Consider the following 144,179-nt stretch of genomic DNA (forward strand, 5'->3'; position numbering starts at 1 on the left):
ATTTGTTTATCTTAAACGAATGTCCACTATACTATTCATTTGACCAAACAAATTGTACTTTCAACACATTTGCCCATCCCTAAATACCAGCTACTGCTGAGCATGTGCAAGAGTTCACGTATACTCTGAGTCTGATTGGCTATCACATGATACAGGGGGCTGGCAAATTTGTCAGAAAAAAAATCTACTGCTCATTTAAAATTCAGACTAAGTGTTATTGTGTTATTCACTTGATTATGCAAGGAACTGTATTTAATGGTCCTTTAAGTTTTAAGAGCACTTCTCTTAGTTCCAAAATGTGAAGCACAATTTTGGAGTATATCTTTTTTCTATAAGCCACTAACTTTAAGACAGCCTCAGTGTATAAAGCAGACAGATTTCTGAAATTGCTGATCCGTCTGGCTAAGAAACACATTTGCATAAAGTAAAGTCTTGTAATAGGAATTGTCTCCATGGTAGCAACCACGAAACTAAAAGCCATCATGCAGTCAGTCCACTGCATGTGGGTACACACATGGTTTTGAGTTGCTTTACAGTTTTAAGAATTTCAAGCAATAATGGTCCTTTAGCATTATTAATTAGGTGTCATTTCTTGTAGATACACACCTGAAATTGATATGTCGCTTAAGTTGGAGGCTTGGAGCTGATGTTGAAAAAAATAACCCTCAACTTCCTCCTATGTCCCTGTGGATTTAGATCCATTTATGGTCTTGTTCCCCTTGGTAGACCACATGATCTGCACTTGGTCTTCATGTGCCTTACCCTCTGTATTCCCCATTGCTATTCTATTCTACTAATGTTCAAAGCATCATCACAATATAAATATGCTTTAAAAGTACCCACATCACAATCAAAATTGCAGGTGAAATGTTCTTAAGGGGTCAAATAATTGTTTGAAGGTTGTCATGCAAAGAGGCATTTTAGTACACTAAACTGTGTGATGCAAGGGTTCTCTGCCAGTGGCAGAATGTTCAAAGCAGCATCGTCATGTGCGGAGTGGGTTTAATGCAATGGTTTTCAAAGACTTAGGCAGTGGACCTCCCCTCTGACAGAATTTACAAGGCAACACCTCCCCCCTAATAGATGTTACTTTATTTTTCATTTTTAAAGAAAATTGTAGTATTTATTTTAATGTTTTAATTTTGGGAATTTACATCTGATCCAGGGTTCATGCACAGCTCTGGTGACCTTATTCTGATCAACCAAAAGGGTGCTTGACTCCTTTTTCAATTTGCACTTTGTTTCTCCTGTGTTAAACGCAAGTTACTGATCAAGACAAGAAACGTGATGCAGTCTCTAAGCGATTTCATCCTTCCGCACTTTGCTTTATTCCACCATGAAATGGCAAGTGTCATTGTCACCTCTTAAAAAACATTCTATATTAAACCTACCTGAGGTATTGTGTGTTATAGTTCAAATCTACCGTAACGAATTATGAAGAAGGGCCACAATTATTCTTTTGAAAATGCAACATACTAAGATATGTGCAAATCCAGATCTCAGTATGTTGCACTTTCACAAGAATAATTGTGGTTCGAAAAGAGTTAAATGTGGTTTGTGGCTGCCTTCTTCCTGATTTGTTAGAGAACGATTTGCTTGAATGCAGATATATATTATATTTATATTTATTATGCTGGGCTAGATTATTAGTGGATTGGTAATTTGCACTCCCGCTTGCACGTAAACTTCACTAGACGAAGGCTAGGTGGGTCTTGCGCGAATTACAAGTTGAAAGTAAAAAGTTTTCGCACAAGCACTAACCCAAAGTGCCAAAAAAGAGCACGAAAAGTGGAAAATACCCTACTCACGCACAAACCCGATCGTGTTTAACCAAAATGTGCTTAGCCAACATGAAGTATGAATATTTCACAGTCCAATTTTCTTCACATAGCAGAATATGTTCTATAAATTCTTAAATACATATTTCTCTATACAGTATATCTGATGTTTTTTGGTAAAATATACATACACACACACATATAGATATATATACAGGTAGCCTTCAGTTTACGCTGGGGTTAGGTTCCAGAAGGAATGGTTGTAAATCGAAACCGTTGTAAATTGAAACCCACTTTATAATGTAAGTCAATGGGAAGTGAGGGAGATAGGTTCCAGGCCCCTCTTAAAATTGTCATAAGTAACACCTAATACATTATTTTAAAAGCTTTGAAATGAAGACTTTAAATGTTGGACAGCATTATAAACCGAATAAAATAATCACACAACACAGAATATATAATTAAAAACTAAGTTAAATGAACAAAAACATTTGCTAAACAGCATTATAAACCTAATAAAATAATAACACAACACAGACATCACTTGCATTTTTCTGCAAACAGTTCTTTCTATGCATTCCAATCTGGACTGAGTTATAGACAGGAAGATCTTGTTCCTTTGAAATCTGCTTGATAGCGCAGGTCTGGTTAAACTGATTAATTTCAGCTTGCTTGGCTTTGCTGCAACACAAGCAGACAGCTCCACCTTCTTGCTATTTTAATAAATGCACTGCTTCTCAATGCTTTTCAATAGCAGTCACATGACTGGAAAAAAAGGTTGTTATTCTGAAACGGTGTAAATTGAACCATTGTAAAACGAGGGCCACCTGTATATGTATAGATATATATACAGATATATAAAGGAATATCTATTTATACTTAAAACATATGTCCCTATGTGAAGAACATTGGAAAGTGAAATACTTACAGTAAATACAATGAATATTGCATAAATATGATATTAAATGTTTTCAGCTACTTGAATGCAAAGGTCTCCAATGCAGTTATATATATTTCTTTATATGTATACATATGTTTTTATGTGTTTATATGTGTATATAAGTCTGTAAATACATATATACACATATAAATACATATGTACATACATATAAATATATATATATATATATATATATATATATACATATATATATTTAGACATCTGAGACCTCATATCTTTGAGACCTTTTTTGATGTGTTTTGTCGTAACACTTGCGCTACTTCCGACGCACAAAGAGCCGCAGTAATGTTGTTATTTAAATAGGCATTTTTGCTTTGTTTTTTTCTTTTTTAGAAACAAGATTTCATGTAGAGGATATTAATATCCCGTAAAACACGGTGGCCACAATTTTTTCAGTTTACAATAGTGCTTTATAAAAAAAATAAAAAATATATAAATTGTATTTTAAAAATATGACATTTTAACATTGCATTTATTTTTAGTGCTACAATAGCACAACTTTAAAGTTCTTACTTCTTATATCGTGGTTGCACTTTACCAAATGTGTAAAAACATTTAGTACAGTGGGACTACAATATTAGAAGTAAATCCATTCAGTACAATGAGAACGTCTGCCCCAAGGAACAGGGCAACCCTAAGTGAATTACAGTACTGTAATCAGAAAGATAATACTTTTTGTTTTTTAAAATATAGACTATTTGCATTTTCGAACAAAAATGCAAGATTTCAAATTTGTACCTGTAGAACTAAATTGAAAAGTTGTCATCATATGCTCTATCTGAATCATGAAAGAAAATAATCTGGATTTCATGTTCCTTTAAGAAATACAGGCTTTTCTAATTTAGAAATTATGATTTTTTTATTATCTACTTCAAATTTAAGGCAATTAAAACATGAGACAAAATACAGTAGTTAAAAAAAACTCCATAATGAGACAAATGTATTTATTGTCTACGTTATTTTAAGAATATAACAAGATTTGCCTCTTCTTTTTCAAATAATTCACTAAAAGTTGAAGAGCACCGTCAGTTCAGTAACATGAGAATTGGGGAGACATCAATAATCTATAGAGAGTAGAGTTTCAATAGAATAAGAACTTATTCAGTGTTTTGCCTACTAGTGAACCTGTATAACTTAGACGCTTCTGGTAAATATATCAGCACATCAATAATTCTAATATGTCTCAGTTTGTGTTTGGATTTCAGATAAAGGTGAATAAGATTTCTATCTGTCCTCCACAAAATAACTGGAAGTCCTGTAGACCTATGAACTATGGCTGAGCATGAGTATTAGGTGGGGTCACATGATGTCTCCTCAACAAAGCTCTACCTTATCCTTGACCATTACTCAGCTGTGATTTTATTCCCTTGGCTGCCAGTACCACACAAATAAATTAAATTACTTCTTCAGTTACCAGTAAAACACATATCACTGTTTTGACCCCTCCTTTACCTACATATTTGTAATTTATATTGGGATAGGACACCTATAAAATTCAGCTGCAACTTAGGGGACTTTAAAAACTGGACATTAAAGTGTTCAGTATTTTTGTATAGATTTTACTGGACAGACTATTGAAATACTAAAAACTCCAGTTAAATACTGGACACCTGGCAAGCCTGTATGTACAAGTTTTGAAGGTATTTGTGTGTTCATAAGCTGTGTGTTTATATATAGCTTTTTATATATTTACTATATATCAGTGTGTGTATAGCTCTGCAAGAGTTTGTATGGATTATATATGTTTATAAGTCTATGAGTGATATACAAAAGCTCTCCGCACAGGCATCTCGTCAGCATGGAGAGGTCCCTAAAAAATGTTAGAAACACAAATTGTAATTTGAAAGATATTTATCTCATTATACAGCGTTCTTGGTGTGAATGAGAGACACCTACATTACAATATAAGGTCTAAAAAAATCCCAAAGATTTTGCTTGATTTCTCTCCATGCTGGTGAGCTTTGGAATATCAGGCCCTATGTGTGATTAGATTGTGTTTGGATTCTGTAAGTGTCCCAGTGTGTTCGGCTGCAGCATATTTGTTTCTATGGATTTTGCATGTGCATTCATTTGTAAGTGATTTCACAAATTCTAAAAAAAAAGATTGTGTTTCTGTTATATGTATAAAGCTATAAAATGTGTTGTTTCCATAGTGCTTACATGTGTGCTAGTTTGTATGTTTCTGCGACCACTTAGGTGTGTATATGACTGTGACATGTGCCTTAGTATGTGTAGCTACATGTTTGTCTGCATGTGATGTGTACATTGCTATGTGTATAGCTCTATCATGTTTGCTTATATGGAATTAAACTGTGTCTCACTGGGTATGAGTCTACATTTGCATCAATATGATATATGCATTTGTATAATTATAGCTTTAGAATATATGCTTTGTGGAGTTTAACTGTGTGCTATTGTACATTTTCCTTTTTACTGAACGTATATGGATTTTTAGGTGTGTTAATGTATGTTACGATTTGTGTTTTTTTATGGATCTTCGGATATATGTGAGGGTGTGTGTAATGTGTGTCAGTGTGCCAATATATAAATTAATTAAATGTGTGTTCTGCGTGCTTACATGGGTATCTGCTTATATAGATCTAACATGCATGCTCAGATCTGTAATGTTTGTCTGTATATGCATCACTGTGTGTATGTGGACATGCACACTATATGCTAGTGCTTGGAAATCACATATCACTATTACAACCACGGAATACATTTCATTCACTATAAATAAGGCTGAGCAAATAAACAATGCATATTATGAACAAAGGTTATTGTGAATGTCTTTATTGCTTTGGGGAGGAATTAATTTCATTTTGTGGGAAGTACTGCAATCAGCTTGAAGATAAAATTCTAGTAAGATTGTGGACATATCTGCATAGCAAAGCAGTTAAGGGGTTAACATGCTGAATGTGGCCAGGAATGAGCATAAGAAATAATAGTTGCAGAAGGGTTGGAGGAGAGAGAGCCCTGGACTGTGTATATTGGTGCAGCGTTATAAGACAGTGTATTTTAATGGAATATCTACTTCAGCTCTATGGGAAAAGAGCTAAAAATAGCATAGTGGGTCTCACAGGGCTGTTCATTCTCTGACAGTGACTTGCAGGCACCAGATCATATGCAGGGCTTCAACAGGGGGGAAATATAGAACATATCCTGATTGATAGATTATATATTATTATTATTTTCTGATGGTTTATTTTTGTAAGAATTACATTTTTTGTACTAAAAAAAAATCTTTTCAATTACTTAAAATCAGAGGACGCATATATTTTTTTTTGGGTTTGTTTTCTATAGAAGGATAAATATTTCCCAGACATGAATTTACTGTTGGAATTCTCAGGGATCTCTGGAAGAAAAGGAGGTTGTATAAAAGAGCAGGCGTTCCAGGCAAGCTTTCTTCAGGAGGGGAAAAAGGAACACAAGGTGAGCCAGCCAGCTCCTAACCCTATACAATATATACATCTATATAGTGTGTGCATAGCATCTTATATGCAGATGTAGCAACAGGGTTTGAGAATCATCTGCTGTTTGTACACATTGTTTAAATTTTAAAGAATGGAAGAAATTGTAAAGATAATCTGAATACCTATGATATCTAGTTTCATTTTATTTCCGATTACTAAAACCAGCGGCATTCATCAATCTCTCAGCATGGTATAACCAAACTATTTTTCCATTTTTAGATTTATTTCTTTTTATCCATCATTTCTTTCCCTACACAATTCCATCCGCTAAAAAAATAGATATTTCTATTATCTGTGCATCAGAACATTACCTGTACACTACAGCTATGATTTTGTTTGTATATTATTTACTGGAAATGTGTAATTACGTGATCCCAGTATGGGTTCATTGTAGCAAAGGAAAAGGTGCTTAAATTGCTGTAATACATTCTGGAGAGACCTGAAAGGATGGGTGAGACACAAATATGGAATCATGCAAGGGGGGAGACCATGGGAACTAGCGCCACCCCCTTTTATTTTTAGAATCAAAAAAGGGCGTTTCATAATTTTCACAGAAATGGGATAAGATGTGTGGTCATATTAAACAGATTCCCACTATGAAAATGCATTTTAAGCCATTTATACAGAACTTATTTATGGTGACCCAACTCATGTTGTGCAGTTTTTGTTTTGTTTTTTTTTGTTATAATAATACATTCAATTTCATTTTTCCCCCATAGCATTTTGCCATGTATGTATGAATGTATTTGTAGAGCAGATACACATACAAATGTATAATGGTCATATAGGACTCTGCATATGTATAGATGGTATAGATACATATAACAGAGGTTATATTTAAACATATAGTAACGCTCTCCGAATTATTGATCTCAATATTTTAATGATGAGGTATAAATGAGCCACAAGGGAGACAGTCAGGGTTCGCCTGGATGCATAATTACACACCTACATTAATTAAAATTTGCCAGCCCACCTTTTATTTTTACTTCGTTGGTAATAAAAAAAAGAAGAAGGCGCCCTTACAGAAAGCATTGACTTTCCAGTATTAAATAGGTTAATTCCCAAGCCCAGAAAGGATGAAACTCAAGGGAGCTAAAGCACAGATGGCAAAATTTTCAATTACTACTAGGTAGAGAATAAAATATGTAATAATTGATTCAGTATCTCATTAGCTGCATTCTGTCCTTGCCTTGTGTGGTTCTTTCGCTTGCGATTTGTGAATATGAAAAAAAAAAATAGCATTTGCATTACACAGCGGCATAAAGAATAATTTGAATTGGTAATAAGAGTGAATCTGAGTGGTAATACTCAATGTTCTTTGTAAGCGATAGCAATATCAAAACACCCCCTTGCACAGCAAGAGTACCTTTGTGTAGCAAGCTCGTTTAATCTGGGAAATACATGTAGTGAAATATTAAAAGGTACCAGAATATTGCCAGGGATGGTAAAAATGACAAAATAGCCTTATTTTTCCTACTGATATTATGATTTGTATTAAATTGCCATATAACGCCTTTCCTTGCTTTGATCTCATTTGATAAATGCTACAAATGCTAAAATATTAAAGGAACATAAAAAAATGAACTATTTTTTAAGCACAATTTTACATCTTAGTATGACGTATTGTGTTACATGTATGTGTGCGTGGATTTCAGATTAAAAAGCTAATAATGTTGCATCATTCTAGGATTAATCATATTTGCATATTCATTCAAGATATGTGGTAATGATGCTCATTAAAAAACAAATCAGATGATTTTCAGCATAGATACATATACACTGCTGCTGTTCTCTTCAGTATTTAACACTATAACTACTAAAATTATAAAAGTGAATTAAATGCATCTAAAAAATATTTTTAATATGAATGATCCTTGCCTCTGTATTAAGACTCCAGTTACTGCAGAATACTTACTAAAGGACCTTCTCCATATGTATTATTAAAAAAAAAAGTAGAAAAAAAACACAAAACAAAAAATATTCTTTCTCTATATACCTCAATAGCAGTTTTCCGTTCTATAAAAAAAAATATTCAATTATATTTTAGATGCTTGATATGGCTACAACAGCAATTTAGTTTGATAATAAAATGTTATAAAATCATTGCAGATAGCTACCCAAACTGACCATTTAGAGACTGGTTTAATTAAATCCTTGTACCAAAACAGACTTATTCTCATATTCAAAGTTACCTAATGCACACATCACTGATATTTTAATTTTTATGTAACCTTTGCTGAATCTCTTGCCCCATAAGCTACATCTGTATAGTAGAATTTGGTTTCAAATTCCTTTTTTCTCATACGCCAGCGTTTTTTTAGCTTTTGCAACAGTGAATTATAGAAACAGATAGGTGACCCAGTCTTCAGGTAAAAGCAATTATGCCAAACACCTTCATCAGACCATTTCCATTCCAGGGAGGGTTTATTTTAATTTTATCCTGGCCTATACACCAATAAAGTTGCATTTCTTTAAACTGAACCTATGTGGTTGTATTTTTACGGGCAGCCTCTTGACTTCTAAATAATTTTGTTCCCGTTGCTATATTCTGTGACCTACTAAAGATAATTTGATGACTTAGTTTTGGGTTCTTCCTTAAATCTGAATCTTTCCAATGTGCATTCATCATACTTCTCTAAAGTTGTTAGGCAGGCTTTATTATTTCCTGGCCATACAGGCAAAATAAGGGGCTATAGAAGTCTTTGAAAATTGTACCAAGATGTGGCTGGTTTCCAGGTATTTTTAAAGGGTCAATGTACTTAAAAAAAAAAAAAAATATCTTAATGTGTTTTCAATTACTTGTTATACCAGCTGCAGATTATAAAATGTAGATGAGTTTGCTTATTTATATTTATTAATGTATATTAAATAGCTGGGGTTGTTCTTTGACACCACAGCCCATTAACATTGGTTGAGCTTGCAGGGTAATCAGATCTCCGTATATTAGCACTTTCTGTAAACACACATGCTTCTTTATATTATCTCTATCTCTATAGCAAAGCCCAATATATAGGCCCCAAGTTATCAAGGTCTGGCGGACCTGATCCGACACTGCGGATCAGGTCCGCCAGACCTGGCTGAATACGGCGAGCAATACGCTCGCCGTATTCAGCATTGTTCACAAGAGCTGCTGGTGCAACGCCGCCCCCTGCAGACTCGAGGCCAATCAGCCGCCAGCAGGGAGGTGTCAATCAACCCGATCGTACTCGATCGGGTTGATTTCCGGCGATGTGTGTCCGCCTGCTCAGAGCAGGCGGACAGGTTATGGAGCAGCGGTCTTTGTGACCGCTGCTTCATAACTTCTGCAGGCTCGCCAGAAACACGGGGCATCAAGCTCCAATTGGAGCTTGATAAATATGCCCCACAGAGATAACATTTAAAATTAATTTGTATTACTTAGCTCTCCTAACCCCCACGTTAAGTGTCATTTCTATAGCCAATACTTAGGTATAGAAACTTTCAATATAGGTAGGCATACCGCAGACAAAATCAGCTATATCAAATGCAGAAATAAAGGTAAATTAGCTATTTGTGAAAAATTAAATTTACTGCAGTAAAATGGATCATTGGGAACAAATTAAAGGGGAGAAAAAATAGGGGTCACTGTCCCTTGAATGAGGTAGTTAATCATTGTATTTCTTAAATTTATTTGTATTTATTGAAAATATTCAAGGCTAAAAAAAAATAAGTAAATAAGCTAACGAAAAAAGGTAATGTGTTTAATAAATGACATATAACCTTCTAAGAAAAGTATATTTATGCATTGGCTGTCCAAGCTAAGGCCTAGGGGAGCAACATGTGTATAGGTCAAAAGACAATCACCTAGACTTGAATATTGCATTAAGCACCCCTGCTGACTCTGGTTCTATGCCATGTGGGTGCAAAGTAATTGGAAAGGAAGAATAAAAGCATTGTTAGGGGATGTAAATTAAATAAGTGGGAGGGGCAATGTGTAGCTTAGGCCTGGTGCAGTATAAAATGTAACCACGCCCTGACCTCTATAAATTGTTTGTCACTAATTTGACATTTATATGATACTTATGACCCGTTTTTGGAGAGTTGCAGCTATTTTTTTTTATCAAAATACTGCATTAAAGTATAAATAACCGTTTCAATTATTCTTATACACTCCAAGATTTTTAGATACAGTTGGTGCCCACCTGTCAAGTAGTAAGATGGTTACTATGGAAATAACTAGAGTTGTGTGACTAAGCAGTAACTCATACATTGCCACTAAGTCCTTCCTTGCCTAACATACATTTATTAAAGCAGTTCATAGTAAAAAGTAGAAAAAATTGGGGTTTTCCACTATCATAAAGAAATGATATGTAGCAGAGAAACATTGTCAAATTTTCGAGATATATATTAATAGCATCTGGCATGCGTAAAAGAAAAAGGAACTGCCGTACATAAGGCATTAATATTACCTGCAATAGTTACGCCTGGTTCTTATGGCAGTGCCACTGGCTACTTTTTTACCCTTGTTTTCCCCAGTTACCAATTGTGAAAAGTCATTACAAAGTGTGAAAACTATTTGCCCATCATGGCCTTGCTATCAATTATAGAAATGCCCTTTTTTGGAATATAATCATATAAATAAAAAAATAAATAAAAAATATTCATATAAAAAAAGCAGTAATTAAAAATCTCAAAATATATTTTATGAAAACAGATAACGCTCATTTAACTGATATTGAAACTAGAAGGAATTGTAAGTTTGTGTATAACTGATTTTTGAATATCATATGTACAATGGTTGATAAGGACAACTATTACGTGACAAATTTGTGTACAGCAAGACACTTCCACAAGCATGAAAAGACAAGTTGTTTTGGCAAGTGCAGGAACAAACAAAAAGTTGATATATTGGCCTCTAGTTATCAACGTGTCTACTTACCTGCCTTCGCCGGCCCCAATACGCCCGCCTAAGCTCGCCTCACATCGCCACCGCGGACCTGAATACGTTCGCCAAAGTTATCAAAAAAGCTGTCAAAGAGCCGCACACCAAGTACGGGGCGATGAGCAGCGGACTGTGATAGTTATCACTCATCCGATCTCGCTGCTCTTTGGCTTTTTCCCAGCTTTATTGATAAGCTGTCACTAAGCACCCACACTAAACTACACTGTTCTACCCCCTATACCGGCACCCCGGAGCCCCCCGCAACTAAATAAAGTTATTAACCCCTAAACCGCTGCTCCTAGACCCAGTAAACCGCCGCTCCCAGACCCCGCCGCCACCTACATAATACCTATTAACCCCTATCCTGCCCCCCCTATACCACCGCCGCCACCTATAATAAATTTATTGACCCCTATCCTGCGGATCCCGGACCCCGCCACAACTAAATAAATTGTTTAACCCCTAAACCGCCGCTCCCGGACCCCGCCGCCACCTATATTAAACTTATTAACCTCTAATCTGCCCCCCCCCTACACTGCCGCAACCTATAATAAATGTATCAACCCCTATCCTGCCCCCCCTACACCGCTGCAACCTATAATAAACCTAAGTCTAACACTAACCCTAACATCCCCCTATTTTTAATATTAATTAAATAAATCTAAATAAATATAACTCTTATTAAATTAATTATTCCTGTTTAAAACTAAATACTTACCTATAAAATAAACCCTAATATAGCTACAATATTACTAATAATTATATTGTAGCTATTTTAGGATTTATTTTTATTTTACAGGCAAATTTAAATTTATTTGAACTAGGTACAATAGCTATTAAATAGTTATTAACTATTTAATAGCTACCTAGATAAAATAAAGTAAAATTTACCTCTAAAATAAAAACTAACCTAAGTTTCAATTACACCTAACACTACACTATCATTAAATAAATTATTCCTATTTAAAACTAAATACTTACCTGTAAAATAAACCCTAAGATAGCTACAATGTAATTAATAATTACATTGTAGCTATTTTAGGATTTATATTTATTTTACAGGTAACTTTGTATTTATTTTAACTAGGTACAATAGCTATTAAATAGTTATTAACTATATAATAATTACCTAGCTAAAATAAATACAAAATTACCTGTAAAATAAATCCTAACCTAAGTTACAATTAAACCTAACACTACACTATCATTAAATAAATTAAATTAATTAACTACAAGTAGCTACAATTAAATACAATTAAATAAACTAACTAAAGTACAAAAAATAAAAAAAAACTAAGTTACAAAAAATAAAAAAATATTACAACATTTTAAAGCTAATTACACCTAATCTAAGCCCCCTAATAAAATAACAAAGCCCCCCAAAATAAAAAAATGCCCTACCCTATTCTAAATTACAAAAGTTAACAGCTCTATTACCAGCCCTTAAAAGGGCCTTTTGCGGGGCATGCCCCAAAGTAATCAGCTCTTTTGCATGTAAAAATAAAATACAACCCCCCAACATTAAAACCCACCACCCACATACCCCTACTCTAACCCACCCAAACCCCCCTTAAAAAAACCTAACACTAACCCCCTGGAGATCTCCCTACCTTGAGTCGTCTTCAGCCAGCCGACCACCAATGGAACAGAAGAGGACATCCGCAGCGGCTGACGTCATCATCCAAGGGGTGCTGAAGAGGTCTTCCATCCGATAGAAGTCTTCATCCATGCGGCGTCTTCAATCTTCATCCATCCGGAGCGGAGCCTTCTTCAAACGAGCCGACGCAAAGCCATCCTCTTCCAACGACGCCTACCCTACGAATGGATATTCCTTTAAGTGACGTCATCCAAGATGGCATCCCTCGAATTCCGATTGGCTGATAGGATTCTATCAGCCAATCGGAATTAAGGTAGGAAAAATCTGATTGGCTGATGCAATCAGCCAATCAGATTGAGCTCGCATTCTATTGGCTGATCAGAACAGCCAATAGAATGCGAGCTCAATCTGATTGGCTGATTGGATCAGCCAATCGGATTGAACTTGAATCTGATTGGCTGATTGCATCAGCCAATCAGATTTTTCCTACCTTAATTCCGATTGGCTGATAGAATCCTTGGATGATGTCACTTAAAGGAATATCCATTCGTCGGGTAGGCGTCGTTGGAAGAGGATGGGATATCGGGCAGCAGCGAACATGAACTTTCGCTATGGTCAGACTCCCATTGATTCCTATGGGATCCGCCACCTCCAGGGCGGCGGATTGAAAACCAGGTACGCTGGGCCGGAAAAGTGCCGAGCGTACCTGCTAGTTGTAGTCAGATTGTGCCGAACTTGCATTCGGAACATCTGGAGTGATGTAAGAATCGATCTGTGTAGGACTGAGTCCGGCGGATCGAAGCTTACGCCACTATATTCTACTTTTGCCGGTGTGTAAGGCTTGATAACTTAGGCGAATCAGCCTCGCCACAAATACGCTGCGGAATTCCAGCGTATTTGAGGTTGACGGCTTGATAACTAGAGGCCATTGACTTAATATCCCTTTAATGATATAATCAAAACAATTCACTAATTTATTCATATCAGGTGATAAAAGTGATTTTTTTTTACCGAAGGGAAAAGGCTTCATTTTCTACATTCAGAAAATGATGAAACTTCTGTTCAAAATTCACTAGGTGGTCTCTTCAGCCTCTCCAGCTTTACTGGTCTGACCAGCCCCTCCATTATTACCAGTTATTGCATGCAGGTGATTTAGTAAAGTAAGCAAATCAGCTGTATGGAATAACATGGCAACCAGTGAAACTGTGTTATTATTTTAATTTATCTGTGACGTACCTTCCACTGGTGTTTGGTGGGAGGAGCTGTAATAGGAGGGGTGGGGCTACTGGCATCCCAAGACAAACAGGATTACTTTAGAGACCATCCTGGGGTCATTTGAAACTATCATCAGAAGTGATTTGCACATCATCAGGCATGTAAAGTCATCAGTTAAGGTAAAACATTCTGGGTGATGACTTCAGGATAAGCAGACTTTACTGATTACTTCACAAGCATGAACAGCCAGTGAATGATATTTGGGCCTGTGGGCATGCTTCAGGATGGCTTCTGATGACTAGTCTGGAGTCATCGATTACTTCAGAATGAGTCCAGGAAGACAGTGGCATAACGTGGGGGGGGGGGGCCACAGGGGCAGTTGCCCCGGGCGCATAATTCTTAGGGGCGCAAATCTGTGGGGGAATCTGTGCAGGCTGAGGCTAGCTGCTAGTAAGCTGAAAGAGCCATCTCCTTATCACTGTCTCACATGCAGCGCCGGCGATCAGCATCAGCTCATTGCTTCTAGCAAGCATTGACATCCAATTGCCGACTGGAAACCTCCACTCTGCGATGATTGATGGCTATTAACACTGCATGTAAGATGTTTCCATGCAGCGTTAAGCCAAATTGGAAACGCCCCCCTTTCCATGCACCCAATCAGCTGCTAGTTGCTGCCAGCCAATGGCTGTGCTGTACAGTTTAGCTTGCAACCAATGGCCCAGTTTAGCTGCAGCCAATGGTTGTAGCCTGACTGTAGTTTTGTGCGGTTGAAACTCAGGTAGTGAGGCGACAAGGTGTGCTGGCTGCCTTGCTTGAGAAGATTAGTGCTACTGCTGCCTGTAATAAAAAATATATGTGTTTGGTAAGTGACAGTCTAAATTTTACTTAAATTTTACTTTGTACCTTGACTTTGAAATTGTACTGCAGTAAAGTTGTTCAAAATACACAGCAAACAACTTAATGAATCAACTTCATGCTCATGACGTTTGGTTCTAGTCTTCTTTTTTTGTAACTTTATGATCTGTTATTTTTGTCATAAAAAATAAAGCTTTGTTTGTTTAAAAAAAAAACAACTGTCTCCTAAGTTGTTAAGCTGGCTCCTAGATTCAAAGCAAATTTGCCAATCCCTACTGTACTGGTGAAAGAGACTCAGTCAGTTCTAATGGGTTAGGGGGCGCAATACTTGCCTTGCCCTTGGCGCTGAAAACCCACGCTATGCCACTGCAGGAAGATCATCCTTTTTGACTAGGGATACCATGGGTAATGTTTGGTGGAGCTGGGGTGAGCGATGGGACCTCCCAACCAGTGACAATAGCTAAGATTTGTGGTCTTTTGCTGTGTGTTTTCCAATCTATCAGAACAGCTTGGCAAAGCACTTTGCATTGGTTTCTATTATTTTTCTAAATTTAAAGACATGTAAAGGGACAGTCTAGTCCAAAATAAACTTTCATGATTTAGATAGAGAATGTAATTTTAAACAATTTTCCAATTTACTTTTATCACCAATTTTGCTTTGTTCTCTTGGTATTCTTAGTTGAAAGCTAAACCTAGGAGGTTCATATACTAATTTCTAAGCCCTTGAAGGCCACCTCTTCTCTCAGGGCATTTTGACAGTTTTTCACCACTAGAGCATGTTAGTTCATGTGTGTCATATAGATAACACTGTGCTTACGCACGTGGAGTTCTGGTGAGCCAGCTCTGATTGGCTAAAATGGATGTCTGTCAAAAGAACTGAAATAAGGGGGCAGTTTGCAGAGGCTTAGATACAAGGTAATCACAGAGGTAAAAAGTATATTTATATAACTGTGTTGGTTATGCAAAACTAGGGAATGGGTAACAAAGGGATTATCTTTTAAACATTAACAATTCTGGTGTAGACTGTCCCTTTAAATGCATTTAAAAACCTTTGAAATAAATAACTATCAAGTGGTTTTTACAAACTATCGCACCACAAACTTCTTTGACTTGAAAAACTAGTGATATTCTTATGCATCAAAATAGACATTCTGTTTCAATAGATTTTTACCAACTGACAATTCATTTTGTCTCATTTAAAATTGCAAAACAATGTTTTAATGTGTCAGTGTTTGAGCATTCTTAGTTCACATATTGATGAATAATCGACATGGTTAAAAAAAAGTTAAATCTGTTGCTCAACCTATTTTTAAACTTGTACAGAACTGTCATAAAACTCTCTAAAAAACTTGTACATGCCATGAATTTATATTAAGGACATGAACGTGCAAAAAGTACACTGTTGCTCTTGAGCCTACATAGCTATCTTTTTCAACAAAGGATAGCAAAAGAGACAAAGAAAATGTACTAGTAGAAATAAACTAAAACATCTTTTGGCTTTCATGTGCTTTTAAATTAAAACAAAACTAACAAAGTAGCCAGTCATCATTAATACTAAATCAATTAGCTGCAGTGTTTTCTTTTCATGTTGAATACATATATTGTACAATTTGTTTTCATTTACGTGTAAAGTCTGTTTCTTAAACATTTTGCCTAGCCTAAGTGAATATTCTGCTTAACAAATGTATATTGCCCCATTTCTAATAGATAGGAATGGCATAGAAAATCAAAGGAACAACTAAATACAGTAGAACTACATAATAAACAAGTGCACAATAAAAAGACAACGCAATAACACTCTGAATTTCACAAAACAGTAGATTTTTTTCTTCCATTTGCAAGCCCCCTGTGTCATGTGATAAACATCAGCCAATCACATACAAGTATACGTATACCCTGTGAGTTTGTGCACATGCTCAGCAGGGGCTACTGCCTCAATAAGTTTCCATATAAAAAGATTGTGCAAAATTTGATAATGGAAGTAAATTGGAAAGATTCTTACATTTCTTTGCTCTTTCTGAATCATGAAAGTTTAATTTTGACTTGAGTGTCCCTTTAAGTAAAAAAATAAAATAGCCAAGTTGAAGGCAAAGCTTTTGCACAGCAAACTCTAATGGATTGGAATATACCCCAATATTAATTATTTAAGTAAGAGGATTTGGGATAGGATTTCTGAATGGAAGCAGATGAGGACTTGAATGTAGAGAGATAGATGAGAAGTTTAAAGGTGACAAATCACTAAAGTAGAAGTAATAAAAGGTGTGTTTGTTAAGTGTTCAAAATGAAAAAGGCAAACATGAGATAAAGGGGAATGTAAAAGAGAAAAATAAAAAATAGAAGAGAATTTAAGGAAATGTTGAAAGAAATGTTAGGGACAGAGAGGAAGAATGAATAGTGAATGTGGTAGCGTGGTATAGTTACAGCAGAGAATGGGCAAAGGAATGAAAGATATTGTATAATTTTGCCAGATTTATTACCTGTCACACATATAGCTGATTTTTGTCATTTTTAGAAACTTCAGTCAAGTAGAATAGCTTTTATGTGTAGCTGCAACCCTCCCGTAATGGTTTATCATACTACAATATATGTGAAATTGACAGTAAAGTCAAAATTAAACTGCCATCATTCAGATAGAACACGTCATTATCTAATTTGCTTTGTTATCTTTGTTGAAAAGCATATGAAGGGAAGCTCGGGAGCAGCAGTGCACTACTGGGAGCTAGCTGCTGATTGGTGGCTGCACATATGTGCCTCTTATCATTGGCTTATACGGATGTGTTAGACTAGCTCCCAGTAGTGCATTGCTGCTCCAAGGATACCAAAAGAACAAAGCAAATCTGATCAAAAAAGTAAAGTTGTTCTATCTAAATCATGTAAAAAGAATTCAAGATTTCATGGCCCTTTAAATATAACATATAAATCCTAATTTATACCTCCCAATCGCCCACCTCCTGCAAGATTGCCATGAATTGGTCTGGCCAACCTCTCTCCCACAGGCTTTGTGTATATCGATTTAAGGGACTGCATTAGCCACGCGCATGGCCTGTCCAGACATGCCCACAATCCCACCATCTTCATACAGCCCCTTCTACTTTATTCCGTGACCCAGCTTCTGCCAGCATATCACACCCACAAAATATATGTGGGTCACTGCTCATAAGCAACTTCACCCCTGCATTGCAGAAAGCCTCCAAAATGTTGGGAGGTATATTATTCCTAAATTTTGTAATGTATATCACAAATTAATGACTGCAATGCAAAAGATCTGCATACAAAATATTTTAAAAGCATTTAAAAATTGTTATTTTGTTTTGTTGCCTCTTCAGTGTTGTTAATATTATATCCTTTATTGTAGCCAGTTAGAGACAGACATAAGTTAGCTCACTGGGCAGCGATTCACCCAGGAGCTCCCGGTCTGGCCGCTCCAGTCTCGGCAAATGACTAGCTGCTTCCATCTTAGTGTCCCACGAGACTCTAGTCCTCCTTCTCCTGCCTGCAGCTACCCTAGGTGCGTGCGCCTGCACACTGCCGGAATTTAAAGAGGCCATGTCCTAATTACCAGAACTCCCACCTGGAGGACTCAGGTGTGGGAGTTCCTATAAAAGCTCATTGTCTTACCTACCTTGCTTCTGATTCCTGCTACCTGTGTCTGCTCACCTTGTTCCAGAGACTCATGCATACTTACCTTGTACATGTGTATGCTCACCTTGTTCCAGAGACTCACACATACTTACCTTGTACTTCTGTATGCTCACCTTGTTCCAGAGACCAAGCATACTTACCTGATAACTGTATGCTCACCTTGTTCCAGAGACCACGCATACTTTCCTGATACTTGTGTATGCTCACCTTTTTCCAGAGACCAAGCATACTTACTTGCACCTGCATATGCTCTCCTGGTTCCTGAAAGGCGAGCAGACTTGCCTGATACCTGTGTATGCTCAGCTTGTTCCTGAAGCTGTACCTATCTGGTATCCCATGACAGTCTCATCAACAATACCCTCTGGGTATTCTGTGCCTGCTGAGAAACCAGTGTCTACTTACCAGCCTTTCTCAAACAAGCTGTGCCTGCTTTACCTATCTGGTATTCTGTGACAGTCTCACCAACAGTACCTGCTGGGTAGCCTGTGCCTACTGAAAAACCTGTGTTTACCATACCAGTGACAGCCTTCCTCAAACTAGCTGTGCCTGCCGTACCTATCTGGTATCGCATGACATTCTCAATAATAGTACCTGCTGAGAATCCTGTGTCTGCTTTCCTCTCACTAGCTGTACCTACCAGGTATTCTGTGTTAACCTCACCCTTAACTGTTCTATTCACGCACCAGTGCCCAATGGACTTTGTAAACTACTTAAGAATTCTAAACTTTGTATTGGACTTTAGTGTTTTGAGTTGGGCCTTTGTTCAAACTTACTGTTTCTATGATCTTCAATTTAAACTACCAACTGTTCTTTTGCTTATCTATCAGTAAAGCTTTTAAAAAGACTTTCATTGTTCTGTGTATCTGTTCCTGCATTCTGAGTGTTACACACCCTAACCTCCTCACAAGGAGGGTTATGAATTACACACAATGTACTCCAGCATTTCTAGGGGTAGTGGAAAAACTACAATTATCAATTTAAAATTATAGGACAAAAAGGCAAAATAAATCATCAAAATGCATTGCAACATTTATTTTCCAACTTTGTATTATTAATCACTTTATGTGGAATTAAAGAGACGTAGAGGAAAATGATTTATGATTTATTTTTTACTTTACTCACTATGGAACTCTATGTGGTCAATCACTATCAGCCATTTCCTTCTGGAGTGGCATTTTGCTTTCTTGTCGAAATTGTCAACATGTTTTTGCAATATAAAATGTATGGGCGCATTAAATGCCTGCAGCCTAGAACGTGTTTTCACTAGAAATGTTCCTGAATCCATCCTCCTGTTCACGAAGACACAATCCTGTTTATAAATCCAATAATGTAGGAGCAAACATTGTAAAATGCACTGTTGTGAATATGTTTGAACTTTCTGTGCATGGTGGTGCAAACACGTTTGAACATCAATATTGCAGTGAATTCATATTTTACAGTTTTAGTACTGTGTGACCTAGAAACAAAAATTAATAGAAAGAGATTGCTTGACATCTTTTCTAACTGTTGGGGTCCTGATCTCACTTTTTCTTCTGATTCCCTTTGCTGTACAGGATAATATGTATGAATGTGTGTCTTGGCCACTGCAGATCAACTATACAATACTGATGAATAGAGATTTAATGAATCAATATCATGTATGCAAAATACACTTCTAAAATACCTCCTGTGGACATATCAGAGTGGTTTGCACATGAGCAATTTAATAGAATGATTCTAAGTAGTCTTGGAATACTTGAAAAGAAGTCCAAAAGGCCATTTGAAAAGGCAAAACTGGTCTTGAAAAGATCTTGAAAATGAATTAAGATCACCAATAACGTCTTGGCTCCATGTTCAAAATAAGTCTTTTGCCTGTGAGCCAAAAACACAATCGCGAAAATAGCTGGAAACGAGTTATTGTGATTGTGGCCTTTTCTGACACGCCAATAGATTTTTGTCAACCCCAATGTGTTTAACCCCCACAAAAGTCCTGATGCTAGTCTTGAGCAGCAAACAGCCAGTGAGCCGATGAAAAGGGGCAGTCTCATGACTCAGTCACCTGCTGTGTTCAGCACAAGACCTTGCTGTGATGCTTGTATATACTGAGTGGGACTTTACCTATGTGGTAAAGACACTGAGGCCCACTATCAGTAGTAGAAATGTCTCCTCTACAGTGTTCCTTTAAATTCTGAGTTTAATGGGGGGGGTCCACCCCTGCCACACCTTGTAAACACAATAAGTTATAATGAGCATGGTACAATAAGTAAAAAAAAAACATATAACTTTTATTACTATTTTTGTTGTGCACAATGAGAGTGATAATCAAATCGGGAAGCTTTAATTATGACCCCTGACTGAGAAAGGCCCTTTTAGTATTTTTGGTAATTTAATGTTTTACCAAACTTATTTTTCTTGTTCAAATATTTTAGTGTTTAAAACATAATCTTACAATGCAACATACAAAGTGCAAAACTTCAGTTGTTGAGATTCTCTCTCATCCTCTTTATGCCATATTTCCCCCTTTCTCTCTTTAACAGTAGTAGAGACTAACTGCAATTGAAAACTACAAAGACAAATACATTCAGATTGTACAGATTAATAAATAATGCATATTGCTCTAATTTGATGTGGCTAAAACTTTGTAATTGACTTAGGCTGAACATATATTGATCTCTCAAGTCAAATATAAATTGTAAAATTTCCCATGTTAGATTTGCCTCTGTCGTAGACATTTGAGAAATACATAATATGCTTTCTGAATCTCACCAATCAATTACAGCGATTATATTAAATTACAGTGCTTAGCCTTTCTCATACTCTGGAGAATATAAACCACACGCAGATCTCAGTCTGGGCAAAATCATTGTGTCACTTACATTTTTCCTGTTGTCAGTTTATAGCCTCTCATAACTCTGATTTGTAAATAAGCGAGTAAATAAAGTTTTTTTTACTTTAAAAAGACATTTACTGACCTTTTTTCTCACATTCCTCTGCTTATTGTTGACACACATAAATCAGTAGTTATTCTGGGGTACTTTTGCACTCCTTAGATTTAATGTAACGGGAGAATGTTTTTTTTTAGTTCAGATTCTATGTTCTGTGTAATGTTGTTGTTATGAGCCAAAGCTTTTTTACGGGGGGCTGAGAATGAGTTCACAACAATTGAGCGAATATATAATGCAAAGAGAGATAGTAATTGAGCATTACTAGACATAGTAAAGGAGGCATTTATGATCCGATCACAGGTTGCAATGACACTGTTGCTATGCCACATAATTTGTTTGACGACTGCTATTGATTTGGTGTTACATCATTTTTTACTCTTATAATCCGATTGTGGGTTGCTATGACTCCACATTAAAACAAATGCAGTAGTCAAAAAATGACACGGCATAGCAACAGCGTTAGAGAAAACCACGATCGGATCATAACAGACAAGGATAGACAGAAATTTAAGCCGATCACAATCAGTCATTATCAATTATTTCTCCACATCAAAAACTAATTATCGGCTTGTCAAATAAAGGCCCTAAACATATCATAGGAGTATTGTTCAAGGTGATCATAATCCAATTTATTAATGTTTTTTCACACTTTTTCGACACTATTTTTCAATTATCAAATTCAACTAAACAGACTTGCTAAAATGTCTAATCGGTCTTTTTGGTCTTTTAGCGAGCATCCCAAAACTTTTTTTTTTTAGTTTCTGTTAGCGGGAGTTACTGTAGTTTACATATTTAATTGTATTACCGTGTGATTTCACACAAGAAATGAGAACCACTAAAAGCAAAAGAAAATGTAAATCACGACAACAACATAATTCTTAAAATGTTAAAGGGACACTGAACTCAATTTTTTTCTTTTGTGATTTTAAGCAACGTTCTAATTTACTCATATTAGCAAATGTTCTTGATTCTCTTGGTATCTTTATTTGAAAAGCAAGAATGTAAGTTTAGATGCCGGCCTATTTTTGGTGAACAACCTGGGTTGTTTTTGCTGATTGGTGGATAAATTTATCTGCCAATAAGCAAGTGCTGTCCAGGGTACTGGACTTTCTTTTTCAAATAAAGATAGCAAGAGAACGAAGAAAAATTGATAATAGGAGTAAATTAGAAAGTTGCTTAAAATTGCATGCTCTATCTGAATCACAAAAGAAAAAAATTGGGTTTAGTATCCCTTTAAGCTACTTTTGCGATTTGTCTTGAGAATCATGTCAAAGCCAACAAGATCTTACTTTTTTGGCATTCCATGTTATTTGTTGTAATTCTAAATCCATGCTATGAGCTTTCTAAAAAAAACAAGACCAAAAATGTGTGGTTTTAAATGACGCTAGATTTTTTCTGAAATAACTCATGTTGTTATCTGCTGTCACTAATAAAAATATTTTAGTTGAAATAATTTTTATTGAGGGATCACAACAAAAAAATGCAATACATTCACAATATGTATCATTACAATAGGGTGTGATATTAATCATTTGAGTACAATGATACAATTTGTCTCTGCAGAATATACTGTTTCCCAATTGTGTTAAGAATAACAACCCTTGGGTTGTCTTTTAAGCCCACTAATAAATGAAGAACTATCCCTCCCACCCACCCACCCCCAACTCCCCTCCCTTAAGACCCTTCAACTTGGCCTAACTTCTAACTGAAAACTTTTTTCCGTCATGCAGATTCGTCTTTTTGGTAGCTGTTAGAGTATGTTTCTCTTAGTATAGAAAAAGAAAAAAAAATTTCTGTAAAAATAGTTCAGACATTCCCCTCTATGAATGTTTTTTCATTATCCAGTGTATCCAGATATTTTGAAAGCTTGCAGAGGTACCCTGTAACCAAGCTGCTGATTCAGAGATAGTGTATATATTCTCTATTTTGTCAAGTATTTCACTCCATTCCAAAGCACCTTCTCTCCACCTTCTAGCTATGCATAATCTAGTGGCTGTGCATACTATATTAATCCATCTGTTAGTGGCCGAGTTAAATGAATCTATTGGAATGTGAAGCAAGGCCTTGGCGGCTGAGAGTGTGAATGTGTCATCTAGTGTATTCTTGATCAGCTGTTCTAGTTTATCCCATATAGGTCTAATCTTCGGGCATTCCCACCACATATGCAAGTAAGTGCCTAACCCTAAACAACCTCGATAACACATTCTATTATTCTGTGGGGTGTAATGTGAAGTTTTTAATGGTGTGAGGTACCATCTGTAAGCCGTTTTTATTGCGTTTTCAACTAGGTCAGCTCCTAATAGGCTTTTGCCCAATGAAAAGAATATTTGTTCCCATTCCTCTTCGTTATATGTTATATCTAGATCCTGTTCCCAGGTAATGTGTAGTTTTTGTTTTTTAAGGTTTTTCGCTTTTTGGATAGCTAGGTATAAGTTTGAGATCATTTTTTTGTTTCTGCCTGGCGATAGTATGATTTGCTCTAGGATGGTGTATGGGATATGGGGAGAATTTTGCCTATATTTATGTATCGAGTGTGATATTTGGTGGTACAAGAACCATTGCAGTATATTGGGGTTAATTTTGTCTCTTAATTGTAGGTAGGTTAGTATTTTCCCCTTGTCTAAGAAGTCCGCCACCCTATATAGACCTTTGTTTTCCCATTTTGACAGCTGTTTTCGAAATTCTAGCGGTAGCAACAGACCCAGTGGTATTACGGTTGAATGTGGTGGAATTAATCTCAGTGATTTAGTCAGTGTTCTCCAAATAGTTTTAGTGTATTCTGTTGTTTTAAGTTTGGATAGAGGTTGAAGTTTGGCATTTGAGGGGGTCCAAAGGATGTCTCCTGGGTTACTATATCCTCCTATTTCTGCTTCAATATTTGGCCATGTTAAGTTGCGACAGTCTTTCCCTAGTAGTGTATTTTGCGCTAATCTAGCGGCCTGGTAATAGTCACGTAGGTTGGGAACCCCTATTCCCCCTAGTTGCCAAATTTAATATGTTAGCAGGTATTCTAGTTGTTTTGTGGCCTCGGATAAATCTGAGGAACTCAGACTGTAGGTCTTCTAAGTCTTTTAGTGGTATTTTGATAGGAAGGGCCCTAAATAGGTACAATAGTCGGGGTAGAACATTCATTTTTATTGCTACTTGTCTTCCCACCCACGAGAAACATCCTTTTTTCCATTTGTTCAGGTCAGATCTTATATTTTTGATGATCGGTGAGTAGTTAGCTTTATATAATGCGTCTAGGGTGTCGGTGATATATATTCCCAAATATTTAATAGAGTGCTTGGCCCATTTAAAATCAAAATTAGTTTCTATTAGTTTCCGAGTTTGAGCTGGTAAAAAAAGGGGGAGAGCCTCACACTTATCAGAATTTATTTTGAAGCCAGAAATCCGAGAGAAATCGTCTAATATCTTATAGAGATTGGGTAGAGAAAGCATGGGTTTGGAAAGTGTTAGCAGGATGTCATCCGCAAATAGTGATAATTTAAATTCCCCTATGTTCAGTTTAACACCATGGATATATTGTGAATTTCGGATGCATGCTGCCAGTGGTTCCACGCATAGCGCAAATAAAAGTGGTGAAAGGGGGCATCCCTGGCGCGTACCATTTAGAATTTGTATCGGCCTAGATTGGTATCCCGCCGCTCTGATTGTGGCTCTTGGGTTAGAGTATATATTTTTAACCGCCCCGATAAATTTATCCCCAAATCCAAACTGTTCTAAGATCTCTATCATATATATCCAATCCACCCTGTCAAACGCCTTCTCCGCGTCCAAGGAAAGGAGCAGAGAAGGCGTTTTTGTTTCTTTCAGATATTCAACCAGGGCCACTGTGCGACGGACATTATCCGGTGCTTCGCGATCTTTAATGAAGCCCACCTGATCAGGGTGGATTAATGAGGGCAAAAGGTGTTTAAGTCTGTTTGCCAAGATTTTGGTGAAAATCTTTACGTCTTGATTGATCAATGAGATTGGTCTGTAATTTGAGGCTATCTTGGGGTTTTTTCCTGGCTTTGGGATCACTATAATTTTCGCCTGAAGGAGTTCTGAGGGGATTGGAGTACCGTTTAGCGCATCATTACAAAATTTGTGAAGGTGGGCATACAGATCTGTTTTAAACAATTTGAAGTAATCTCCAGAAAACCCATCCGGGCCCGCCGCTTTACCTATCTTGAGCTCTTTGATTGCGGAAGCTATTTCTGCCAATGTGATGTCTGCATCTAGGGTTTTTGCATCTTGTTCGCCTAAACTTGGGAGTTTTGCTAGTTCAAGAAGGTTTTGACTCAATTGTGTTATCTGTGGTGTATGTAAAACTTTCTTTCCATCATAAAGGGCCTCATAGTATTGGGCAAAACATTCTACAATCTCTCGTGGGTGGGATGTCAAGGCTCCGTCTGATTTTTGTAATTGTGTGATTGTGAAGGATTTAGTTTTCTCTCTCAATTTATTAGCTAAAAATCTATCTGGTTTGTTTGCGTGTAGGAAATAGTATGATTTCAGTTTGCTAATAGCTCTCATAGAGTTGTCGGTTAATATTTTATTGAGTTCTTTTCTTTTATTGGTCAGTGTGGTTAAGGTCTGGTCGGACATTGTAGATCTGTGACTCTTTTCTAATTCTTCTATTTCCTTCTGAAGCGTTATTGTTACCATTCTGGTCTTTTTTAGGAAAATGTTTTTCTCTTTAATTAGTAGACCTCTAATGTAAGGTTTGTGAGCGGCCCAAGTTATGACTGGTTTAATTGACGGAGTAACGTTAAGACTCCAATATTCTTTAAGACTCTTAAGGATTCTATTGAAAATGTCTGGTTGTTTCAAAAGTGTAGGGTCATATGTCCATGATTTCTGTCTGTTTGTGTCAGTAAGGCTTTTCAATTGTGTTTGAATGATTGAGTGGTCTGACCAAACTGATGCGTGGATAGATGAGGAAACCAGGTTGGGTAACATTATTTGACTAATGAATATGTAATCGAGTTTAGTGTAAGTTTTATGGGCAGGTGAATAATACGTATGGTCAGATGTCTGACCGTATAAGGAAGTCCAAGAGTCGATCACGTTATGTGACTCTAGTGTGTCTCTAATGGTCTTAGTAATAGAATTTAATCTACATTGTTTGTTTGTTAGCTTGGTGGAATTGGTCTCTTTTAATATCTTAAGATTTATATTGAAGTCTCCCGCCACAATCATCAAAGTTTGAGACCACTGTGTTAATAAGTGTGATAGTTTAGTGAAAAAGGTGTGTTGTTGCTCGTTGGGCGCATAAATATTGCAAAGTGTAATCGGAGTGTCTTGAATGGAACCTCTCACAATAAGGTATCTACCCTCTTTGTCTTTTATCACCTCTTCTTTCGTGAACGGGAGGGAATTGTGCAAAAGGATTGTTACCCCCCTTTTTTTTGAGTCGGTTGTGGAGTGAAAATGTTGAGTGTACTGCCTATTCCAGTGTTTAGGGATTTGGCTATGTGTAAAATGAGTTTCTTGCAGAAAAATAATTTTAGCCTTCATATTACTATATTGGGTGAGTGCAATTTTCCTCTTAACATTGGTATTTAGTCCCCTGACGTTGTGTGAAATTATCTGTATCTTAGGATCCATTTATCACTCACCACCACCCCGTCCCCTCGTACCTGGATATTACACCTGTCGTTACTTTGTATGTTGTCTGATCTTGTCTTCTTACCTCTTGAAGCATGGAGAAACTTTCTAGACTCTTGCCTGACGGAATTTGAGAAGAAGAGAAAAAACAAAAACAAAAAAAACCATACATTAAAAAAACTCAAATTAACAAACAATAAATAACATAATACAACAAATGTGAGTATTACTAAATTTGCAATTTCCTAACTATCTGCAAATCCTAGCACTGAATAGAGTTATAAATAAATTGAAGCAATCCTGACGTGTATAACTTTAACTTTAGAATGACCCAACTAAAGATGTTTGTATAATCTATCTATTGGGCCGGACTAGAAGAAGGTACAGGGGATGTGTAATTTAACCTAAACTAAATACATATTGCTTTATCCCCCAGTCTCTTCTTGGTAGGTTATCTAAGTTGATATCTGAGTATTACTAGAAAAGTCTCAAGTCCCACAAATATTATTGTCACTGAGGAACAGGCAAAGACATAGTTACCACACCAAGGTATTTAACAACTTTCAGAGTCTCTAGAGTCTCTCAGCTCCTCTGCTTTCTTTTGGAGACCTTAGTCCATCGGTTCGGCTGATTTGCTCCGCCTGGGATCTGTGAGCGGTTTTTGATATTGTCTTGAGGAGAGTCTGGGATTTCTGGGCAGTCCAATTTTAAACGTTGACAAATCTCTGGAATGTCCTGTTTCTCTCTTATGGATAAGGTGCTGCCTTCATGATGTATGAATAGGGCGAAGGGGAATCCCCATCTGTACAAAATCTGATTTTTCCTCAGTAGTTGAGTCAGTGGGCGAAGTGTATATCTCTTCTGTAGGGTCTTAATACATAGGTCTTGGAAGAATTGAATGATTGTTCCTTGATATTTGAATGTTGGATTCTTTCTAGACGCCGCCATGACCTCTTCTTTTTCTTGAAAACGGAGGAATTTAACTATCACATCTCTGGGGGGTTCAGAATCTTTGGGTTTAGCTCTGAGGGCTCTATGAGCTCGTTCCAACTGAAATTTCCCTTCTTCTGATGAGCCTGTAATATTCTGAAATAGGTGAATCAGATAAGTACGAAGATCTGATGAATTGATTGTTTCTGGGATTCCCTTCATGCGAATGTTGCACCTCCGACTCCTATTCTCCAAGTCCTCAAGTTTATCATTAATATCTGACAGTTCTTTTTGGTGATCAGCTAGATGTTGGTTGATAGACGAGATGTCTTCTTCCATTGCCTCTTCTTTTTCTTCAAGGGTTTCCAGTCTAGAACCCAATTCTGTAATGTCATGTTTGATTTCAGTGAGGCTGTTTGTGACAGTGTTTTGGAGTGCATCCATCTTAGCCCACATCTTGTCAAATATGTTAGTGATATCTTGTTTGCTGACCAGATTTTTGATGTCTTTTAAAGTTACAGGTGTGTCCACAGTTTCCATGGAAGTAGCTTCATTGTCTTCCTCCAACTCATCCTCAGTGGCATTTCCATTTTTCTCTGGAGGCTTTTCTCCTCTTTGGCTTTTGAGAAAGATGTCAGCTACTGCTGGTTTGTTTAACGTTCCTGCTTTATTTTGTCTTCTAACTGACATTTTGTAGTTTGCTGCCTGGGAACAAAAAAAAAAGATTGTATAGCCCCTGACAAGGGGTGCAGATTGTGACTGGGTGAGTGAGGTTTTTTTTTTAAAGTTCTCTCTGAAATTCCTTAGCTTGTGTGGAAGGTTTCTTAACAATTTACTGGCTTAGACATAATAAGTTTTATTTCTCTTTTATCATGCTTTTACTTTCTAGCTCACCAGAAAACAATAGAGAATATAAATCGTCTCTTTTATTGATGCATTGCTCTTACTGTGTAGTTAGATCTTTTCAGTGAAGTGAGGCATTTGAAGTAGCTTATTATTTCCTCTAAGTGGTTTAATCTGCTCTCTCTACAACCATGTAGTGGTGCGCTTTACTAATGAGTTAGAACTCCTTCATGCATTGCCTTTATCTGAGTCTCCGGTGCCTGTGGTTAGCATATCTGTCTGATTTAGTTGTCACGTGGTAGCATCACATATATAATGATTTGTATAACATGCTTCTGTCAACACTTTTTGAACCAGTTTCCTATGTCTACACAACTTTATCTTGCTAGTCGGGTCATTTACCCTGTGCCAAAATGTTTCGTGACATGTTCCCTGTTGTAGGGGCTTAACTCCTGGTTCTTTGCTTATAACGCCATTACTCGGCGTGAGTCGGGGCTTTAGGCTCTTTGTCAGATGATAAGTTTTACTTCGTTTGGCAATAAATGCCGTTGTACTTTACTGTGTGTGTTTATTTTTCTAAGCGGTAATGTTTAACTCTGCTTTGCATCCCTTAAGTCCGTGTTGGAGATTATTTCAGTTGCCACGTGGTAGCGTTATTAAAATGGCGATTCTAAAGAAAATGTCTATCTCCACCTTTTGAGAGCAATCTTAAGTTGCAGGTCTCCCCTGTAAAGTTTGCCGCTATGTGTTTGATTAGCTGTGCCGATAAGGGCTTACCATCTCCAGGGCTTCACTTCCAATGTCCTGACAGTTCTGCCATTTCTCACTGCGACACGAATGTGTCAGTGCGCTTACAGCCCCTGTATAAAATGTTATTTGGCCAGCGATACAGCACCGCACCACTTCTGCATGAGTCCGGTTAAAGTTGAGGGTCATTTAATGTCGAGTAGAGTGCTTTTACTCCATTAATTGTGCTAGGTGATCCCGGAGCTCTAGGAATATGCGTCCTCCATTAAGCATGCCTAGGCTCCGCCCCCATAAAAATATTTTAAAGGGACAATCTACAATTTTTATTGTTTAAAAAGATAGAGAATCCCTTTTTCTTTCATGTAATTGGCAAGAATCCATGAGCTAGTGACGTAATTGATATACAATCCTACCAGGAGGGGCAAAGTTTCCCAAACCTCAAAATGCCTATAAATACACCCCTCACCACACCCACAATTCAGTTTTTACAAAGTTTGCCTCCCATGAAGGTGGTGAAGTAAGTTTGTGCTTGATTTCTACGTTGATATGCGCTTCTCAGCTCTTTTGAAGCCCGGTTCCTCTCAGAGTGCAGTGAATGTCAGAGAGATGTGAAGGGAGTATTACCTATTGAATGCAATGGTCATCCTAACAGGGATCTATTTCATAGGTTCTCTGTTATCGGTCGTACAGATTCATCTCCTACCTCCCTTTTCAGATCGACGATATACTCTTATATACCATTACCTCTGCTGTTTCTCTTTCAGTACTGGTTTGGCTATCTACTTTATGTAGATAAGTGTCTTTTGGTAAGTAGGTTTTCCTTTATTTAAGACACTCTTAGCTATGGTTTGGCACTTTAAATGTAAAGTTCTAAATATAATGTTTGTACTTATATTTGCCATGATTCAGGTTTATCAGTATATTTCCTTTTTTACAGACTGTCAGTTTCATTTTGGGAAATGCACATATAAAAAAAAAAATTCTTACCTGAAATTTTTCAAATTTGACTTTTTTTCCAAATTGCGAGCTGTTAGGCTCGCGGGTGCGCAAAATGCTATAATTTATTGCGTCATTACCAGATCCTAATGTGTATAGCATTGTTAAGCTAATTCAACATGCTAATAATTTTATTTGTGGTGCCATTTTTTATATCATTAGAATTGATGTCAGGTATATGTCTTTAGCTATTTTAGCTAGAAGAGCTTTATGGCTTAAATCTTGGAATGCGGATATGACTTCTAAGTCAACATTGCTATCTCTATCTTTCCAAGGTAATAAATTATTTGGTTCTCAGTTGGATTCTATAATTTCAAATGTCACTGGGGGGAAGGGAGCCTTTTTGCCTCAGGATAAAAAAATCTAAGGGTAAATTTAGGGCTGCTAACCGTTTTCGTTCCTTTCGTCAGAATAAGGAACAGAAACCTGACCCTTCCCCTAAAGGAACGGTTTCCAATTGGAAGCCTTCTCCAGTCTGGAATAAATCCAAGCCTTTTAGAAAATCAAAACCAGCCCCCAAGTCCGCATGACGGTGCGGCCCTCATTCCAGCGCAGCTGGTAGGGGGCAGACTTCGATTTTTCAAGGATGTTTGGATTAATTAAATCCAAAATCATTGGATTCAGAACATTGTTTCTCAAGGGTACAGAATAGGTTTGAAAGGTAAGACCGCCTGTGAGAAGTTTCTTTCTCTCACGCATTCCAGTGAACCCAGTAAAGGCTCAGGCTTTCCTGAAGTGTGTTTCAGACCTGGAGTTATCCGGGTAATTGTGCCAGTTCCATATCTGGAACGGGGTCTGGGGTTTTATTCAAATCTGTTCATTGTTCCAAAGAAAGAGAATTCTTTCAGACCAGTTCTGGATCTAAAAATTTTGAATCGTTATGTAAGAATACCAATATTCAAAATGGTGACTATAAGGACTATTCTTCCTTTTGTTCAGCAAGGGCAATATATGTCCACAATAGATTTACAGGATGCTTATCTTCATATTCCGATTCATCCAGATCATTATCAGTTACTGAGATTCTCTTTTCTAGACAAGCATTACGAATTTGTTGCTCTTCCTTTTGGCCTAGCAACAGCTCCAAGGATTTTTTCAAAGGTTCTCGGTGCCCTACTCTCTGTAATCAGAGAGCGGGGTATTGCGGTGTTTCCTTATTTGGACGATATCTTGGTACTTGCTCAGTCTTTACATTCTGCAGAATCTCACTAGTGTTGTTTCTTCAAAGACATGGTTGGAGGATCAATTTACCAAAAAGTTCCTTCATTCCTCAGACAAGGGTAACCTTTTTAGGATTCCAAATAGATTCCGTATCCATGACTTTGTCTCTAACAGACAAAAGACGTCTGAAATTGATTTCAGCTTGTCGGAACCTTCAGTCTCAGTCATTCCCTTCAGTAGCTATGTGCATGGAGGTTTTAGGTCTCATGACTGCAGCATCGGACGCGATCCCCTTTGCTCGTTTTCACATGAGACCTCTTCAGCTTTGTATGCTGAACCAATGGTGCAGGGATTATACAAAGATATCACAATTAATATCCTTAAATCCCAATATTCGACTATCTCTGACTTGGTAGTTAGATCACCACCGTTTGGTCCAGGGGGCCTCTTTTGTTCGTCCAACCTGGACTGTGATTTCAACAGATGCAAGTCTTTCAGGTTGGGGGGCTGTCTGGGGATCTCTGACAGTGCAGGGGGTTTGGAAATCTCAAGAGGCGAGATTACCAATCAATATTTTGGAACTCCGTGCGATTCACAGAGCTCTTCAGTTTTGGCCTCTTCTGAAGAGAGAACCGTTTATTTGTTTTCAGACAGACAATGTCACAACCGTGGCATATGTCAATCATCAGGCTGGGACTCACAATCCTCAAGCTATGAAAGAAGTATCTTGGATACTTGCATGGGCGGAATCCAGCTCTTGTCTAATCTCTGTGGTCCATATCCCAGGTATAGACAATTGGGAAGCGGATTATCTCAGTCGCCAGACCTTACACCCGGGAGAATGGTCTCTTCACCCAGATGTGTTTCTTCAGATTGTTCAGATGTGGGGCATCCAGAAATAGATCTGATGGCTTCTCATCTAAACAGGAAACTTCCCAGGTATCTGTCCAGGTCCAGGGATCCTCAGGCAGAAGCAGTGGATGCGTTGTCACTTCCTGGGAATTTTAAACCTGCTTATATCTTTCCGCCTCTAGTGCTTCTTCCAAGAGTGATTTCCAAAATCATAATGGAGCGTTCATTTGTACTGCTGGTGGCTCCAGCATGGCCACACAGGTTTTGGTATGCGGATCTTGTTCGGATGTCCAGTTGCCAACCTTGGCCACTTCCGTTAAGGCCAGACCTTCTATCTCAAGGTCCATTTTTCCATCAGGATCTCAAATCATTAAATTTGAATGTATGGAGATTGAACGTTTAGTGCTTAGTCATAGAGGTTTCTCTGACTCAGTGATTAATACTATGTTGCAGGCTCGCAAATCTGTGTCTAGAAAGATTTATTACCGAGTTTGGAAGACTTACATTTCATGGTGTTCTTCTCATAAATTCTCGTGGCATTCTTTTAGAATTCCTAGAATTTTACAGTTTCTTCAGGATGGTTTGGATAAGGGTTTGTCTGCAAGTTCCTTGAAAGGACAAATCTCTGCTCTTTCTGTTCTGTTTCACAGAAAAATTGCTAATCTTCCTGACATTCATTGTTTTGTACAGGCTTTGGTTCGTATCAAGCCAATTTCTCCTCCTTGGAATTAAGGTAGGAATTTTCTGATTGGCTGATGGAATCAGCCAATCAGAATCAAGTTCAATCCGATTGGCTGATCCAATCAGCCAATCAGATTGAGCTCGCATTCTATTGGCTGTTCCGATCAGCCAATAGAATGCGAGCTCAATCTGATTGGCTGATTGGATCGGCCAATCGGATTGAACTAGATTCTGATTGGCTGATTCCATCAGCCAATCAGAAAATTCCTACCTTAATTCCGATTGGCTGATAGAATCCTATCAGCCAATCGGAATTCGAGGGACGCCATCTTGGATGACGTCCCTTAAAGGAACAGTCATTCGTCGTTCAGTCGTCGGTCCGGATGGATGTTCCGCGCTGGAGGTCTTCAGGATCCTGCCGCTTCGCTCCGGATGGAAGAAGATCGAAGATGCCGCTTGGAGAAGATGTTTGCCGGTCCGGATGTCCTCTTCTTGCCGGATAGGAGGAAGATTTGGAGCCTCTTCTGGACCGGATTATGGATCGCCAACCCCCGCTTGGGTTGGATGAAGATCTTGGAGCCAGGACGGATGGGTGATACCTGGATGGTGAAGACAAGGTAGGAAGATCTTCAGGGGATTAGTGTTAGGTTTATTTAAGGGGGGTTTGGGTTAGATTAGGGGTATGTGGGTGGTGGGTTGTAATGTTGGGGGGGGGTATTGTATGTTTTTTTTTACAGGCAAAAGAGCTGAAATTCTTGGGGCATGCCCCGCAAAGGGCCCTGTTCAGGGCTGGTAAGGTAAAAGAGCTTGTAACTTTTTTAATTTAGAATAGGGTAGGGAATTTTTTATTTTGGGGGGCTTTGTTATTTTATTAGGGGGCTTAGAGTAGGTGTAATTAGTTTAAAATTGTTGTAATATTTTTCTTATGTTTGTAAATATTTTTTTATTTTCTGTAACTTAGTTCTTTTTTATTTTTTGTACTTTAGCTAGTTTATTTAATTGTATTTATTTGTAGGAATTGTGTTTAATTAATTTATTGATAGTGTAGTGTTAGGTTTAATTATAACTTAGGTTAGGATTTATTTTACAGGTAAATTTGTTATTATTTTAACTAGGTAACTATTAAATAGTTCTTAACTATTTAATAGCTATTGTACCTGGTTAAAATAATTACAAAGTTGCCTGTAAAATAAATATTAATCCTAAAATAGCTATAATATAATTATAATTTATATTGTAGCTATATTAGGATTTATTTTACAGGTAAGTATTTAGCTTTAAATAGGAATAAGTTATTTAATAAGAGTTAATTTATTTCGTTAGATAAATATTATATTTAACTTAGGGGGGTGTTAGTGTTAGGGTTAGACTTAGCTTTAGGGGTTAATCCATTTATTAGAATAGCGGTGAGCTCCGATCGGCAGATTAGGGGTTAATAATTGAAGTTAGGTGTCGGCGATGTTAGGGAGGGCAGATTAGGGGTTAATACTATTTATGATAGGGTTAGTGAGGCGGGTTAGGGGTTAATAACTTTATTATAGTAGCGCTCAGGTCCGCTCGGCAGATTAGGAGTTAATAAGTGTAGGCAGGTGTCGGCGACGTTGTGGGGGGCAGATTAGGGGTTAATAAATATAATATAGGGGTCGGCGGTGTTAGGGGTAGCAGATTAGGGGTACATAGGGATAACGTAGGTGGCGGCGCTTTGCGGTCGGAAGATTAGGGGTTAATTATTTTAAGTAGCTGGCGGCGATGTTGTGGGGGGCAGGTTAGGGGTTAATAAATATAATACAGGGGTCGGCGGGGTTAGGGGCAGCAGATTAGGGGTACATAAATATAACGTAGGTGGCGGTCGGCAGATTAGGGGTTAAAAATTTTAATCGAGTGTCGGCGATGTGGGGGGGCCTCGGTTTAGGGGTACATAGGTAGTTTATGGGTGTTAGTGTACTTTAGGGTACAGTAGTTAAGAGCTTTATAAACCGGCGTTAGCCAGAAAGCTCTTAACTCCTGCTATTTTCAGGCGGCTGGAATTTTGTCGTTAGAGCTCTAACGCTCACTTCAGAAACGACTCTAAATACCAGCGTTAGAAAGATCCCATTGAAAAGATAGGCTACGCAAATGGCGTAGGGGGATCTGCGGTATGGAAAAGTCGCGGCTGAAAAGTGAGCGTTAGACCCTTTAATCACTGACTCCAAATACCAGCGGGCGGCCAAAACCAGCGTTAGGAGCCTCTAACGCTGGTTTTGACGGCTACCGCCGAACTCCAAATCTAGGCCTTAATTTGGTTTTGAGGGCTTTACAGGCTCCTCCGTTTGAGCCGATGCATTCTCTGGACATTAAATTACTTTCATGGAAATTATTGTTTCTTTTGGCCATCTCTTCTGCTAGAAGAGTTTCTGAATTATCTGCTCTTTCTTGTGAGTCTCCTTTTCTGATTTTTCATCAGGATAAGGCGGTTTTGCGGACTTTAACTTTAAATTTTTACCTAAAGTTGTGAATTCCAACAACATTAGTAGGGAAATTGTTGTCCCTTCTTTGTGTCCTAATCCTAAGAATTCTTTGGAAAGATCTTTACATTCTTTGGATGTGGTAAGAGCTTTGAAATATTATGTTGAAGCTACTAAAGATTTCAGCAAGACTTCTAGTCTGTTTGTTATCTTTTCTGGTTCTAGGAAAGGTCAGAAGGCTTCTGCCATTTCTTTGGCGTCTTGGTTAAAGCTTTTGATTCATCATGCTTATTTGGAGTCGGGTAAATCCCCGCCTCAGAGGATTACGGCTCATTCTACTAGGTCAGATTCTACTTCCTGGGCTTTTAAGAATGAAGATTCTGTTGATCAGATTTGCAAAGCAGCAACTTGGTCTTCTTTGCATACTTTTACTAAATTCTACCATTTTGATGTTTTCTCTTCTTCAGAAGCAGTTTTTGGTAGAAAAGTTCTTCAGGCAGCTGTTTCAGCTTGATTCTCCTGCTTATAATTTCCTTTTTTTTCATTATAAAGATTAAAACTTTTTGATTTGGGTTGTGGATTCTTTTTTCAGCGGAATTGGCTGTCTTTATTTTTATCCCTCCCTCTCTAGTGACTCTTGCGTGGAGTTCCACATCTTGGGTATTTGCTATCCCATACGTCACTAGCTCATGGACTCTTGCCAATTGCATGAAAGAAAACCTAATTTATGTAAGAACATACCTGATAAATTCATTTATTTCATATTGGCAAGAGTCCATGAGGCCCACCCTTTTGTGGTGGTTATGATTTTTTTGTATAAAACACAATTATTCCAATTCCTTGTTGATGCTTTCGCTCCTTTCTTATCACCCCACTTCTTGGCTATTCGTTAAACTGAATTGTGGGTGTAGTGGGGGGTGTATTTATAGGCATTTTGAGGTTTGGGCAACTTTGCCCCTCCTGGTAGGAATGTATATCCCATACGTCACTAGCTCATGGACTCTTACCCATATGAAAGAAATTAATTTATCAGGTAAGTTCTTACATAAATTATGTTATTACCCATTCCCCAGTTTTGCATACACAACACTGTTATATTAATATAATTTTTACTATGATTACCTGTATCTAAGCCCCTGCAGACTGCCCTTTATCTCAGTGCTTTAATTTTTTTTTTTATTTACAATCTTGCATTTTAGCCAATTAGTGTTGGTTCTTGGGAAACCATTGTCATTATCCACGGAGTGAGCACAATGTTATCTATATGACACACATGAACTAGCACTGTCTGACTTTATTTATTATGAAAAGCTAAAAAAAAGCATATAGATAAGGGGTGGCCTACAGGGGCTCAGAAACAGGCAATCTTAGAAGTATATTAATATAACAATTGGTTATGCAAAGATGGGGAATTGGTAGTAAAGGTGTTCTCTATATTATTAAACAAAATAAAAATCAAGTAGACTGTCCCTTTAAGTAGACCATTTTAAATAGGGTCTTGTAGTATTTTTGGCATAAAAAAATAATTGTAATTTTTAATGCCATTATCCTGCTCAGTAAAACTCTGTTCTGTACAATGAGAATGTTTTGGCAAGATTTTCACTATCACGATGGACAAAGTGTGATCTTTCAATCCCATTGTTGTAGGTTGTAAAAGTTGCGTCAATTTTCTACTGCTAGATATTTATTTATAGTTCTTCTTGATTCTATGTCAAAATCACTCAAAACTGAAAATGCTATCTGGTCGATCAATTTACATTAAAAAAATGCATAATAAGCACTTTTACACTATTATTAATATAAATAGGCCATCCGACACAGATTCTCACCATACCCATAATGCCATACTCTCTTTATTAGTCATTAACACTAGAGGTTAATTTCACACATTCCACTTAGTATTAACAAATGTATCAATCAAAACACCGCTAATGTAATATCTAAACCTGTAAAATTGTATTGTCAATGACAACATCAAGAGCTTTGCAATGGAAAACTTATTTTTCTTGCTCTTTCTGTAAAAAAACTATTTTGTGGCTCAGGCCATTTATTGGCAGAGGCAATTTGGTATTGTAATTAAATTAAATCCATGCTGACAATGGGCTAGATTACGAGTGGAGCGTTGTTTTTTTGTGCACAAATGATATCGGGTTTTCACCAGGGCTGGACTGGGAATAAAAAGCATCCCTGGAAAGACCAGCCCTAAAGCCAGTCGAGTATGTATATACATAAAAATTTATATATATATATATAATGTAGAAAAAGAGAGAAATCCAAAGCGAGTGAACAAATGGCAACAATGAAAAAATTGCATTAGGTTAAAAAGTATAAAACTTCAACAATTTATTCAATAAAGCGTAAAAAACTTACAAATTCATGGACATACACAGAGGAGTGTGGGATTGTAGAACTCCGTTGTGGCGCTTTCTCAAAGACAGTGTGGGGGATGTCGGTTGCCAGTGGACTTTTAGGCATAGAAAAACAGACGCGCCTTTTTACATTTGGTAACCAATTACCTATTGGCTTTGGAGACGGGCCTCCTCTACTCCGCATTACGTAGACTGACACACAAAACAAAAAACATAAAAGATTAACAGTTTAGAAACAAAAGTAGCAACGTAAAATACATATATATATATATACATATGTTAATTCGATCACAGAAAAAGTATGCTTGTCAAAGATATCGATATTTAAGAAAAAATGGCAAAAGAAGAAAACAATGCTTGTAAAAAGCCATGTCTATCTGGACACTATTACATATCGGGTTAACACGAAACTACGTATAATACATGTGATCACTCAAAAAATATATATGAGTGTGATCCCAGAAACCCGCTAATGTTACATCTCCATCTGCAAATATGGAAAACTGTACCAAATATTCATGGTTTAATGTGTACATCATAAAAATAATAAATAGAGAAAGAGGAAAACAGTACAATGGTGTTAATTTCAGGATTAAATTATATGAATAATACAGAGTAGGAGAATCTTATAAATACTATGGATGAATCAATTATTACAAAAAGACAAAAACACATCGACATGTTAGATTTAGCTTGTGGCTTAATAAGAACGCTGTGTAGATAACTATAGGCCCTGGTATAGATCTATGTCCCATCTCAGATTCATTTCCATTGTTTCTCTGGTACTGAGCCTAAAGATCCACTGGACCTCTTTGTCAAGTAATCTTTTTTTTTTTTTACAATTTTTTTTATTGGGGTTTTAAATCATACATAACACCAAATTAAAAAGGTTACACGGCAGATAAAAGTTAACTTAGTAATATGACGTTCAATATTGTTCGTCCTTTACATCAAAATGTAAACATGTACTATTGACTTTTGTAGAAGATGAGCAATCTATTTACACAAAATTCCAGTGTTGTACATCCGCTATAGTAGAGAAGACAATGTATTTCAGGACATAACAAAGTTGTTCCAATGTAACCCTAAAGTATGGTCTGAATTAACCCTCACTTAAGTTTATATTAAGTATTTCCCATTATACTTGATAGTCACTCCATGACTATTAGCTTTAAAATTATAAGCGTTTGGGAATGACATTCCTGCAAATTGTATAACGTATTATATGTAGGGAATAAATATCAATAGTAGTGATACATATACGGGAGAGGGGGATATTGCAATGAAATTGTCGTAAAACATGCAAAATAGTAATTTAGGGAATTGTGGCTATAGGATGTATTTTCCTTTGTTTACTCTCGTAAACTTTGCTGGGGGGGGATTTAGTAGTTATAAATGAGATTATGGGTGTAAGTTCCCTATCACTAGTAGGGGAAGTAATCAAAACAGCATTGTGCTATAACCTACTGTGAGATTGGAAAATACACCTTAGTTATACATGATCATAAGAAACCACAGTGTAGGTTATATGTGCAATGTTCAACAATGTCTATGTATATATGTATATACTCAGATAACTATAAATATGTATATCATTCCTAGTTAGAAGAGCTGTAAAAGTTGCATATGCAAAGATAACAATCAATTCTGTCATACTAAACATTAAACCATCTCTAAAGGAAGCTAGGCTGAAACTGAAGATTATAACACTTAAACTATTAGGGTATCCTAACCCATAGGAAATATATAGTATGATAGGTCTCGTAACCCAAACATATAAAATACAAGGATGTATACAAAACAGAAACTCAGGTATGTGACCTTCATGAAGTTTAGTAGCTTTGTAAATATTAATATCCTACAAAAAAAAAGAAAGAAAAGGAAACACTGTAAACTGCGAGCCTGAAGTTATAAAGGAGGTTCTCGGTATGGCTTGCCACAGCGTTAATAGCTATACCCTGTGCAATATTTATCCCACACCAGAGGGCCAGGCTTTATGGCTTCTCACAGTAGCATCACACAGTGTCGCCAAATACTGTCTCCAGAGAAATGCCTCTGTCGCTGTCTCAGGGTGTCTCTTGGCCTTATGCATCCAAGGGGACTGGTTTTTCACTTGGAAGGTGTAGGTCACAATATCGGGAGTTCCATAGGTAATAGGCAGGTTGTTTTGATATTTCATCCTTAGCCGATGCTGTGGAGATCATGACACTTGGTTCCCAATCTTGTTCACTGTGAGGGAATGCTTCAAAGCGATCTCGCTGCCATCTGCAGGGTACCAGCAAATAGTGTCTCTTGGTAAGTATCACTATCACTGACTGAAGATGTTTCACTGCTGTAGGATTCTCAGGTAACGAGTTTTTAGCATGAGCGTGGTGAAGTGTACTGACAGCTGCTCCGTGAGTGGTATATGGGGTAATTAGACTCTCTGGCTCTATTTATCAAAGTCTGGCGGACCTGATCCGACAGTGCGGATCAGGTCCGCCAGACCTCGCTGAATACGGAGAGCAATACACTCTCCGTATTCCGCATTGCACCAGCAGCTCACAAGAGCTGTTGGTGCAACGCCGCCCCCTGCAGAATCGTGGCCAGGGCAGGGGGGTGTCAATCAACCCGATCGTACTCAATCGGGTTGAATTGTGGCGATGTCTATCCGCCTGCTCAGAGCAGACGGACAGGGTTATAGAGCAGCGGTCTTTATAACTGGTGTTTCTGGCGAGTGTGAAGACTCGCCAGAAACAGGGGCCATCAGGCTCCTTTTGGAGCTTGAAAGATAGGCCCCTCTGTCTCAGATTTTATGACTATGGCATCCGGTGCATCTAGTTGTGTTTCTGTTTTAGAAGACTCTGTTACCAGAATATTCTCTATGTCCTGTCGAGTAGGTGGTGAGCGCTAGTGTCAGGATTTTTTCCCTGTTGTGTTTGCCATGTGCTGCTGGCAGCCATTTTACTCACCTCTCTTCCTGACTATGGTGCATTGTGGGGGATGCTGCTCATTTCCTGCACTTCCTTTTATGGCCAGACTGGTGTGCATCATCCATGTGAGACAGGATTCAGTCTCAGAATTGTGATGTCATCACTTATTATTTAAAGGGCCTCTGTTCAGTATGCTTTGCCTTTGCGTTGTCTCAGACCTGTTTGTGAGAGTTCCTGTGTATTACCTGGCTGCCTGACGTCCTTCCTGGTTCCTGATCCCTGGCTTGTTCCTGACTCTGCTGTATTCCTTGTTCTTGATTCCGGCTTGTGTGACTATTCGCTTTGGCTCCTGACTTGGCTCGTCTGACTACCAGCTCTGGTTTTGACTCCTGGCTTGTTATTTGACTTGTGGACTTTTTTATTATTTTTTTTGCTATAAATAAAGGTGTGATTATTTTTGCACTTCTCATCTCAGTCTGATTCCTGGCACCCTGACATTACGCAAAGGACATGAATCCTGATGCTGCTAATTATCCACCTTTACCTGCCATCATTTCCAGGATTTATGTACAGGATCACCGCTTGGATCAATTTGCACTAGCCCTGCAAACCCTGCTGACTCGCACTGCACATTTGGACCAAAGTGTCCCGCAAGTTATGGCTGCTCCTGTTTCCGCTGCTGCACCTAGTCCTACCAGGAGCATGTCCGGTTCTGCACCTCTACCTCAGCGATATGGAGGTGATCCTAATCAGTGCAGAGGGTTTTTGAACCAGGTGGGCATTTACATTGAGATGTTACCTCAGGCGTTTCCCTCTGACAGAGCTAAGGTGGGATTTCTCATTTCGTTACTCTCTGACACAGCTCTTGCCTGGGCTAATCCCTTGTGGGAGACTAATAAACCTGTTATTTTAAATTACCCTGAATTTGTGGCCTCCTTTCGAAGGGTATTTGATGTTCCGGCTCGCTCCTCCTCTGCTGCTAAATGACTCATGTCCATTCAGCAAGGTACAAGATCTGTTGCTCAGTATGCTATTGAGTTCTGTACGCTTGCTGCAGAAGTAGGTTGGAACAATGAAGCTCTTGTTGCCGCCTTCTTTCATGGGCTCTCTGATGCGATTAAAGACGAAGTTGCTGCCAGAGATTTACCAGAGGATCTCGAGGCATTGGTGTCTTTTTAATAATAATAGGCAGGTTGGTTTGATATTTCATCCTTAGCCGATGCTGTGGAGATCATGACACCTGGTTCCCAATCTTGTTCACTGTGAGGGAATGCTTCAAAGCGATCTCGCTGCCATCTGCAGGGTACCAGCAAATAGTGTCTCTTGGTAGGTATCACTATCACTGACTGAAGATGTTTCACTGCTGTAGGATTCTCAGGTAACGAGTTTTTAGCATGAGCGTGGTGAAGTGTACTGACAGCTGCTCCGTGAATGGTATATGGGGTAATTAGACTCTCTGGCCTCTATTTATCAAAGTCTGGCGGACCTGATCCGACAGTGCGGATCAGGTCCGCCAGACCTCGCTGAATACGGAGAGCAATACGCTCTCCGTATTCCGCATTGCACCAGCAGCTCACAAGAGCTGCTGGTGCAACCCAGCCCCCTGCAGAATCGTGGCCAGGGCAGGGGGGTGTCAATCAACCCGATTGTACTCAATCGGGTTGAATTGTGGCGATGTCTGTCCGCCTGCTCAGAGCAGGCGGACAGGGTTATAGAGCAGCGGTCTTTATAACTGGTGTTTCTGGCGAGTGTGAAGACTCGCCAGAAACAGGGGCCATCAAGCTCCTTTCGGAGCTTGATAGATAGGCCCCTCTGTCTCAGATTTTATGACTATGGCATCCGGTGCATCTAGTTGTGTTTCTGTTTTAGAAGACTCTGTTACCAGAATATTCTCTATGTCCTGTCGAGTAGGTGGTGAGCGCTAGTGTCAGGGTTTTTTCCCTGTTGTGTTTGCCATGTGCTGCTGGCAGCCATTTTACTCACCTCTCTTCCTGACTATGGTGCATTGTGGGGGATGCTGCTCATTTCCTGCACTTCCTTTTATGGCCAGACTGGTGTGCATCATCCATGTGAGACAGGATTCAGTCTCAGAATTGTGATGTCATCACTTATTATTTAAAGGGCCTCTGTTCAGTATGCTTTGCCTTTGCGTTGTCTCAGACCTGTTTGTGAGAGTTCCTGTGTATTACCTGGCTGCCTGACGTCCTTCCTGGTTCCTGATCCCTGGCTGCCTGACGTCCTTCCTGGTTCCTGATCACTCTGCTGTTTCCTTGTTCCTGATTCCGGCTTGTGTGACTATTCGCTTTGGCTCCTGACTTGGCTCGTCTGACTACCAGCTCTGGTTTTGACTCCTGGCTTGTTATTTGACTTGTGGACTTTTTTATTATTTTTTTTGCTATAAAGGTGTGATTATTTTTGCACTTCTCATCTCAGTCTGATTCCTGGCACCCTGACATTACGCAAAGGACATGAATCCTGATGCTGCTAATTATCCACCTTTACCTGCCATCATTTCCAGGATGGATGAACAGGATCACCGCTTGGATCAATTTGCACTAGCCCTGCAAACCCTGCTGACTCGCACTGCACATTTGGACCAAAGTGTCCCGCAAGTTATGGCTGCTCCTGTTTCCGCTGCTGCACCTAGTCCTACCAGGAGCATGTCCGGTTCTGCACCTCTACCTCAGCGATATGGAGGTGATCCTAATCAGTGCAGAGGGTTTTTGAACCAGGTGGGCATTTACATTGAGATGTTACCTCAGGCGTTTCCCTCTGACAGAGCTAAGGTGGGATTTCTCATTTCGTTACTCTCTGACACAGCTCTTGCCTGGGCTAATCCCTTGTGGGAGACTAATAAACCTGTTATTTTAAATTACCCTGAATTTGTGGCCTCCTTTCGAAGGGTATTTGATGTTCCGGCTCGCTCCTCCTCTGCTGCTAAATGACTCATGTCCATTCAGCAAGGTACAAGATCTGTTGCTCAGTATGCTATTGAGTTCTGTACGCTTGCTGCAGAAGTAGGTTGGAACAATGAAGCCCTTGTTGCTGCCTTCTTTCATGGGCTCTCTGATGTGATTAAAGATGAAGTTGCTGCCAGAGATTTACCAGAGGATCTCAAGGCATTGGTGTCTTTTTAATAATAATAGGCAGGTTGGTTTGATATTTCATCCTTAGCCGATGCTGTGGAGATCATGACACCTGGTTCCCAATCTTGTTCACTGTGAGGGAATGCTTCAAAGCGATCTCGCTGCCATCTGCAGGGTACCAGCAAATAGTGTCTCTTGGTAGGTATCACTATCACTGACTGAAGATGTTTCACTGCTGTAGGATTCTCAGGTAACGAGTTTTTAGCATGAGCGTGGTGAAGTGTACTGACAGCTGCTCCGTGAGTGGTATATGGGGTAATTAGACTCTCTGGCCTCTATTTATCAAAGTCTGGCGGACCTGATCCGACAGTGCGGATCAGGTCCGCCAGACCTCGCTGAATACGGAGAGCAATACGCTCTCCGTATTCCGCATTGCACCAGCAGCTCACAAGAGCTGCTGGTGCAACGCCGCCCCCTGCAGAATCGTGGCCATGGCAGGGGGGTGTCAATCAACCCGATCGTACTCAATCGGGTTGAATTGTGGCGATGTCTGTCCGCCTGCTCAGAGCAGGCGGACAGGGTTATAGAGCAGCGGTCTTTATAACTGGTGTTTCTGGCGAGTGTGAAGACTCGCCAGAAACAGGGGCCATCAAGCTCCTTTCGGAGCTTGATAGATAGGCCCCTCTGTCTCAGATTTTATGACTATGGCATCCGGTGCATCTAGTTGTGTTTCTGTTTTAGAAGACTCTGTTACCAGAATATTCTCTATGTCCTGTCGAGTAGGTGGTGAGCGCTAGTGTCAGGGTTTTTTCCCTGTTGTGTTTGCCATGTGCTGCTGGCAGCCATTTTACTCACCTCTCTTCCTGACTATGGTGCATTGTGGGGGATGCTGCTCATTTCCTGCACTTCCTTTTATGGCCAGACTGGTGTGCATCATCCATGTGAGACAGGATTCCGTCTCAGAATTGTGATGTCATCACTTATTATTTAAAGGGCCTCTGTTCAGTATGCTTTGCCTTTGCGTTGTCTCAGACCTGTTTGTGAGAGTTCCTGTGTATTACCTGGCTGCCTGACGTCCTTCCTGGTTCCTGATCCCTGGCTTGTTCCTGACTCTGCTGTTTTCCTTGTTCCTGATTCCGGCTCGTCTGACTATTCGCTTTGGCTCCTGACTTGGCTCGTCTGACTACCAGCTCTGGTTTTGACTCCTGGCTTGCTATTTGACTTGTGGACTTTTTTATTATTTTTTTTGCTATAAATAAAGGTGTGATTATTTTTGCACTTCTCATCTCAGTCTGATTCCTGGCACCCTGACATTACGCAAAGGACATGAATCCTGATGCTGCTAATTATCCACCTTTACCTGCCATCATTTCCAGGATGGATGTACAGGATCACCGCTTGGATCAATTTGCACTAGCCCTGCAAACCCTGCTGACTCGCACTGCACATTTGGACCAAAGTGTCCCGCAAGTTATGGCTGCTCCTGTTTCCGCTGCTGCACCTAGTCCTACCAGGAGCATGTCCGGTTCTGCACCTCTACCTCAGCGATATGGAGGTGATCCTAATCAGTGCAGAGGGTTTTTGAACCAGGTGGGCATTTACATTGAGATGTTACCTCAGGCGTTTCCCTCTGACAGAGCTAAGGTGGGATTTCTCATTTCGTTACTCTCTGACACAGCTCTTGCCTGGGCTAATCCCTTGTGGGAGACTAATAAACCTGTTATTTTAAATTACCCTGAATTTGTGGCCTCCTTTCGAAGGGTATTTGATGTTCCGGCTCGCTCCTCCTCTGCTGCTAAATGACTCATGTCCATTCAGCAAGGTACAAGATCTGTTGCTCAGTATGCTATTGAGTTCTGTACGCTTGCTGCAGAAGTAGGTTGGAACAATGAAGCCCTTGTTGCCGCCTTCTTTCATGGGCTCTCTGATGCGATTAAAGACGAAGTTGCTGCCAGAGATTTACCAGAGGATCTCGAGGCATTGGTGTCTTTTTTCATCCTAATTGACATCAGACTCAGAGAGAGGCCCTCTTTTAAGGAACGCTTGCGGAAGCCTCCTGTTCCGTTGTCTCCTACGTGTTCGTTCCCACCCATGCCTCCCTCTCCTCCCATGCCTCCTGGTCCCGAGTCACCAGGTACTGCTGAGCCGATGCAGTTGGGATTCACGCGTCTCTCCGCGGCGGAGAGGTCCTTTAGGAGGAGGGAGGGGCTCTGCCTCTATTGTGGGTTACAGGGCCACCTTTTGAAGTTTTGTCCTACACGGCTGGGAAACGCTCACACCTAAGGTCCAGTTGGGGGCAGACCTTGGCTGGTTTATCCTCGTCCCCGGAACCGCTTAAGGAGAAACCTTTTGTCACGGTTGTCCTTTCCTGGGTGGACTCCTCCATAGTCACTCAGGTTCATGTTGACTCCAGTGCTGCAGGCTATTTCATTGACAGTGCTTTTGTATCAAAGCACTCCATTCCTGTTTTGCCTCAGTCCGTTCCGATTGCTATTGAGGCGATTGATGGCAGGCCCCTTCAGCCCGCACTTGTTACTCACGAAACAGCTCCGTCGTCCATGGCTGTTGGGGCTCTCCATTTTGAAACTCTCCAGTTCCAGGTGATAAACTCTTCGCATTTTCCGGTTGTTCTGGGTTATCCCTGGCTCCAAAAGCACAATCCCAGTCTCGACTGGCACAGGTCCGAAATTTTATCGTGGTCCCCGCAATGTATTTCCACTTGTCTTCGGAAACCAGTTAAAGTCTTGTGCACTTCTTTGGTATCTCAATTGCCAGAGGAGTAACAAGAGTTCCTAGACATGTTTGACAAGGTGCGTGCTGATACGTTGCCTCCTCACCAGTCTTACGATTGTGCCATAGACTTGCAACCCGGAGCCATTCCTCCTCGGGGCCGGGTGTATCCTCTGTCTGTTGCAGAGAATTGTGCTATGGAGGAGTATGTTGCCGATGCTCTGTCGTGGGGGATCATCCGCAAATCCTGCTCTCCTGCAGGGGCTGGCTTCTTCTTTGTGAAGAAAAAGGGTGACGAGTTAAGACCATGTATCGATTATAGGGGTCTTAATCATCTTACCATTAAGAATGCTTACCCTATTCCGCTCATTACGGAACTCTTTGACCGCCTCAAGGAAGCTACGGTCTTTACTAAACTTGATTTGAGAGGAGCGCGCAATCTCGTTAGGATTAAGGAGGGCCATGAATGGAAAACAGCATTTAACAGCAGGAGCGGGCATTATGAGTATCTTGTAATGCCTTTTGGCCTATGTTATGCTCCTGCTGTTTTTCAGGAATTTATTAATGATGTCCTACGAGATATGTTGCAACTGTGTGTTGTGGTGCACTTAGATGACATCCTCATACACTCACCCACACTTGAGGCTCATCGTTCTGATGTTACACGGGTTCTTCAGAGACTACGTGAGAACGGCCTGTTTTGTAAACTCGAGAAATGTGAGTTCCATCAGACTCAAGTAACCTTCCCAGGTTATGTTATCTCCGTTGCAGGGTTCTCCATGGATCCTGACAAATTATCTGCAGTTCTGCAGTGGCCTCGCCCAGTTGGTCTTCGGTCTATTCAAAGTTTTTTGGGGTTCGCCAATTACTATAGAAAGTTTATTAAAAACTTGGTCAAACCTATCACAGACATGACCCGTAAAGAGAATGACCCACTCCATTGGTCACCTACTGCCATTAAGGCCTTTGATAGTCTTAAGACTGCCTTTGCTGCTGCTCCAGTTTTGGCTCATCCTAACACTGTCCTGCCTTTCGTTCTTGAGGTCGATGCATCTGAGACTGGAGTAGGTGCCCTTTTGCCTCAACGTCCTACGCCTGACGGTTCCTTGCATCTGTGTGGTTTCTTCTCTAAGAATTTGTCTCCAGCGGAATGCAATTATGAAATTGGCGACAGGGAATTACTGGCCATAATTTTGGCACTCAAGGAATGGAGGCATATTCTCGAGGGTACTAGTGTGCCAGTGCTCATTCTTACTGACCACAAGAATTTAACTTATCTATCTGAAGCAAAACGTTTGTCTCCCTGACATGCCAGATGGGCTCTATTTTTGTCTCGGTTTAATTATGTGGTCTCCTACCTGCCTGGTAGTAAGAATGTTAGGGCTGATGCCCTCTCACGACAATTTTCGCCTCTGTCCAAGGAGGAGTCTGTACCTACTCCTGTTATACCTCCTGACCATATTTTGGCTACCATACGTACTAATTTGACTTCTCCCTTGGGGGAGGAGATCCTGGCTGCACAAACCAATGCACCTCCTGAGAAACCTAGTGGTAAGTGTTTTGTTCCTGAGAATCTTCAAACTAAACTTTTGCACACTTACCACTATCCTAAAGCCGCAGGTCACCCAGGCAAGAACCAAATGATTTGGTCTGTCACTCGACAATTCTGGTGGCCAGGTCTTCGTTCTGATGTTGCTGCGTATGTTGCCTCCTGCTCAGTTTGTGCATAGAATAAGACTCCTCCTGTGGGTCTTCTTCAACCTATTGCTAATGGTGAGCGTCCTTGGACACATCTTTCCATTGTCTTCATTGTCGAGCTCCCTGTTTCCAATGGCAATACTGTTATCCTTATGGTGGTTGACCGTTTTTCTAAAATGTCACATTGCATTCCCTTGATGAAGTTGCCTACCGCTCAGGAGCTTGCTTCAATTTTTGCCCGGGAGGTCTTACGTTTACATGGGTTACCCAAAGAGGGGGTGTTGGACCGGGGTAGCCAGTTTGTCTCCAGATTTTGGCGTTCCTTTTGTGCTCAAATGGGGATCCAGCTTTCCTTCTCGTCTGCATATCACCCTCAATCCAATGGGGCTGCGGAACGGTCTAATCAAGCTCTGGAAGAGTTCCTCCGTTGCTATGTCTCAGATCACCACAATAATTGGTCTGAACTGTTACCTTGGGCAGAGTTTGCTCGTAATAGTGCTATTAATGCTTCCTCCAAGTTATCCCCGTTCATGGCAAATTATAGGTTTCAACCATCCTTGTTGCCCGATTCATTCATGTCTCAGGGTATTCCGGCTTTGGAGGAGCATCTCCGGCAACTCCGTTCCACGTGGCTGCAGATTCAGGATTGCCTTCATCATTCTATGCAGCGCCAAAAGTTCCAGGCTGATCGTAGGCGTCTGCCCGCACCTTCCTACCAGGTTGGTGAGAAAGTTTGGCTGTCCTCCCGCAACTTGAACCTTCGTGTGCCTTCCAATAAATTGGCTCCCCATTATATTGGTCCTTTTTGAATACTCCGACGGGTTAATCCTGTGGCCTACGCTCTTGACCTTCCTCCTGCTATGGGCATCTCCAATGTTTTTCATGTCTCCCTCTTGAAACCATTGGTTTGTAATTGGTTTACCACTGTGTTGCCTCGTCCCCATCCTATCTTTCTTGACAACCATGAGGAGTATGAGGTCAGCAGCATTATTGACTCTCGTATGTCCAGGGGCCGTGTACAGTATTTGGTTCACTGGAGGGGCTACGGTCCGGAGGAGCGTTCTTGGGTTCCCTCCTCTGATGTTCATGCTCCTGCCCTCCTCCGTGCCTTCCATGCTGTTTCCCCAATAAGCCTTTTGTCCTCCCGTGGGGGAGGGGTCATTGAGGGGAGGGTACTGTCAGGGTTTTTTCCCTGTTGTGTTTGCCATGTGCTGCTGGCAGCCATTTTACTCACCTCTCTTCCTGACTATGGTGCATTGTGGGGGATGCTGCTCATTTCCTGCACTTCCTTTTATGGCCAGACTGGTGTGCATCATCCATGTGAGACAGGATTCAGTCTCAGAATTGTGATGTCATCACTTATTATTTAAAGGGCCTCTGTTCAGTATGCTTTGCCTTTGCGTTGTCTCAGACCTGTTTGTGAGAGTTCCTGTGTATTACCTGGCTGCCTGACGTCCTTCCTGGTTCCTGATCCCTGGCTTGTTCCTGACTCTGCTGTTTTTCCTTGTTCCTGATTCCGGCTCCTCTGACTATTCGCTTTGGCTCCTGACTCAGCTCGTCTGACTACCAGCTCTTGTTTTGACTCCTGGCTTGTTATTTGACTTGTGGACTTTTTTATAATTTTTTTTGCTATTAATAAAGGTGTGATTATTTTTGCACTTCTCGTCTCAGTCTGATTCTGCCACCGCTATTGTACACCGCAATGGAGGTGAATTTATGGGCTTCATGGTTCTCTAACGTTACCTCAGCTAATTGGGACGCCATTTTGAGTGTGTGCTCAAACGTAATATGACAGTCCTCTAAAAGTTTGCTGATCTCCCCTATAATGTATTTTGCCGCTGCCATAGAATGAGTTTATAGTACATCTGTTGTTCTTTATGCTAGTTTCCACGTGGGCTAGAAGATGGCCGCTCCTGGAAATTCCTGTCAGTGAGGTAGGCAACCAGACCCTGAGGTGCCGTCTATCTATTGTTCCCTTCTTCAAATTTAGCTGTTTAGGTCACCAGGGCTTATGGATGTTCAATAGTGATGAAATATTTGGGCTTGAAAGGTCGCCAAAGTTGCTTTATATGTGTAGTATAGCCGGAGCTGTGATATTGTGCGTCCGTTCAGCTCAAGAGTTAGCTCCGCCCCCCCGTCAGCTCAAGCCGTTAGCTGTAACGATCAGCTGTTGCGCTGTGGTATTTCAAGTGCTGTAGCTGAGACAGCCCACAAAAATAATAACTTGCCGCTAAAGTATATAAAGTATATAATACCACAGCGCAACAGCTGATTGTTACAGCTAACGGCAACTTATTATTATTCATATTATTGTGGGCTATTATGAATATAATTATAGCACTTGAAATATCTCTACATATACTTTGAATCCAAAAATACAGACCTTATGAACTACCGATCTTGATATATTTAACCTTTAGCAAAGTATTATGTAAATACCGGTAACAACATAATATTTAGCAGTGCTATCCAATGTATAGCCGATAAGTACAGCCCTCAAACACATGTTATTAGCTTGAATCGCTTTCACTTCAGCAGTTGAACATATTAAATTACACACTGTTGGTAATTAGATTAAGATCCCTGAAGTCCAACTACTAATCCAGATCCAGGATTATATTCTTTTGACCTTGTTACAATATTACTAAACTCTCTGGTTCGAATCGATATAACACCAATAACAAATATATAATGGTGAGAATTGAATACTACCAGTGATAAAAACAGAAAAGTTTATCTTTAGATAATAACAGGATATTTTCTGTCAACGTACACCAAGCACTGTTGCACATTACAGAATAATTAATCCACAAAGCCACATGTTGAAATCACAATCCAATTACGTTTTATGTGTATGTATATTTATTTAGAATCCGCTGATCTCAGTATCTGAGTAACTGACCAGATTGGGGAACCGGAACAAAAAGTACACATCACTTTATCTATAGTAGCATAAGCAGTATAATCTACTGTATGAATGTTAATGAGAAATCAGAATATAGGCCAATTTGCATATAGATCCTACAATTATTTGGGGCCAAAATATTCGAACCTTGGGAGTAAACTGCTCACACAGACACAGCAATCTTTCTGGCTTTATTATTGAAAATTTAAATTTGTGGTAATCATGATTGGATCCCTGATATACGAGATAATATACTGAACAAGTATCCACCAACAGTTATAATTAAATGTGAGAGAATCTTACTATCCAAGGCAATAAGATTAAGGGATATTAACCAATATCTTTATAGAACGAATATTCTCCAGATAAATCACTCAAGACAACAATATTCTCATTACGGTATCTCCAATCCAGCAAGATTCTTTATTATAAGGATACCGATATCGAATGTTTGTGAACTTAAACTTATATACATACACAATTTATAGACTACTCTCCTACTTAAAGATCACAACCATAATGTGGATATATTGATTTCTCTAATGGTGTGCAATCTTAATGTATTTGATTCTATTTTCAACACAATAAATTTAACAGTACTCAATACTTGTCCACTGCACTGGTACTAAACGGTTTAGGTAATCCATAACAATTCACCCCCAATATACCGAAAGCCATCACAAGTACCGGTCGAGTTTCTATGTGTTTTTAAATTGCACACATTTACATACTTATTTTAATTTATAGTAGTGTTAATAAAAGTTATGTTTTAATCTCCAAATAAGCCCCTTGGTTCTGGATGGCATAGAATGAAGTTTCATGCACATTATATATATTTTTTAGGGGTACAGAAGTGCTACCCAAGTGCATCCTTTTAGTCTCTATCCCTCTAGTGGTACAGACTATATCTGCAACTGTTGTTTTATGCACAAGCACTCTAGCTCATAAGGTATATATACTTTTATACACAAATATATATATATATATATACACATATATATATACATATAGATATTAAAATATATATATACATTCAAATTGAGCATCCCCTCTTATCCGTGTAGTGCTTTTGCTATCTTTCGCTAAACCAATCTAAAATTTATATTGAACTATTTGCCCTCTACAGTGGTACTGAAATCTCTAACTGGGACTGCATGATCGCATGCCATACATGGATGCCTGCCACATTTAAAGAAACCTTTTTTTGGATAGCCAAGTTTCCCTACTGCTTTGATTGGATTCATACACATAGTTAACCACTTTAGACCCTATAGTGGGGGCTCTTCTGTAACGAATTTGCAACTTTTCTAAAGGGTCTAAAGTAGTTAACTATGTGTATAAATCCAATCAAAGCAGTAGGGAAACTTGGCTAAAAGTCAGCTGGAAACTGACATCCCCCACAATGTCTTTGAGAAAGCGTCACAACGGCGTGATACGCGTCAGCTGACGTAGATAGAGTTCTATAATCCCACACTCCTCTGTGTATGTCCGTGAATTTGTAAGTTTTTTTACGCTTTATTGAATAAATTGTTGCAATTTGTTCACTCATTGAACCTTGAAGCAGATGGGCTACAGCAGCAGAAGACCACACCAGGTGCCACTCCTGTCAGCTAAGAACAGGAAACTGAGGCTACAATTCACACAGGCTCACCAAAATTGGACAATAGAAGATTGAATAAAATGTTGCCTGGTCTGATAAGCCTCTATTTCAGCTGCAACATTCAGATGGTAGAGTCAGAATTTAGCGTAAACAACATGAAAACACGGATCCATCCTGTCTTGTATCAACGATTCAGACCGGATGGTAGTGGTGTAATGGTGTGGGGGATATTTTCTTTTCACACTTTGGGCCCCTTAGTACCAATTGAGGATTATTTAAACGCCACGCCCTACCTGAGTAATGTTGCTGACCATGTCCATCCCTATATGACTTCACTGTACCCATCTTCTGATGGCTACTTCCAGCAGGATAATGCACCATGTTAAAAATCTCAAGTCATCTCAAACTGGTTTCTTGAACATGACAATGAGTTCACTGTTCTCCAATGGCCTCCAGTCACCAGATCTCAATCCAATAGAGCACCTTTTGGATGTGGTGGAATGGGAGATTCGCATCATGGATGTGCAGCCGACAAATCTGCACAACTGTCTGATGCTATCATGTCAATATGGACCAAAATTTCTGAGGAATGTTTTCAAAACCTTGTTGAATCTATGCCACAAAATTTAAGGCAAAAGGGGGTCCAACCTGGTAATAGCAATGTGTACCTAATAAAGTTGCTGGTGAGTGTGTGTATATATATATATATATATATATATATATATATATAGAGAGAGAGAGAGAGAGAGAGAGAGAGAGAGAGAGAAGGAGAGAGGTTAAAGTAATTTAATAAGCAGTTTTTAATCTCTGAATTATCATTATCTATACACATATTAATTGTCATTTTGCTTTAATCCTTAGGAACAAATATTTTGTAATAGTGGTACGGCTGCCATAACAATTGGCCAAAGTACCTAAGGGTGCTGGGATTTGTGCCATAATGTTGGTCCTGTATGTACAAAAAAAGAGGGGGGAGTGAAGTTGTGCAGGTTCTATAAGGGGGGGGGGTGCAGGGGTTTGTGTTATATTTTTTGCACAGATATAACAAGCATACTTAACTGTATTAATGTATGGTTACTGGAAATCAGTGTACAGCCCACTTTGTTCATCAACCTTATGTAGCCTATCATGTTTTTGATCTGTGTCCGAAACAGCACAATGTGCTGATTATTAGTTTATGGATAATCAATAGAAATATACAGCACAACATGTTTATAAGTATATTGCCAGTGTCATTATATAAAGCTAAACATGCTCATTATCAGTAAATGGATTCAGGATTCATAAAAGTGATGTGGCCCAGTGTGCTCATTATCAGTGCATGGATAATACACGCCCCTGCAAATTCCAGGCAACTCAGCTCCCCTCACTCCCTGTACAACTCTAGACAGCTGCCTTTTCCTTCCCCCTTACTACTTACTGGGAATGCAGCGGTCACAGCTCCTACCTTTGGTCACTTGGCCTCCAGGCAGCTCAGCTCCCACCTCCCTCCCTGCAGTGACCGTAGATGCAAAGCATGGCAGTCCGCTGTCCCCTCTCCCTGCAGTGCAAAATTGGAGTGAGTGGAGCGGCTGCCTTGTACATGCGAGCCCTGTGAGGTCAAACAAAGACGATGGTCGCTACTTGTAAGGCTTCCCTCATAACTTCTGTTGTCTCCAAACACATGAGCTCAATCGCGATTTATGTTAGAATGATAACCGCAAACTCAGAGCTCTGGTTAACTGTTACGCTCAACAACAAAATGTCACAAAACACATCAAAAATACATATAACAGTACAGTTACACTCATAATAACACTATTTAATAAAAATTATTAAAAATAAATATTGCATAAAAAAGTTATATAAATACATAATACATATGTATACATATATAGACATGAAAAATTATATTTATGCAATATTCATATTTAATAAACATTTTATACTGTGTATTTACAGTAAATATTTCACATTCCAATGTTCTGCAAATGAATATGTTCTGATTATTTTAAAATAAATATTCATATATATATATATATATATATATATATATAATCATCTATATCTATATCTATATATATATATATATATATATATATATATATATATACTCAACTCGAGAACTTTTTGCATCACCCCTCAAAATGGCGCCAAACCTCAGCAGAATCACTTTGTGAGAAGGCCTGCGTGATTCCAGAGGTGTATCTATCTGAACTGGTTGGGGGATCGCAGGAGCTGCAAAGGCAGACACAGCTGCCTGATGTGACTTTGTTTGTCATCGGCTCACCGGACTGCTGCTCGACATCACGGAACAGTGAACAAGATTCTATCATAGACGCAGCAGTTATGCGGTCAGGCAGGAAAATACCAGGTGCAGCACTTACACAGCTGCATGTGTCGGGAACTTGCTCCCCTTCCCACCTGTGGATGAAAAGCGTAAATCCCTACTCTGTTTACCAGCTCCACGACAGTGTACAGCTCCGGCAACCAAACTCAGTAGTGGCTCATTTGACCCTTAAATTTGTATCAGCACTGCTCGCAAACGCTGACAGCCCTATTCCCCAGGCATATACAGGGTTCATTCGCAGGTCTATGGGCATCGGGGTGAACAGTTGAGTAAAGCTACGGCGGGTAAATTCATTAGTCTGCATTTTCATAGGAGATGACCTGCTAAAATTCAACACTCTGTAAATAAGACTGCTGGCTTAGACATCATGATATGTATCCCCATGGAAATATTGAACGGACTCTACAGACATTATAGTCATTACGGCTCCCACATATGCCAGCTTTAACTTTGTATTCATTCAGTCAGCTTACATACATGTGGGATAATATTAAATCTTAGGACTCTCTAGTATTACATTGTGGAGGCGGAAGTCCCACTTCAATATTCATGCATATCTACTAAAAGTCCCACAATGTGCATATCTTTTCATTTTCACTCAGACGGTTGTTGTGTATGTGTGTCAGGGAATTATTCAATGATGTTCACTGCCCTTATTTGCCCTGGCCCATATATGCAGCCTAAAATATGGCTAATATCTCAGAAAAGGCTTAGATGAGTTTAAGGTTAGGCACTCACTGACACCTAACATCTGAGTGTATGATGTCTGCCATGACTAATGTTCCCTTGGATGGACCCTGAATGAAGTGAAAATGGTACACCCACCCCAATTTGCTCCCTTATGCCATAACCTATATCATAACATTGGAGGTGCTGTTCTAGCCTTTTCTCTAGGGGTTAAACTAGTGGTCTGATCAGCCTTAAGCCATACTATTAATACAGTTCTTACTGTGACATTTTCCTGGAGCTATTTATTGTTGGAATTATGGCTTGTTTTTGTTTGTTGTTTTATGTGTTGTTTTGTTTAGTTTAGTTTAGAGTACATCCTTAAGTCTGCATGTGTTTGTGTATGCTCTGTACCTGGATATGTTCAGCTTTGGGGGAGCACTTCTTTCAAGTTCACTACTGTGCTAATTCCTATGATAATTTTATATAACACACGTCTAAGTATCTCACCTGCTTGATTGCACTCATTCATATATTTAACCTTATACAGCTTATAGGCATGGTACAGAATCTCTACATTTAAACTATGACGTCATCCGCTCAGTTAGTAGAGATAGAGCCCTTTGTTTCTATTTGCTTTGTTTTGATTTTGTTTTGTTTGTTTGTTTGTTTGTTTATTGTTGTTTAGTTTAGTTATGTTATAAAAAGAAAAATTCCCAACACTGTGTACAACTACTACTCAAGTGAAAGTTATTGAACTCCTAGTAACATATAAGGAAAGTGTGCCAACAGGAGTTATATTTATATCTATATCTACTAAAATGTGCCAGATTTTCTCCTTTTCACTCAAGGTATGATACCAAGCCCTGAGGGGCGCAATTACATGCATTAAGGTTGTTGAACTCTTAGTAACATATAAGCGTACCAACAGGATCTATCTTTATGTGTCTACCTACTAAAATATGCCAGATGTTCTCCTTTTCACATATTGTATGATACTAAGCCCTGCGTGGCGCAATTAAATGTATTACTTTGTGATCTTGTATATAGTGTTGGATATAAATAAAAAAAAAAAAAAAAAAGGGATCTGACACAATGTCGAAAAAGGCGGCAAAATATTCCAAGCAACTGACATCATTGTTTAAAGGTTGCATCCCTGAGAGATGTTTAACTGTACATCACAATGGGTGGCAATGCTGGCAAATATTCTAAGAAAGGAATGGGCGAATGTTCTGAAAGTGTAATTCGTTTTGCACTAATTCTCAAAATTGACCCTAAAAACCAAATACAGTATATACCCAACTCACGGTATTAATCTAGTCCCATTTTGGTATATTTCATGCCACCACCTGCCTGTCAAATGCAATCATATATACAAAAAAAAGGAAACTTTTTCACAAATTTTGGGTTCTCTCATTGAAATTATTTTAACACAACTTGTGCAGTGTAATAACCAGCAAACCAAAAGTACTGTGTGACAAAGTACCTATTTGAAAAAGAAGCAAGGGGTAAAGTTACACTGTGCATTTCCAAATATAGTACTCCTTTGGCATAGAGTATTTCACTTGTGCAACATTTTCCTTCCTACTCTGCTTGACTCAACCTGTGACTAGCTTACTCCACCATTGTCTTGAGAAGACCACACTGCCTTTCAGACATCTTTCTATATATTTACTCATGACTGGAGCAGTGAGGTGATCTCAAAGTGGAGAATATAAAGGAACAGAAGCACCACATGGCCTAGGACTGTATATACTCTTGTGAGAAAGTATATGAGAAATTTGCACTCACATTTGGTGAAGCACCCCTCTTGGTGCAAATAGAGCAGGCTGGAATCTAACAGTCACCCAGCAGACTGACCTCCGGAGTGGCTCGAACTTTAGTGACTCAGGATACAATATCCCAGTATAAGGTACACTAAATATCAGGTGTATGGCAGGAAAAGATGGTATACAGGCAAGAAGTAAGTACAACAACTTACTTTATTAAAATAAATAAAAACAAGCAATGTGTTTCTCAGTCAACCCGTGACTGTTTCATCAGGAGGTGTACCTTATGCTGGGATATCGTATCCTGAGTCACTGAAGTTCGAGCCACACCGGAGGTCAGTCTGCTGGGTGACTGTTAGATTCCAGCCTGCTCTATTTGCATTAAGAGAGGTGCTTCACCAAATGTGAGTGCACATTTCTCATATACTATCTCACAAGAGTATATAAAGTGCTAGGCCATGTGGCGCTTCTATTCCTTTATATCCTCCACTTTGAGATCACCTCACTGCTCCAGTCATGAGTAAATATATAGAAAGATGTCTGGAAGGCAGTGTGGTCTTCTCAAGACAATGGTGGAGTAAGCTAGTCACAGGGGAGTCAGGCAGAGTAGGAAGGAAAATGTTGCACAAGTGAAATACTCTACAGATTGCTGATTTTGGATCTTGGCCATGGATCCTACCACAGAAAGCTGCCTGGACCTGGGACAACTGTTTCTTAATGGGTTATATTTATCACACCCTCTTCCTCTAACATATGGGACTTGAACCTTTTTATTATATTCAGTAACCTGATAATTGCATTCTGGTTTTTGTGTTTTAGATTCATTGTTTCATAGATTGTTATAATATTATCAACTAACCTATTTTTGCCCAAGGGCACCCCCTATATATTTTATTTGATCTCAAAGTGGTCACAAGTACTAGATATTGTGAAATATATAGGGAAATGGAAGATTATATATTTCTTGCTCATAATAAGGCAGGCATTTATGCAAAGATTTGGGACCTCTGGGATACCATCAACTGTAAGGTAGACAAACCCCCATTAGTCCTTTCCTAGATATCCTGGATTATACATGGAATCTCTTCGGTCTAATCTCCTTTTGTTTCTTTTCTCACATCTTCTCACTTTTTTTTTTTGACATTTAAGTACAAGGCTCCCCCTTTTGCACTATTTGTTATTTGTAATAACAAATATGTTTGAGGAAAATAAGAGATCCTATAGTTTGTTAATACCATAAAGAGATGAATATGATCTATTGTGCTCCCATTGTTCTTCTCTCTATAGAACCAATGGATGTTATATTCCTCATTTTGTTATTTGTATCTTCTTCTTCTACAAAAAAATGTTAATGGATATGGACTGTTCACATGACTTTTTTTTCTCTACTCATGAGATAGCATTTTCTGTTAGTTGCATGCCTATCATTGTCTTTGTAACTATACTCATATTACTGGTATTGTTAATTTCATTTAAAAACCTCTTAATAAAATACATATAAAAAAAACTGTATTATTTACTCACTAAAGCTATAATAATCAACATTGTACTGCAACACAGGATATCCTATATTTGAACAATGAAAAGTCTCAAATATCCAGCACAAACAGGGAATATGTAGAGGTGTGCCAGCAACCAGGTTCCTGCCAAAATCCTTACAAGTAAGTACAAACAAAAATGAAGCAGCACCACCAAATTCTTTCTTCAAGCCACTTTATTCAGCTTAAGGAGTAGCCAGACCATAAAGATTCAAACAACAACGTTTCGGACACAGTCCTTAGTCATGTATGGCTAAACTGCACATAGAATCAACCTTAAATACTACACAAGCCCCACCCCCACACCTGTATATCTGCACAATACAAATTAACCCCTTACAACCTATTGTTAACACACAAGTAAGGTATAATAAGGACACAACTATATATTGGGGTCCCATTTAGGCTAAACATAGCTAATAATACATATTGAAATACAATCATGTATATTTATACAAAAAGCAAAAAAGCAGAAAAAAATCCAGAACCATCTGAAACAAAAAAGAAAAAATAATTAAACAATTATCAATAGTATGTAATTAAAGGCAAACAGAAAGGTCAAAATCCCTATTCATCCCATTTGGATATAGTGTCCCTAATTTGTTAATCCAGAACATTTCTCTACTTTTAAGAATTTTAACTCTGTTCCCACCCCTTCTAGAAATTGGAATATGTTCCAGGACCTGGAATCTCAACTGATTAAGGTTATGTCCAGCAGATAAAAAATGACATGCTACTGGTGCATCCAATTTCTTAGTCCTAATACTGCTCTTATGTTGAAAAATACGCTCACGGATACTACGGGTGGTCTCCCCGACGTACCCCAAACCACATGGACACTTAATCATATAAATTACAAATTCTGTATTGCATGTAAAGTAATCTCTAATAGAAAATATATAACCAGTCCTAGGATGGCTAAAGGTGGTGCCTTTAATCATACTGTTACAGTTAGAGCAACCTAGGCAGGGGAAATGACCCCAATTTTTCTTGCCTATATAGCTCTGTACCCCCTTCTTTTTAAGAGGGCCAATGTCTGCCCTAACTAATGAATCTTTAAAATGTCTACCTCTTTTATAGGCTGGCATAAACAGAACATCAGATTCACAAGTTTGCAAGACATGCCAGTGTTTAAGCAAAATTTTTTGTACTTTTAAACTTAGAGGAGAGTATTGGCTAATAAAAACCAATCTATCAGATTTTTCTTTTTCTTTTTCCACACAATTTTTTTTAATTAAAAGGGACTGTCTAGATGTGGCAAGGGCATTCCCTAATTCAGTCTCAATTAGATCCCTAGGGTAACCCCTGGCTAAAAAGCGATCACCCATCTCTCTCAGTCTTTTTTCAGCCAGATTTTCATTTGACACAGTCCGTCTTACCCGAAGGAATTGGCTCTTAGGTAAAGATTTGAGAAGAGATGGGGGATGGGCACTGGTGTAGTGGAGGAGAGTGTTACAGTCTGTTTCCTTTTTATATAAATCCACAGATAAACCTTGTAAGGATTTTGATACCCGAGTATCCAAAAAGACCACACTCTCCTCACTCCACATCAGTTTAAATTTAATCCTACTAGTAGCAGAATTTAAATAATTAATAAAACTCTCCAGGGTCCCAATGTCGCCCAACCATACGCCAAAGATGTCATCTATATATCGCCACCAGGTGGCGCCATATTGTAAAAATAATGGATGATTTGACCCGGGGCTCCAGGGACTTTTTAAAATCCTCACCAACACAAACTGTGAGTAAAAAATTGGAGTATTTGGAAAAGAAACATGTGGCATTTGAGTTACATGCGGTAACATTGGCCGAGTACCACAGAGTGAAGCGCATACCAAGAGGGTTGAGATTACACCTGCGCCCCACTCTTATGCAAGATAATGTGGAATACTGCCAGAAATTTGAAATTATACTAAATAAATGTTCATTTGATATCATGGTCTTGACGGTAGAATGTCTGCAGAGAGAGATTGAGAACCAAGGCACACAAATCGATACTATGAAACAAGAGCTTAAAGATAACTTACCCCTTGAAGAGTTGGAACAGCTGCTTAAAAATCTTGATGAACAGATTAAAGATCTTAAACAAACCATCCAGGAACGTAAGAAAAAGAAATTCTTACGGGATGAAGAGGATTACGCATCCGGGACGATATACCGGTGGGGACGGGATCCGTCCGGCAGAACAAGTGGTACTTCTGGTTCCGGGTACAGGCCCTGAGGGTTCATCGTCAGAGTTGATGTCGGGGGAATCCGACCTGGAGGCCTCAGGAAACGCTGTGGGGGCTGTAAACACAGGCGACACAAACGCAGCAATACCGCTCCAGCAGAGGAAGAACGTAGGAAGAGGGAGTCGTCGTGTGACAACTCGCAGAAGCAACAGGCAATAATTATCATATCTCAGGTACGACTTACAAACGACGAACTGTCAGTCCTGAACAAAGGACTCTCTTATTGCCCACAACAGGACTATGATTACTTAGAGCTACAAAAAGATTTACATAGGTTATTTAGGACCATCAAGTTAAAGAGCTTTTTTACAAATGTATCACATTCTTTTTCAGAAACACCAGTTGGTAATGTGAATGTTAATGTTATGCAACAGTTACAATTGAAAAAGTTTGGTTTATTTAACAAAAGCACCTTTACCCCTACACAGGTGAGTGCTGGGGTCCAGAGCTTTATTAAATTGGTTGATAATGATGTTGCTGCAATTTGTAAGAAACATTATGGTAAACATAATAAGAGCCCTATGGGACAAGGTTTATCTAAAACACATTCTATGTCATTAAATGGATTAAAAAATAATAAACAACTTATCATTAAGGGGCGGATAAGGGAGGTGCAATTGTGTTAATGGACAAAGAATATTATGTAAATGAAATCAACACACAGTTATCAGATACTGAGGTTTATAAAAAATTGTCCTTTAACCCAATATTTAATATTAAGAAAGAGATTGAGGGGTGTGTTAATAATGCAATTAAGAATGGGGTAATAGATAAGGATATTGCAAAATTTCATTTAGAATCTGAGGACATAACTCCTGTCCTTTACACACTACCCAAAGTGCATAAATGCTTAACCTCTCCCCCTGGACGCCCCATAGTAGCTGGAATGGGTTCCATTTTATCTAAATTTTCTATTTTTTTTGGATAGCGCTCTGAGACCCTTAGTACTTTCTAATTCTTATATTCAGGATACAAGTAATTTTATAGTAAAACTGCAGAATCTGTTTATTGATGGTGACAAGGGTATACTTTATAGTCTGGATGTAGCATCATTATATACCTCCATTTCTCATGAAGCAGGTATTGGGGTGGTTGCTAAGGTCTTAAGTCAGAATTCCACCTTTTCACCATTACAACAAGAATTTTTAATCCAGCTATTAAATATTGTTCTTGGTTGCAACTATTTTTTATTTGGTGATGATTATTATCTTCAACTTCAGGGGACCGCCATGGGTTCCAATGTCGCCCCTACATACGCCAACATCTATATGAATATTTTTGAGGAATATTTTGTTTATAATCATCCATTATTCTTACAATATGGTGCCACCTGGTGGCGATATATAGATGACATCTTTGGCGTATGGTTGGGCGACATTGGGACCCAGGAGAGTTTTATTAATGATTTCAATTCTGCTACTAGTAGGATTAAATTTAAACTGATGTGGAGTGAGGAGAGTGTGGTCTTTTTGGATACACGGGTATCAAAATCCTTACAAGGTTTATCTGTGGATTTATATAAAAAGGAAACAGACTGTAACACTCTCCTCCACTACACCAGTGCCCACCCCCCATCTCTTCTCAAATCTTTACCTTCGGGTAAGACGGATTGTGTCAAATTAAAATCTGGCTGAAAAAAGACTGAGAGAGATGGGTGATCGCTTTTTAGCCAGGGGTTACCCTAGGGATCTAATTGAGACTGAATTAGGGAATGCCCTTGCCACATCTAGACAGTCCCTTTTAATTAAAAAAAATTGTGTGGAAAAAGAAAAAGAAAAATCTGATAGATTGGTTTTTATTAGCCAATACTCTCCTCTAAGTTTAAAAGTACAAAAAATTTTGCTTAAACACTGGCATGTCTTGCAAACTTGTGAATCTGATGTTCTGGAATTTGGTAAACCCTTTATGCCAGCCTATAAAAGAGGTAGAAATTTTAAAGATTCATTAGTTAGGGCAGACATTGGCCCTCTTAAAAAGAGGGGGGTACAGAGCTATATAGGCAAGAAAAATTGGGGTAATTTCCCCTGCCTATGTTGCTCTAACTGTAACAGTATGATTAAAGGCCCCACCTTTAGCCATCCTAGGACTGGTTGTATATTTTCTATTAGAGATTACTTTACATGCAATACAGAATTTGTAATTTATATGATTAAGTGTCCATGTGGTTTGGGGTATGCCGGGGAGACCACCCGTAGTATCCGTGAGCGTATTGTTCAACATAAGAGCAGTATTAGGACTAAGAAATTGGATGCACCAGTAGCATGTCATTTTTTATCTGCTGGACATAACCTTAATCAGTTGAGATTCCAGGTCCTGGAACATATTCCAATTCCTAGAAGGGGTGGGAACAGAGTTAAAATTCTTAAAAGTAGAGAAATGTTCTGAATTAACAAATTGGGGACACTATATCCAAATGGGATGAATAGGGATTTTGACCTTTCTGTTTGCCTTTAATTACATACTATTGATAATTGTTTAATTATTTTTTCTTTTTTGTTTCAGATGGCTCTGGATTTTTTTCTGCTTTTTTACTTTTTGTATAAATATACATGATTGTATTCCAATATGTATTATTAGCTATGTTTAGCTTAAATGGGACCCCAATATATAGTTGTGTCCTTACTATACCTTACTTGTGTGTTAACAATAGGTTGTAAGGGGTTAATTTGTATTGTGCAGATATACAGGTGTGGGGGTGGGGCTTGTGTAGTATTTAAGGTTGATTCTATGTGCAGTTTAGCCATACATGACTAAGGACTGTGTCCGAAACGTTGTTGTTTGAATCTTTATGGTCTGGCTACTCCTTAAGCTGAATAAAGCGGCTTGAAGAAAGAATTTGGTGGTGCTGCTTCATTTTTGTTTGTACTATATTTGAACAATGTTAGCCTTCCAGTCCAGTTAGAAATGTTTGTTGTTCTGGAAAAAAAAAATAGAATGGGTAAAAGTAGAAATGTTACTAATTTGCTAATCGCATACTGTCCTGGATATGAGCTCCCAAAACAAAAGTATAGATGATGTAGCAACCATAACAGGGTTAGCTTCAAAGGAAAAATCACTACCAGTAGCCAACTCACTAATGTGGCATCAGTTTATATAGTTTTATAATATAACCCTATAACTGACATGTGGGAGAAAATCACAAATGCGTAAACTGAATAACACATGACTTCTAACAGTTTGTTACCCAAATAAGAAGATCATGAAAAAAAAAAAATAGAATATTAATAAGGCATTAGGGGAAAAATATGATTTAATATCAAGACACATGTTAAAATGATACCAGCCACAAAAACATGGCAAGCTTAGCTAGCGGCAGAAATAAAAAATGGAAACGAAATCCGCTCCAAAAATATAAAACTTAACATTTATTGGTATAAGCATGATTAAAAATACAAATGAAGGAGACTTACGGTGGGCGGGGATAAAGTGTGGCAGTGTTCAGTAGGAGCTCCGTGAACTGGGTAACATTAAAGGCCAAATTTAAGCGTCACACTGGCTCCCAAACTCTTCCTTGGCATCATTAGGTAGCCTGGAGGTATCATAGATCGGCGATACTGCAGTTTGAGAGGCCCAACACCCGCATCCTCACCATCGGATCAGTGTCAGAGAAAGTGCTGGTTGCAATCTTGCCAGCTCCCACGGCACGCACTGCCTTCTAAAAGATTCCTTGTTGGCTTCATCTATCTTTGCTGGAGTCTGGGTGAACACTCGGTGGAGTAGGCGGTAAGCTGTGTCTGCTTCTGACAATTATCCTTCCTGAGCGCCGTTACACTTGAAACCCACCTAAGCGACGCATTTACTTTTTGCCGGTGCAGACTCGGCACTGCTTGGGTCACTACACGTGGGGGCTGTGGATATAAATTAAACTATTTCATTTTCTAGGCAACGACACCTGCCCTTAAAGAGCTTACCTGCATTGCGCACTATGATAATTTCTGGCAGGAGTTATAAACAACAAGTAGCTTTATATGGCAAGATCAGGGGGATAGAAACAGACTGCAAAGAAGGGAACAAAGGCAGGGGGGGGAAATAATAATAATAATAAAAGGAAACAAAGAGGCAATCAGAGATAAGAATGCAGACATAACGGTATACTGGGCACGTATATCAGTCTCTTAGGCTACAAGTGTGATTGGCACGCACCTCAATTAGTTGCATGAGGGTCCCTAAAGACCAACTACTTCGCAGTTTGGCTTGAGGCCCTGAATGGACAATCTTTCCGACCAGCACTGGTGCTGTGGCTAACCTACGGAGCTGTATGGACTAATATTTGACTACCCCTAAGATGTCTAACAGGAGTAAAGCCCAGCAGGATAAAAAAGCAAAACAGCCTCCAGACCCAGCCCCAACTGCCTTACTCACAAAACTGACATCTCCTCAAGTGGACAGTGGGGGAGCAACAACTTAGTTCCCTGCTTTTGTCTAAACTTGATACACTACAGAAGGGCATGGATACCCTAACTGAGGTCAAGCAATTCAATTCCAGGTTGGCGGGTGCGGAGCAGCGAATATCTGATCTAGAAAACAGCCACCACTCCTCAACAAATCAACTTAAAGATTTGCTTCAACAAAATAAGTATTTACACCAAAAAGTTGATGACCTGGAGAATCGTTCCGATAGGAACAACGTCAGATTGGTAGGGCTGCCTGAGTTAATTCGTCCTTCAGAGCTACTCTATTTTGCTGAACACTCACTTCCCAGTTTGTTAAATGTTCCTGCTGAATATTTGCCACTGAAAGTGGAGAGAGCACACCGGATTGGGGGTGATAGACTGGCAATGGCGGAAAAAGACATCCTTCCCCGTGGAGTGATGATAAAATATCTAAATTTTCAATCTAAATCCAGCTTCTAAGAGCTTACAGGAAAACTGAGATGCTGCTCTATGATGAAAAAAGACTCTACCTCTTTCAAGATTACTCTTCAGAAGTTGCGAAGAAACGAAAAGACTTTGCCCCTCTGTGCAGCTCCCTGCATAAAGAGAAACGCCAGGCTATCCAGTTGTTCCCAGCCTGTCTCATACTCCATACTTCACAGGGTTTCAAGTTCTTTGACTCGCCTAGAGACGCCCAAGATTTTCTAGATCACGAACATGATTCACCTACTCATTCTTCTCCGATCCAGAGGGAATCCCCTGGCTGAAGCCTGCTAGGTAACTGTTTCCCCCATTTTTTGGTCAGGATACAGATCCGCAGATAGGAAACTTTATGAGGATCCAAGAACTATTCGTAATGGCCTGGTATTGTATTTTATTATGTGGCTATAACTCTGCACTGTGTTATTGTTTTTGTATTTTTTCTGTTCTAGTTAATGTATTTAATGTTGTTTTTTGTTGTATGCTGTAATTCCAACACCAGTGAAAGGCATTGCTACAGACACTTTGTCACGTCTCCCATTATGATTATATAAGGGGTAGCGGGTGGCTCTAGTCTTATCCTAATGCAAGGTGACACACTTACTTTTGATTGTCTTTTCCATAGTTTTCATCTGATCCCTATTCCCATCCCTAGGTTAGGCACCAGATGCTTACAGGGCTACATATATCTAACTCACATGGACTTTAGATGACGATAAAGATTTTGTCCTGGAATGTGGGGGGGATTAACTCCCCCATTAAAAGGAAGACCATCTTGACGCAGCTAAAGAAATCATAGGCCTACATTACGCTCCTACAGGAGACTCATTTAAGTGCCCCAGAACACGACAAGCTAAAAGTTAAATGGATCTCAGATGTCCTTAGTGCTCCCTACAATAGCTCTAATAGAGGGGTGGCTATTCTTATTCGTCAAGGCCTGGAATACCAGATAGGGGACAAGATAATAGACCCAGAATGGAGGTTCCTCATTATTAAATTAAAGTGGCAGGGTGACTGGTACACTGTGTGCAATGTTTACGGCCCCAATCAAAGAGCGCTCACATTTTGGCGCGCCCTGACTACTTCTTTGGCTCACTTTTTGGACACTAAACTCATAATTGCTGTAGACTTCAATTTAACACCAAATTCAGCCTTAGATAGATTCAGAGACCCAACCAGCCCCGCCACTGCCAAAATTAAAAGAGACATGACGGTATTCCCCCTTAAAGTGTTTGACGCCCTTTATAACTCTCTAGGAGTGTAAGATATATGGAGGAGATGTAACCCTACGGGCAGGGATTATACCTGCGCCTCTCGGGCACATAACTCATTCTCCCAAATTGATCTTTTTCTCACCTCTAGTTCTCTAGAGCTATTGATTACTGACACCAGGATTACTAATATTACAATTTCAGACCACGCACCTATCTCTCTGACTCTTTTACAATCCCCTAAGCCCATAAATAAACAAGTGTTTTGATTCCTGAATCACCTTATTAAATCTCCTGATTTTAACATGTATCTGAGGAAACAATGGGACGACTTTGCAGTCAATAACAGATCACACTTAAATAGTCCTGCAGGTTTCTGGGAAACGGCCAAAGCAGTTCTCATGGGTGACATAATTGCATACCTGACCAAACAAAAATGTCTTCATAATAGTAGGGAAGAACACCACAATACACAACTGACAACACAACTTATGCCCGCTTCTGCTAATACCCTACCCCATCCAACAGAGCCTTTTACTTTGCGGCGAGGAGGGAGAGAGACACCTTTCTGTTACAAAACACAGTACGCCAAGAAAACAGAAACCAGGGATATTTCTTGAGGCATGGTAACAGATCTGGAAGGTTCTTGGCATCACTGGTCAAAATTAAGCAAGCCAATAGAGGGGTCCCAGCTATCCTGAGTCAAGGCCAACTAACAAATAATGCATCCGACATTGTATCAGAATTTGCCAACTATTATTCTAAGCTATATCAATCACAACCTGCCCATGAAAATGCACAACGGAAGTTCTGGGACAAACTTACTCTTCCCAAACTAAAGACTGACCAAATTGACAACTTAAATTTTATAGACTTTTGTCTGGCCAAATTTCCCCAATACTTACTACCCTATTTGACCATTATTTCACGGACCAACACACCCCCTCTAATAATTTCTCTGCTGCACATATAACGGTTATACATAAACTAGATAGAGACCCTACTCTTCCAGAGTCGTACAGACCTATATCCCTTTTAAATGTTGACTATAAACTGCTAACCAAATTACTAGCCAACCGACTGAAACATATATTCCCCCATAATTTGCACCCGGACCAAATGGGCTTCACCACTAACCGCTCTTCGGTAGCTAATATTCGGAGAGTCCTCCATGCAGTAACCCACAATTGGTAGGACAGAGTGATTCATGCACTCCCAGAGGCCTTCCTGCTGTCCTTGGACGCAGAGAAGGCTTTTGACCTTTTTCTCTCTATGGAGAACTTTGGCATCTCGGCCGATTCACCACTTTTCTTAGGAATTTCTACTCTAATCATGTAGTGTATCTGCTGATTAATAACCTTTACTCCCCCCAGTCTCTCTACAAAGAAGAACCCGCCAGGGCTGTCCGTTCTCCCCACTCCTTTTTAACCTAACATTGGAACCTCTAGCGATCTATCTACGAGCAACCTTTCCTGGCATTAACCTGAACTCCCATAAACTTCAAATTGCTCTCTATGCGGATGACATGCTGCTTTTCATATCAGACCCACAGATCTATGTCCCAGTAATTCTAGATTCGATCCAGTTATTTGGGAATTCTCGGGTTACAAGATAAATGTCTCAAAATCAGAGATTCTATGGCTGCATCGAAAGACCGATGACACAGCAACGCTATACCCTTTTTCGTACTGTAGTCTCTCACTTAACCTATCTGGGCATACGTGTCTCTGCTAACCCACAACAATGGTACTGCCAAAACATAACACCCCTTATTTAATAAGTTAAGATGGACTTGACCACCTGGCAGAACTTACCACTCTCTTTAATGGGTAGAGTCCATATTATCAAAATTATGGTTTTACCCAAGCTCCTATATCTTATGCAAATGCTCCCCCTCCTGCTGCAACGGAAAGATATAGCATTCTTAAACAGCATATTTCGAACCTTCCTCTGGAAGAGTAGCAAGCCTGGAATAGGCGTACATAAACTATATCTCCCTTACTTGAAGGGAGGACTGGGTTTACCGAACCTTCTCTATTATAACTGGGCCTCTTTAGCAAAGTTTGCATTAGATTGGAAAATAAACACCCAGCACTTCTCCAGTGTTCAATTGGAGGAGGCCTCACTGCCTCAGGTGTCTCCCTCCTTCCTACCACATGCCACTTTATCTGAACTTCCTACGACTATACAGAATCACCCGATGTTTCGGGATATTCTTGTGGGCTGGAGGGCCATGACCAAAGCCTTGTCCTGGGACTCCAGCCAGACTAAATACCTACCCATTATGGGAAACCCAAGATTTTTACCTGGTTCAATGTACCCTGTTTTTCATATCTGGAAAACTCTAGGCGTAGATAACATATACAAACTCTTAGATACTGTTACTAAGTCTGTACTGCCTTTTGACGCTATATGTAGGAAATACTTGACCTCATACACTAGTAGATTTGCCTATTTTCAAGTCCAACACTATATCAATCACATTTTACAGAATTGTGGGACGTTTTGGGATAAATCGCCTTTGACTCGGACCGCTGCACAGTTTCAAGCACATAATTTTGCTATATCCCCAATTTATAACAAGCTGATACAAGCCAAAATCCCTGATATGCAGTTAAACCTTTTTAAAGTCTGGAATAGGAGACTGCCTAATGTTCCTGTCAATATTATATATGATAGCCTAAGCCTAACTTGGTTTGCAACTCTTGCAGCTGACCTTAGGGAATCACAGATATGAGTTATCTATCAAGAGAGGAAAGACTTTTCTAATGTTTGTGGCAAGTGTTCTTACCCAGACTTTTTACATTACATCTGGTATTGCCCCAAGATTCGCAGATACTGGAGCCAAGTGTCCTTCTGGCTCTCAAAAATCACATCCATCGCCACCACATTTATGCCTACACAGTTTCTGTTTTTCAATCAACTGACAGTCCCAAGACAATATAAGAAATTGCTCATTAACTGTATACTTTTAGCCAGAAAATGTGTCTTCCATAAATGGCTTCATAGTGAACCGCCATCTTTCATGTTTCTTAAGCAAATTATGTTAAAAAATCTGCTGCGTGAACAACGTGGTACGTTGTTTGATGTCAATGCGCGAGTGGTGCGCTTTATTGGGAAATGGAGACTTTTTTTACAATCTTTAGATCTCCCGACCCAGAGGCAAATACTGTACCCTTTTAAAAATACCATTTACATGCTGGAAGCGAATCTAAGGGGTGAATGGAACATCTGGGCAAATGCCTTAGGTCACTGAAATCTAGCGGGAGACGTGTGACCCACCATCATAAGTCTGGTGATGCCTTATAACCAATCCAATGTGTGCCCTAATGGTTTGAGATGTTAATTACAGCAATGTGTAGATGTGTTTGTTAATGTTGTTGATGATCTTACTTTTATAGCTTTCACCCTGGGGCTCATAAGTAGCTGCAGGGTGCTTTAATTGTCAAATGTTTAATAGTTTTTGTGAAAATTGAAAAAGTTTCAATAGGCAATATGGACACAACTTGCCCTGACTATGGGGCGAACACTACTGGACTATTCACCAACTCAGAACTTTGATTTAATGTTCTCTCTCCTTTACTTGACCTGTATTGTCCTTTTTGTTTTACTATGTTGTTATTATGGAGAGGATTTTCTTTTGATAGCACGTCCATATGAGTGGACGGTTGTGATTATATACGCTGATATTTGTTTGCCTATTGATAATAATAATAATAAAAAAATACAAATGAAAACAGCCAAACAGGACGGTGTTTGCGCAGCACAACTGGCTTACGCATTTCGGCTTACTGCCGTATTCATAGCCTGGCTTGTGTATCACTCTACAAACTTAGATACCCCTTAAAACACTACTATTGGTTAAGAGCTAGAGCGCAACACCATCTCACAACTGCATCACACGGCAGATCACTTATGACCTCCTAGGACTGTGTATATTGTTACATAATATAGTATAGCAGAGAACACAGATCAGATGCTGTACAATACAATAACTCTACATCTGCAATAAATACCGTGATATGACATAGCATGCTGATAATAAAAAATGGTCATCTAGAGATTATTGGATGACTGTAAATATAAATACTTCTCACTTAACAGTACATAATAACCAAATCAGTAATACAGTGAGATATGCCCATACAAAGACCTTGATATATCTTATAAAATATACAGAGTAGACTTGTCTCCAAATAATAACATAATAAATACATAATAAAAGGGAGACAAGTACCTTCCATCTTATATCTTTTTAGAACTAGAAAATAGAGCACCGGAGACCCACAAACCTCCTACTCCCAATAATTTATGAGGTCATACCTGGAGTTGAGGCCATCCAGTACTCTAGTTCTTAATCTAAACATCCAGAAAGCTTCTCTCTTGGCCAGAAGTATTTCAATATCCCCACCTCTTTTGGGTTTATTGACCCTTTCAATAGCACACCGCTTGAAAGTTTTTAATTCACCATTATGTTTTTCTACAAAGTGGCGTACAAGAGGGGTGGATGCTCTCCCCTGGCCAATAGTAGAGAAGTGTTCCCGGATCCTGGTTTTTATGTCCCTGGATGTGAGTCCTATATATTGGACCCTGCATAGTTTACATTTGATCATGTATATGACCTGAGTGGTCATACAATTCACACACGTTTTTATATCAAATCTCTCCCCTGTTACAAAAGAAGTGAATGATTTAGTTTTGTCAATATGCTCGCAAGGTTTGCATATGCATTTTTAGTTAGCGGCCTTTTAAAATCAGGATCATTATCTGGTTAACTACAAAACAAAGAAAGGATAGACTTGGACAATTTAAATATGTGAATAACACATATATGAATAATTTTGAAGTCTGATTTCACACATCAAGTAGCAGGTCAATAAATATTTAACAATAGGTACACTATTATAAACTAATTATTGCAGATCTACCCTGAGCATATAGAGAAGAAAGAAAAGTAGCAATTATTTCTGCCTTTGCTGTAAAGGGATCAGTCTGTATTTCCACATAAAAAAAGATCTGTTAGTCCAGAATCAACTTGATGGAATATTATTCATTAATTAAATGGCAGAGCTTCTAGACAACGATTTAACTCAAAACCCCAAAAATTGGACCTCATGGGTATAAGTCATGAGAATTTTTAACAAACCTCATACTTTAATGCAAGTTGATCATGCGGTTGAATTAATTTATTAATGTGCGAACGGACATGATACATTGTAGCGTATCAAGTTCACTGCACATCGATAAATGCCAACCGCATACGCTGTCGGCATTTATCATTGCACCAGCAGTTTTTATGAACTGCTGGTGCAATGCTGCCCCCTGCAGATTTGCGGCCAATCAAACCAAATAGTAACGGAGCTTTTTCAAAGGCCTTTGAAAAAGCTCAGTGTGAAACATGTTAGGGGGAGTAGGGACCTAATCGTCTCTCCGGTTTCTTTTAACTTGCAGTAATGATATCAACAGCTATTGAAATACTTATGTAGTGGCAGTTTAGCTTATACAATTAACTTTGTTGATGGCTGACAATTGGTGTCACCGTAGATAGTTTAGTTAAATTGCTCGCAGTTACTATTTGGTTTGGAACCTCTATGTTTTGTAATATAGCAATCTGTCTATCTTATATGTAATAGCAGTTAATCAGCTAACCAGTAGTATCTCTACTAATGAATATTAAATGCCCTAACACCTTGGGAATTTAATAATTTGTAATTAATGTTCCTAAGAGATACTTTCTATCCATAGTTATGGAGTGCTATATGTAATAGCAGTCAATAGGTTAACCTGTGGTATCTCCACTATTGAATAATAAAGACCCTAACCTAATGGGAATTTAACAATTTGTAATTACTGTTCCTAAGAGATACTTGTTATCCATAGTTATTTGGGATCTCTCAGTAGTCACATTGAGTATACATTGTTATTTAATATAGATAATAATTGAACAGCACTGAAGCAACAAGTTTCAGAATAACACACGTAAATCACACTGACATTTCTCCCTGTATGTATATATATATATATATATATATATATATATATATATATATATATACTAGTGAAACTGGAAACCAATGAGTTCCATTCATTAAGGATACATCTGATCTAGTGAATGTAATTTTGGTATATATAACACTTTAATTTTATACGAGCAGGTATTATCCAAACTGCACTTATACTTAACAGATGTTGAGATTTCCTACAGTATTACATGTCATCTGGATGCTCATAGCAATAATCAATATTATTATACCCCTGAAAATTGAGAGACCCATTTAGGTTTACCAAACGGCTCGATTACTCCCCATTCTCAAGGGAGATACTAATACCACTGTCCCGAATGAGTCTGCTACCTGAACCTAATTCAGAGATACATTTGGGTACTATGGTACCTGAGTATGACCCAATAACACTGCGCTATACACAACTAGATAATTAATGCTGCTTAGATTCATCGCTACTGTGTTTTTAAAATCGCATGGTTATGTTGTTTTATTTTTTATAACTAATAAAAGTTAAGTTTTACCTAAATTACTCGAACCGGATATTCATATCCATTTTCTTTCCTGTCTGCTCATTTCTTGGAATTCACACAAATAGAGGTTTGTTGAGTGCTATATATGTACATTCTTTTCCAGTTATTCACTGGATCTCCTCGTACGCAACTTCTGTCTAGTGTACAGCACCCGCCTAATATTACCTGAATATTTAGCCCCATACTAATGGAAAATTATATTGATAGCATTAAAGGCAACAACCCCTGTAGTGCCATTGTTGTCCTCTCTTTTTTGTCTATATATAGACATATATATAAGTGCATTGGAGCACTTTGCAGTTAAGTAGAATAAAACATGTAAAATCCTATTTATGCAATATTCATATTTGATAAAGTGTTAGTGCATATTTACTGTAAATATTTCCCATTCCAATGTTCTGCACATAGCAGAATATGTTCTAAATATTTGTAAATAGATATTCCTTTATATATCTGTATATATATATACCTATATATAATCATGTATATATATATATATATGTATAGATAAAAATTGTACCAAAGTACAATCATATATATGTAGAAATATATTTACAACCATATATATATCTAGAAATAGATTTATGAATAAACAGAACATATTCTTATATGTGAAGAACATTGTAATGTGAAATATTCATGTTTTCATGTCAAGTTAGCACACTTCAGAATATGTAATCAGGTTTGCACGCGAGTAGAGTGTTTTATTCCATTTGTTTTTTGCTCCATTGATTTCTATGGGGGAATCGCGCGTGAGATATTGTAAGTTTGACTTTTTGCGTGCATCAGGTTAGCGCAAAAGTGATAACTTTTTACTTTCAACTCATAATACCCTATGCGTGCAAAAAGTTTACTACTAGCTCAATTAGCGCTCTAGCGCAAGCGCTAAGCAGTGCTCCACTCGTAATCTGGCACAACAATGTATTTCTATGTTCCTTTAAAGTGTTTGACTTCTACTCAAAAAAGTTAATGATTTTTTTTTTTTAAATCAACCACTTTTTATTCTTTTTTTTTTCTATTTTTTTTTAAGAAGCATTCCCTCCAGGGGTCATGTCTATTTATACATGTATACAGGACAACACATCTAAGCATTTATGTTTTGCACTTGCAAAAATAAATATTTTAAAATCATTTCATGTCATTTCTATTATTACATATTACAAGGGTTTGTAAATCAAGAACAGATCATGGAAAATTCTGGTGGAACCCACCTTAATATTCACGATAAGAACACTATAACAACCATCCAATGAAGTGGTTCACTTATGCTTTGTGTCATCAGCACAACAGTTAGCCATAATATGCTGGGTGCTCACCTTATGATATTACAAAAAAACATCAAAATATTATTTGATGCTTCACATATTGCTTCATGTAAATGTAATATATCATAGCTACGACAGCAGTGATTCAGCACTCACAAATCAGACAAGCTGGCTTCCATCCATACAGAGAGTTTCACATTTGAATATAACACCACAGACTGTTAGGCCACACCTCTAATTAAGAGGAAAAGCAAGGGTGGTTCTAGATGATAACATTTAGGGGTGCCATCCAAGGTAACCAAAAAACTAGGTATCAAGAATGCTGGGTGATTGTTGGTGGACCAAATTTATTTTTTATCTACCTTTCCCTTTCTTTACCTATCTCCTTTCTCTGTAGAGAGCACTGGACATGTATAAAATGGACTTGTAAAATGTTGAAGAATGTTCTTTTATACATTGGGGTAGATTTAACAAGGGCAGGAAACAGCAGTTATGAAGACCGCTGCTCCATTACTTGTCCGCTACCTATGAGGCTGCAGTCTTTAATCCGCCTGATTCTATACGATCGGGCTGATTGACACCCCCTGCTAGTGGCCGATTGGCTGTGAATCTGCAGGGGGCGGAATTGCACAAACAGTTCTGGTGAACTGCTTGTGCAATGATAAATGCTGACAGCGTATGCTGTCGGCATTCAGCAATTTCTGTCGAACATGATACGCTACAGCGTATCATAATGGACAGACATTGGTAAATCTACCCCACTGTCTGAACATCCTAGTGATTCACCTACATAAATCTGTGGATAGCTAAACATAATCACATATAAATAGAAACAAAATAAAACAAATTACCTGAGCATCCATGTAATGTTTTAACAATGAAATTCAGATGGATTAGAATGTGAGCTCTATGGGCGGTATAAGGATAGTGTACTATAATACTATCTTTCAAATCCAGTACTTATGATTTATTCACCAGCCAGATTTTAAGGCTATCCATATTGAAACACAGGTGTGTTAATTATACAGACTGTTCCCTATTTATTTACTTCTCTAGATATTCTAAACTTTATCATATTAGTGAGTCATGAGGACATCATTTAAAGGTCACAATAAAATACTTGAGATTATGGCATACTTCCAAACCATCAAGTAGCCTAAGAGGATTATTAATTATTGATCCTTATATACAAATATGGAGTCTCTTTTTATTCAGTATACTTTTACCCATATTCTAAAAATATATTTATACTTTTTATCACTGTTTATTTTTGAACAGCCTAGCACTTGTTATGGATATACAGTATATATATATATATATATATATATATATATATATATATATATATATATCTGTAAGTATACATGTGTGTAGAGCACAGAGATAACTCTCTACTTTATTTTTTTCAGGACAAATACTCGGTAGTGAATCCTGCAGTTCCAAAATCGACCAAATTCTACACCATAGCTTAGCAGATACATTATCTGTTGCTGTTTCCATCACCAATGAGAGATTCCACTATGCTGCATACAGAGGGCAGTGCCTTACTGAAGGCCGTGTGGCAGGGCAAATTCAGACTGACGCGCCTTCTCCTGGAAGGAGGTGCCTATATTAATGAAGGGAATTCCCAAGGTGAGACGCCCCTGATAGCTGCCTGCTTAGCCAAATATGATGACCCCCAGAATAAGCCCCGGATGGTTAAATACCTGCTGGAAAATGGGGCAGACCCAAATATGCCAGACAAGTTGGGAAAAACTGCCCTGATGCATGCATGTTGCAACCTTACTGGAGTAGCTGTTGTATCTGTGTTGCTGGAACATGGGTCTGACCCAAGCATGAAGGATTACTCAGGAACATCAGCACTCATGTATGCCATTAACAAAGGTGATCGTGAAACCCTGAGAGTCCTTTTGGATGCGTGTAAAGCTAGAGGGAAGGAAGTCATTATTATTACCACCGATACCTCCCCCTCTGGGACAAAAAAGACAAAGCAGTATCTAAATTCCCCTCCATCCCCAGGCATTGATGAAAAGCAATGTCCAACAATATGTATGTCCCCCTCAGATATAGACATAAAAACATCTCTCTCTCCAGCAAGTGAAAAAGAAGAAGAAAGGGATGTTTTTAATTTCAATATGGGCTCTAGGCTCACTTGCCCTTCTTCCTGCAAACTGGAAATTAAAACATTAGATCAGGTACCTACTAAGGGTAGGATGATCAACAAGAAACAGCTTAAGAGGCTGAATTCTGAGCCCTGGGGATTAGTAGCCCCATCTGTATTGGCAGGATTTCATTCAGTGGCACTCCCAGACAGGACTACAGTGGAAGAGCAAGAAGAAAATATTATTTCAGAGATAAACAACTTGTCCATCACTAAAAGACCTGTGCTCTCCAGGCGACATAGTATAGAGGGACAAGATCCATCCATCTTCACAATGGGTGAACAGTCCCCTGGGGAGGATCCCTCAACTACTGACTCTTTATGGGCTGATAAAGTCCAGTTCAGTAACCTCCACCAACCTTTGTCACGACGCAACACGGCACCTGAGACTCAGGAAACATCAAGTGCCACACTTGCCCCAACTATTGCTACTAATTTACGTGGGGTTGCTCACCACAAATTAACACGTATGGACCATTATGAATCTGATTCCCATCTTTGTCCAGACTCCATTCCTGGTTCTCCTGATTCTGGGCGTGTATCTTTGGAAAGGAGGAAATATAATGCTTCTCCTTTAACACTCTTTACTAGTTCTTCACGAGAGTCCTTGGAAAGCATTCCAAGTGCTGTTTCACCAATAACTGTACGTCGCAGGACACCAGGGCTTTTGGAAAGAAGAGGATCTGGAACACTTCTCTTGGATCACATATCACACACCAGACCAGGCTTTTTACCACCACTGAACGTAAACCTCAACCCTCCAATTCCAGACATCAGATCTAATGGCAAAGTTCCTTCACCAGTCCATGGCAGTCAGAAGACGCTAATTCCTATGGCTCCCAGCTCTCCAAAACATTTTGAAACCAAAGCCAAGAAGAAACTGATTAGAAGGCACTCTATGCAAACAGAACAAATAAAACAACTTGCCAGTTTCCAGAATTTATTTGCTCACAATGATTCCCCAAATTAGATTGCAAAATGGAACATCTATAACAGAATTATTTCACGTGATTATCAAGGGTGTTTAAAGTCTAGATGTCTCATGTTATTTTCTCCAAAAGAAATGCAACTTTTTGATTACATGTTGTAACTGCAAGTAATCATAAACAGCTCACTTCCTCGCCTAATAGAAGATGTTGAGCAACCAGTACATTTTTAAAAGTGGAACTTACATGAGTGTGCATTAAAGATGCAGGTCTAGCAAACCTAATATTATATCTACAGATTAGAGAAAGTAAACTGGGATTTCAAAGTTGGCTTTAAATTATAAAGACTTAGAATGTTGGTAATCTACAAGTCTGGAGAAGTCACATAAATATCTAATCATCATGTATGAGGTGGTTGAAATGAAGATTTAAATGTCAATGAAGAGTTGTCTTTAAACATAGTGGCCCATATATATGTTATGGGCCCATTAAAATTGGTATTTTGTCATCAAAGACCAATTATAAAAGTGGCCCATTTTGTTAGGGTTTTTAAAATGCATACAGAATGAATGTAAAAGAGACAAAGTTATAATGCAGGTTAAAAAAAGAGCTTTTGTGTAGTTAAAACATCTCCTGCAATGCACACAAAGATATAATAAAGAATAATAAAATTTAAGTATATTTAAATATAATTATATATGAATGTGACAGTAAAAAGTGCATTTTATTTTGAGGAAACCAAGGGATTATTTTTAAAATATAAGGGAGTCATCCAATGTGTATTTTTCTTATAGCACTTTTTCTCTGGTTCCTCATGTATAAATACAAATATATATCTAATTAGATAGAGATTAGAGACACAGATGTGGTTGTGTAAACACTATACATTATATATATATATATATATATATATATATATATATATATATATATACATATATGCACACAAGTAGATGATTACCTTAATTGAGGGAATAACAGAGATTGCAGTTATACTCTATAGTCTATATAAAAACCTATGTTGTACAATATCATTCAGCAAAGGAAAAGTTCTATTCATTTTCTTAAGGATAATATTGATCTGTTTCTGTTAAAAAAACATCTGTCTCATCATACAAAACAATTCAGTGATGAAACCTACCTGATGTTTCTCTAAAGAAGTCGTATTTATGTAAACGTTGGTGAACAATATTCCTTGCTTTCCAGCTAGCTAGTTATAAACAGACCAAAAGTAAAAGATTTAGGTTTATCTTATAATCCAATCCTATAATATGCTACATAAATATAAAATCTATTAGACACTGGGCCGTGAAGGACAATCACAAATAATTATTTCCTGAACATAAGTACATTAAACATTTTTCTTCCATTAAAGGGACAGTCTAGTCCAACATAAACTTTCACGATTCAGATAAGGCATGTAATTTTTTTTCTAATTTACTTTTATCACCAATTTTGCTTTGTTCTCTTGGTATTCTTAGTCAAAAGCTAAACCTAGGAGGTTCATATGCTAATTTCTTAGGCCGCCTCTTATCTAAATCTTATCTTATCTATAGGGTATTAGTTTATGTGTTTCATATAGATAACAATGATCGCGCACATGAGAGTTACCTAGGAGCTAGCACTGATTGGCTAAAATGCAAATCTGTCAAAATAACTGAAATAAGGGGGCAGTTTGCAGAGGCTTAGATACAAGGTAATAAAAGAGGTAAAAAGTGTATTATTATAACTATGTTGGTTATGCAAAACTAGGGAATGGGTAATAAAGGGATTATCTATCTTTGAAAACAATAAAAATTCTGGTGTAGACTGTCCCTTTAAGAATATATAAAGGTTATTTACAAGGGCAGTGTACTGTAATATTTTCTCCCTTTCAATGTGTTCCCAGTTATCCATTTTACCTACTGGAGTGTATTAATTGTTTACAAATAGTTTATTTATGAGTAAACAGTCATAAATAAGAAAATGAGGACTTTGTGTAAATAATTCGACTTATAAGATAATGAGGTATTCTCTCCTTACCAGATCAGCCCATTGTATTGGGTTGTGGTTTCAATTAACAGCTATTTCATATACAAAAATATACCGGGTTTAAAAAGTAATTAGAACCATATTAAAGGGACAATGAACCCAAATGTTTTTCTTTTGTGATTCGGATAGAGCATGCAATTTTAAGCAACTTTCTAATTTACTCCTATTATAAATTTTTCTTTGTTCTTTTGTTATCTTTATTTGAAAAAGAAAGTCCAGAACCTTGGACAGCACTTGTTTACTGGTTGATGAATGTATCCACCAATCAGCAAGAACAACCCAGGTTGTTCACCAAAATGGGCCAGCATCTAAACTTACATTCTTGCTTTTCAAATAAAGATACCAAGAGAATGAAGAACATTTGCTAATAGGAGTAAATTAGAAAGTCACTTAAAATTGCATGCTCTATCTGAATCACAAAAGAGAAAATTTGGGTTCACTGTCCCTTTAAGGAGAAAACCATTTTACAGCACACTTCCCCTTTAAAATTACATTTAAACTTATTTGGAATGCCTTTTGTGCAGACAAATATCTATATGAATGAAAAAGAAACAGTTTTGCTTTCAGGACAGAGACGTCAGTTGCCCGAACTAAGACCCATGGGCCACTTCCAGCTCTTTAAGAATTTTTGTGTGAAAAATAATTTCCACATTTCTCGTTAGGTAACTAAAAAAAACATCAACAATCTTTTTCTATATGTTTAAAAACAAATGTGTTTGGCCCAAACTCCCTAGGGAGGCTAAAAAGCAAATTCTGTAACCTCGGTTTTCAAAAATGCTGCAGATCAAATAGAGGTTGTTTTAGGCAATTTGTAGCATTTTGAAAAGCTAGGTCACATCAATTGCTTTTTGCCCCCAACAAGGGAGTATGGGATCTTTTTTTTTTACACAAAAGAATGTGGTATTTAAAACATTACTCATTTTTTTAACAAAATTTGAAAATTTGAGTAGTAAATATAGTTAAATTCGCTAACAATAACTTAGGTCCTATATATGTTTAATTTATATATGGGCATATTATGAGTGGAGCGCAAACGTTTGTGCGCAAGCAATATCGGGTTTTCATGGTCATTTGCATACAATTTAAATTGCGCTTGTATTACGAGTTGAAAGTAAGCGTGATCACTTGAGCACAATCTCGATTTACGCTAGAATGAATACCGCAACATCAGAGCTGTGTTTAACTGTTTCACAAAAATAAAAAGTTGCACAAAGCACATCAAAAATACATTACAAAGTACAGTTAGACTTATAATAACATCATCTAATAAAAAATATTTAAAAAAATATATTGCACACAAAAGTTATAAGGATATATGAGTTCTCAGGTGTTAGAAGAAAAAAAAAAAAGGCAGGCAAAGGGCTTTAACAGAGATACATACATACACATCTCTAAAGATGCATATTTATGTATATTGCAGTCATTTGCAGTTAAGTAGATGAAAACATGAAAATTTATATTTATGCAATATTCATATTTAATGAAGTGTTATACGGTGTATTTACTGTAAATATTTTACATTCCAATGTTCTGCACATAGGGGAATATGTTTAGTATTTATAAATAGACATTCCTATATATATATATATATATATATATATATATATATATATATCTATCTATACCTATATATAATCATCTATATATAGGCATAGATATATATTGTACCAAAATGCCATCAGATAAATAAAGAAATATGTAATTATGAATAAATAGAACATATTCTTCTATGTGAAGAGCATTGGAATGTGAAATATTTATATTTTCATGTCGGGTTAGGGCACTTGAGAACATGCGTTCGGGTTAGCGCACGTGAGAACATGTGATAGTTTACCACATATAATAAATATGAGTTTGGGTTAGCACATATGAGAATATGAGTTTGGGTTAGCACGCGAGTAGGGTGTTAGGCTGTTTTTTTTCACTTTTTTTCTCTATTGACTTCTATGGGGGAATATGTTAGTGTGCGATATTCTAATTATAGAAGTAAGGTGTTTGCACGCATTGGGTTAGCGCGAGAGTGCAAATTTCTTATTCTCAACTTATAATACGAGAGCAACGCAAGAAGACCAAAAAGTTTACTTTCAGCGCAATTAGCGTTCTAGCGTAAGACTTTTAATTTGAGTCATTCCCTAGAATGAGAATAATTTAATGCGGCCCCTGGCCCCATCATTAGTCACCAGCACTCCATACCAAAATGTTTGGGTGCCCTGATCTAGATAATATTTTATTTATGTACATTTTTACTACAGCATAATGTATGTTCTCTGAAAAATGTGTTTAAAATGGAAGCGCTATATAATTCTAAATTTCACATCAACCCCTATAAAAAATCTTAATAATCAGAAATGTATCTACAGCCATAAATCTTTGCTTGCAGCTTATTCACGATAAACAGAATTAAGGAGTTATGAACTAATGAGGCCCAGAACAATTAAAGTGCAAACTGCAAGCGATGCGTTGCCATAATGTGCGCTTATATCAAATGCGTTTAAATTGAAGGGCTTTGACTGAGCGCAAGTACAAAACAAAAAACACAGCCTTATTAAAAACATATTCTTGATTATGAGAAAAGGAACAAGATAAACGATGGCACTACTTGTGTTGTTGCCTAAAAACCTATATCAATTCTTCGTCCAGTACTACTGTATATTGGACTGTATCTAGATATAATGTAAGGCTGGTGCTGTACACAGGGAATGACTATTTACACAAAGAACCAGTGTACTTACATAGCACTCAACAACACTCAAATGAAATGAATACAATATCGCCAGTGGAGGGAGGATTCATAATTAATTTCCGGAGTGGAGAGGTTAAAACTTAACTTTTATTAATTATACAAATTAAAAAAGATTTAGAACATAAAAACACAGTGACATACCATCCTGTACTTCTCAATCATGGCTTAGCTGTGTGATCAATAGTGGTAAAATCTCGTCACAGACTATGGATGTTGTGGGATACCGGCACTGTGATATCCACTGCTGGGGTGGGTGGTCTTACTAGTGGTATACATTCCCAGGGTTAGGAAGTCTACTATCCACAATAATCAGCTTGCATGAAATAGGGCACCTACCACTCCCTAGGTCAGGAGTAATAGATACTATGCAATAAAGTTACAAAATCAAATCAGTCAGTAATGACCCAAAATAGCGGTCAGGCACCAGTAGAATTAGGTATAATAAGTGGAGCTGGTATATGTAGGTACCCTATATTATACTCATACATTAAATAGATAATATTGAGTATTTAATCTCATAGTATGCCTATGTTGGCGAATTCGTATGGATTAAATATGTTAACCACTGAGGATGTACACAAAAAATAATCTAGCTGTGTAACAATTTGATCCGTGCAATATATAAGAAAACCATTGAAAAAGCAGTTATGCGAAACATGTTAGGGGGAGCTGGGACGTAGCGGTCTCTCTCCAACTCTATTTTAACTTGCAGTGTTAGTCCTCCTGTACTTCCTACCTATATAGTTAATTTGATGTTAACAATAATTTGAATTTGGCTGACAAATGGTGTCGCCTTAGTGATAGTTCTATCTATTAGTAGTAATAGCTTGGTCACTTACTTTGCCACCGCAACCACTCCATTGTGAATACCTACATGTCAGCAGATTATCGGTGTCACGATACACTGGATAATCATTAAACATTTGAATATTTGAGTGTGTCCATGCATAATCACTGGCACTGACTTATTGTCTCTCTGGGATTCAATCCCCACTATCTAGCCGACTAGTCATCTTACATAGAAGCCTGATATACGGCTATAATAATCCCCTTTATACCGGACCTTTTACCTTCAATATAGTGGTGCACTGCCAGCGGTGCTCTCCTGCTCTGACCTTTTAAGTACTAAATATCGTTACCAAATATCTATTGTATCAGTACTTGTATCCGTACGCTCTGGGGAACAATATATTATTTTGTTTCACATTTAAATTTCCGCACTGACACTCTTAGAAGACAATTGTGCTAGACTGACTTCAGTAACGTTAATTAATTATATTGAATCACGGAGTCCTGTCTTCCTTATGTACCTGTCCAGTGCCTAATAACGTTACATAACACTACTTGTAAATAGCTATTATCCAGTAACATTCACCTACTATATTGAATTACGGAGTCCTGCCTTGTCCTCCCTTGCGTATCTGTCTAGTGCCTAATAACACCATTTGTGACATAACTATTACCTGTGTATTTTGGGTGACCACCACAACTTTGTGCTCCTTAACATAATATTGACACTAACACTTATATATTGGGACGACTCTGTTAGATGGAATTCAGTTTGGCTCGCTAGTTATATCGAATTAGGGAGCTCTGCCACATATTTTTTTATATATTACACGGATCAAATTGTTATACAGCTAGATTATTTTTTGTGTACAGTGGTTAACATATTTGATCCATACGAATTTGCCAACATAGGCATACCATGAGATTAAATACTCAATATTATCTACTTAATGAATGAGTATAATATAGAGTACCTCCACTTATTGTACCTATAGTCTATCTTTTGATGTTTATTAATTCTACTGGTCCCTGACCGCCATTTTGGGTCATTACTGGTATTCAGTACATATTAATAAGAGCTACTTTTGAATTTGACTTTGTAACTTTATTGCATAGAATATATTACTCCTCCTGACCTAGGGAGTGGTAGGTGCCCTATTTCATGCGAGCTGATTATTGTGGATAGTATGCTTCCTAACCCTTGGAATTTATACCACTAGATAGAGTGGGTTAAAATTAACACTTTATTAAACATTTATGCAAAGACAGACTAATTACTCAAATTGGATCACACTATAGAAGCAGGTTATCACCAAATGTTCCTATATTCTGGCCATTGTGAACGATCCAACTAAAAATTAAAAACAAAGGTTAAAAGTAAGGGCAGTGTGCTCTGGTAGGTACCAGACCAGTGTAGTGTGTAATTGAATCAATCAGAGTAGTGTAGTTAGGGATATATACCGTTGCAATCAACAGCAAACATACAGGCTATGCGCTCAAAGGCGTCCTCCTACCTGCGTACTGCTGGGATTTAACACAGTCAGCCGATTTCTGACTAAGTCCCTATATATGAACTAACACAACATTCATACAGATACTATGTATCTAAGTGGAGTCACACTCTTATGCTCCTGTGCAATAAAAAGTATCTCGTTGGTCTGCAATATGCGTCGGTGGGCGTGCTCTGGTGCTCTAGTGTCGTGTGAGAGCAGTCTCTGAAACTTATGCTTGTTAATTGCAATATTCGCTGTTTAAACAGTGTTTTTGTCTCTCAGCATTACAACGCTAAAGTTCACAGTGGTATATTTTAATTGTAAATGGTGCCGACAGTACAGAGAAATAGTCCGTATAGTGATGATATGCACTTAGAACTTAATTGAAGATTCTCTAGGCGTGAAAAGCATTTATAACAATTTTACCTAGTGAAGCCCCAATATTATAAAGGGCATACTGCAGACCAACGAGAGACTTTTTATTGCACAGGAGCATAAGAGTGTGACTCCACTTAGATACATAGTATCTGTATGAATGTTGTGTTAGTTCATATATAGGGACTTAGTCAGAAATCGGCTGACTGGGTTAAATCCCAGCAGTACGCAGGTAGGAGGACGCCTTTGAGCGCATAGCCTGTATGTTTGCTGTTGATTGCAACGGTATATATCCCTAACTACACTACTCTGATTGATTCAATTACACACTACACTGGTACCTACCAGAGCACACTGCCCTTACTTTTAACCTTTGTTTTTAATTTTTAGATGGATCGTTCACAATGACCAGAATATAGGAACATTTGGTGATAACCTGTTTCTATAGTGTGATTCAATTTGAGTAATTAGTCTGTCTTTGCATAAATGTTTAATAAAGTGTTAATTTTAACCCACTCTATCTAAATATCATAGTGCCTAATTCAGCACTTGGCTTAAATGTCACAAATCCTTTGAATTTTCCCTAACCTACCACAATATATACCACTAGTAAGACCACCCACCCCAGCAGTGGATATCACAGTGCCGGTATCCCACAACATCCATAGTCTGTGACTAGATTTTACCACTATTGATCACACAGCTAAGCCATTATTGAGAAGTACAGGATGGCATGTCACTGTGTTTTGATGTTCTAAATCTTTTTTAATTTGTATAATTAATAAAAGTTAAGTTTTAACCTCTCCACTCCGGACGTTAATTATGAATCCTCCCTCCACTGGCGATATTGTATTCATTTCATTTGAGTGTTGTTGAGTGCTATGTAAGTACACACTCTCCAGTAGCCCACTGGTTCTTTATATATTGTTGATTATATAACAATATGACTTTACAAATGCAAGTAGTTATGCATTTAGACTCAAAGAATACTTTGGTATATATTCACAAAATATCGTAATGGATCTGAAAAAGTGAGCATCATACAAAAAAATATTGTTTCAATTCCTTCTGTGCTTTGCAATATACAATAAGTGTTTAGTTTACTTGCTTTTACTGTAAAAATCATGCGTGTTCCACACTAATCAGAAAGATTCACTACTTGAGTATGCTGCAAATTGCCTGACCCAGTGATTTCTACAGTAGTGTAAAAATCTATTTACAGTTAGTCCTAATTGGCTGCAATCAACAGAGCTAGGTTATGTAACTGGCCAGGCAATTTGCAGCACACTTATGTTACAGTATTTGATTTTTGTCTCTTTAGGGAGCGTGGGCAAGCAGGATTTTTACAGCAAAAGAAATAATCAATGCATATTACAATCTTGTTTTTTTAATTAAAGGGATTTCATTTTTAAATTGTATGCCCCTTTAACACTGCAAATTTGTTTTATATCAGATGATCACAAATAACTAAAGCTAATTTGCAGCATAATGGATTACCACCAGATTGTATTTAGTCAGATATATTGAACCAACTCAAATAGATATAATATATATATATATATATATTTATTTATTTTTTTAAAAGAAGTAGTTTTTTTTTTTTTTTTTATTACAATAGATGGGCTCTCATTTGAATCCATCAGAATTCCCAATGAAAAGACATGGTATGGCAGGTCTGGAGAATATTGGTTTGGTTTTAAAGAGCCATTTCAATCTATCAGAAGAGCTGCTGTTTTTATTAGTAAAAAACTAGAAATAATAAAATGATTGCACAATTTTCAAGGTGATTTTCATTGGTATTTTTACAGCTCTTCATAGAGGCAAAAAATATCCTGCTAAAGTGAAAGTAAAGACATGGCAGATAATTATTTCAGTATTGATGAAACTGTCTATCGGTAATGGGCGAATGTGCTGTAAATGCAATTTGTTTGGTAGAACGAATAGTCCTGTGGACATTCGTTTTGGACAATCAAATGTGAAAGAAGAAGAAAAATTATTGAAATTCGGTAATTAAATGTTATTTCCGTTTTACAAATGTTACTTTTATTTTTGAATATTCATACATAATTAGATTGCATATCCACATTCATCCAAATTTCAAAAGTAACATTCAATTTAACAAATACTATTCAGAAGTTCAATAGTTTATGTGGTAGGGAATTTAGTAAATTGATCCATAATATATACAAATATATTTTTGAATTGATTATTACATTTAACGATAGCATTAGAAATACTATTACATTAAACGAATGTTAGAATATTGTACAAGCATTTGAAATTGGTAACAAATGTGTTAATTTGTTTCATTTTTTAAATGTTGCAAAACGTTCGCCAATCCCTATTGTCTATTACAGAGAAGGCAAACTTACGGCACTATTACTCAAGGTGGTACTACCCCTCTATTGATCCCGCACCTGTGTGTGTGTGTGTACACATGTGTATTTGTAGCTGAAAACATAAAAAATCATATTTATGCAATATTTATTTTTAATAAAGGTTTTAGCTATGAATTTACTGTAAATATTTCACATTCCAATGTTCTTAACCTAGGGGAATATGTTATATGTATAATAGATATTCCTATATATGTGTATATAACTATACCTATATATAATAATTTATACAGTATATACATATTTATATACTGTATACATATTTATAGATATATATTTTACCACAAAACCATCAGATATATGTAGAAATATGTATTTATTACTAAATACACGATATTCTGCTATGTGAAGAACATTGGAATGTGAAATATTAATATTTCATGTCGGGTTAGTGCACTTGAGAAAATGTGATCGGGTTTGCGCTCAATCGAAGTCTGCAGGGGAATACGAATGTGGTTGCGATATTCATTTTGCGCAAGTCGAGTTAGCACTTGTACAAATATGTTTTACTTTCAACTTGTAATACGTGCGCTATCCGACACATACAAAAAGCGGGAGTGCAAATTACTGCTATACTCGTAATCTAGCCCTATGACGGTCATCTTTCATTTGAGTACAAATTGTATAGTTTAAGACTAATTTATAAAATCAGAAATATTTTAAAATTCAAAACAAAGTTATGCAAATGTTGTCACTAAAAATAGACCCAATCACATTTTTAAGAGGGCAGCGATCTGCATTTTAAATGAATCATGTAAAAAGCTGCTAAATTTTCTGATAAACGAATACCGTCAGATTGTCCTGCTGCAAGGTACACAAAGGTTATTATGCCACAATTTTTTTTTTATGAATTGGGTTATAGATGGGTTTTCAAATAGACTGGGATTGAAAACCCTGAAACATAAGCAATCCAAAGCACTTCAGATGGGAATGTTGATGGGTCTGTATGAGGCCTATGGTTTAGTTGTCCTAGGTGGATCTGTCTTTGGTTATTTCAGTAATCCTCATAAATTTACAGAAAATGTTTACTTGCGCTTAGGCTTGCCACCATGGTTGGTAATTTTTTCCAGCATAGTCGGTAATTTTAAGGTCCAGGTCAATGTAGATAATAAAGAATAAATATAGAAATAAATATCCTAAATTTGTGTGTGAGAATATAATTTGAAATAAATTAGTTAAACGGACAGTCTACTCCAATTTTTTTATTGTTTAAAAAGATAGACCACACCTTTTCGTCCTATTCCCCAGCTTTGCACAATCAACATTGTTATATTAATATACTTTATAATGTTTAAACCTCTAAATACCTGCCTGTTTCTAAGCCACTACAGACAGCCTCGTATCACATGCTTTTTATTAGCTTTTCACAGCAAGACACTGCTAATTCATGTGTGCCATATAGATAATATTGTGCTCACTCCCATGGAGTTGTACAGGACCCAGCACTATTTGGCTAAAATGCAAGTCTGTAAATAGTCCTGAGATATCTACAGAGGCTTAGATACAAGGTAATCACAGAGGTAAAAGTATATTAATATAACAGTGTTTGTGCAACAGATTACTTCACCTGTGCACTGGTTCAACTATAAGGAAAACCTGGCCTGTTGGGGGTACTTGAGGACCGAGGTTGAGAAACACTGCCCTAGGAGACACCGTAAACATGTCACTTAAATTAGCTTTAGCTGAATACTGACCCCCCCCCCCCACCCTTACAATTGAAAGACCACATAAATAGAAAGGAAGTCTTAGTAAAGTTCAAAGTCGTAGAGTTAAACTGCAGAGATCACGTTTTCCAACACAAACATGCAAAAAATGTAGAACTTAGAACACTGGTGCTTCTCTCTTACCGTGCAGGTGCATGCCTATTGTTCAGTATGCTTCTTTTAAATTTGTTACAGTGATCTCAAACATATTTTAATAATGTTTAATTTTACTAAGAATTATTATACAATATAAGTAATGCTTTAAGCTGTACTGTTTTCTAACTGGTGCAAAAGATAGTTTATGCCCTGCTTAGTACTTATCATGTATACGCAACCCAGAAGCCCAGAATAGTCTGGATCCCAAAGGTGATCAACATGAGTTTAAATGGGGCTCCAATCAGTGCCTGGTATAAGGATGAAAATCACTGCACTAAATTCTATATCTAATATATTGTAAGTAGGACTGATCATTTCTTTCTTTGATCTTATTTATTTCATGAAAGAGGCTACACAGACAAGAAACTTTGCTTAGCATAAACATTATCAAATGTAAATAACATTTGAGAGCTCTCTATAGACACAGATATACTTTTACATACATTTATTTATTTATTATAACAGTCTAAATTTGTGTTTCCTCTTCAAACTGAATGCAATTGTCTGGTCTGACTAAGCTGAAACAGGCTGTATGAAGCCAGATAGAATACATTTTCAATCCTCTTTTTAGATTTATATATAATAATAGTAACTAGAAATTACTGTGACCAGCTAAATCTGTACTGTTTTGTTTCCAACAACATGAAGATAAATACAAATAACACATTTATGTAGATTCACAGGGAGAAATACTGAGATATTAGAATATTTAAAAAGCATACACAAGTGGGTGTATAGATGTATGTACAGCTATAGGTATGTATCAATAGAAAATAAACTGTGTGTGCCTAGATATATACATTGAGTGTAGATATACCCTGTGCGTGAAATAGACAGCTAATGCCTAGTTCTTTTAATTGCAATCAAGTCTTGTGTGCACAATATGGCATTATTGCTTCAAGGTTCCAGTGTGCTGGGTGATCTTCACTACTGAGCTAACTTGCAGAGCACGCCAAGGATATGCATTTTAGGGAGTTAAAATGGAAAAGGAAACACAAAAGTGATACACTGCCAATCATTTGCATGTCACGTACCCAGAATCAACATCTGCAAATGCTTTATATTGACTTATTATGTATTAGAATCAGGTTTAGTAACCTTCATGTAAAAAGTATTTTTAAAATGACATTAGAATTATTTTGGTTTTTATATATAATATTTAAATAGAATATATATACTGTATATATATATATATATATATATATATATATTTATTTATATTTATATATATAAATATAATTTTAATGTCCCTTTAAAAATACTTTCCCAATTTGTGCTTGAAATTTCCACTAGTCAACTAGCCCTGGACAAGTAAGAAATTATAGCGGACAAGTTGAACGATTTTTCCTATTTTTATCATTGATGGACTAGTAACTAAATTATAGTGATATATATATATATATATATATATATATATATATACATATATATATATATATATATATATATATATGCAATTAACCACTATTTTCAAAAGATCTGCATACAAAAGAAATATTTTAATAACATTTTAATAAATAAAACTATCATTATTAACCCCAGGACATATCACTTGAAAAGGCTCAAGTATCTTTCTGGAGGCAAGCGGGGGAAACACAATTTTTCTAGTTAATTAAAAATTTGTATGACAAATACAAACTTTGAATGATACTTTATCAGATTACTTTGTCTTTGTTACCCTTACAGCAATGACATTTTAATCATCTATCTACCAACTTTTACTAATGTTTTTAACTGGTTTAAATGCCCAGGTAAAATATATATTGTGGCAAATTATATAAAATATATTTCTCAAATTCAACAACAAAAAAACTTATTGATTTCAATAAAAACAAACAAAAAAAAAACAATGGTTAACTTATTAAAGCTATTATGTTTGAATTACCCAATATTTTATTTTGTGAGCAGGTAAAGGTGGATCATGTATCTTTTCAAACTACAAAACTAATTTTATCTTGGGCTGGATCTGAAATAAAAATACAGTAGTTTAATTTTTTTTGTCAAAGACATGTTCTCACTGGATTTTAGGTAATGTGCTTTACAGTTAGATCAAATCATGTTTTTTGTAACCCAATAAACTGAGTATTATTACAAATAAGTGGTTAAGTACTATGTACTTTACCTATTAGCAATTATGGTTTACACATAGGCACTGAGGAAGCTTGTGTTCAGTAATTATGTTGCATGCAACAATATTACTATTGGTATCAGGGCAAGAACTGTCTAGTTTTTGAGTGGATATACTCATCACTGCATAACAATTATACAATTCCAACTTTCAGCTACTACTGAGTTATTACTCATTGTTACTGAATATAAGAGATACTAGCTTAACCCCTTCACTACTAGAGAAGCCTTTAGACCATCAAGGAGTTGCCTGATGATTTTAACCTCTTAGGTGCTGGATTAGCCTGTTGACCCACATAAAGAAGATCTCTCCAACTTTGCAGGTGGTAAATACATGTTTTGCAAATAATCAATGACTGTGACAAACAGAATACAGATAAAGTGGGCGTCATTATAATATCCCAGATGATGATGAAAATGTTGTTTGATGACTTAGCTAAGAGGATTAGACAATCAGCAATTAAAAGAAACATATTAAGATGTGAAATAAAGACTTCTCAAATACCACAAATATTTGTTGTTATTTGTTTGTGCATACAAATGGAGATGGGTATCCACAGAATGTTTTCAAATGGGGGTTAACAAAGATAAAAAATACCTGATAATATCAATGACAACATGAGTAGAAGAAGGCATCATAGGAGTGACTCAAGTGAGTGCTGAAGAATTTCAGGGAAGGGGCATATGCCTCCTCTTGCCCCCTTCCCCATACACACTTATGGACACCCATGTTAGTAAATCTTACGTGATTTGCCATGAAATATCCTTTATCCCTCTGAAGAGCACAATGTACAATTTAGGATATTTGAGTATGGTATTTTAGCTCAAACATATACTAGATACTATCCATAAATAATACCCATGTTAGTATTAGCTAAAATATGTATTATGCCTTGTACAATGGTAGACTTTTTTTTTTTTTTTTAAATATATTTTTATTATTATTCAACAAGACACGAACATGTACATTCTGGTAGTAACCACAAACATATAAATGAAACAGAAACTAACATGATACATGGGTTACATTTTCCAAAACAATATGAAAATCTCAGTCGCAATATCATGCCACATCTCTATTACGATTTAATTTAACTCCAAAAACCATCATGTCACCAAAATCAAACGAACTAAAGGCATTTCTGTTACTAACCCTATACCACAATTATACCTTTTGTGGCTAAATCCCTAAAAATTAAAGCTAAACACTTATTAAATTAATTGTACCCATATCCATAACAGATATGTCTAACTGTTATTTATCTATCCAGACCTACCACTAACCATGTTTCCAAAGCGCTACCTAAGCCAAAAAATAAATAAATAAATGAATAAATAAATACATGAGACACATACAAGGCACTCCGACGTCCAACCTTCCACTCCGACCCTGTCCTATCCATGCCCTTACCACATCATGTTGCCCCACTATTACACCATGCACTGGGAAAATGACCAGCCAACACTTGTAATTGCACGTATCCTGTATCCTTAAAAGGTTTAGTCAATCTGATTTGAGTTTCCACTGGGAATGACAAAATAAATATTTTCCATTGGTTAAAAAATAATTCTAACTTTCTCTCTGTGGAATCTGGAAGATTCCATTGTTCAAGTAAAAAATGCGCAGTCAACGCATTCTTAAGCTTCTTTACATTAGGGGCAATTTTTGCTTTCCACGCTTTTAATATCATATTACGACCCAAAAATATGATCAGATTAATTAATCTACGATTCTGTGGAATTGTCTGCGATTTTAACAAGAAAAATATTTCCGTTGCCTGTAGCTGATACTCTATTTTCAGTGTGGTCTGCATCCAATAAGCTACTTTAGCCCAAAATTGATTAATCTTTGGGCAGGCCCAAAAACAGTGCACTAAATCCGCCCTAACGGATGAGCATTTAGGGCATACATTCTTCACCCTCTACCAATTCGCCAATCTAACTGGTGTTAAGTATGTCATAAAAGATAATTTCACCTGTGTCTCCCTCCAAGTAGTCACCACCCAGCCTTCTCCACTTGTTTTGAAAGTGTCCTCAATATCCTGGGGGTTTATCTCAGGGAAAAATATATTCCATTTCGCAGCTATATATTCTCTTTGAGCAACCGATGATTCTTGGTTAAACAAATTATAGAAAGGAGCTATAGAATAGAAGCCCTTTTGAAAATTATTGATTCTAGTTTGCAGTTCTGCCGAAGACCAATCCGATCCATAATTTTGCTTAAGTTCAAATATGAAATGTCTCACTTGCAAATATGCATAAAAATCTTTGTTCTCAAGTCCAAACCGATGCATTAACTCGGTAAAAGTTAATGGAACATACTCCGAGTCTAAAATTTGTGTAACAAATACTAATCCTTTAAGAAACCAATTTTTAAAAGTTTTGTCTGACAATCCAGGGGCAAAATTTGGGTTACCTGTAATAGATAAGTACTTAGAAACATAGGGCGCGCATTTTACAAGAGTGCAAGCTTTTTGCCAAGCTAAAATAATATATCTATATGTTTTGAGAACAAAAATTGATGATGGGAGCGCCGTCATTGGACAGTGAAGACTAGCGTCTAAGCGAAATGGAGCTACTAGAGCAGATTCCCAAGCCATAGCCGTAACTTGATCTTGTTTCGTTAACCAATCTACCGCAATTTTTATGCGTGCTGCCAAACTATATAGTTGTAAATCGGGGAGAGAAAGTCCAGCCGCTTCTTTGTTACGCATAAGACGCGAAACAGAAATACGTGGTCTGGCGCCTCTCCAAATTAATTTAGAACAAGCCTTATTGTAATTATTTATGTCTGTCTTATGTATAGGTATTGGGATATTTTGTATAAGATAAAATATTTTGGGAAAAATAATAGTTTTTATAAGTGTAACTCTAGCTATTAATGAGATGGGTAGATTTATCCAACCCTCCATACTCCTTTTGCAGTCTGAGAAACATTTACCAAAATTTAGGTTATACCAGTCATCTGGATTAGCGCTTAATTTGATACCGAGATAAGTTATTTGAGAAGTTTCAGTAAACGGATGTCTAATAAAATGTTCTCTTTTATTCAACCATAATAATTCAGATTTAACGAGGTTGATTTTGTATCCAGAAATAGAGCCGAATAATTCTATTGATTCTAGTAACAGTGCAAGATTTCGGTCAATATTACTCAAACAGACAAGAACATCATCCGCGTACATTAACAATACTAATCACTGATCTCCGATACGAATCCCATCCAATTGTTGTCGAAGCAAGATCGCAAGTGGTTCCAATGATAAATTGAACAACAATGGAGAAAGAGGGCATCCCTGACGCGTACCTCGTTGTAAAGTCATACGTTTTGAAATTTGACCATTAATCAGTAGTGTTGAGATAGGAGAAGAATATATTAACTGAATAAAATTATGTATATGTCCAGAGATACCGAATTGTTCTAAAGTAAAGAAAAGATGTTTCCAAGAGATACGATCGAACGCCTTTTCGGCGTCCAATGTTAATAAGGCTAAATCTGGTACGTCTCTATGACATGTCGCTCTAAATTTGTTCCAGACGAAATCTAGAAGTGTCAAAACCTTTCGCATATTTTTAGAGGGATTCCGTCCAGCCATAAAACCGGATTGGTCTTCATGGATAATTAGCCCTAAACATGGTTTCAATCTTTTTGCTAAAACAGACGCTAATAACTTATAATCCGTATTTAACACGGAAATTGGCCTATATGACTCTGGAAGATCTAAATCTTTATTTTTTTGGGGGATCAGAGATATTACTGTGGCTGCAAAATACGGAGAGCATTTATTATTTCCCACAAAATAGAAGTTAAACAGTTTCTTGAGGGACGGAATAATGTTGGGATGTAGAATCCTATAAAATTCGATGGGGAGGCAATCTGGCCCCGCTGCCTTATTGGTTTTAGCAATTTTAATTGCTTCAGAAATTTCATCCTCTTCAACCGGTTTATTAAGATCCGCCAAGATTTCTGGAGAGATTTTAGGGATCTCAATTCTATCCCAAAAACCTTTCTGTCTAGATACTGGATATTCTTCGGCTCTATAAAGTTTGGAGAAATAATCATAGAAAGTGTTGATAATATCTGAATTATTGGTAAACCTGTGTGAGTTAGATCTAATGGCCGTTATTATGTTCCGATGCGTTTTTTTCGTTAATCTGGCCAAAAATTTGGCAGATCTGCCAGCGAATCCGCCATATAGAGCTTTTTGCTTCTGAAGTTCTAGGGCGGTTCTTTGTTTAATAAACACATCTCTCGTAGTCTTGGCATCTATATATTTTTGCCATTTTCCATTTCTACGATCCCTCATATATGCTCTATACGTGTTTTTTACTTGATTGCTTAATTGCAATTCTTGTTGTCTAGCTCTTTTTTTTTTGAGTTTGCACATATATGCCTTAATTTGGCCTCTCAAAACGGCTTTCGCTGCTTCCCAGTATATCTCAGGTCTGTCTTTATAAGCTTTTTAACCAGTTTTTAAAATTAACATTGTTCAATAAATATTTGGGGAAAAAAATAGTTTGATTATTGTTTATTTGTATGCGAGGAACGTTAAGTGCTAAAGTGATCACCGCATGATCGGAAATTGTTATATCTCTGATGTCTGCTTTCCATTCAAACCCGATCATAGCTTCTGCAACCAGGAATAGATCTATTCTGGAGAGAGATTGCTTTCCTTTTGATAGACAAGAAAAGGCCCTTAAATCAGGGTTTTGTATGTGCCAGATATCTAATAATCCCAATTGCGCACAGAATTTTTGCAGAATACAGGTCTTTCTATCGCACGTACAACTATTACCTTTATTCAATCTATCAAGAGTAGGATCTGCCAATAGGTTAAAGTCACCTGCCACTATCAGGTTTTGCCCGATAAACTTATGCAACAGAGATATCATCTTGTCCCAAAAGGACTTATCAATTTTATTAGGCCCATATACATTGCACAATACGTAACGAGTTTTATTAATTGTACTTTCTATGATTAAAAAACGCCCTTCCGGATCCACGAAAGTAGATTCTATTTTATATTCCAAACCTTTATTGAAAAGGATAGCCACTCCTCTTTTTTGCGTATTATATGAGGCGGCAATTACCTCCCCCACCCAGTTAGTCTGCAGTTTCATAGACTCCACATTATTTAAATGCGTCTCTTGCAGGAAAGCCAAGTCTGGTTTCATTTTTGCTAAATGCTTAATTATGGTTTTCCGCTTTATTGGGGAGTTTATGCCCCCCACGTTCCACGATACCAAATTAAGAGTCCCCAACATATATCCTTGCCCTAAGAGATCTCACCATGTAACCCATCTATAATTATGTAAACGTGAGGCAACCAAACTGTCAGGAGATGAGGGGTCGAAGAGGAACGTGGAGGAGGGAGCAAAAATAAACAGGGAAAAAAGAAAAAGAAAAAAAAAGAAAAAAGAAAAAAGGAAAAACCCAACAAGGCATAAAAATAAAAAAACTTTTTAAAACACAGAGACCATAAAATTACATTATGATACATCAACACTTTAAATATTAAGCTTCTAAGCAGCAAACAGTATTCTCTATACAGTATTCTCACTGTATACCCATTTTCTTGCATAAAGATCTTGCCTCTTCAATATTATTAACAACATAGGATGTTCCTGCCTTATGAATCAGAAGTCTAGCTGGGTATACTAACCTAACATCACATTCTGCCTTCAAGAATTTCTCAAAATAGGGGGACATTTCTTTTCTCTTCGACCTTGTTTCTACAGAAAAATCTTGAAAAATTGCAACTCTATGCGACTTAATATTCAAGGAATTAAGTTTCCGGTAGTGATTCAAAAATAATACTTTGTCCTGATAATTGACAAATTTAAAAATAACCGGCCTCATTTTCGAGGTACTGTTATTTTCTCTCAGTGCCCCAATTCTATGCGCTCTTTCTATCAAAAATGGTGTGGAAGGAGGGAGGATCAGAAGTGCCTGAGGTAGCGTGACGGAAACGAAATGTAATAGATCTTGAAATTCAGCTGTTTCGGGTAGGCCTATCACTCGCAAATTATTGCGCCTTGACCTATCTTCAAGGTCCTCTACGCGAGCCTGTAACTGAGTGATGGCCTTATCCCGAACAGCTGCTACCGCTTCCGAGGCATTCATTCTGTCCTCTAGATCCGACACTCTCGTCTCCACCTCCTCCATTCTAGCAGTAAATTGCCTAATCTCACACGTAAGGTTAGAAATCTCAGATTTAATTTCTTGCTTGACTAATTCAAGGTGTGGGGCCATCATTTTTGCCACTTCAGTGGCGAACTCTGATATATCATTAAAGAAATTTAAAGCGTTTCGATCCTGCGAGGTATCATGAGACGCTTCTGTGTTTTTAGCGTTCGTTTTTTTGTCTTTCTGTTTAGGTGGCATTATCGGAGAAGAGTTCTTTTGTTGAGAAATGAACCTCTCCATTCAAATCAATGTAGGTGTAAATGTGCTGTATATCGGGACTAATGTGTGACTGTGTGTATATATAGTGGCACTCAGTGTAATACCCCACCAGGCCAGGTGAGGGGGAAAAAAAGAAAAGAAAAAAAAAAAGTTAATTCTAATTCAATTTGTGTTTCAGTGCAACACAGTGCAAAAAAAAGGATATTCTCCTTCAATTTGTGCCAAAAAAGTTTAATTTAGGGAAAGAGAGAAAAAAAAAAAAAAAAAAGAATAAATTCTAATTCAATTTGTGTTTCAGTGCAACACAGTGCAAAAAAAAAAAAAAAAAAAAGGATATTCTCCTTCAATTTATGCCAAAAAAAAAAAAGGGGTAACTTCAGTGAGTTCTATTCAAAAATGTGAATTCAGTGTTTCTCAGATCACTCTGAGAGAAAGAAAAAAAAAATAGGGATATTAAACTACAGCTAGTGTTTAAAAAAAAAAAAATGCGGCTACAGTGAATTCTATCCAAAAATGGGAGTACGGTGTTTCTCAGATCATTTAAACTACAAAAAATATGGAATAAAATAAAATTATATATAGAGAGGAACTCAGAAACAACTTCTATACCTAAATCAAATAAACGAATTCGATACCATAAATTATACTAAGCAATCTCACTTCCTCTTTCAGGAGGTCCTAGATGTGTTTAGTCCTTCACATTTGGTCAATGAAGCTTTAATATTGTCTTATGGTTACTGCTTAATGAGCAATTTATAAACAGTTAGTATTGCCAATGAAAAGCTAAGCAATACTTCTACCTAATAGATAAGTAAATCTTAACAGTATGCTGTTCTGTAGCTGCTGGTATGAGAATAATTCCACACCTAGGTTTGCCAATTTGTTGCCTTGAAATACTTAATAAACATCCACAGAAAAAAGAAAAAAAACCAAGGCAACCTACACAGCCTAGAAGCAAAGAAAAAAAAAAAAAAAAAAAAGAAAAACATTTGCATAAACTTATAAAACTTTGTCCGTAGCTGAAAAGGAAAGAATCTCATCTATATATATAAAGTAATAGATACAGGTATACAATGTATATAATTCTATGTTTCGAAAAGCATCTGAAACACTGTATCTGTCAGGACTCTATATGCAAGGAAAACTTTGTCCCCACACAATATATTTCCAGTCAAGACCGGTATTTAAAGTATCCCTGCCAGCAAATTCTTATCCCATCAATGTATTGGAAGTCCAGTGCTATTGGTTAACAACTGTTCCGATATTCATTCAGTTCAGCAGACAAAAAGAAAGCCCCTGTATTGTATAGCAGGGTCAAAACACAGTATAATCACCAAAAGTACCTTGTATAGCCCCGCAAAGCTGTATTGCTGGTATTCTACCTCCTTGTCCCGCACTCCGATAACTCCAGACACAGGCCCCACTTTTGCAACTCCAGAGGTAATACAGGGCCTGCGCTCCTCCTAGATTCTCCAATTTAGCTTCGGATTTTCAGCCTGGTATTTTTTTACTTTTTGCCCTAGGAAACCCTTAGTAATCCACCCAAGGCGTATTGTTAGTAGTGATGTTTCGTCTTTAGACACCAAAAATAGCTTATCTTCTTTCAATGCGCCTCATATAGTGCCGTCACATTGAGCTTCGTTCCAGCCAGACACCACTCCAGGCTTGGCACTTGGGGGTCGTGGGGAATGCCTTCTCCCTGCACAGAGCCGATTGCTCCAATTGGCGTTTTCCAGATCAGTGGCAACCAAATGCTAAGTGCCCACGAATGAGCATCCAGCGGCCCTCGGCGGACAACCCGCAGAGGGGAGAGCCCTTCTACTTAGCCGGACAGTCACCTATCGAACGCTTCCCACGCGACCAATAACCATTGGCTGCCTCGATTCCAGCCAAGTCGCCGGTGGCCACCCAGGGACTTTAAGGTAAGTGAAGAGGCGGGGTAGAATACGTGTGTCCGCGTATTCTTAGAACCTTCAGAGAGAACAAGGTTTAACCCGGCAAACAGAAGAGATACCTTGCTTAAGCCGCCCAGCAGCGTTTTTGTGTCCGATGAGGATTTACCTCCAAGCTCCGCGGGACAGCAGGTCAGCCGCTTGTCAAGCGAGTCCCAGGTGGCAGGAAACTATCAGACGCTTCAGACCCAGCCAAGCCGCTGGTGGCCACCCAGGGAGTTTGTAGTAGGTGAAGAGGCGGGATGATATATGGGAACCCGAGTATTCTCTGTACCTCCAGAAAGTACAATGTTTAGTCCGGTAAGCAGGTACAGTGCTTCAGCAGCCCAGCAAAGTTTTTGCATCAAATGAGGACTTCCCACCGAGATCCGCCTAACAGCGGATCAAGTATAAGTACAAGCCCTGATGTAACAGCTCAGAGCAACGTACACTTCGGCAGATTGGAGAATGGTATAGCTCCTAACACAGAGCAACGAAGCGGACGGTAGCAGCTACCTGCACCAGCCACCTATACGCTCCGCCCCCAAACGGAAGTCCCCCGTACAATGGTAGACTTAATAGACAATACAGATTATATTACACATGACCCTGTATACATTATCTATGATTAAAATGCTTAACAACATTTTTATTCTCTTAAAATATAGGTGTGACGTTGAAAATAAGGACCTTAAAAGGGACACCACATTAACCCCCAAATCATGTCCACACTGCTCTAATTAACCATTTCTGCCACCACCAAAACTATGAAATTAAAGGGGCGTTTTGGAACCCCCAAAACTCCCACAATTTAACAATTAGGTAACGTGCCTTTAACCTTGTCTCAACAGAGTGTGAATTCAGATATTAGAGCCCAAAGACAGAATTAGATTTTCTATGTGTTTAATAACAAAAATATCAATACAGGTTACACAGTGCAAAATTATAAAGACATTCAAAATAACATACAGTTGCAAAGTTACAATTCTTTAAAAATAAAATGGGACATGAAAAGAATACACACACAATATCCAACTTATTACCAAGTTCCTTTAGATATGTGGAGAACTGCCGTTCATGGTGTTAGTGGCTTGGGTCCCAGGGCAATTCTAACCCAAAGCCTTTCTGTTACATATACTTAAACTAAACTTTCTTTGTCTTGTCAAGGACACCGCCCTTGTTATAATTTACAACGTTGTTAGCCAATGACGATGTTAGCCAATGCACAGCTAGCCGTGGCTCATAGTATCAGTCTCCAAGAGGAGGGGGTTTTTGCATTCCTACACACATTACACAAAGAACAATTCACATTAAACCTCTGACAGGCTTTGGAGGGGGGGAAGGGTGGTCTTAGCTTTCCTGAAAACAGATTTCACACAAAAAAAAAACAATTCACCTTAACCCTTTCCAGGCTGAGACCACAATACCACCTCTGCTGGGTAGCCAATCCAGGTATCCACTACTCTACATGATTGTATCATGACAATAGGTTTTATATAAACCTTTTTGTTAAATACAATTCCAGCCAAAAGTAGGTCTTTAAGTTGTGAATTAATTAAGGAGAAAACTAAAAGCAGCTGACAAAGCAGTCAAATATACTTGAGGTGCTTGGTTATGGGGTATTATGTATTCCTATTTGGCGTATAACATTCATTCAAGCAGTGTAAGCAAACATGAATCTAGTTACATGTTAGCAGTTGTGGGGAAAAAATGATTTTTAAAATGTTAAAATAAATGCATTTACTTTATGCCCAGGAGTGCAGTACTGGTTTATCAGTACAGGAAAAAGGAATACCAGCAATTCCAGTTATGGTACACACCAATAGTAATTAATGCATGACTGGATAGGGAAACAATACTACTATTTCATCTTCAAATAGATTTTCTATGTTAAACCCATAAGGACCGGGCATTTCAGACAAAAACTTCTCCAAAAGACCAAAGCATTTTTAGCATTTTTGCCATCACTACATTTAAAAATAAATAGAGCCATTTTTTATATTTACCTATCAAAACTATATATATTTTTTTTAGTAGACAACCCAAAGTATTAATCTAGGCCCATTTTGGTATATTTCATGCCACCATTTCACCATCAAATGCGTTAAAATAAAATAAAAATTGTTAATTTTTTCACAATTTTTGGTTTCTCACTGAAATTATTTACAAAAAGCTTGTGTAATCATGGCACAAATGGTTGTAAATGATTCTCTGGGAAATTCTTTGTTCAGAAATAGCAGACATATATGGCTTTGGCATTGCTTTTTTGGTAATTAGAAATCCGCTAAATGCCGCTGCGCATCACACTTGTATTATGCCCAGCAGTGGAGGGGTTAATTAGGTAGCTTGTAGGGTTAATTTAAGCTTTACTGTAGATATCAGCCTCCCACCTGACACATCCCACCCCCTGATCCCTCCTTGACACCTCTCAAACAGCTCTCTTCCACCCCCCCCCCCACCACACAATTGTCACCCCTTCTTAAGAACTAGCAGAAAGTCTGCCAGTACTAAAATAAAAGGATATATATATATATATATATATATATATATATATATATTCTGCAGGGTAGTATCCCCCCTTACCTCCCAACCTCCCTGATCCCCCCAAACAGCTCTCTAATCCTCCACCCTCTACCTATTTGCTGGTACTGGCAGCTGTCTGCCAGGACCCAGTTTGCTGCAAATTAGGCAAAAACGTAAAATATTTTTTTAAAATACCCATTTTTTCTGTAGCGTAGCTGCCCCCCCTTAATACCCTACCCCTTCCCCCTCCCAGATCCCTCTCCGTCAACTGATCCAACATAGGATCCCCCACATTGCCCCTCCTCCCCCCTTCCCCCTCAATCACGCACTTATTTTATTTATTTATTTTAATCCCTGTAGCATGGCGTAGCGGTCCCACCTGCTCCAACCCTCCTCCCGCCCCCTACAGTGATGGGCCGCCCACCCGCCTCCCTCCTTAGCCTCCCACCCACCAACGATCGGCACCACCGCTGTCCGATGCAGAGAGGGCCACAGAGTGGCTCTCTCTGCATCAGTAACTCTGCAAATCTATTTCTGCCAATCTATTTCTGCAGTGCCCCACTTGTGGGGCATGCAGAAATAGCACAATCTTGCTATTTTTAGCGAGATTGCAGCAGAGAGAAGCCTAGGGTATGGCACTTGTCGTTAGGGGTTAAAGGGACAATAAAGTCAAAATGAAACTTTCATGACTGACTCATCCACCCATGCAAATAAAAAGACCTATTAGGGAAATTTTGCCCAATGTCTTGTTTTAAACGTAGCCAAACAACTACTTATCAAGCCATCAACTTACTTGCAATCGACGGCACCAATACGCTCACCTGACATATCCTAACATCGCGGCCGCGGACCTGAATACTCCCACCAAGTACGGGGCAATGAGCAGCCGACTGTTGTTAACTGACAGTCATCGATCTCGCTGCTATTCGGCTTTTTCCCAGCTTTATTTATATACTGTCACTAAACACCGCCACTATACTAAACTCGCATTCTATTGGCTGATTGGAATGTGACTTTAGTATAGTGGCGGTGTTTGATTGGATCAGCCAATAGGATGAAAGCTCAATCCTATTGGCTGATTGCAACAGCCAATAGGATTTTTTCAACCTTAATTCCGATTGGCTGATAGAAATCTATCAGCCAATCGGAATCTAAGGAACCTTCATTCGGAAGAAAGACGTCAGAAGAAGAGGATGCTCCGCGTCGGATGTCTTGAAGATGGAGCAGCTCCGCGCCAGATGGATAAAGATAGAAGATGCCGTCTGGATGAAGACTTCTGCCCGGTTGGATGAAGACGTCGGCCCACTTGAATGAAGACTTCTGCCGGCTTCGATGAGGACTTCTGCCACTTCGTTGAGGATGGATGACGGATCTTCAGAAACTGTAAGTGGATCTTCGAGGGTTAGTGCTAGGTTTTTTTAAGGGTTTATTGGGTGGGTTTTAATTTTAGATTAGGGTTTGGGCTTTTGAAAAAGAGCTAAATGCCCTTTTAAGGGCAATGTGTCAGGGTGCCAGGAATCAGACTGAGACAAGAAGTGCAAAAATAATCACACCTTTATTAATAGCAAAAAATAATAAAAAGTCCACAAGTCAAATAACAAGCCAGGAGTCAAAACCAGAGCTGGTAGTCAGACGAGCCAAGTCAGGAGCCAAAGCGAATAGTCAGATGAGCCGGAATCAGGAACAAGGAAAACAGCAGAGTCAGGAACAAGCCAGGGATCAGGAACCAGGAAGGACGTCAGGCAGCCAGGTAATACACAGGAACTCTCACAAACAGGTCTGAGACAACGCAAAGGCAAAGCATACTGAACAGAGGCCCTTTAAATAATAAGTGATGACATCACAATTCTGAGACTGCATCCTGTCTCACATGGATGATGCACACCAGTCTAGCCATAAAAGGAAGTGCAGGAAATGAGCAGCATCCCCCACAATACCATAGTCAGGAAGAGAGGTGAGTAAAATGGCTGCCAGCAGCACATGGCAAACAAACAGGGAAAAAACCCTGACACAATGCCCATGCAAATGCCCTTTTCAGGGCAATGGGGTGCTTAGGTTTTTATTTGGGGGGTTGGTTGTGTGGGTGGTGGGTTTTACTGTTGGGGCGTGTTTGTATTTTTTATTTACAGGTAAAAGAGCTGATTTCTTTGGGGCAATGCCCCGCAAAAGGCCCTTTTTATTTTGGGGGGGCTTTTTTATTTTCATAGGGCTCTTAGTGTTTATTTTTTTTGTAACTTAGTGTTTGTTATTTTTTGTAACTTAGTTGTTAGTTTTTTGTAACTTTGTAATTGTAGATTTAAATTATTAAAGTAGGGTTAGGTTTTTAAATATATAATATATTTAATTTAATTTGTAGTTTAATGTAATTTTAGTATAATAGTTAGGGTAGGTTCATTATTAGTTTAATATAGTTTATTGTAATTTTAGTTTAATAGTTAGGGTAGATTAATTATTAGTTTAATATAGTTTAATGTAATTTTAGTATAATAGTTAGGGTAGGTTAATTAGTAGTTTAATATAGTTTAATGTAAACTGATGTGGGAGGTCAGGGGTTTAGGGGTTAATAACTTTAGTTGCGGTGGGCTCCGGGAGCAGCGGGATAGGGGTTAATACTTTTATGTAGGTGGTGGCGGTGTAGGAGGCGGCAGATTAGGGATTAATAAGTATAATGTAGGTGGTGGGGCGGCAGATTAGGGTAATTAATAAGTATAATGTAGGTGGCGGCGGAGGCGGGCGGCAGATTAGTGGTTAATAAGTATAATGTAGGTGGCGGCGCGGCAGATTAGGGTTAATAAGTATAATGTAGGTGGCGGCGGTTTTTGGAGCAGTAGATTAGGGGTTAATAAGTATAATGTAGGTGGCGGCGGTTTCAGGGCGGCAGATTAGGGGTTAATAAGTATAATGTAGGTGGCGGCGGTGTAGGGGGCAGCAGATTAGGGGTGTTTAGACTTGGGGCTTATGTTAGGGTGTTAGGTGTAAACATTACTTTTATTCTCCCATAGGAATCAATGGGATATCGGGCAGCAGCGAACATAAGCTTTCGCTGCTTTCAGACTCCTATTGATTCCTATGGCAATCGCCGCCTCCAGGGTGGCGGATTGAAAACCAAGTACGCTGTCCACGACGTCATTCAATTACTAGTGGGAATATCACTCCTGGCCAGCAGGAGGAGGTAAAGTGCACCACAGCTAAGCTGTTAAGTGTTATTCCCCTACCCATAATCCATTAGACCGAAAAGGGAATGGAAAAGGAATAACAAAGGTGTAGAGGTGCCTGAAGTTTAGTCAAAAATAACAGTCTTAATAAAGGGTGGGGTCGTGGACTCTCCATATCCGGAAAGAAAGAAATTTATCAGGTGTTTTCTTTCCTAAGATATGTAGAGTCCACAACGTCATTCAATTACTAGTGGGAACCAATACCCAAGCTAGAGGACACAGAATGAACAGGGAGGGAGAACAAGACAGGCAGACCTAAACAGAAGGCACCACCGCATGAAGAACGTTTCTTCCAAAAGAGGCCTCAGCCAAGGCAAAAGTATCAAATTTGTAAAAAGTATGCAGAGAGGACCAAATTGAAGACATGCAAATCTGTTCCACAGAAGCTTCATTTTTGAAAGCCCAAGAAGAGGAGACAGTCCTAGTAGAATGAGCTGTAATTCTCTCAGGAGGCTGCTGTTCAGCAGCCTCATAAGCAAAAATAATTATACTTTTCAACAAGAGGGAAATAGAAGAAGCAGTAGCCTTTTGACCCTTATGCTTTCCTGAGAAACAAACAAACAAACAGTGCAGAAGACTGGCGAAAATCCTTAGTCGCCTGCAGCGTTAATTTCGTCGACTAAAACTAGGCTAAAATGAGCATAAAACTAAAGAAATTCTGATGACTAAAATACGACTAAAACTAAAATGGTATTTTAGTCAAAAGACTATGAGGCCCATTTATCAAGCTCCGAATGGAGCTTGAGGGCCAGTGTTTCTGGAGAGTCTTCAGACTCGCCAGAAACAGCAGTTATGAAGCAGCGGTCTAAAAACCGCTGCTCCATAACCTTGTCCGCCTGCTCTGATGAGGCTGACAGAGATCGCCACAATTCAACCCGATCGAGTACAATCGGGTTGATTGACACCCCCTGCTGGCGGCCCATTGGCCATGAGTCTGCAGGGGGCGGCGTTGCATCAGCAGCTCACAAGAGTTGCTGGTGCAATGCTGAATACAGAGAGCGTATTGCTCTCCGCATTCAGCGATGTCTGTCGGACCTGATCCGCACTGTCGGATTAGGTCCGACAGATATTTGATAAATAGGCCTCTATGACTAAAACTAAATCAAAACTAAATTAAAATTTGCTGTCAAAATTAACACTTTACGCAATTTGTTATAATCAATCCATATCTAATTACTGCTCTTTTGTAAAAAAAATAAAATAAAGCAAGGCTATCTTATTGCTTATTTACGAAACTTGGTTTTATTTCATTTTAAGATAAAGACATGTTATATACCACAACAGTTAAACCTGTATTGCATGTTCAAACCTTAATGCCAAAAATAAAAACAGGTTAATAAACCTTTACTCCAGGAGTATATGAGTGGAGGTTCTAGAGCAGTGTTAATTTTGTTGCCGAAAATTTTTCAATCAATTGATTCTTCCTATAAAAATAAGAATAACCCACGAGTATAGGTTTAAGTTATGCTGTGCCTGTGCTAGCTGCAGAAATGTTTTGTTGTGTTGAGTTACTTGTTTAATTATTAACAGAGAACTGTTAAAGTTTTTATATTGGGTAATATGTGCAATGGTGTTACAGCCAATACAGTCTAGAAATATTTTTTTTATATTTTAAAGTTGCACTTCTGTTTGTTTATAAAACGTATTTAATTTTAAGTTTAATAAAGACGTTATATATCACCACGGCTAAATCTGTGACTGTATTGCATGTTTAAACCTTAATACCATAAATAATAACAGGTGTTATGTTTACTCCTGGATTATATAATGAGTTTGGAAATTATAGAGAAATGCTTAAATAGTGCATTACACTTTAACTAAACCCCTTAGATTTTAGTTGACTAAAACCTACTGGAGATTGAGTCGACTAAAATCTACTGAAGATTTAGGGCTCGTTTCCATTGAGCCGTACTTCGGTTTACCTGCGCTCGCAAACCGATAAATATGCTGTCGGAAGCAATTTCGTTTATCAACTGTTTCCAATGGCGCGTTATACCTCCGGCTGACGAAAAAATCTTTGTGTCCTTTAGAAAGTAATAGAAGCCGTTAATCGATAAATTATACCAGGTTTCCAATGAAAGCGCAAACCGTTAATACACTGTCAGAGGCTGTCAATACATTGAGAAATATTACAACCAGCTCAACTAGGTGTAAAAAAAGGAAAATTGTGCTTTTTGAGACCTATTTTCTATTGAAATGATATAACTTGCAAATAATGCAAGTGTTTTAATGTAGAAATAAATTGTTATAAGTAATATTTATTGTTGTCTCATGTATAGGAATAGTTGAACTTATATTCTAATAGAAATATCAGTATATATTTAAATATAATAATATATGCAAGAACATATCTACAGAATTCAAACTAGACCTATGCCTACAATACATATTACTTATATTTATGAAGTGGTAAATATAATTATATTAAAAAATAGTATTTGATTATTGTTAAAAATATGTATTATAAATAAGTGTATCTTTATTTTTCTTGAGAGGTGATCAGAGGTAAGGAGCATGGACGTTAAATGTAAATTCTATAGCGTAAGGTCTGGTTACCTTAGCAACTAATTGAGTTTCAAGAAATCCATCGTCAGATAGAAGCGTTAACACAATGTTAAAGGGATAGTAAAGACCAAATTAACTTTCATGATTCAGACAGAGCATAACATTTTAAACAACTTTTTTAATTACTTTTATCATCAAATTTGCTTTGCTCTCTTGTTATTCTTAGTTAAAGGCTAATACTAGGTAGGCTCATATGCTAATTTCTTAGTCCTTGAAGGCCACCTCTAATTTGAATGCTTTTTACATTTTTTCACAGCTAGAGGGTGTTAGTGCATGTATTTCATATAGATAACATTGTGCACATGCACGTTAAGTTATTTAAGAGTCAGCACTAATCTGAGATAAGGAGGAAGTCAGCAGAAGCTTAGATACAAGGTAATTACAGAGGTAACAAGTATATTTCTATAATAGTGTTGGTTATGCAAAACTGGGGAATGGTAAATAAAGGGATTTTCTATCTGATTAAACAATAACATTTTTGGTGTTTACTATCCCTTTAACTTACAGCTACACGAAAAGAGCGACTGCACGCAATGCGCAAAATATTTCAATGGAAACCTGGTACTAAAATGGAGCCGTATATTACGTTTAGCTGTCGGCCACTTCGGTAGCTTACGGCTCCATTTTTAATGACTCAATAGAAGCAAGCCCTTAATCAACTAAAACTAGACTAAAACTAAAACAATTCAGATGACTAAAATACGACTAAAACTAAAATGGCATTTTAGTCAAAAGACTAAAACTAAGACTAAATCGAAATTTGCCGTCAAAATTAACACTGGTCGTCTGTAGGTAGAATTTTAGAGCACGCACAACATCTAAGTTGTGCAACAGATGTTCTTTATGAGAATAAGGATTGGGACAGAGAGAAGGAACAACAATTTCCTGATTAATATTTCTGAAACCACTTTAGGAAGAAACCCCAATTTAGTATGAAGAACCATCCTATCCGCATGAAAGATAAGGTAAGGTGAATCACACTGCAAAGCTGAGAGTTTTGAAACTCTCTGAGCAGAAGAGATAGCAATAAGAAACAAAACCTTCCAAGATAGCAACTTAATATCTATGGAATGCATTAGCTCTAACGGAGCCTGCTGCAAAACTTTAAGAACAAGATTAAGGCTCCAAGGAGGAGAAACAGGTTTAAACACAGGCCTGATTCTGACCAGGGCCTGACAAAAAGATTGAACGATTGAACATCTGGCACATCCGCCATACACTTGTGTAACAAAATAGATAATGCCGAAATCTGACCTTTCAAAGAACTGACTGACAATCCTTTCTCAAGACCTTCCTGGAGAAAAGACAAAATTCTAGGAAAACTGACACTACTCCAAGAGTAGCCCTTAGATTCACACCAAAAAAGGTATTTACGCCATACCTTATGGTAAATTGTTTGAGTAACAGGCTTGCGAGCCTGGATCATGGTCTCAATGACCGACTCAGAAAATCCATTCTTAGACAGAACTAAGCGTTCAATCTCCAAGCAGTCAGCTTCAGAGAAACGAGATTTGGATGGAGGAATGGACCCTGAGTTAGAAGGTCCTTCCTCAGAGGCAACCTCCAAGGTGGCCGAGATGACATCTTCACTAGGTCTGCATACGAGATCCTGCGAGGCGATGCAGGAGCAATTAGAATTACCGATGCTATCTCCTATTTGATACAAGCAATAACTTGTGGAAGGAGCGCAAACGGAGGAAACAGGTATGCTAGACCGAAATCCCAAGGAACCACCAGAGCATCTATCAGACCTTGAACCGTACCTTAGAAGCTTGGCATTCTGGCTGGACGCCATCAGATCCAACTCTGGCACCCCCCCATTTGAAGGTTAACCTGGAGAACACCTAGGGATGTAGAGCCCACTCCCCGGGATGAGATGTCTGTCTGCTCAGGAAGTCTGCTTCTCAGTTGTCCACTCCAGGAATGTGGATGGCAGATAAACAATTGTGAGCTTCCGCCCACTGAATAATCTGTGCCACCTCCTTTTTTGGCTAAGGAACTCTGAGTTCCTCCCTGGTGGTTGATGTAAGCCACTGAGATGATGTCTGACTGAAACCTGATAAACCGGGCTAAGGAAAATTGAGGCCAAGCCATCAGAGCATTGTAATTCGCTCTCAATTCCAAGATATTTATAGGGAGAGCAGACTCCTCCCAAGTCCATAGTCCCTGCGCCTTTAACGAGTCCCAGACTGCTCCCCAGTCTAGCAGGCTGGCATCCGTGGTCACAATCACCCAGGAAGGTCTCTAGAAGCATGTGCCCTGAGACAAATGGTCCTGAGAAAGCCACCACGGGAGAGAGTCTCTTGTCGACTGGTCTAGATCTATCCTCTGAGACAGATTCGAATGGTCTCCATTCCATTGTCTGAGCATGCATAATTGCAGAGCTCTCAAATGGAATCGAGCAAAGGGAATGATGTCCATGGAAGCGACCAACAGACCAATTACCTCCATACATTGAGCTACTGATGGCCAAACAGTAGACTGTATGTCACGATCGCTCAGCTGCTCAGCTGCTGATCGATTCCTTCCTTCTGCTTGTGCCGGCGCGGTAGCGCTTCCCTGGTTGCCTGGCAACCCTGTGTCGCACCGGCCCCTTCTGCTGACGTCAGAAGGTATTCTTATTCCGGCGTCTCCTCTCCTCGGTGCCTGTTTGTTCTACTTGACCGGCTTGTGAGTACTTTTTGAACTTCTTGGCCTTATACCTGTTAACTGGACTTTGCTTGTTTGATAATCCTTCTGATTAACCCCAACCTGCCTGATTACTCGTTGCTGGATACTGCTTATTTGACAATTCTACTGGTTAATCCCAAACTGCCTGATTACTTTTTGCTGGACACTGATTGTTTGACAATTCTACTGATTAACCCCAACCTGCCTGATTACTCGTTGCTGGACACTGCTTGTTTGACAATTCTACTGGTTAACCCCAAACTGCCTGATTACACGTTGCTGGACATTGCTTGCTTGATTACTCTATTGGTTAACTCTTACCTGCCTGATTACACGTTGCTGGACATTGCTTGCTTGATTACTCTACTGGTTAACCCCTACCTGCCTGATTACACGTTGCTGGACATTGCTTGCTTGATTACTCTACTGGTTAACCCCTACCTGCCTGATTACATGTTGCTGGATATTGCTTGTTTGATTACTCTTTTCGGTTAACCCTATCTACACGAAGTTTCTCCTCCTGACCCTGCTGTACCAACTTCCAGTTATTTCAGTGAGTATTTTACTATAGCTGTCGTAGGGTCAGGTCCTGGTATATACTAACTGTGCTAGGGTGTTTACAAACCTCATTCTAGCATTTGGGTCTAACTCTGGACTTAACCTACCCTGACATTACAAACAGGCCATATAATGGAGTGAGTTATCCAGAGCTGTGGCTCTACAGGGACAGCTTCTTGGAACCCACTCTGCACACCTGCAATCCCTGGATTCTAAATTGGATCAAATTACTGCTCTTTTGCATAATCTCTCTCCACCTTCACAAGTCTCTGCAACACCTGTTGTTCCTGCGGCCAGTTCTAACCCTGCATTTAATCCGCCACAACCTGCAGAACAGTTTATTCCCAGAATTCCGCTACCGGATAAATATGACGGCAATCCTGAAGACTGTTGTGGATTTCTTAATCAGTGCCATCCTCAGATGTTTGTTTCCTCTTCCTCCAAGATCACCTTTTTGATTTCTCTTATGAAGGGTAAAGCCTTGGCTTGGGTTTCTCCACTGTTGGAAAAGGATGATCCTTTGCTTCATGATATTGACACTTTTGTATCCATATTTTCTTCTGTGTTTGATAAACCTGGTAGATCAGCGGCTGCAGAAGCAGGACTTTTAGATTTAAGACAGGGATCTCTTTCTGTAGCACAATACGCTATAGAATTCCGGACTTTAGCTGCTGAAACTATGTGGAATCATGGGGCCCTGCGTGCAGCGTTTCGTAAAGGTCTTTGTGATCGTTTGAAAGACGAACTGGTTTATAGGGATCTTCCTGATTCTCTAGAAGAACTTATCAACTTATGTATCAAGCTAGATGCTCGTTACTCTGAGCGTCTCCATGAACGTGACCGTAACAGAAGATCCTTTATCAGATCTGCTTTCCGTCCTATGCCTCATTCACCAAATCTTCCTACTCCTAATACGTCTATCTCTGAGTCTAGTGAACCCATGGAGGTTGGTGCAATCAAATTATCCGAAGCTGAAGGTCTCAGAAGACGTAATCTGGGACTTTGTCTTTACTGTGGTATTAAGGGGCATATGTTAAAAGATTGTCCAACTCGTCCAGTAAAAGCCAGGGCTTAACTCCAGAAAGAGGGACTGAGTTAAGCCAAAGATCTTTTTCTACCCTCAATCCCAAGCTGTTTGTTCCAGTCACTGTCCGCTTTGGCAACACCAAATTTCAGGCTCAAGCACTCATCGATTCTGGAGCTGCAGGAATGTTTATGAATTCGGACTTTGTCAATGCCTTTCGTATTCCTTTGCTTTCGAAGAGCCAAGTTATTAAGGTCACTACTGTCAGTGGTCAACCCTTAGGTTCTGGTTTCATTCAATATTCTACGATACCACTTCTCATGTCTGTAGGAGTACTTCATTCCGAAACCATTTGTTTTGACATCATTTCTTCTCCACAGTTTCCTCTCATTTTGGGACTCCCTTGGCTTCAACTACATGATCCAGTTTTTTCCTGGTCTAAAGGAGAACTTGTTGCTTGGGGACCTTCTTGTTTAAACGGTGTCTTCAGAATACTCCCAAAACTGCTAGTACAGTTGTGGCAGTTTTGGACATTCCTGATTCCTTGCCTGAACATTATCATTCTTTTTGTGATGTCTTTTCTAAAAAGGATGCTGAAGTATTACCTCCACACCGGACCTTTGATTGTCCCATTGATCTATTACCTGGAGCACCTCTACCTAAGGGTAAAACGTATCCACTTTCTTGTCAAGAAAATGTTTCACTTGAGGAATATATCAAGGATAATTTGGCCCGAGGTTTTATCCGCCCTTCTTCTTCTCCAGTAGGAGCAGGTTTTTTCTTTGTGGAAAAGAAAGATGGAGGTCTTCGTCCTTGCATTGACTATCGTGCTCTTAATCAAATTCCAATCAAGAATTGTTATTCACTTCCTCTCATTCCAGAATTATTTGATCGTTTCCAGGGTGCTTCCATCTTTACCAAATTGGATCTTCGTGGGGCATATAATTTGGTCAGAATTCGTAAAGGGGACGAGTGGAAAACTGCCTTCAACACTAGATTTGGGCACTATGAATATTTAGTTATGCCTTTTGGGTTATGCAATGCCCCTGCAGTTTTTCAACATTTTGTTAATGAAATATTCAGAGACTATCTTAATCAATTCGTTATTATCTATCTTGATGATATTTTGATTTACTCCCGGACTTTACAGGATCACGTTCATCTTGTTACACTAGTACTCCAGAGATTACGTGAAAATTCTCTCTTTGCCAAGCTTGAAAAGTGCTCTTTTCATCAAGAATCTATTCATTTCCTGGGTTACATTATTTCACCGTCTGGATTCAAGATGGATTCTGACAAACTGTCGGCTATTATAGATTGGCCTAGACCAACCTCCTTAAAATCTCTTCAAAGGTTCCTGGGGTTTGCCAATTACTATCGTAAATTCATAAAAGACTTTGCTAACATCTCGGCACCCCTTACAGCTCTTACTAAGAAGGGTCAGGATTGCAAGCATTGGTCTGATAAAGCCTTACAGGCATTTGAATCTCTGAAGTCTGCATTTACCTCGGCTCCCATTCTTTGCCATCCTGTTCCGAGTCTCCAATTCATCCTTGAAGTGGATGCTTCTCTGATCGCTGCTGGGGCTGTTCTATCTCAGCGAAATCCTGTTACTAGCAAGATCCTTCCTGTGGGATTTTTCTCCAAGAAGTTCAATACTTCTGAACTGAATTATGACGTCGGTAACAAGGAACTGTTAGCTATTAAGATGGCTTTGGAAGAATGGAGACATCTGCTTAAAGGCACGATTCAACCATTTCTTATTCTCACGGATCATAAAAATCTTCTGTATCTTCATACTGCCTCAACTCACGTCAAGCCCGATGGGCTCTGTTCTTTTCCAGATTTAATTTTGTCCTCTCTTATATTCCTGGTTCTAAGAATACGAAAGCAGACGCTTTATCTAGACAATTTCTGGCCTCTGATTCTACAGTTTTGGATTCTGAACCCATTCTCCGCCCTGCTAAAGTTCTAGCTCAGTTATCTACTTTTCCTTTCCAAGCATTACAGTCTGCTCAAACCTCTGTTCCTTCATCCTTTAACATACCTCCTGGGATCTTGTTTGTACCTACAGAATTCCTCCTCAAACTTCTTCGTTGGGCTCATGATAATGTTCTGTCTGGACATCCAGGAGTGCGTAATACTTTGTGGAGACTCAAACAACATGTCTGGTGGCCTTCCATGGGCAAAGATGTCAAGGATTATGTTGCAGCTTGTCATTCCTGTACCTCTAATAAACAGTCTTCATCTTTACCTCTTGGACTCTTACAACCTCTGCCTGTTCCATATTATCCCTGGTCTCATGTTTCCATGGACTTTATTACAGATCTTCCTAATTCTGCCGGAAACAAGACCATATGGGTTGTGGTAGACAGATTTTCCAAAGCTGCTCATTTTGTTCCATTACCTGGATTACTATCGGCCCAGAAACTCGCTGAATTGTTTATACTCCATATCACCAGATTACATGGTTTTCCTTTGGACATAGTTTCTGATCGAGGAGTTCAATTTGTCTCCAGATTTTGGAAATCTCTGTGCAAACAGTTTGGAGTTACAGTATCTCTTTCTACTGCCCATCACCCTCAGTCCAACGGTCAAACGGAGCGGGTAAATCAATCTCTTGAATCCTATCTCAGACACTATGTTAATCATCAGCACTCCAATTGGTCTCAACTTCTTCTCTTAGCTGAACTTGCTTACAATTCCCGTTTCAATTCTTCCTTACAGACGTCTCCTTTTAAGGCAGCCTATGGATTTGTACCTAGAACTTTTCCTATGTCTTCGGGAGGTTCTGGAGTTCCTGGAGCAGATCGTACAGTGAGAAATCTTTGTAAACACTGGAAGAAGATTCGGGACATTCTTCTTCTCTCTTCTCAAAAGTATAAACGATTTGCTGATCGCAAACGTCGTAAGGCACCCTCATTTCGGACTGGAGACAAGGTTTGGATTTCCACCAGATTCATTCGACTCAAACAACCTTGTGCTAAATTGGGTCCTAAATACATTGGACCATTCAGGATTGTTTCCAAGGTATGTTCTACTGCCTACAGGGTGGCTTTACCAGACAACTTGAAGATTCACCCTGTCTTTCATGTATCTCTTCTTAAACCAGCAGTCACCAACCGGTTTTCCACCAAATGTAAAGTTCCCTCTCCGTTCCTTGTGGATGGTACTTCAAAATTTGAGATCAGTCAAATTCTTGATTCCAGATTACGGGGTAACCGTCTATATTATTTGGTCCATTGGAAGGGATATCCCATCACTGAACGTTCCTGGGAACCTGCTTCTCATGTCCGTGCCTCTGCTTTGATCAAACAGTTCCATGCCCAGAATCCTTCAAAGCCTGTTCGTGTCCCCCGGAGGGGTCCTTGAGGAGGGGGCACTGTCACGATCGCTCATCTGCTGATCGCTTCCTTCCTTCTGCTTGTGCCGGCGCGGTAGCACTTCCCTGGTTGCCTGGCAACCCTGTGTCGCACCGGCCCCTTCTGCTGACGTCAGAAGGTCTTCTTATTCCAGCGTCTCCTCTCCTCGGTGCCTGTTTGTTCTACTTGACCGGCTTGAGAGTACTTTTTGAACTTCTTGGCTTGTTTAACTTCAACTTGCTTAACCCCTATCTGCCTGATACCTGTTAACTGGACTTTGCTTGTTTGATAATCCTTCTGATTAACCCCAAACTGCCTGATTACTCGTTGCTGGACACTGCTTGTTTGACAATTCTACTGGTTAACCCCAAACTGCCTGATTACTTGTTGCTGGACACTGCTTGTTTGACAATTCTACTGATTAACCCCAAACTGCCTGATTACTCGTTGCTGGACACTGCTTGTTTGACAATTCTACTGGTTAACCCCAAACTGCCTGATTACACGTTGCTGGACATTGCTTGCTTGATTACTCTATTGGTTAACTCTTACCTGCCTGATTACATGTTGCTGGACATTGCTTGCTTGATTACTCTACTGGTTAACCCCTACCTGCCTGATTACACGTTGCTGGACATTGCTTGCTTGATTACTCTACTAGTTAACCCCTACCTGCCTGATTACATGTTGCTGGATATTGCTTGTTTGATTACTCTTTTCGGTTAACCCTATCTACACGAAGTTTCTCCTCCTGACCCTGCTGTACCAACTTCCAGTTATTTCAGTGAGTATTTTACTATAGCTGTCGCAGGGTCAGTTCCTGGTATATACTCACTCTGCTAGCATTTGGGTCTAACTCTGGAGTTAACCTACCCTGACACTGTAGCGAGGCAAGAGGAGAGAATTCTGGATTTTCTGACCTCCGTCATATATAGGGAATCTATTATGGTCCCTAAGAAAACCACCCTTGTAGCTGGAACAAGGGAACACTTTTCCAGATTCACTTTCCAACCGTGGGGACGTAGAAAAGACAACAAGATCTCTGTATGAGAGTAAGCTTGTTGAAAAGATGGCGCCTGAACCAATATGTCATCCAGGTAAGGCGTCACTGCAATTCCCCGAGACCTGATCACTGCCAAGAGAGCCCCCAGAACATTTGAGAAAATTCTGGGAGCTGTGGCAAGGCACACGCAACGGAAGAGTCACAAACAAAGTGTTTGTCTAGAAAGGCGAATCTCAGGAATTTGTGATGATCCCTGTGCATGGGAACATGAAGATAAGCGTCCTTCAGGTATATGGTCATCATGAACTGACCCTCTTGGACCAAAGGAAGAATGGAACAAATGGTTTCCATTTTGAAGGACGGTACCCTGAGAAACTTGTTGAGGCACTTTAGGTCTAAAATGGGTGAAAAAGTTCCCTCTTTTTTGGGCACCACAAACAGATTTAAATAGAATCCTAGACCCTGTTCTCTTACTGGAACTGGAACAATCACTGCCAGGGAGGAAAGGTCCTGAACGCAGTTCATGAATGCCTCTCTTTTTACCTGGTCTGCAGATAATCTTGAGAGGTGGAATCTGCCCCTGGGAGGGAAAATTTTGAATTCTATTTTGTAACCCTGAGATACTATGTCCACAGCCCAAGGATCTGGGACATCTCATCTCCACGCTTGACAAAAAAGGGAAAGTCTGCCCCCACTTGATCCGATCCCGGACTGGGGGCCGACCCTTCATGCTGACTTAGACTCAGCTGAGGGTTTCTTTGATTGCTTCCCCTTATTCCAAGACTGATTGAGCTTCCAAGAAGACTTGAACTGCTCCTGCTTGGAAGAGGGAGAGGAAGACTTTTGACCTTTGAAGTTAAGAAAGGAACGAAGATTACTTTGACGTCCTTTGAGTCTGTTCTTCTTGTCTTGCGGTATAAAAGACCCTTTTCCACACGTAATATCAGAAATTATTTCTGCCAGACCAGGTCCAAACAAGGTCTTACCCTTGAAAGGAAGCACCAGAAGCTTGGACTTAGAGGTAACATCAGCTGACCAAGAGTTTAGCCACAATGCCCTGCAGGCTAGGACAGTGAAGCCAGACATCTGGGCTCCTAGTCTAATAACTTGCATTTTAGCATCAGAATTAAAGGAATTGGCTAGTTTGAGAGCCTTAATCCTATCTTGTATCTCCTCCAACGGAGTCTCTACTAAAATTTATTCAGACAAGGCTTTGCAAAAAATAAGATGCCACACTTGCTACTGTGGCAATACAAACTGCAGGTTGCCATTGAAGACCTTGATGAACATATATCTTCTTCAAATAAGATTCCAGCTTTTTGTCCATGGGATCCTTAAAGGAGCAGCTATTCTCTATAGGGATCGTAGTTCTCTTAGCCAGAGTAGAAATAGCCCCTTCTACTTTAGGCACCGTGCGCCAAGAATCTTTAATGGAGTCAGCAACAGGAAACATCTTTTAAAATACGGGAGAAAGGAATCCCTGGCTTCTCCCATTCCTGTGAAATAATCTCCGTCACACGGTCTGGGACAGGAAAAACTTCCACAGAGGAAGGAACGAGCATCATAGTATTTATTAAGTTTACTAGACTTCTTAAGGTTGACAACGACAGAAGTATCGGAGTCGTCCAAAGTAGCCAACACCTCCTTTAACAGTACACAAAGGTGTTCAAGCTTAAATCTGAAGTCTACTTCTTCAGTATCAGATGAAGGAATAATACTGTCCGAATCTGAGATTTCACCCTCAGAGGCTACTGATGTATCCTTCTCATCAGACTTATTAGGGAGGGCAACCTGCGTAGCAGTAGGTGGAACAGAAACCTTACTATCTGAATGTTTAATTTTCCTCTTGCATTTTCCCAGCATAGGAAAAGCAGATAATGCTGCAGATACTGCAGAAGATACATGTGCAGCAAAATCTGCCGGCAAATAATCACCTCCAGGAGGCTGAGAGGAACTGCAGGGCACTGTATGTGACACCATAGAGCCTTGGGACGTTTGAGGAGAATGCTGTGGCATTGCCTGAACAGCATCATCCTGAGAGACATTGGGCTCAGCGGGCAACAATTTATCTTTAAATTGAAGTGTTCTAGCTAAGCAAGCAGCACAGAATTGCATAGGCAAAACAAGCATTTGTCAAAAGACACAGAGTCTTCCATGTCCATAATACTAAATAAAAAATTCCCCAAATTGTAGAATGTTTTTTTAAATACACTGTCACTTTAAGAATTTTTAATACCACAGCCGCTTAACGTTATGCAAAAATTCTTTAAAATAATAAACCAATAAGGCCCCCTACACCTCAGACAAGCTTAGGTGCCTTACCGTAACACTTATACACAATTTGGCTGCCAGAAGTCTCTAAAACGATCGTATAGCAGATCGACACTGAAGAGACTGAAATTCAATGACACAGCTCCGTGAATATCCGACAGCAGAGAGAAGTCAAATGACCGGCAGAGAGAGGAAACTACGCAGCAAGTAAAAGGCGCTCGTTTCCCTTTGCCTACAACACCAGTGCTAAATTTACACACTCAAGCAGCCTGTCAGTTAGCCTATTCTAGCTAAGCAAGCAAAGAAAACCAACTGCCAAATGTTACGTTTATACATAAATCCCTGTATAAGACATAAGCCCCACACATACTAATAAAGTATTTCAATAAAATTAGCCCAAAGAGGAAAAACGTCCCAATAAAAGGAGAGATTAACCCCTAGGGGTCAATTTATTATAGTGCGAGCGGACATGATCTCCGTATTCAGCATTGCACCAGCAGCTCACAAGAGCTGCTGGTGCAACGCCGCCCCCTGCGCCCCCATTCGACCCCTGCGCCCCCATTCGACCGCCAGCAGGGGAGTGTCAATCAACCCGATCGTACTCGATCGGGTTGAATTGCAGCGATGTCTGTCCGCCTGCTCAGAGCAGGCGGACAGGTTATGGAGCAGCAATCTTTAGACCGCTGCTTTATAACTGGTGTTTCTGGCGAGCCTGCAGGCTTACCAGAAACACGGGGCCTCAAGCTCTATCCGGAGCTTGATAGATAGGCCCCATTGTGTTAATTGAATGAAATTCAATTGTGAATAAGGTTAGTTATAAGTTACAATTCGGTTTGCTTTGTAAAGAGTATAGCATATTATAATAATTTATACACTGTATAGTTTGACTCATATTCTGGTTCCTACAAGTATATTTTGATGTGTCTATAGATATTAACTAATAAAAAGAATTTAGGAATTTATATTAATTTTATTGTCTTGGTATATGTATATTATTGGGGTTCAGTTTAAAGGATAATTATTAAATATATTGTGTTATAACCCGGCCATACCACTGACAATTTCCACCTGCATTCTAGAGAGGCACAAGATCACAATTAAAAGAAGGATAATCTCCTCTTTTACATCAGTGGTTACATTCTTTTTATCTTCTTGTAAAATTGGCCAATTTGTAACCCTTTATATACCAATTTATAGTAAAAAGCAAGATTCAGTTGTGCCCCTAGAGTCGCAGAACCCTCTAGATACCATGTGGTTAATGTAAAAGTGTCAATTTCTTTACTCACTAGACCTTTACTTTAAAACAAAACAGGGAAAAATAATGAAATATGTATGTCATGCTCCCAAACTGTATATATACACAGAAGACCACTCAATGGAAAAGGCATAACAGTCTAGTGGCATATAAAATGCATATTACTTAACTCACTAGACACTAGGTTTAGTGTAATGATATAAACTAGTCAATAAAATTAACCAACAAATTCACTGTTTTTTAGTTTTGTACAAAATTTGTTATTCAGAAATTTGTTTGTCAAATTAATTCCAAATATACTGTAGCAGCATTCTGCTATTTTCTGCACTGGATATTGTAGTGTTAAAGTGCAACACACAAAGATCTGGATTTGCACACAATTATATGGGGCTAAAAATAGCTGATACCTTTGGCCATATTTAGAATTCACTTGACAAACGAGTATATGAATACAGTAATACATTCCCATATTTACTTTTTTTCATGGCAATGGTGATTATATGAAAGGCCAAGAACATGAAGCATTTTTTAAGTAGAAAGGAAATATCTTTAGTTTTTTAGCAAGCACAAGATAGTCTTATTCCTATTAAATAAATTATTTAAACTATTAGATACATTTATTATAACCAGGACATGTGTGCTCCTTCAGCCTTGGAAAAAAAGTTTCTGGGTCCTCAAGGTAAAAGCCACCACTGAAGGTCTCTCTAAAACAAACAAAAGCTGGGAAATGTTTGGGTTTACATTTCCACAGAATGGTAATTCAAAAATTATAGTTTCTGCTCAGTATGAATATAACACGCAATAGACTACAAGTGGAGCACAATCAATAGCACAGTGTGAATTATCTTTTGTGTGACCCTTGCACAAAGATTAAAACACAATCTGGTAATATATGGCCGAAACCATTTTAGCACGCTCTATACATTTAATGCATAGCACAGGGAGCTCTATTAAAAAGCTAATTGTGCTTGTATTACAAGTAATAAGCTGTGTTGCACTCAAGCTCAACACAAAATACAGCTGTAAAATTTTGCACTTTTTAAGATCTGAAATAAACCATTAATATGAATAGAATATCGCAGAACTACACAATGAAATCCACTACGTGCGCCATCAGCTTAGCAATCAAGTGATATCCAACGTGAATTTTATAGCGCACCCTCATAGATGTCTATTATTGTGTTAGGCCTAAAAGGAATTCCTCCATCAAACTAATCCCGGGCAGTAGTCTTCTTATCCCATTGTGGAGTGATACTACGAAATCCAATAAGAAGGTAAGACTAGGACCCAGTGGCAGAGAGTCAGGAACAGTGAGAAAAAGTCTCAGAATAGACGTAATTACCAGGAATTGACCAGAAAGGTTAAAGCAGGGTCGACTAGCTGAGTTCAAACCAGACAGACAATAGCAATACAAATTCAGGATCCAAACACAAAGTCAATCAGGAAAGCAGAGGTCAAAAACCAGCTGAGACAAGAGGTTCCAAATCATCAAACAGTAGAGTAGTTGAAAAAACAGAAAATAGGTCAAAAATCCAAAGGCACACAAAATACAAAGCACACCCATGAGATTAACTCAATACTAGTGCAGCAATGAATGAAAACCAGAAAAAAAGGCAAAAAGGCACCAAAAGGTAATGAGCGCCTGACATGGAAAAGACACAACGAAATGGCAAAATGCATCAAAAATAGGACAAAATATGAGGTGACATTTTAAAAAAAATGAGGAGCATACAAAATTCGAAGCGACATAGATGCAGAAGAAGTACACAGTGCAGCAAAAATATGAGATGACATAGTAACCACGTCATAGCAACCAACCCGAATCATAACATATTGAGGGATTTAACGCACCTGTGCTATCCAACATGCAAATGTTAGCACGCCCTAGATCATCTGTCAAGCAATAAAAATACCTTTGGACTTGTAATATGAGCACAAAAATAGATGCATTCAATTGATGTTAACACACAATCCCGTTACATTTTTGCGCTCCACTTATAATCTAGTTAAATTGGATTTGTGAGGTCTAAAAGATACAAAAATACCAATAAACTGCTTCCTACAAATAATTTGTAACTGAATACTTGAGTTACATTTGTACATTATGTTGTTGTACAACTAGCAGTTTGAATATGCTGCAGTTTCCAATGTAGTATTCTATTACACAAAATACACACTAAAATATATTTCTGCCATATTTTTGTGCCTGAAGAAAACTTTCTGTTTCACCTCTATTATAGTTATATTGAGGAATCCATGCTAAATATTTACTATACAATTATAATCTTTACTCAATCTGAGACATATAAACAAGAGACATAATACAGAGGCATATAATGGTTAAATTCACTTCATAAATTTACCTGTTTTTTTAGAGACCAAATACTTAGTTATTACCTGAATGTAAGTCAAATAGGATTTCCAGCAACTTTGTCAAGTTTCACTCCTTATTTGTTACAGAAAAAAAAATTGAAGGCATCATAATCAATAGATCTGTGTCATATTCAAATGTTTTTCTACTCAAATGACAACAGAAAATCAATATGACTCTGATACTCTACAAGTGGCATCAACAAAGGAAGAATAAAATCTTTGGATGAAAAAAAACAAGATTAGGTTTAATGAAAAGCCTGTTAGGGGAAGCGTGTTATCTGCTACTTTTGAGGACATTTCCTGTAACACATGGAGCAAGTAGATTAAAGGATACTAGAAAAAAATGGATGATGCAAAATATTGGCTAGATTTCGAGTGGACAGCTATCGTTTGCGCTCAAATGATATTGTTTTTGTGGCCATTTGCACCCAAGTTAAATTATGCTTGTATTACAAATTGAAATTAAATGATTACTGCAACTTCAGAGCTAATAAAGATTATTTAAAAAATGCATAAAAAAGTTATAAGGGCTCAAAGATATGAGGTCTCATGTGTTAGAAAAAAAAGGTATGCAAATGGCTTTAACATAGAAATACATACATACACATATCTAATATGTGTGTATATACGTGTATACATACTGTATGTATTTATATGTGTATATATGTATTTACAGTAATATACACATACATATGTACATACATGTGTGTATATATAATGTGTGTGTGTGTGTATATATATATATATATATATATATATATATATATATATATATATAAAACCAGCTAGTGAGGATATGGGTAGCTAGGGACAGGGCACCACTTGTATAATTAATTGTGGTGATCCTGGTGCAGGAAGTTTAAATAATTAAATTGATCTAAGAGAGCACTAACAGTAAATCTAATCCTGCAACCCCCCTATTAAGCCAATTAAATACAAAAGTACAGGCACCGTCCCTTTAAGAACATATCAGCGTATATATCACTCATATTGAGATAAATCAAATTAATATTTATTAGGACAATAAAAAACAAACAAATTCAACTGATCCTATATCAGGGATCCCTGAATAAATGTTACCGGTATAAATGTTGCAACTTAAAATATATCATAATCATTGTCAACGTAATCAGCAATCTCTTAAAGTTCCTCCTGGAATAGTGAACAATGTATCCACAACATGTTGCAGTTCATATAAGTGTAACAAAACAGGGCTAAGTAAGCCTCTCTTCTTAGTGACAGGTAATTCACAGTATAAACCACTGCAGCGTGTAAACAGACCAGCAGTCCTCCTAGAGACCAAGCTCACCGGACCACCAGATCTGCCGCAGGGACTCACCAGCTCTGACTTGGTATATGTTAATATGCAGGTCTTCTTACCCCTTATGCCAGGACCGGCTTTTTACACCCGTGGCATGTATAAATAAAAAGGCAAATGGATGTTACAGACATCAACTTGGCATGCCTGCTGAAGCCCTGGGAGTGATCAGCTGTGGGGTGAAACACGTGTAGCTGGAAGCTGGATAGACACACTATGAGCAACTAATGGGTGTGGAGTGCCCAGATAGGCAAGGAGAACAATAAGGGTGTGGGACAATGGGGGAAGCACAAGAAGCCTGCAGCTCTCCACACTCTGCAAATGTGTGTGGGGGCAGGGAGGGGGAGGTGCAGACAAAAGAAGTAGGCAGGGATAGGGGAGGATCTAGAAGGGAGTTAGGGATATTAGGACTTACCCAGGCAGCCAGCAGCAGTTCACAACTACTCTTCTTTCTTCACAGGTCGCAGGAACATGGAGCGTGGAAGCAGAAAGCAGGCCCCACCTAGAAGACTGCAGGACAGCGGGCTGCAAATACAGCTACCTAGAAGAAAGAAAACATTAGTAGGTGAGTACAACCCCTCAAAATCCCCTCCCTTAGTCCCTGCTTCTTCTCCCCCTTCTTCTGCTTCCTATTCCTCTGCTTCTGAGGAGGGTGAGTCCTGGTCCAGAGCTCCTTATTTTAGGGGCTCATCTCTATCCAGGTCACCATCCCCCTTCCCCAGTCCCCTGCCGGGTAAATTCTCCTTTCTCCTTCCCCCTCCCAGTACTCATCCCTCCATTCTTCGCCGCTATCCGGCCGCCCAGTTAAGGCACTCAATGCATCACGGATCCCCTCCGCCACATCTAAGATGGTGGCCGCATCCTCCTCTCCGCCTCCTTCCCTCACTAGGCCCAACCGGAAGTGCCATTCAACCTCAGCCGCGTCACTTCCGTTTGCGCACATATGCTGACAGCAATTGGAAGTCGGTAAGGGAACAGAGGACGCTGCTGACTCCTTTGTTCCCGACCCTAGTAAACGCGCATCATGGGGAGTGGAGGACAAGGAACATATGTTCTGGATTCATATGGTCCGGATTCCATGCAGCCCCTCACCTCCCCCTCCTTTTCGGCGTCTGGCTATTCTCCACTGGCCCAGCATAAAAATAAAGGGTATAAGGCCAGCAGAGGTATAAAAAATAAAATACATGCTTCTCCAAAGGGGACTAGGGGAGACTCTTCCTTAGAGGCAGAGAGGCCCATAAGCAAAAAAGATAGCCACAATAACTATGGCAGGTTTCACCTAACCTTCACCCTTTCTTCCACTGGCAATATTCCAGCAGTCCTCCCTTGTCCCCCTCCCTGCTGTGTATCGCCCGATAGATGCTTCACTTATTTCCATTCATCCTTGTCCAACCTTAAGGTCGCCGCTGCTTCCTAACCCCCTCTCCCTAGCCCCATATATCATTACAGGATAAAACAAGGACAATTCCTGCACAGAATCACGTGCACTTTGTGCCCACTGAGGATACCTGTGGCATAAGTGCGGCCACCTATGACGCTGGAAAGGGATAGTGTGTACATTTCTGTTCACTGAGCCCATTCCTCTCCACTGATTGAAGGGACACTTTCTACTTGAACTGTATTTGTACCAATATTCATATAGCACAAATTTGCATCCTGTTTTTCCTGATTATGGGACACCAGTCTTGGAAAAAAGCAGCAGCAACACCCAGCCAGTGACATCACGAATTGGAGGCGGACACCCAGAGTCAGTGTGTTTTGGAAAAAGCCGGTCCTGGCATAAGGGGTAAGAATACCTGCATATTTACATATACCAAGTCAAAGCTGGTGAGTCCCTGCGGCAGATCTGGTGGTCCAGTGAGCTTGGTCTCTAGGAGGACTGCTGGTCTGTTTACACGCTGCAGTGATTTATACTGTGAATTCCCTGTCACTAAAAAGAGAGGCTTACTTAGCCCTGTTTTGTTACACTTATATGAACTGCAACATGTTGTGGATACATTGTTCACTATTCCAGGTGTAACTTTAAAGGGATAGTCTAGTCAAAAATAAATGTCCATGGTTCAGACAGAGCATGCAATTTTAAGCAACTTTCTAATTTACTCCTATTATCATTTTTTCTTTGTTCTCTTGGTATCTTTATTTTAAAAAGCTGGAAAGTAAGTCTAGGAGCCAGCCCATTTTTGGTTCAGCACCTGGATAGCGCTTGCTGATTGGATGGCTACATTTAGACACTAATCAGCAAGCGCTATCCAGATGCAGAACCAAAAATGGGCTGGTTTCTAAGCTTACATTCCAGCTTTTTAAAATAAAGATATCAAGAGAACGAAGAAAAATTTATAATAGGAGTAAATTAGAAAATTGCTTAAAATTGCATCCTCTATCTGAATCATAAAAGTTTAATTTTGACTATACTATCCCTTTAACAGATTGCTGATTACGTTGACTATGGTATTTTTTAAGTTGCAACATTTATACCGGTAACATTTATTCAGGTATCCCTGATATAGACTCAGTTGAATGTTTGTTTTTTATTGCCCTAATAAATATTAATTTGATTTATCTCAATATGAGTGTGATGTATACGCTGATTTGTTCTTAAAGGGACGGTGTCTGTACTTTTGTATTTGATTGGCTTAATAGGGGGTTGCAGGATTAGGTTTACTGTTAGTGCTCTCTTTGATCAATATTTATACATATATACAGTCGTAAATACAAAAGTTTAGGCACCCCTGACAATTTCCATGATTTTCATTTATAAATAATTGGGTGTTTGGATCAGCAATTTCATTTTAATCTATCAAATAACCGAAGGACACAGTAAGATTTCAGTAGTGAAATGAAGTTTATTGGATTAACAGAAAATGTGCAATATGCATCAAAATGAAATTAGACAGGTGTATACATTTGGGCACTCTTGTCATTTTGTTGATTTGAATGCCTGTAACTACCTAGCACTGATTAATTGGAACACACAATTGGTTTGGTGAGCCCATTAAGTCTTGAATTTAATAGACATATATATATTTAAATACCTCTTTTAGAATAAATAGAACATATTCTGCTATGTGCAGAACATTGTGTTATGAAATGTGCAATATTATCTTCTTATGTTGCGCTTTTAAATAACCGTGATTGTGTTTGCACGACTTGTGGGTGTTAGTTGTTTTTTCACCTTTTTCGGCTCTATGGAAGTCAAGGGGGGAATGCGATTTTTCGCTCACAACCTCTCAACATCTATTTGTTAAAGCGACTTTGCAAACATGAGAGCGCAAACTTTTTACTTTCAACTCATAATAAGCGCAAATCGATGATCACAAGTCCATTAAATTAATTGTCTACACCTGCTCATGTACCCTAGTTCTGAGCTCCTCAATTTAACCCCCTTACTCTCCAACCATTGTATGGCCACCCCCGTCACAACATTTAGTGTATCCTAAATACAAGATGCACATTGCACATTTTCATACCCTAACCCCTGAAAACAGTGTGTGGCCCCCTAAAAAAAGGTGACCCGGGGCTAGTGCCCCTATTGCCCTGCCTAAAGGACAGGCCTGAGCCAGTGCTATTGCTGTGCTTTACAAAAATGGTAATAATAATAATAATAATAAAAACAATAAAAAGGCGACAAAGCCAAGGCTGACATTGATTTTGCTGATCACAAGAACATCTAACTTTGAAAAAAAGAAAAGTAAAATAAAGAACGCTAATGCACTGTGAAACATTCTCTTTTATTTACCACAGCTACAGCTGGAAAGAGCTTTAAAGGAACAATCCAGCCAAAATTGTAATCCACATGAAGGCATTTCAGTTTTGAATAGAAGCATTTTTGTAATATACAGTACATGTATTAGCAAAAATGCTTCTAATAAAAGCTATAGCTGTTTCAAATGTGTATTTAAGTATGCACCGTGCTCCAGCATTTTAAACACTACACTTGCTCAGAGAGCCTAAGCTGCTTGTACCATCTGGCAATAACTCACGGCTAGATTACGAGTTTTGCGTTATGAGTGAAAAAGCTTCATAACAATGCTTTTTCACTACTGCTGCTATTACGAGTCTTGTAGGTACAGCTGTACCGCACACTTTTTTGGCTGTCACGCAATGTAACTACCGCACCTTTAAAAAAGTCCTTTTTCAATGAGACTTTCACAGTGCCGGTATTACGAGTTTGCCTGTACGGCCAAAAAGTGAGCAGTACAGCCTATAACTACAAGATCTGTACCGCCACCTGAAAGTTAGTAGTTATGGGTTTTATGTTACAAAGCTGTAGCATAAAACTTATAACTAAAGTGTTACAAAGTACACTAACACCCATAAACTACCTATTAACCCCTAAACTGAGGCCCTCCCGCATCGCGAACACTAAAATAAAATTATTAACCTCTAATCTGCCGCTCCAGACATCGCCGCCACTAAGTAAACTTCATTCTTCAATAGCCAGCGAAAGAAGAGGATGCTCCTCGCCGGATGTCTTGAAGATGGAGCCGCTCCACATTGGAAGGATGAAGATAGAAGATGCCGTCTGGATGAAGACTTCTGCCCTCCTGGAGGACGACTTCTTCCCGCTTGGATGAAGACTTCTCCTGACTTTGTTGAGGACTTCTTGCCGCTTGGATGAAGACTTTTACCGGCTGGATGAGGATGGATGTCTGGTCTTCAAAAACTGTACGTGGCTCTTCGGGGGTTAATGTTAGGTTTTTTTAAGGATTTATTGGGTGGGTTTTATTTTTAGATTAGGGACTTTGGGCACCGTAAAAGAGCTAAATGCCCATCCAAATGCCCTTTTCAGGGCAATGGGGAGCTTAGGTTTTTTAGGTAGGTTTTTTTTTTATTTATAACCAACAATGTATACAGTTATACAAGTTGCATGCATTGTGCCACGCAGGGTGGAATGCCACAACATACAGTGAGCATAGGAGTAGAAAAAACAGACATATTTAGATAAGAGTTAGCGCTAAATAATCCATGCTGATATAGTGTCTTACAAGTTCTACTGTGAGTTAGGTAACTATCACCTATAGAATATATGTATACAATGTTGTTGTTTTTTTAATATATTAAGCACATCAAAACTAAACAACAACAAACAAACAAACAAAAACTAACTACAATAAAACTAATAATTTCTCCTTTTGTTGAAGTAGGAGGCCCCTTGCAAAACAAATATGTAGATACCCACTCATACAAGTTATGAAGTTTACAATGGATTTTCAATAAATGAATACTAAGGTATATTCTCGAGCCTCTTATAGGAATACTGCAGGGGAGATCTTTGAAGCCAATTAGACTGTTGCCTGGATTAATGCAGGAAATATATACTACATAGCTGCAAAAATCTTAACTGGGTGCTAACTCAAGAGAAATGCTCCCAAATCTTAATACACCATATTAACACAATGGGGTAAACATTAATATACACTTGTTCAGAATCAAAAGGGTATCTCTGAACTATGTCTAGTATAGAGAATTACAGCGTAAACCTTGCCCATTATGCAATACATTTTCTAGATACGACAGTTTTTAATAACATAATCCTAGGAGGAATTAAAGATGTGGATAGACTTTCAAATTTGACAGGATATGGTCATTTGTAAATTGAGCCAGCAGATTAGTAAGAAGGGGTTAGAGGGGTACATAAAATACTGTGCGCTAAATTGGAATAAGTATCTTGATTCGAGAAGAGAGACGTATTTCTAGAACAGAGATCCCAAGACGAAGAAGCCAAAATAAATGTACGTTTTAGAGGCCTTCATGGCTGTTCAGCTAAATATTTAGCTAAATTAATAAATAACAGAAAGAAGAAGAATTACATTCCTGTTATTAAAGAAAATGATACTCGTTATACTGATACAAGAGGTATTAATAGAGTGCACCTTTCTTATTATCAAAAGCTATATTCCAGACAGGATATCAACTTATATAATCAAGATAGATTTTGGTCTAAAATAAAGCTTTCCCAAATTCAAGAGGACGAGCTAACGTTACTTAATGCCCCGATCTCTGTTGAAGAAATTGTTAAAATGATAGCTAAGATGCGGTTAAATAAGGCTCCTGGTCTGGATTGCCTTCCGGCAGAATTTTATAGAATATTGGCTCCGGAAATTGCCCCAACACTTGAAAAATTGTTTAATAATTATTTTCTCTCAGATAGCCCCATCTCTTCTTATTTTTCTGCTGCCAATATTACTTTAATCCTCAAGAAAGGTAAAAATCCTGAAGAACCGGCCTCCTATAGGCCCATATCTGTTCTTAATACAGACTATAAAATTATAATGGCCATTTTAGCGGATAGGCTTTCTTCATTCTTGGGTAATCTTATTCATCCAGACCAGACCGGTTTTATGAAGTCCAGGACTTCATCAAAGAATATCCGTAAAATAGTGACTTTCCTTGACTATTTTTGGTACTTAAAACAAAAGAAAAAAAAGAATCTTGTAGATGATCTTGCCATTCTTTCTTTAGACGCCGAAAAGGCATTTGATGCTATTTCATGGGGCCATTTGTTCAAAGTTTTAGAGAACTTTGGTTTTAAGAATCAATTTATTCAGTTCATTTGTAAAATCTATACAAATCCAATCTCGTTTCTTATGTGTTAATGGTCTTCTCTCCCCAAAAATTACTCTTGGGCGGGGAACGAGACAGGGGTGTCCTTTGTCACTCCTTTTATTTAATTTGGCTTTGGAACCTTTGGCCATCCGTCTAAGAAATTTCTTAAAAGGAATTAGTATGGGTTCCTATTCTCTAAGGATTCTTCTTTATGCAGATGATTTACTATTATTTTTGAAGAATTCATCCTATTCAATTCCTACAGCATTACAATGCCTAGAGGAGTTTAGTTCTTTTGCTGGATATAAAATTAATTTTAACAAAAGCAAGCTTATGTGGGTTAATAAATCTAGAACTAGTTTTCAAGAGCACCCATTTAAGGTGGTCGAAGCAATTACTTTTATGCATATATCTGTGTTAAAATATTAATTGCAACCCTCTTTCTTTTTATATATATATATATATATATATACGTTACCAAAATAGATAGTTCAGTTACCAAGGATTCCTTGTTTCATCTCAGAAAATATATAAGTAAATTTTTGCAATCACTGAGAAAAAGGTAGATCAGCTTGTTTAGAATGAATGTATTTTGGACGCCCAGCAGTGTATCATTCAAGTCAGCAAAATCTGTCCCAATTCTTCTTCATGCATTCACTTAAATAACTTTTTCATTCATTGATGAAACCATGGGAGTGGCCCTACGAGATCTGACCATCCCATTGGTTAGGTGGGATGTCTATTTGGATTGGCCCTTGGTCACCACGGAAACGCATCCTTTAAGCAGTTAAATCTCAACTGCTATACAGGTATCGGCCCTTCGGTGGTAGCAGATAGCATAAAACAAATTAATCCTTAACATTTCTAAAACATTTTTAGACAGTGAAATATTTCTTTAAACTATGTAATAACTGCCATAATTTCTTGTATTAATCTCTCTCAACATCAATCATAGATGGAGCAGCGTCAGATGCATTTCCTGATCGTTTTGATATGAAACATCAAATACATCTAGCATTATATTAAAATAATTTATATTTCATTTAGCCTAACAGAAAATGTATATCTCATAGTCATATCACATCAAAGTAACTTCCATATCTTCATCTCACTATATTTTAAAATATGTATTTGAAACTTTATAAACATTTATTGCACATTCATATGATATGACATTTCATTTCATGCAGGCATTCCATCTGAAATAAAGTAATAAGTGTCATTAATTATTTCTTTCCAGGTCCACAAGTATTTATTTATATTCTTAAAAACACAGAGGTTAAGTAAGATCTTTTATGTTTTCAAAACATATATATATATATATATATATATATATATATATATATATATATGCACATTCATTTCTATGTAGATCTGAGATTATATGTCTGAAAAATATAAACAAAACAGAGGTTATTACACATTTTTGACTGACTAAAACAGTTACCTCCCAAGTTTAGCAAATACCCATGTAATTTCTATATTTAATACATTCTGGGGCATGTATTTAAACAGAGAGAAAAAAAAAATGTTTATTTGCTGTCTGCTTACGTGAGCTTCCAGAGTCACACCTCAGCATCTGTCTTTTGTGATTCCAGTAAGTTAATTTCCATCTCATCAAGCTTCAAAGAAAATTCCAGACGTGCTGTCTCCATACACTGTGTGGTGTCACCTATCTGACAATCTATCCTCTTAATTTATCTTTTATGACTCATCCTGTCTCAAACTGTAAGTTGATTAGAGCAAATTTGGTATGGGCTTCATGTTCACACTTTAGCTAGGAATGTCTCTTTTAAAGTAATCTTTAAGAGTTTCCTGTGCAATTGAAGACGTGGGGTAGAGCTAAGCCGGTCTGAAGTCAGTTCTGAATGCAATGAGTCATTTTTTTTTTACTGATCAGTGAAATATCTGATCAAAGATACAGCTTTATTAATCTTGAAATATATGATTAAAATATATATTTATTAATCTCACATATACCTTGACATAAATCCCCCTTCCAACTTCAAATAGATGTAGGACACATGTATTTGAATTGGCTTAAAGTCAGTGGTATTTGATGAGGATCAATCGTATATCTCAGTTCATTTGGGGATATGACACTTCATTCTCCCTCTATGACTTGTAGTTGGGATCTTGGATGACACGCTCACAATTGATTGATATGGACCCATTTATCTATGAAACTTTCATTTTTGGGGATCCTTATTTTATAGGCTACTGGAGATATTTTGTCAGTAATGACAAAAGGACCTTTCCATGAGGGAAGAAATTTCTTCTCCCTAACCTGATCTCTTCCAAAGTTATAAAGATAAACTTTATCATTTATTTCATATTCCTTTTTGGACGTTTTGAGATCATAGTATGTTTTAGTGGCAGTTGCGGCTCTTTCTAAATTCCTTTGAGCAAATGCAAATGCATATTGCAGGTGTTTTCTTAAGTTCTCCACATATTGATGTGTATTGGCAGCGTTTATCAAGTTTTGGTCTGATGTACGGTATAGCAGATGCTGAGGTAGAACCATTCTTCTACCAGTCATCAGTTCAAAAGGTGACATCTTGGTAGCACTACTTGGAATTGCTCTTAATGCCATTAAGACTAGAGGTAGTTTTACGTCCCAGTCTTTACCCGTTTCACTCACAAACTTTTTGAGGATTTTAACAATGGACTGGTTGTAACGCTCTACACCACCACTTGAGGCAGCTCTATAAGCAATATGGAGCTTTCTTTTAACCCCTAGTATTTTCCACATTTTGGTCATCACTTCGCTAGTGAAGTGGGTCCCCCGATCTGATTCAATTCTTTGAGGCAAACCAAATCTGGAAAATACATGGTTGATGAGCAATGCTGCACATGTTTCAGCACTATTGTTAGGTGCACTAATGCACTCTACCCATTTAGTGAACAGGCATGTCACTGTTAACATGTACTTGTTACCTCTTGATGACCTTGTTACCGGACCAATAAAATCAATTTGTATATCTGACCATGGCATTACCATCCCCCTTTTCTGCAATGGCGCTCTATGCGTTGGTGCAATGGGTTGAAACTGTGGGCAGATTAAACACCCTTGACAGTAGGTTTGAACATCTTTCAACATGTGTGGCCAAAAAGCATAATCACGTAATATTTAATACGTGAGTTTGGCACCACGATGACCAGATGTGGGAGCATCATGGGCATGTTGAAGCATTAGACCTCTGAACCCACTGCTGGATGCCAGTTTTGGAAGTTCTAATTAACAAACCATCCTGTAACTTGAATTGTGATTTAGATTTTATTAAGATTCTCAGATCTTCTTTGCCAATACAATCATCTTTTGAGATGGGGTTGCTTTCAGGATCTTCTATGTGTTTATAGAAGATGCCTACAATGGGGTCTACTTTTTGACTAGTGATCAGGTCCTCACTAGGAGAATCCTGATTCCATTGAACCAAGTTAGGCTCACTAGGCCCATTAGGTGGTCAATATTAAGGAGTTCTCCAGTTATGGCTCCTTGTTTGGCTAACGAATCCGCAAGATCATTGCCTTCCTTATCAGGACCTAGAACTCTGGAATGACCCTTGGTCTTTTTCCAGTGTATGCTTAAATCATTGGATACCACCAGATTATCAATCTCGCAGAACAATTTGCCATGCTTGACTGGTTTGTTATTGCTTTTCTGCATGCCATTTCTTTTCCAAGTCGGCAGGTATTCAACAAAACTGTTACGCACATAATTTGAGTCAGTTATGATCACAAATTCATGAATACCATGTTCAATAGCCATTTCAATGGTTTTGAAAACAGCAGTGAGTTCTGCAACCATCAACATACACCCAAGGTAATGTTTGACAATGGTCCTCATTGTATATTTTATATGGGGAAAGCAATTGTTCCTCCAGAAAATCATCTTCTGATAATTCTTCCCCAGGATCTCTAGCAGTACAGTCGTGAAGCTCAGCAAGCCCTTGTGCAACTGGATTCTTTTTATTCTGCTTGTAGCGAATTTCTAATGGCCAGCCTTGCAAGGAAAGAGTCCACGCTGTTATGCGGCTATTTGACAAATTTCCATCTCTTATTCTTTCACTTTGCAAATATAGCAAAGGCTGGTGGGCCGTTTCTACAATAATTTTCTCGCCCTGTATATAGCTGCGGAAATTTTGTAGAGCCCATACAGTAGATAAGAGGGCTTTTTCGCAATCGTTGAACTTTATTTCTACTGGGGATAGATTTTTGCTCGCATAAGCAATGGCTTTGTTCAAATTATCATGCTTTTGGTATAAAACAGCACTCATGCTTACATCTGTGTAACCGGTTTCTAAGAAGAAAGGTTTACCACTTTCAGGGTACGCTAAGCAAGGTGCTTGAGTGAGTTTTCTCTTCAGCTCTCTGATTGCTGTCTCTTGAGACTCACTCCAGTGCCATTTCACATCTTTCTTTAGAAGAAATAGTAGTGGTTTAGCTAATTCCGCATAATTATCAATGAATTTGCGAGAATAATTTGTCATAACCAGGAATGATCTCAATTCCTTTAAGTTAGTTGGGTTTTTAGAATTCACTATAGCTTCAACCTTTTTCTTCTGGGGATTTAATCCTTCAGAGGTAACTTCATGTCCCAAGAAGTTTACACGAGTGCGGCACCATTGAGCTTTTTGCAGGGATAATTTGACACCTGCCCTTTTACGTTGGCTGAAGACGTGTTTAAGCTCTGCGATGTGTTTTTCAATGTCTGTGCTTTTGATTAAAACATCATCAACATAAGATAAGGTCCCCCTTTCCAGTGCGTCAGGCATAGCCTTATGCATGAATACAGCAAATTCATGTCCAGAATTTATGTATCCAAATGGAAGTCTTTGAAATGCATATTGGACCTTTTGGAAAGAGAATGCCAGCTTATATTGGTCCTCTTCATGTACCTTTATGGTCCAATATCCCTGTGCACAATCAATGGCAGTGAATATTTTGGATCCCTGCATTTGTGCTAGGCACTGGTCAATGTATGGTACAGGCCAGCCAGACATGTATACTCGTTTGTTTAGCTGTCTTAAGTCAGCACACAAACGCCATTGTCCATTGGGCTTAAGGACACCTAGAATAGGATTATTATAAGAGCTGTGCACCTGTCTGATAATACCTCTTTCTTCCAAATTCCTTATGATCTCTGCAAGAGAATCATATGAGGCTAAGGGAAGTCTGTATTGTTTGACAAATACAGGTGGCGCATCGGGATCTGTTTGTATTCTTGCAATGTGCAAGTCTGTAGTACCACAGTCATAAGAAACCTTAGCGAAAATATCCTTGTATTCCACTAGGAGTTCTCGCAGCTGTTGGCGTTCGTCATCGCTGGAACAGCCATTAGCTAAGGATATTTGCTCTTCGACTATTTGCTGAAATCCTGGAAAGATTTCAGGCTGTCCTATTTCATAGGCTTCTTCCAATCTAGAGGTGAGATCCCCTTGATTATAATTTACATTGCTCCCATGACTCTGGGTATTGGGGTAATCTTGCTTTTTGATTGGCTGATCAAACACTAGAGAGGCTTCTTCAATTTTACAGATGCCTTCCTCTGAGCTGAAGGAATAAATAGACTGAACATTAAATAGACCCTCTGGCATAGATGCAAAGGATTGTTCTATTAATTGTTCTTCAGTTAAGTATCCTTCAGGTATTAGCCCAATTACATTATTCTGGAATCCAAAAGTGTAATAACTTGATTCCAGTGCATATCCTACGGTAGTTCCCTTGGATAATGTTATACCCTGTGGGGTCATGTTATGCACAACAATATGTATTGGAACAGTTCCAATATTCACCATAGGAGTGTAGGTTACTGTGACACCCAGATTTTGTATTCTATGGGAGAGGCAAATCAGTGTTTCAGAAGTTTTTAATTTCTGACCTCTCTTTACCTGTAAGGGTAAAAGAAACTTATCAGCCCCAGCAGGAATTATAATATCGCTAGATACCTGCATATTCACAGCATATGGTAATTGCTGGTTTGATTTCAGGGCTGCATTTTCATCCTGAAATACTTCAGGGTCCCCCTTTAACCTTCTCCAGAGGCAAGAATTAATCAAATCTATTTGTATGGCATATCTATGTAAGATATCATTGCCAATGTATATTTGATTATGGGGAGTATTTAAAACTAAAAACAGGTGCCTCACTGACGTATTACCTATATAGATAGATAATAAGCACTTAGCTGTGATGTTATAGCTTTCAGACCTGTTATCCAGGTTGTGGACACAGTGGTCTTGGGGAGAAAGATATTTAATCACTTTAGGTTCAGCTATTTGCGCTTATAAACCTTCGCTTTTTACCAAGGTCATGCACTTGTATAGGGATAAATAGACCCTCTTTAACTCTCTCAATCCCTGTGAGGTATTGAGCGTGGCCTCCCCCCTTAGGGATTTTATGATCCCCCTTGTGGAGTGATATGGTTAATACATCGCCATCTAGGGAAATATTCGCTATCTTTCCAGGCAAAATTTTAAAAGTATTACCATCAGAGCAACTAAAAGGAGTCTGATCATCTATTTGTAGAATAGTGATTTCAGGTACAGAGTTATTCCTGAAATGAATCTCCACAGCATCTGGTTTCTCTTCCACACGTGACAGCTATGTCGGGCGCGAGATATACCAGATTTTTCATAATTGATAGGCCGTTTAACTTGTGACCAAATTACATTATTTATGCAATCAATTATGGTGCTTAATCGCTTCAGGAGATCACTACCAATAATTAAACGATCAGTTGGCAGATCCACTATAATGACAGGGTGTCTTATGACCCTGTTCCCTAATTTAAATTTTAACCAGGCAGTACCGTAGACTTTTAGGGAGTCACCCCCAACACCTATTAGAGAACCGTCAAATTCTTTTATTTTAGGTTTGTGGGGTGTTAGCTCATTTAGCTGTGTGTAGTACCTGTGGGATAAGATAGTTGCCTGTGACCCAGTGTCAATTAATCCCCTGATAGGGTTGGAGACTGAATCTTGCAGCTCAACTAATACATAATATCTTCCTGCAGTTTCTACCATTTCACACATAAAGTTGGCGTTAGCATACATTTGTGGGCTTCGCCACGTGTTACCTGAATTCACCACGTTTTCCCGTGCAGAGGAAGCTTCATACCTACCTGTTTCCTCTATGACAGGGTTGGCTGGATTCTTTTGTACTGCATCTGTGGAAATAAGGTTAAGAGAGTGCTGCAAAAGAAGAGATTCGTTAATTTTTCCCGGATGAGGTTGCCTGTCATCACAGCTAAATTGTCCGTTTTCGGTCTGTGGGGAGAGAACATGATTAGTATCATTGATATTTATTATTACATTTTGTATATCCCTCCCCTCCCCCTCAGGTGATGCTGCAGTATTTATGACTGTGCCTGTGGTCCACTGCTGACCACTGGCTGTACCCCTAAAAAAGTATTGTTCGGTTGCTGAGCCGTAGATTTTTTACTCATATTAGCGATTTGTTCGCTCAACCGATTTAACTGGGTAAACAGCATATCTACCTGATTGTACAAGTTACCTCTACCCCTGGGTCTATCTCCTGGTGCTCCATTGTAATGATTCCTGGACCATTGGGTACCCTCAGAATCAGGGCCGCTATTTCTATTCTGGCGTGGTTGCCCCTGGGGTTCAGCTTGCTCAGTATTAGTACCTTGGGGAGCATTATATACCTGGGGTGTCTGGTTATCCTGAGAATACCTTCGCCGTCTATTGTATCTACCTTTGCGGGGCTACCCATTATTCTGTGGGTATTCTCTTTGGGCGTAATTATTCGCCTGAGTATGTTCCCCGCTTTGGCTATAGTCTCTCAGCGTCTCATCCCGTGTTGGGGAAGGGGTAGAGTTAAACCTCTGTGGAGATGGCCCGTTTTCTCTGGCCACTTCCGCATAGGTTTTCTTTTTAGACTCCAAATTTAGGGGTTCAGATGACACCCTAGTTTCGGCCACTATTTTAGGATTGCGCTTTTTCTCCCTTTTATCCCCCTGTTCACTGGACTGCTGAATAGAGTATAACTTTGTACTCTCTTTGATCAGCCATTCCAATGAACAGTTCTCCTCAAAATCTCTAGCTAAGTTGATTTTGATGGGTGTGGGGTAGCGCTTCAAAAAATATATTCACAAACTCTGAACCTTCAAATATGGGATCATCTTCAGCCATGCTGTACGCATTCTTCAATACAGAAAGGAACTCGATTGGACTTTGATTTGCACTACATTTTAAACCATATACAGCTATTCTTGCTGCCGTTTTAGTGCGATGTTGTCCGAATTCTTTTCTGCATTGTCGTTTTGTTTCACTCCAGGAATGAATATTCATATCCTTTAGTGAAGCAAAGAATTTGTGATGCTTACTTTCAAATACCCAGGGTAGAAATTCAATTTTTAATTGCTCACTTGTAACACTCATTATAGATAATGCGTTTTCAAAGGCCTCTAAGTGGTCAATTATGGAAGTGGCCCCCCCTTTAGAAAATGGGCGTACTGTATTCTTTAGGAATTTAATTATTGTGGGGGTGTCATACACTTTATTTGGTATATCACTGGACCTTACTGGGGACTTATTGTTTGAGCTAGAGTGCCTTTCATTTGAAGCGTAATAATTTTCTGGTCCCCCAGAGTTATGTAGTTGCCTAGCGGAAAAAGTTATCTCTGGGCCTGAATTAGGGCTATAGTTTGGGTATCTTTGTCTATCCTCCCGCCTGGGATCTTGACTATCATTTCTGTCCCAGTCCTTATAGCTGCTAATTTGTCTCTGTAATTTATTTATTGCATGCTCGTATGCTTTTTCAGCCTCATGATATCTAGCTCTTAAAGTTTTATTTTCATCTTGGCACTTTTGATATTCTTCTTCGAAAGTTTTAAAATCAGCCATTAGTTCCTGATTATATTTATCTAAATCAGAAGCCTTTTGGCTAATATGGAAAACCTCTGTCTTTGTCTGAATAAAGGCATCTTGAAATTCTCGTAATGAATAATTTTCATCCCTTAGCCGCCCTAATTGTCTGTTCTGTCCTGCCATTTGGTTAGACATTTCACAGCTCAAATACATTAGGATCGGCCAAGTTTCGAAAATTAATTCATCACGCCCCCTAAGTTCCGTGCATCTATTAAGTTGCAGTAACATTTGGTATAATTCCCCATCTTCAAACCACATATCTTTAACTAAATCTTTGGCCTTATCTTTACACTCATTAATATACCTGGAGACATCGTCCCCAATATCAAGTCTAGTCATGATGTGATTCATGGCGTCTAATTTGAGCGTTTTTTTCTGAATCACTTCATTGACGGAGGACATTGGGGAGGACACAATTTCATCTTGCACAGAAACGCTAGCATTACTTTTTGCTGAAGACATCGTTATTTTAGTGTTTGTACTTAATAAGATAAAACGCTAATACAATTTTGACCAATAAGAGAGAGAGATAAAAAAAAAAAATTATATCTTCAAAATATCAATATCAACTTTGAAATATGACAAAATTAATATTTTTATCAATCTTGAAATATGACAAATTAATATTTCTGATTAATTTTGAAATATGAAAAATTAATATTTTTATGAATTTTGAAATATGAAAAATTTATATTTTTATGAATTTTGAAATATGAAGAATTAATATTTTTATGAATTTTGAAATATGAAAAATTAATATTTTTATGAATTTTGAAATATGAAAAATTAATATATTTTTTTGATAATTTTTTTTTAATATGAAAAATTTATATTTTTATCAATTTTTCAAAAATTAATTTTTAATAACTTCCATATCTTCATCTCACTATATTTTAAAAGATGTATTTGAAACTTTATAAACATTTATTGCACATTCATATGATATGACATTTCATTTCATGCAGGCATTCCATCTGAAATAAAGTAATAAGTGTCATTAATTATTTCTTTCCAGGTCCGCAAGTATTTATTTATATTCTTAAAAACACAGAGGTTAAGTAAGATCTTTTATGTTTTCAAAACATATATATATATATATATACAGGGAGTGCAGAATTATTAGGCAAGTTGTATTTTTGAGGATTAATTTTATTATTGAACAACAACCATGTTCTCAATGAACCCAAAAAACTCATTAATATCAAAGTTGAATAGTTTTGGAAGTAGTTTTTAGTTTGTTTTTAGTTATAGCTATTTTAGGGGGATATCTGTGTGTGCAGGTGACTATTACTGTGCATAATTATTAGGTAACTTAACAAAAAACAAATATATACCCATTTCAATTATTTATTTTTACCAGTGAAACCAATATAACATCTCAACATTCACAAATATACATTTCTGACATTCAAAAACAAAACAAAAACAAATCAGTGACCAATATAGCCACCTTTCTTTGCAAGGACACTCAAAAGCCTGCCATCCATGGATTCTGTCAGTGTTTTGATCTGTTCACCATCAACATTGTGTGCAGCAGCAACCACAGCCTCCCAGACACTGTTCAGAGAGGTGTACTGTTTTCCCTCCTTGTAAATCTCACATTTGATGATGGACCACAGGTTCTCAATGGGGTTCAGATCAGGTGAACAAGGAGGCCATGTCATTAGATTTTCTTCTTTTATACCCTTTCTTGCCAGCCACGCTGTGGAGTACTTGGACGCGTGTGATGGAGCATTGTCCTGCATGAAAATCATGTTTTTCTTGAAGGATGCAGACTTCTTCCTGTACCACTGCTTGAAGAAGGTGTCTTCCAGAAACTGGCAGTAGGACTGGGAGTTGAGCTTGACTCCATCCTCAACCCGAAAAGGCCCCACAAGCTCATCTTTGATGATACCAGCCCAAACCAGCTCTCTGCCCTTTACCAATCCAGCCACGGGCCCATCCATCTGGCCCATCAAGACTCACTCTCATTTCATCAGTCCATAAAACCTTAGAAAAATCAGTCTTGAGATATTTCTTGGCCCAGTCTTGACGTTTCAGCTTGTGTGTCTTGTTCAGTGGTGGTCGTCTTTCAGCCTTTCTTACCTTGGCCATGTCTCTGAGTATTGCACACCTTGTGCTTTTGGGCACTCCAGTGATGTTGCAGCTCTGAAATATGGCCAAACTGGTGGCAAGTGGCATCTTGGCAGCTGCACGCTTGACTTTTCTCAGTTCATGGGCAGTTATTTTGCGCCTTGGTTTTTCTACACGCTTCTTGCGACCCTGTTGACTATTTTGAATGAAACGCTTGATTGTTCGATGATCACGCTTCAGAAGCTTTGCAATTTTAAGAGTGCTGCATCCCTCTGCAAGATATCTCACTATTTTTGACTTTTCTGAGCCTGTCAAGTCCTTCTTTTGACCCATTTTGCCAAAGGAAAGGAAGTTGCCTAATAATTATGCACACCTGATATAGGGTGTTGATGTCATTAGACCACACCCCTTCTCATTACAGAGATGCACATCACCTAATATGCTTAATTGGTAGTAGGCTTTCGAGCCTATACAGCTTGGAGTAAGACAACATGCATAAAGAGGATGATGTGGTCAAAATACTCATTTGCCTAATAATTCTGCACTCCCTGTATATATATATATATATATATATATATATATATATATATATATATATGCACATTCATTTCTATGTAGATCTGAGATTATATGTCTGAAAAATATAAACAAAACAGAGGTTATTACACATTTTTGACTGACTAAAACAGTTACCTCCCAAGTTTAGCAAATACCCATGTAATTTCTATATTTAATACATTCTGGGGCATGTATTTAAACAGAGAGAGAAAAAAATGTTTATTTGCTGTCTGCTTACGTGAGCTTCCAGAGTCACACCTCAGCATCTGTCTTTTGTGATTCCAGTAAGTTAATTTCCATCTCATCAAGCTTCAAAGAAAATTCCAGACGTGCCGTCTCCATACACTGTGTGGTGTCACCTATCTGACAATCTATCCTCTTAATTTATCTTTTATGACTCATCCTGTCTCAAACTGTAAGTTGATTAGAGCAAATTTGGTATGGGCTTCATGTTCACACTTTAGCTAGGAATGTCTCTTTTAAAGTAATCTTTAAGAGTTTCCTGTGCAATTGAAGACGTGGGGTAGAGCTAAGCCTGTCTGAAGTCAGTTCTGAATGCAATGAGTCATTTTTTTTTTTTTACTGATCAGTGAAATATCTGATCAAAGATACAGCTTTATTAATCTTGAAATATATGATTAAAATATATATTTATTAATCTCACATATACCTTGACACTATTGGCATTTTTTGTTTTGTCACGAGTGTGCAACAGTGTGAATGGTGTTATGCTTATTCAAAATGAAAAAACCCTAACTTTTTGTACGAACATGTCATATATGGGTATTTTTTTTTATTTATTTTTTCTGATTTTGTATGAAGAAGGAGAAATTCTCTTTTGTTTTGTATCCTGTTATGTTATACCTGACCCTGCGTGGTATATAAAGGTGAAATTTATTTGATTGTACATTTTGTTGGAGATATAAATAAATTTATTTTAAAAATTTTTAAAAATACTGTGCGCATACATTTTTTCCAGGCCGCGATGTGGGAAACTTAGCCAGCCTTATGGGAGTAGCACAGCATGGGGTCATTCCTATATATATGCAGTAAGGGACATCAAAAGGTATATTACAGATATTTCAAACTAAAAAGGGCTGCCTACCTCCAGGAGCTGAAAGTGTATAGACACTGTATAGATAAGAAGTCTGCAGATTCGAATACACAAACCTGTTCATAGTGGGATGATAGCGAGTTAACTTGCACTTTATATTACCAATAGTAAAACCACTGCTGTAATTGGGATCGACCATTAAATATAGCAGTCAAATGAGAAACATTCTATTATCATAGACGGTACAAAGCAATGCGTATCAGGGCACTGTATACATCAAATATTCAAAAAGAAGTACTAATAGTTCAGGAGATAAGGTACTAGTACAGGGTGGATCTTTGAAGCTCTTGCATCAGACCACTTTAGACTGTTGTCTGGATTAATGCAGG

General features: G+C 38.4%; 1 protein-coding gene across 1 annotated transcript; it reads left to right on the forward strand.

The window, feature by feature from the left end:
* Positions 1-5,909: 5,909 nt before the first annotated feature.
* ANKRD34A (ankyrin repeat domain 34A) lies at positions 5,910-78,519 on the forward strand. Its single transcript, XM_053695955.1, has 2 exons — positions 5,910-6,171; positions 76,704-78,519. Exon 2 carries the CDS (start codon positions 76,800-76,802, stop codon positions 78,423-78,425), a length of 1,626 nt encoding a protein of 541 aa, XP_053551930.1. The 5' UTR covers positions 5,910-6,171; positions 76,704-76,799; the 3' UTR covers positions 78,426-78,519.
* The last annotated feature ends 65,660 nt before the right edge of the window (positions 78,520-144,179 follow it).

Source organism: Bombina bombina, chromosome 1, assembly GCF_027579735.1.
Source record: "Bombina bombina isolate aBomBom1 chromosome 1, aBomBom1.pri, whole genome shotgun sequence".
Classification (NCBI taxonomy): Eukaryota; Metazoa; Chordata; class Amphibia; order Anura; family Bombinatoridae; genus Bombina; species Bombina bombina.

Excerpts from the sequence above, each read along its gene's own strand:
- ANKRD34A (XM_053695955.1), top strand. The coding sequence starts at position 76,800 with ATGAGAGATTCCACTATGCTGCATACAGAGGGCAGTGCCTTACTGAAG.